The sequence below is a fragment of the Sebastes umbrosus genome, chromosome 4, assembly GCF_015220745.1.
Source record: "Sebastes umbrosus isolate fSebUmb1 chromosome 4, fSebUmb1.pri, whole genome shotgun sequence".
Lineage (NCBI taxonomy): Eukaryota > Metazoa > Chordata > Actinopteri > Perciformes > Sebastidae > Sebastes > Sebastes umbrosus.
In genome coordinates, this window is record NC_051272.1 from 28,129,668 (window position 1) to 28,240,911 (window position 111,244).

Consider the following 111,244-nt stretch of genomic DNA (forward strand, 5'->3'; position numbering starts at 1 on the left):
ACAAGTACAATAGGTCCTCTTTAATCTTATAAGTAACTAGTATCAGTAGTATCTCATTCCCAGGGCGTTAAATACAGAGGCTTTGTCACGGCCATGGGCGTTCGGCACCGCCGCACAAGGCACCCTTGAGTGCCGGTACGAAACGCACCGGGCGTTCCATTAACTATAATATAAACCCACACGCGGCAACAGTAAACGCTCCGATAAATTGCGTGTTGTGACGTAGTTTAAAGAGCAAAAAGACACACATCGGATGGGTGAGAGGAGAGGTGGATGTGTCCCACAAACACAAGGCTTTCATCCAGGAGACCGCTGTTCGTGTCCCGTGTGTTATGTTACAATATTACAACGTTCAGTTTCATTTTCACTGTACAAACGTAGTAGTTTCAAGACCAACCATGTAATTCTTTCCTAAACCTAACTATTGTGGTTTTGTTGCCTAATCCTAAAGTGACACCAAGATTAACTATAGTAGTTTTGATGCCGAAAATAAAGTGATGCCAAGGGGCGAGACAAAGCGGAGGTATGTGATGAGTTGGAATGAGAACGTGTTGCTAGTATCTACAACTCTCAAATAAATGTTTGTGGAGTAGAAAGTACAACATTTCCTTCTGAATTGCTGTAGTTGAAGTATAACGTATGAAATGGAAATACTCAGGTATGTATAATATAAGAAAAAAGAATAAAAAAGGGTCTTCAGAGCATATACAAAGATATAACCAGTCTATCTGAGGATAAAATGTTCTCCACAGTAATAGACAACTAAAGTTATACAACTACAATATTAGTTGTAAGGATTTAGACCAGATGTGAGGCCACTCTTGCTGTGCTCTCACACCTACTGACCTCTTTGCAAAACATTTTGCAGTATCATTGTTTTTTCCCCTGTTTTTATTGATGTATCAGCATTGTGAATATTCTTATGCAGCAGGCTGGCACAAATCTAATAGGTTATTTAATATATAGTTGTCCTGGCATAAGATTAATTAACATCCGCTCTATAGGCTCTATTTATAGGCATATTTTTGAAGTGGGGCTGCCATTAAGTGAATTATCGCCTGTCACCGCATCCAGCACTTCTGTTGAAATAATCAAATCAGATATGTAAAGTGCAGCCTATAATCTCATTTTCTAAACCTGATTACATTTTGTTGACAGGACATTGGTGGGTCTGATGGTTGCCGGGCGTGACAGTCTAGTGCACCGCAAGGTTGTCACGTCCTATATAAAATAGTCCTCTACGTGCCGAGTAATTTTCAGGACCACTGGACCAACAGAACAACATGAAATAGTCACTCACTTGTATAACCAAGTGCCTAGGGTTATTTTCAAAATAAGAGTATTTCCTGCAAGTGTTGAATGGTGACTGTTGTTGGGAAGGAAATTAAATTACGCTCAAAATTTACGTAAAATTTTGGCAGGGAAAACTGACATGCCCACTTTATGATAATCACATGCAGTTTGGGGCAAGTCATAGTCAAGTCAGCACACTGACAAACTGACAGCTGTTGTTGCCTGTTGGGCTGCAGTGTTATGATTTGAGCATATTTTTTTATGCTAAATGCAGTACCTGTGAGGGTTTCTGGACAATATTTGTGTCGTTAATTGATTTCCAATAATAAATATATACATACATTTGCATAAAAAAAACACATTTGACCACTCCAATGTTGATACGAGTTAAATACTTGATAAATCTCCCTTTAAGGTATATTTTGAACAGATAAAAAATTTGCAAATAAATTGTGATTTATCGCGATTAACAATGGACAATCATGAGATTAATCGCAGTTCAATATTTTAATTGATTGACAGCCCTACCCAGGACACATTAATACCAGGTCTGAACAGGGCCAAAATGATGCCGGCAGCCTAAGTTCATACTACGTAACATAGTGGGTCGGTGGTTTCCTCTAGTTATTGTGTTTTTGGTTATACAGGGCTCAGTTAATGTATGATCTTAGATTTTTTGGAACATGTTTTTATTTGTCATGCTGTAGCTCTGCTCCTTTTTTACCATGGAGAGAGCACTCAGCATAAACAAGCAACAAATTCCCTGGGAAATCTACCATTAATATTACATGATATCCATCTACTATCAACGACAAAGTAAAACCACTCCGAGCAGGCGTACACAATATCTGAAACTTTGCTTTGAGTGCATATGTTTTCTGTCTATGTTTAGAAAGCAAAAGAAAAGTGTAGCTGTGGTTGCAGTCTGATTTGGTCTGGGAAGGAAAATGTGATAAACATGTTTTTGACTTGTAGATTTAGGGGTGTGATAGCCATTAGATGAATCCCCACAACCTCAGTCCATTCTACTTAATTGCTAAGCACAAGTTCCATTGAGTGTAGCTGATATTAGTTCAGAGGATGGAAACGTGTTTCAGCACATTTTGTGGTTGGGACATGACTCATGCTGAAGTGCCCCTCCATGCACTCCAAGTAAAACATGGCTCAACGTCTTTCACACTCTGTGTTCATCAGTGGCAGACAGAGAAAAAATAAGCAATGTCAAGGGAATTAGTTAGCCTCTTACAGTTTCACAGCTATAATGTTTAAATAATCCTCTCATTCTGAATTAGTTATTCATTTAAGAAAAAAAAAGAGATCACAAATTAAAGAAAATGTTCAATGATATGCCTTTTTAAATCATGTGTAATAGCTTATTATGTATAAAAACATCTTAAAGGGATAGTTTGTGTTTTTTGAAGTTGGGCGCACCCCAGTTTGGAGGAACTTACAGGAGTACCAACACCGGAGCAAAGCAATGTACTGCTGTGGACGGGGCCGGCAGCAAAACGTATTTTAGCAACCTAAAAGAAAGGCTCACCTAAAAAAAATCAATATCTGTCTAAGTGTATGCTATATTTAGAATATTTTCGGACAGGGAATTGAACTGAAAGTGAAACTTATCTTTATGTCAACAGAGTCTGGCTGTTTTGAAGAGAGCATAGATAAGTATCACTTTCAGTTGAGCTCCCCATCGGAAAGCGCTGTCTGACAGCAAGATAAATTGGTGACAACATTCTAAATATTTATATATATGTCTTGACTTTTGAGTATCTCTAAATTAATAAGTCTGTTAATTCACGCATTCACACGCATCTGCATTTTTTTTTTTTTTTTGCCAGCTGTCCTTCCTGCATTTGGCTTCAACTGTGTTACTTTTAGTCTGGATTATGACTGTAACTTCTTCGTATTTGTCTAATATTATAGTTTGCTCTTGGTTTGTAAAATGTGCAGCTCTGTTGACAGTAGACTTGTCCATGTTTGTGATTGGTCATATGCTGCAAACACCACCCCCTTTTATGTGAACGCGCTTATAGCCACATTGAGAAACTCTGGGTTGACTTACCGAGTTGATAACCACCTTTGTAGGACCGCTTAGCGGGATCGCGGTTGTTAGGGTTAGTTAAGCCAGATAACGAGAAGATACCCTGAGTATGTTAGACTCGCTTCGTAGTACAGGCCTCGGGGCACAGAAATCATCTTCAGGATGTCTTTCAGCTCTGTCATCTCTCTTACAACTCATACTCTTTAGACTGTCCTTCACAGAGCCATTTCAAGTGTGGGGAGTAGTTTGGCATTTGCCAGGATGGCCGTTATTATCGCCATTACTGCTGCTTGTCCTGTTTGATGATTTATGATTAAATGCTGTATAGAATAAAAATGTTATTTTTAATTTATTATTACATATGTGTAAATTATGCGGAGAGTAAAGTAACACAGCAGAGATAGCAATGAGATCATTGGATCTGATTTGCAGAAATGACAGAGGAGGAAGTCGGATTTTGACCTTTCCCTTTTTCTCTCATTCACACTCATATCCCCAGTGCATAAAAAACTCAATTCCCCACAATTCGACCCTCTTGTGTGTCACGTTAATAGACTGAAGTAACCTGATAGTAGTAGTGGCGTATTAAGAGAAACGCTCACCTTGACTCTCCTCTCTCACACCTATCTGATTAGCTGTCATCACCCCTTTCTCTCTGTCTTTATCTCTTTGTCAGTGTCTTTCGCTTTGAGCCCATTTCTCTCTCTTTATGACCCCCTTCTGCTCCAAGTCTTTGCTCACCTCGTTTTATACATTTCGCAAAATCTCAATCTCTTTGCAGGTCTCCTACCTTGTGTAAATGTCTCTTCAAAAGTCCCAGTGTCCTTCTAAGAATGAGAATAAATACAGTGTTTTCTCAGTCTGGAACTCAAACATGCATGAGATGTGAGGGAGGTTATAGAGGGGAGGAGGAAGGAGAATATGAATACAAAAACGAGTGGGGAGGGAGGTAGGAAGAGGCAGAATAATAATTTACCAGTACTCACAGTAGAGATCTTCTGTGGGGCTTTTATTTTTATAGCCTGACGCATATGGCTCTCCAGTGCTTGCATGTATGTGTGTGTGTTTGTGTGCATCTACTGCCGGCTATATGTCTCCTGTGTACACACTCAGCCTTGTGAACAATAATAAACCTCCGTAAAGTAACAGCCAAAAAATTAAACCTTCACCCGATATGGTCCCTATGGCCTTTACTGTTAACACACACACACACCCACACACACGCACACACACATTTGGAACATAAATGCCCATTCAGGCAGGGTACATCAAGCATGCCACCCACACAAAAAGAGTGCAACTGAAACTAGGAGCATGCATGTGTTTGCACATTCAAACTGTGACTTTTGAAGCACTTATAAGTCTCTTAAGTCGTATTATTTATATATTGCATATACAAGTATGTGTTAAGTACATCCTGTTACACCGAATGTGGGGGTGTATTAGCGTGTAAAGTCTCGGTTATACTCCCAAATGGTTGTGTACGCGGACAGCTGCGGACACGTAGTAGTTGTCTATTGTGTCGGCTTGGAGAACGCGTTCCACACATGTGCAGTAGATTTCTACGCTACTACTTGCTACGCTATATTGTAGAGATCATCCTGGTCGTTGCTGTTGTCCAGAGTCTTGTAAGCCCATATGGGCTGGGCACCATATGGTGCAGGACACTCCAAAAAATCAATCAATCAATCAATCAAATGTTGCGTAGTGGCCTTATGGCGGTACGCGGACGTCAGCACAGAGCCTACGAGTCCACCCTCTGATGACGACGCGGAAAGTATCGGCTTAAAGGCAGGGTCTGTGATCTTGAGAAAGTAGCAAGAATGCACTAGATTTTTGAAAATAATCTAACCGAAAAATTGTGCCCAGTGTTGCCAACTTTTTTCCAATGAAAGTAGTTAGCAGCACCAGCTCCAGAATTCACTAAATCTAAATCTGCCAAGTCAGCAACACTGACAGTCCGTCGCTTCAGGCCACCCACCAAAGTACGGTTTGGTTTCAAGCTGGGTGTCCCGAGTCCCAACAAATATCTGTAAGACACTCAAACTGTCTCAGTTTTCAACACAATTGAAACAATAAAAACAATATTTTAGTTACATAGATTTTTATCATGTTCCGTGCCACTCATTATTACGGAGCACGGCGCAGCCTGCTGCAGTCTCTAACTATATGAGTATGTTGCGTGATGTCATGCCACAAATACGCACAGCAGATCATCTGGTTACATTTTGTGCAGCCAGCATCAGACTGTTGTAAAATAACCACAGCACCTTCTGTGCTTATGTGCACATCAAATGTGTCGTTTTGATTAATTATCCTACTTAGTTCATTCTGCACATCAACAGGTGAAAAATTGTGAATCACTTAAATCTTCTCGTTCCACTTATAACTCCCTGAGGACCGTTCAATCCTGTCAAGTCTTTCACCCGGTGTCTCCATCCTGGCCAAAATGTCGTCTGAGCTCTACATTTTTAATTTGAATAGCCTACAGGTAGATGTGTGGCTGTGGCGAGCAACATGATGAGAATAATTTCCGTCCTAGCCACAGACAACAATAAGTTCCCTCTGAGGAAAACTCTCTACAGGATTCCCAAACTGTCAGTGCATCATGACGGGAATAGCCTTGTGATTAAAGTGGGTGAAATAAGCTTGTGGAAGACTCCAGTGATGCACAATGAGTGCACGAGCATAGTATGCACAGGTAAACAGGCATGTAGCCCGTCCAATCATTACATTTGGCCCGAATGAAACGATTGGACGGGTTTATTATAGTCCTGCAATAGACACAGATTCCATTTTTTTTTGTTTTTATTGTTAGAGCATTTGATTTATTGATTGGTCGGGATGTAATAAGAATTTCAACTGATATAACAAAATGGTTTCGAAAATCTTTACACATCCTGCCTTTAACAGTGTGACTGTGATATTTCTTTAATTTTGAGTGTAGCTATATAGAATATACATTTTGTGTATGATCTATGTTTTATTTTGTGTGTGTGTGTGTGTGTGTGTGTGTGTGTGTGTGTGTGTGTATGCGTGTGTATGCGTGTGTATGCGTGTGTGGGGTCTGTGTAAGGCGTATGTAATAAAGGTTTTCATTTGGTTATGGGGCTTCAGAAGGGCCGTCCAGAGAAGCCTTAGATTGGATCTGCTGTGTGTCCGAGGAGAATGGGAAATAACATCAGCCGTCAGGAGAGGAAAGGTGAAAAATAACCTGTCATCACTTCTCTCTCTTTCTCTTTCTCTCTCTCTCTCAGCCCCCTCTTCCCAGCTGTCCTCCCTCTCACCTTTGTAACGTTCCCTCTCTCGCTCTTACTCGCACATCTCAAACTCACTGGCTCGTAGCTTTTCTCACTTGTTTTTACTCTCGATTGTTCCCTCATTGCTTGTTGCGTAGTGATTTGCCCCTCCGTCTCTTGTATATGGAGGCTTATTAACGACAAAATTTAAGGAGCACACGCAAATCAAATTCAAGCTGTAACCATGTTAAGATTTGTGTGGGTGCAGGGACAGGTTTGTGAGGAAGACTGAAATGCATTCTTATGGTTGCAACACTACGAGATTATGGTTGAGGGAAGACTGTAGTTATGGTTAAAACAAAAAAAGGTTGAGTCAGTCGATATGTGAACAGCCGTCTCCCGGGTTCAAGTTGTACGTTTTGACAGTGCCACACTTCTTCCGTCTTTGTTCCTGACAGCCGAGAGTCATAACTCACACACTGTAGTAGCTACAGGTCCTTGTCAGGTAGACGTAAAGATAGGGATTTGAACAAATGACAAATGATAAAAATGAGCTTTAAAAAAGTAATGAGACACTACCCTTCATCCTGTCCACAATTCTTATTACCAAAAGCAGACAATAGCTCCAAGGCCCCAGAACTCCAGGGGCCCCAAAAGCACCAGACTTACCGTGTGTCAACTAGTTTTAAACCAGATTTAAAGTATAACTGCACACTTAAACATGTCTTTTATGCTATAAACTAAATGATTGTTGACTGAACTGTGATGAAACACATCAGTGCTGATGTTAATATTTACATTTGCAACCAAATTTATAAAAATCAGCATTTCATGCTTGAAAATGGCTCAACAGGCTATCTACTTTTTAAAATCAGCCCTAACCTTGCAATGCCAATTCTGAGATAGATTGACCGTCATGAAATAAAAAGAATGTTGACGGATCCCCGTCCTCACCTCTCCACACTATCTATCTTTTTATTTTTTTTTGTAACCACTGTGTAGCATCACAATCACAGAACAAATCTGTTCTCTCCTTTCTGTGCACTAGAAATTAAGCCAGTGTGTTAATGTCTGATTATTTGTTGATAGCAATGTGCTTTCCTTCACTGTGACACAAAGCATTTACTCATTTAGTGGCTGGCTAGTAAGCTAGCTAACATTAGCTTGCTAATTCCACCATGCTTTCATGCTAACGTTACACTGGTTACAGAAAATGAGCAGGCACCAGCTCTGAAGACAGACCGTCGTGGAGCGGTCTAGGAACAAAATATTGCTGAGAATCTGTCTTGACACACTCTAAAACCTTGCTTTTCAAACTGATAAGTTTGACCTTTAACCTTAGATTTTCCTCTCTTTTGCTCTCAACCTAAATCTGTTTTCCTCCCCGTTGAGTTTCTTCTCTCACATTTTATTTCACACTCTGTCAAAGCCAGTTTTTTGGAGAACAGAGTGTGTAGCAAATCTGTGCATGCAAACACACACACACAAAACACCGTCACAAAGGATGAAAGATAAATGATTAAAGGTGAGAGGGTTAAAGCGTACAAGACCGCGCGTCTGTTAGCATGACAGTTGGAAGGCAGGGGAAAGATGGGACTTGCGAGACGAGTGTGAGAGCGGGAGCGAGGGTGGTAAATTGAAAGAAAAAAATGTGGGAGAGGTGAGAAACACCAAGATATATATATAGCTGTAAGGCAGGTGCAGCTTTGATAAGGAGAGATCATGGTGGAGGAATGGTTTTCTGATTCCAAATGTGAGAAGAAAGCCAAATGTGTAGGAGAAGAGCTGCATAAGAAGAGATGTGACCTTTGACTCATCAACCCTCTGAGACACACAATAGACCCGCTTTTGTCTTTTTCAGGGGGGGGGGCAGCATATGTCACATAGAAGTGGTGTACATCATCTGAAAGTTGGGAGCCATCTCATTTGAGATGCAGCTCAGCCCTGTGTGTCAAGTTGTTCTAGTCATGAATCAGAAATAAACATGAATCAAATAATAAATTAAAATAAATTGTGCAAGTGTATAAGGTCTTAGAACATGATGATAAAAGTATAAGATGGTCATCCCTATGCTCTATTATGTCTCATAAGTTGTTGCAGCAATTTTTGGGGTTGATACCATTTGTTACACAGATTCGGTGCTAAATTTAAAATTTTTTTACCTATCGAGAATTGATAAAGATGATCAATAATCCCTCCAAAACACTACATTAAGATACCAATACCTTGAAGAACACCATAAAAAAGGTCGTGCTGTGATTTGGTATCAAAATGTTTGACATTTGGAGATTTCTGCAAGAATTTCATTTTGCGATGATGGGATGGCGAACACTTCTGTTCTGAAAACTCAGAAAACCCCTTATTATCAATCTACCAAGGAAAGCCATCCATCCTCTGAATGCTGTAGGTCTCTAGTTTGTGGCTGTAAAGTTTCATGTGGCTGTGATTATTCTAGAGGTCACCACAGGTCATTTTAAACAGTGAGGTCAAATTAAAAAAAATGGTCCTACTACAATGAAATGGCTACTATGGAGACTAACATCATCACACATAAATACAATTGGGCTCAATAAATTCACAAGAGTCTCAGTGTTACCCAATTTATGTAATTCCAAGACTGTTTAGGGACCCCAGTATGCAGAAATTATCTAAATACACCGTTTTTAGAATGGGCAAAAATAACACATTTAGTATACTGCATAGTTTTTGCCCCAGTGTCCAGTGAACAAACACACGACTCAGGCAGACAAGAAGTGCCACAAAACTTCACCTTAGCACTCTTAACACACACAGCATGGTCATTTGTCATCAGGAATAGCTCGTTTCGCTCTCATCAACTGCTCCGACCAGTTTTGTTCATGATGAATTTTCTACAAGTCCCAGAAGACGTGTGAAGTGGGCAGGTACCGAGAAAATGGCCAGAACAAAAATAGGCCGACTCCTTCGCCATAAGCTGCTGAGAGGAGCGATTAAAAATAGATTTGAATGGGAGGTGTGACGTGGGCAGTCAGTGAAAACACTGTTGTGTTCACCGGAGGAAGCCAGACATGTTGGAGAACATTTGGTATGCAGCACACTCAGAAAAAAAAACGTGTCACTGTGGCCAACAAGTAGTGGATGCTCATTTTTCTCAAATAAGTGTGAATCTGCCCCAACAGCAGGTGATGTCTTCAATTCTAACAAGGTAAGACACAAGACTGTTTTGCATCTCTGTTTATCTAAATCAAAATCTTGTCAGATCACAGTGTCATTTCTATGTGTGTGTGTGTGAGTGTGTGTGTGTGTGTGTGTGTGTGTGTGTGTAGAGGATGGGGTGTCTTACATTCATTTTTTTGATTGCATGTGTGTGCCTGTTTTAATGTTTGTTTGCAGCTGTGTGCAAATATCAGAGAGGCGTGAGGTGCCGTGTTGACTCTGAAGATCGATGGTTGATCTCTCAGGAAGAAGAAAAGGCCAATCTTCTACTGTAATAACACTGGCTACACTTGTGTGTGTGTGTGTGTGTGTGTGTGTGTGTGTGTGCGTGTGTGTGTGTGTGTGTGTGTGTGTGTGTGTTTTTAAGAGGGAAAAAAAGTAATATAAAACATAGTCTACACATACAAGACATGATAACCAAGGCTTTCATCTCACAGGGACGATATACACATGAGACAACACCATCAGTCTTGATTCTTGGTTACATTTTTTTTTTGTATTATGTTAAATTTTGTTTTTCACACAGTGTGTCATGTCCCTACCCCATTATGCTACTGTCAAGGACAAAAACATCAGGCTTTCTTTCTCACTGATGCAGTTGGAAATTATTAAATTATTCAGGTCTGTTCAACAGATTTTACGACCCAAGGGCTTCAGATTTCACTCAACAGAGATGCAAATGAAATAAGAAAGTCAGAGAAGCAGCAATAATAAAAAAGTAAAAAAATAAATAAAAAAACTCTATACAATTATAGCTTTCCAAGAGCCTTATATTCTATAGCCTATATCTTTACTTTATGTGGTATCATGTAGGTAAGTACGAGTGTTATGTTGACTTGGTATACATATACTGGGCCTTTACATTAGTTCATTCTGAGTGAACGAATATTTTAATTGACATGTGCAAACCAGGATGAGAAATGTGAATAGTCTTTGGCTTAGACCCCATTGTAACATCATATATTTTCAGGCGGCAACATCCGGCTCTGAAAAGTGAAGCCAATGCGGAAGTGTCTTAAACTAGCCAGCCGGCTGATAGTATAGAAGTCTATGAGAAAATGAGCCTACTTCTCACTTGAATCATTACTTCAGTAAACATTGTAAACATGAGTTTATGGTCTCAATCACTAGTTTCTAGTCTTCTTCAATACAGCATAATGTATAATTTAGTAAATAATGGTCCTGTTTAGAGTCAAATAGACCATAAAGCAGGGTACGCTTTAAGGGCGTGGCTACCTTGTGATTGACAGGTTGCTACCACGGCGTTGTCCAGTCTGGGAGTTGTCTTAGAACTTTACCCCTTTCACAGTGTGTTCACAGTTCATGAAAGTTTATTGTAACATTTTGGTCACCTAAAAATGTGTTATTCAGTGTTTGGTTGTACTTAGCTCCACCCTCGTGTCACTTCTGGTTACAAAAAACAAGACGGCGACAGCTAGAAACCAAGATGGCGCTGGCCAAAATGCCGAACTTGAGGCTTTAAAAATGTAGTCCAGATACCAATGGGTGAAGACCAATGCACGGGGTACCACTCGTCCTTTTGGATGTGTCAGGGACGGCTTGTCAATATACGCGTGTTACATGCATAGTGTCCTTTCAAAATAAACTTCCATTTGCACAGTAAGTTAATGAAGTTAATGGAAGTAATGGCACGTCACTTGCTCCGACTGTTGAATAACGCCGCGAGTGGGTTTACATTGGAAGTTATAATGAGAAAGCCTGGTTCTTCACACACTGTCACTAAAGGGTGGCTCCATGCGTCGGTTTGCGATGCCGAGGGGCGCTGCCCAATCGGCGGTATTTGGCGAGTTGGGACTGACAACGGGTCGACTGAACGTGCTGCTGCTCTCCTTTACTCACTGAACACCAAGAAGTTTGTTGATTTCTTTTTATAATCACTAAAAGGGTCTTAGATCAAGCGAGAACTTCCCTAAGTTAACAACACTGGGTGAATGGGGTTGCTCTTAGTGACAAAATCAAAGAGACTTGTCACCCAACTCTACAGTTCCCCTTAACTTTACACTTTTGGTTCATTCTCACCTCTCTCATGGCATCACGTTCGGCCAAAGTAGGCAGCTGTTTTCAAAAAAGCCCAAATGCTTTAAAAACCCACTATACGCTACTGACTCTGTTACAAGGCCCCAAGCAGTATTCAGCAGGTATGTATGGCAAAATATACAGGTTGGTAAGCACACACAGCTACAGTAAGTCCCTTAAGGGAAAAACTTATGTCAGTCACCACTTGCACTGATTAAAGCAATTGCTAAACTTTGTCACACAGTACTTGAGTGACTTTGACGGTGAGTCCAAGGCTGTGGCTACTTCCCAAAGTAATACGTGCGTATTAACCCAATCCTGCAGCTGAAGTGATATCACAAAGCCCAACAAAACTGGTGGAGTTACATGGTAATTGCTTTACACCAAAGTAACAGGGGGGGGGAAAAAATATATATAAACCTGTTGATGGGAAAGTGAGATTTCGTATGGTATTAAAACAAGTTTGCCGACTCGATAATGACATTGCTGAGGGTGAAAACATTTTCAAATAGTCTACTCCCATAAATTAAGAGAAAAGATATTCCATCTTAAACTCTCCTACTGCAGCTACCTTTACCTAGAAGGCAAAGCAGTGCACATCAGCACACTAATTAACACTCCCAGCTTGTGTGTGTCTGTATTTCAGTCTGTTAGTGTGTTAAATGCAGCTGATTGGATTGTGAAGATGAAAACTTGAGTTTGCTTCTCATGCCCCCAATTAAATTAAATATATGCAGAGAGGAGAGTCTGACTGGTCCATTCACTTCATCCGCATATTAAGGGGAGAGATGGAAGTTGAGGGGGGGAGGAATAAGCTGCTGGGGGAAGAGAGAGCGAGAGAAAGTGATGCAGATGTGAGAGGAAGAAGGGCGAAGATGTACACAGAGGGACAAGATAAAGCCACATGACCTAACTGGCTTTGATACCGAAGGTTAAAAATATGACACTAGAGTCATCCAAAATCAAGACTGTTTAACCCATACACATTGGAATAAGGAACAGCTCTGTTTTAACTTGCAAAGACCCGTCTAAAGCGCTAGGTGATGTGTGCAGGGACGATGAGGGTGTATCCAAGCATACCTGCTGTTCAGGTTCAGGACCAGGGTCTGGGTATCATCGGATAATCCGTAATTCCTTTGGAATTCAAAAACGAAAACTTTTTTTTTTTTTTTTTCGTTTTAAACCAAAAACCAAAAACAGCTTATTTTTCGTTTTTGGTTTAAAACGAAAAAAAAAAAAAAAAACACCTGACTCCTGTTCTTCAATTAAAATGGAATAATAATAAAAGGAATTAGCAAAAACTAAAAACGGCCCGGGTTGGATTTGATTTTCGTTTTTTGTTTCAGAAACTAAAAACAAGTAAACAGACATTTTTGTTTTTTGGTTTAAAACAAAAAACAAAAAAAAATCGTTTCTTCGTTTTTGAATTCCAAAGGAATTACGGATTATCCGATGATACCCAGACCACTTTATTTGTACCCATACAATATATGTAGGTAAATCTTGTTTGCAGTAAAAAGACAAGGTATCCATCGTGTACACACCTTTTGCAAACACAGACAATAGACAAACATTATAAAAAATGTTCAAGGCTCCACTGATCACTAAAACCACTAAAATACAATGAATAAATAAATAAATGAATAAATAAATAAGCAAGCGTCTAGCATCTGTACAGTGTTGCTACAACTTGTTTATCTGAGTGACGGCTACTGGAACAAAGCTATTCACTGTGCAAAGGGTGGGAGTCATCATTTAGAATAGAGCCGGTTAATAAAAATATATCACATTGGAAACAAGCAATCACTACAATTAAATCCTTCATATAATTGTTCTCCGTGTCCCAAAGGTCTAGGGTGGGTGGGATGGGAGGGAACCAAAAGGGAGGGATTTGGGGGTGTGGGGAGGGGGGCGCAGAAGTTATTATTTAAATGACTTTTTGTTGTTGTTTGTTGTTATTTTCCTTCTTCCTGTTTGTTTGTTTGTTTGTTTTTTTTATTTTCTTTTTTCTGTAGCTGCTTGCCAATTCTGTATTGATTAGTACATGGACATTTGTGATTATATATATATTTTTTTTACTCTATTGGTGATCTATCAATTTATAACCCCACCATATATAATTTTGCTTAAATACCAATAAAAAATTGATCACAAAAAAAAAAAAAAAGAATAGAGCCGGTTATCCGTTGTAACTGTCTGGTGTACAGGGACCCTGGGTTAAGCTGTGACTCACCAATCAGCCTACTGGACCATTTCACAATCTGATTCATAGAATTTCTTGTTCTTTAAAGATAAGTTTCCAAACCATGACACCAAAGAAAAAGACAAGATTGATTCAATAAAAGCAAGATAAAATTAGGTCATCATGGTTTTGTCAATATGGAAATAGGCCAGTTTCCTCAAGCAAAACAGACGCTAGTGCCCCTTTTTGCACACGGCTTTACAATTAGCTTTAAACTTCAGCTTTAAGTCAATAATTGTCCCAAGATATTTATACATTTGCACTGTCTGACTCTTGATGGATATAACTTCATGTGTGTGGGCATGTCTCCTAAAATCAATTATCATATCTTTGGTTTTTAGATATGTTATCCAGCTGTTTTAATTATACGTAGTGCCAAAGAAGTCCCCACTTGTTTGTGTGTTTTCTGAATCCAGCCATAGTTAATGATTTATTTAGAGCTATTGGCAAAAGTTAAATGATCCTGAGCGAATCTCCCTGTGACCCTCTCACCCCATCTGTCATGGTAATACCTCATTCTGATTGGCTGTGGTACATGTTAAAGGGGAACTATGTTCATTTTTAAAATTCATACATGTTATTCTTATGGTCTGAGATAGCCCAAAAATAGTAGTAAACGTGACCAACTCTCCCCCAAATCTAAAAACTAGAGTGCTTAAACTCTTTGTGATGTCACCAAGTATAAAGTCTCGAGATGCTCCATACAGTGAATTGGGAGAGATGTTCTAGATGACACTGAGAGCACCCAGGGAATGTTCTGAGTGTATGGGTACATTTCTGTTTCACAACTGAGAACAGTACAATAGAATAAAGCTCATTTAAGTATAAAAAAGAAAACAAATATTATGTGGGCCCACAAAATCAGTCTCCCATTCATTGTCTATGGAGCAACTCCAGACTTTATACCCTATGACATCACACATTTGAGACTTACTTCTCTGGTTTCTGGCTTTGAGAGAGAGTAGCTTATGTTCACAAATATTGATTGAATATTCCTAGGCCATGGAAATAACATATTGGAATTCTTAATTTAGGTGGTGTTCCCCTTTAAGTACCGGTTGGTAGGGCGAAATAAAATGGGTTTACAGAAAGTTAGTAATATGATAGGTTAAAAGGTCAGTCAGTCCAACAAAGGGAATGGTTACTATTCATGAACATTTACTGCACCGACGCTAACATAACAGCACTCTTTTTTTTATTATTATTTTTCTGTTCTTTATCTCATTCCCGAAATAACTAGATTCAAAGACACACTTTCACAGCAGACAGTTTGACTCGTCATGGCAGGAAAGCACAGGTGGAACTAATAACATTAACAAAGGTTTTGTTCCAGCAATTATTGCAATGCGCCAGTCAGTGATGTAATTTGATCAAGGTATCCTCATACAACGGTTCGTATGATATTTTACGAAAAGTTTGTCATCATTTTCCGTGCGTTTTCCTACAAATGTCCAGTAACAAGTGTCAATTTCTGCTGGTAACATCAGTCTTTTCAAAATAAACTTTCGTCTTCAACTTGGAAACAACTTGGTTAGGTTTAGGCAACAAAACTATTTGATTAGGTTTAGGAAAAGATCGTGGTTTGGGTTAAAATATTACAGAAAGTTAGATGACAAATGAATTAGCGTTGACTTTTTGTTTTTTCTGGTTGAAAGCCCGGTGTTTTTGACCCACCCATCCACCCCGACCTCCTCCCTATGCAGCTATTGATTTTGATTTTTGAATGATTTTGTGGGATATTTACGAATTACAGTGCATTACTTTTCGTAGGTATAGCTACGAACAGTGTATGAGAACAGCCTGATTAGTTACACTTGTGTTTGATAAGTCAAAGTTCCTGTGTGTCATTTTTCAAATGAGAGATTGTAAATAGAACATCAATATCTGTTTTGGATGCTGGATCCGTAGATGCAGCTTATATGTAAAACAGCAGAAAACCTCATTGTTACAATACTGTAAGCGCAAGGAATGGAAGGCACTTATTTTGTGCTTGCAGGTAATTTCCCCCTCTGCCACTGAGAAGAGGAAAAGTAAGAAAGAACCTAAAAATGGAACACAGGAAGAGATGGAGAGAGACACTGTGCGTTTTCAGGGGTGCGGGGAGGCTGGATCTATCCCAGTAGAAAGTGGGTGGAAAGCAGGAAACTAAGCCAGACAGGTCACACCGCCATCACAGCGATAACACACAATAAACACTGACAAACACATTGACATCTGCAGGCATTTTAGTGATTCCAGTCCAACTTGCTCGTATGTCTGTAAAATTTGGAAGTGAGCTCACACAAACAGGTTGAAGAAATGCTAAATCCACACACACACACAAACCTAAGGCTGAAGATAAAATCAGTAGCACCAGTATCCACTGAGCTGCTGCTGTGACAAATACTCAGTTTGAAAAAAACGCTGATGGGAAGGGAGAGATGGGAGGAGCAGGGGATGGGGATGCCGGGAGAGAGAACATGAGGAAGGGGTGGGGAGGCTCGCTAAAAGCTCCGAAGAAGACAGAGGCCAGTGAAAAGCAGAGCTATTTAAAACACAGTGAAGAGAGGAGAGGACCAATTCAACTAGCACTTACCTACAGGTCACATGCTGTTAATGGAAAAGATGGAGTGATGGATAGATGGAAGGAAAGATTGTGAGTGGAGGAGGAGGAAATGGGTCAAGGGTCGAAAGAATGTAGAGATGTTTACCAAAAAAAAACAGAGCTGGGTAAAAAGAAGGAAATACCTGGTGGGTGGAAGACACAGACGGAGCATTTACACACACACACTCTAATCATGTGATTCTATCTGGAGCGGCAATAATTCAATTATGGCATGAGAATGTTGTGTAAACTCTGTAACAAAGTTATCTTACTCACATTATGATCATAATCGGAGTAATCATGACATGATTAAAGGGGCACTCCATCAATTTTACACCAAATTATCAGTTTACTAGTGAGATTAAGTACTACTCAGCCTGTGAAAACAATTGGGTAATTTCTTCTGTGGCTACGGAGGAGATTTCCAAAGTCCTCTAGCGCCTCGAGCAGGTCAAAGTTTTGACTTATCTATATTCTGGATTGGCATGAAATTTTGTACAAACATTCACATGGTGGACGATGAATCCTACTGACTTTGATGAACCCCCATATTTTCCTCCAGCGCCACCATGAGTTTCACATTCGTCTCAACAACTATTAAAGCAGCAGTGGGTAGAATTTTAGCAAATATGATTAAGAAAAGTTGTTTTTTATAAAATAGTCACCATATCCTGACAGTAGTGCATGAGACAGGTAATCTGAAAAAAAACATCATGTGCCTCTGTGTCCTCCGGTGCTCCTAATGGCATCTGCAAGATTTCACAGACCGGAGGAAAACAGCCAATCAGAGCCGAGCTGGAGCCTTGCCGTCTCTGAGCAGCTGTCAATCACTCGCAAACTCTGATCAAACGGTCAAACTAGGTGTTACTGTAATGCCTATTTCTCACCTTTTTAGTGTACTGTTTAGCTGTAAAATGAGAAAGTTTGTGACCCTGCAGCCTTGTTGAGATCCGCTGAGGAAATATCAAGCACCGCCCACCAGCCGGAGTACATTTTCTCATTTTACAGCTTAACAGTACACTACAAGATGTTTCTGAAAACATTCGATGCGAGAAGTAGGCATTACAGTAACAGAATATGAATTTATATTTGATCAGCCCTGCTTAGTTTAGCAGTTTAATTGGAGACCCTCTGAGACCGATTTTACTCTTTTCCAGAGGCTGTAGCAGGCTGAGTTTTAGAGCTGGAGAGAAGGTACTGTAGGGACCTGCCATTTCTGGTGGCAGAGACAGTCACTTCATGAACTCAGTAACACGATCCTTGACTCTGATCTCAGTCCTCATTGGCTACAGTAACATTTCACCCAGAGGTGTGAAAATCACACAGAACAAAACCAGAGGAATGTTCTTTGTTCCTCCTCTTTCTTCTCATCTGCTCATCTCTCCTGACGTGTGAGAGGTGAGCTGCTGCACTCTCTTTTTGCTCTTCACCTCCTGACCCAAGCTGACCAGCTGCTGGAGGTGAGCCACAGCTCCTCTTTCTACTTCACCTCCTCAACAAGCTGACCTGCTGGAGGTGAGCTGCTGCGCTCCAGACCGGAAGCAGCTCTGCTCTCTGATTCTATGTCCTGTTAGGAAACAGACATAGCCACAAGGAACCAAACGGCAGACGACGTGAGTGCTCTGCCCTTTTCACCAGCTAACTTCAAGCTATCAAGCAAAGAAGTTAGCACCAAACTAACAGCAAAGACGACCTCTTTGACTTGGAACCACAACTTCAACACATGGAATCACAAACCCTGTTCTTCCATGGATTGGTAACGTACTGGGCTTACCTTAGCATTAGCAATCGCACACGGCTGAGCAAGACTGTCCAACTTTGATTTCTAGAAAGTACTTGTATTGATTTGGTTTAATGTCATTCATTGAGTTTGACTGTGGTGATTTATCTGTATTTGATTTTTGGGTAACTGGCTTCACCACATCTGATGTGTTTAGTTTATGCTTCACATAGACAAGGTCTTGCATGCAACTAACCATCTTTTCTAACCCACTGCATATCTAACACACATTAAGATCACATACAGAAACTGTGAATTAGTTAAACATAAACATACAGCTTCAGATAATCTTAACCCCCACATCACCCCCCCCCCCCCCCTCTCTGTCCTTCTTCTCAGAAGAACAAAGAGGTCATGCTGATGGCCATCTTTGATTCAGCCATCTTTGTAGTTTTACAGTGCCCGCCATTTTGTTTGTAGGCCATACAGACATTTTGAGACAAGAACCCATCTTGTCTCCCCCCCCCCTCTCTCTCCCTCTCTCTCTCTTACACACACACACACACACACACATGCTTACACACTGTGTTTGGTTTGTTTAGTTTAGTTATCTAGTTAGATTAATATTGTGTTTTGAACCTTTATTATCTTGTAAATAAATGTTTGTGGAATATACATGCTGGTCTCTTTAATGTTGCACAAGAGTGAATACTGCCAACCTCTGCTATGTCAAGAACTCCGATATCCTTCAACCTTTACTATCTATTTTGGTTATAGTTATTAATTTAATTATTAATCAACGTTCCAAATTGATAGTTTAGCATATATAATGAGACTATATATTAACGTTTTGGTCATTGGTCCCTGATTCCAGGGTGGTGCCCCGTTTATTATTGATGTTTATTGATAATCTTTATTAATATTAATAATTCTATTATTATTTATTAATTAATTTGCTAATAACCAAAACCTACTAAGTAGAATCCCTACAGTACAAATATCATATGAACCTAGAAAACCTAAGGAATGTTATGTGGGGAAGGAGGCTAAATAACACTCCATAGTTAGACTAAATTTTGGCGAGGAAAAACTGGCATGGCCATTTTCAAAGGGGTCCCTTGACCCCTGACCTCAAGATATGTGAATGAAAACAGTTTCTATGGTTACCCACAAGTCTCCCCTTTACAGACATGCCCACTTTATGATAATCACATGCAGTTTGGGGCAAAAACCATGCAGTTTTTTAATGCAGTATAAATGTGTTATATCCGCCTATATGATGTGTTTGAATATTTCTGCATAATGGGGTCACTAAAAAGTCTTGGACTTACATAAATTGGGAATCACTGAAAAGCTGAGACTTGTGGATCCAGTGGACCCAACTGTGTTCATGTGTGATGATGTTAGTCCCCATAGTAGCATCTCAAATTAATCTTCATGTTCCCAGCTTTCAGATGATGTCCACCACTTCTACTGTATGTGACATCTACTGTTGCCCAGTTATCTCCACCTAAAGACCCCATGTACCTCCCTAAAGAAGACAAACATGGATCTATTGTGGGTCTCAGAGGGTTAATCCTTGCTCTGTGTGTGTGTGTTTGTAAGTGTGTTCTCAGTATCGGCAAGTACCCAAATGTAAGTACTTGTACTTGATCGGAAGAAAAGTGGTATAGGTGCATCCCTACCCTCGATACTGATTGACAATTAGACCAAATCCAAATCCACAATAAACAACAAATGGATGAAGTAAGTGAAACAACGATAAAACATGTTGATAAAGGTGACAAATCAAATACCTTTCTCTGCTGCAGCTTACCATTACACTTATAACATCCAATTAGTAGAAAAAGAGAGACACGCACTGATATCACAAGGTTAAATCAGAATGTTGCAGCTGGATTGCCATTAGGATTGTTGTGTCTTGCCAAAAAGGGTTGAGAGGCAGTCCATTAGCAGCACGAGTCACTGCAGCGTCACGGTCACCTCCTCCTTTCTCTCTTCCCTGTGAAAAATCACCAAAGTGATGCGCTGGGAAGGCTGACAGCTGTGTAAAGCAGCACACGCTTACACCTGTCCAGTCACATTGCAAGTCCGATTATTCCCAGAAAATAAACAGCAGTGTTCACTGTAAAAGTCCTGCTCTCTGCATCCACCCTGCATTTGTAATACAGCTCGAGTCCCTAAGACGTCCCCTAAACTGCATTTCCACTTTTCACTCTCTTGTCACAACTGTCTATTCTTAACAAACTGTAACACCAGGAGCAGCAGAGTATAGGCCACTACTTGTCTCTGTTCAACAAATGTAGCACTCTGAAAACAATGAAATCATTAGTTACATATAGGGCTGTCAATCGATTACAATATTTAATCACAATTCATCGCATGATTGTCCATAGTTAATCACAAATCAATTATAGAAATGTGTCTCAAACAATACATAAACGTAAGCAAAATGTATGTTTTACAATAATATATTGATACAATATTACCATATTATTACACGATAATTATTAGAGCTGTCAATCGATTAAAATATTGAATCGCGATTAATCGCACATTTTTTATCCGTCCAAAATGTACTTTAAAGGGAGATTTATTTAGTATTCATTAATACTCTTATCAACATGGGAGTGGGCAAATATGCTGCTTTATGCAAATGTCTGTATATATTTATTATTGTAAATCAATTAACAACACAAAACAATGACAAATACTGTCCAGAAACCCTCACAGGTACTGCATTTAGCATAAAAAAATATGCTCAAATCATAACATGGCAAACTCAAACCCAACAGACAACAACAGCTGTCAGTGTGTCAGTGTGCTGACTTGACTATGACTTGCCTCAAAACTGCATGTGATTATCATAAAGTGGGCATTTCTGTAAAGGGGAGACTCGTGGGTACCCATAAAACCCATTTTCATTCACATATCTTGAGGTCAGAGGTCAAAGGACTCCTTTGAAAATGTCCATGACAGTTTTTCCTTGCCACAATTTAGAGTAATTTTGGAGCGTTATTTAGTCTCTTTCACAACCAGCTAGTATGACATGCCTCCTTAGGTTTTCCTAGGTTCACTCTAGCTTTAAAACTGAGCCCGCTACAACCTAAAAATCACAAGCTGCGTTAATGCGTTAAAGAAATTAGTGGCGGTAAACCAAATTTGCGTTAATGCGTTATTATTGCGTTAACTTTGACAGTTCTTATATTTAAATATGGTTATTATTATTTCCCGCAATATGAAATTAATGAATTTACTTTAACATCAGCTCCCCCTTCAAGTAGATATAGCCTAAACTTTTGAAATGAAACACTTAAGTTGTGTTTAAAGTCTGAATTGCAGCTGTTCAGTGACTTCAACTGATTTTTCATCTCATAATAACTCAAAAGGTCATTTTTTGGTGTTTCGGTCTTAAGGAGACAAAAATCAATTCCTGTTGTCTGCCTAGTTCAACCCTCCACTTTTAGCCTCAGAGTTTTTTGTTTGTCTTTATCCACCGTTTCCCCTCTTCTGTTTCCTTTTTTCTCCCCATTTCTTAGTTTTCTCGTGGGCTTGTTCCCTCCTTCTTTGTTAGTTATTTTGTACTTCACTGTATACAGTGAGGAGGTGAAAGCATCTCTCCCTCTCTCTCCGGACTGTGTGTGTGTATGTTGGTGGTGAAGGGTTTTGCACGTAAAGGTCAAAGCTGACAGCCTTTTAGCAATGCTGCCAACAGTGCACAGAGGAAAACACATAGACAGACGGGCGGATGGAGGGAGAAATGTGTGCCGAAACAGATATAAAGAATGAGAGAGATGGATGGCTGATGGGCGGAGGGGGGGTTAGCTAAATAGCTGGCCAGATGGATGATGAATGAATGGAAGACGAGAAAAAAACAGACAGCTAAAGGGATGGATGGATGGATGGATGGATGAATGGATGGACAGACCGTTAGATAGACTGACATTTTTATCTTTATCTATCCAGGTTAGTCTCTCTCAGGAAACTCCGCTATGACAGTGAAACCAAGATAAGACATAAGTAATCAGAAAAAGAGAAGTAATACAACCATAGCCATAAGCAAAATTTAGATTTCCCTGATCTGGATATGTGCATTTTAAGATGTTCGGAGAGCAAAAATTGGACCATTTCCATGGGCAGTGTTATAGCCTAAATGATATGTCAAGAGTCAGGTTAAATGTTGCACTCAATGATCCACACTACAATCTGGAAATACAGAAATTGCTAAAATGATCACGAAACATCTGAAAATGAATGCTGACATTGTTTAATTAAATTTCATAAAGTAAAGGGAAATTCACACTACAGACCCCACTGAAATCTAATCAGAACCTCTGTATTCACTTCCTGGCCTTTCCTCTGTGACTCCTCACTTGTCTCTCTTGTCAAACTGTATTAAAATCATTTAGTAAAATTTTTAGGACTTTAAATCAATTAAAATAATTAATACTGGGTACCCGTAGAACCCATTTTCATTCACATATCTTGAGGTCAGATGTCAAGGGACCCCTTTGAAAATGGCCATGCCAGTTTTTCCTTGCCAAAATGTAGTTTAAGTTTTGAGCATTATTAAGCTTCATTCGCTACAAGCTAATATGTCATGGTTGGTACCAATGGTCCTTAGGTTTTCTAGTTTCATATGATGCCAGTACTTTCACTCTAGCTTTAAAAATGAGCCCGTTACAACTTAAAAATCGTTGAGATAATGTCATAAAAAAGTAATATTATAATTTGTTGAAAAAAAGTCCTAAAAGAGTCATAGTATAGCACACATTAAAAAAGTCATTGGATGGTATACTGAAAAAAGTAAGTTTATAGTATGCCAAAAAAAAATCCTAAAGAGTCCTTAAAAATGTCATTGTATAGTATGCTCCAAAAAAATTAATTGTATAATATGCCTAAAAAATGTCCTAGAAGAGTCATTTAAAAGCCATAGCATAGTATGTCAAGTCAAGTCAATTTTATTTGTACAACCCAAAAATCACAAATCATAAATTTGCCTCAGGGGGCTTTACAATCTGTACATGATACAACCCTCTGAAAAAAAGTTTATGAACAAAGTAGTAGTATAGCATTTCGAAAAATTTCATGAAAAAATTCATAGTGTAATATGTCGAATCATTTCATGAAAAAAGTCATATTATAGAATGGCAAAAACATTCATAGTACAGTATGTCGAAAAAAGTCATAAAAAAGTCATAGTGTAGTATGTTGAAAAAAGTCATAAAAAAGTCATAGTGTAGTATGTCGAATAATTTCATGAAGAGAGTCATATTATAGAATGTCAAAAACCATCATAGTACAGTATGTCTAAAAAAGTCATGAAAAAGTCATAGTATAGTAGGTAGAAAAAATTCATAAAAACATCAGTATAATATGTCGAAAAAATTCATAGATTAGTATGTCGAAAAATATCATGTAAAAGGTCATAGTATCATAGTATAGTATGTCAAAAAAAGAAATAGTATAGTATGTCGAAAAATTTCATGAAAAAGTCATAATATCGTATGTCGGAAAAAGTCATACAAAAAATCATGGTGTAGTATGTCAGAAAGAATCAAAGTATAAAAAAAGTCAGTATAGTATGTGTAAAAAAGTCATAGTATAGTATGTCGAATAATTTCATGAAAAAAGTCATATTAGAGTATGTCAAAAACAGTCATAGTACAGTATGTCCAAAAAAGTCATGAAAAAGTCATAGTATAGTAGGTGGAAAAAAGTCATAAAAAAGTCAGTATGTGTCGAAAAAAGTCATAAAAAAGTCATGAAAAAGTCAGTATAAAATGTCGAAAACTTTCATAGTATAGTATGTTGAAAAATTTCTTGAAAAAAGTCATAGTATCTTATATTGAAAAAAAGTAATAGTATAGTATGTTGAAAAATTTCATGAAAAAAGTCATACTATAAGTAAAAAAAAAGTCATAAAATAGAATGTCGAAAAAAGTCATAGAAAAGTCATACTATGGCATGTCGAAAAGTCATTAAGAAGTCATAGTAAAGTAGTATGTCGAAAAATGTCATGAAAAAAATCATACTATGATAAGTCGAAAAAAGTCATAATATAGAATGTCAAACAAGTCATAAAAAAGTTATATTATAGTATGTCAAAAACAGTATACTATGACCTTTTTTTCAACATAATATGCTATGACTTTTTAATTTTTTTGACATACTATGCTCTGACTTTTTTTCGACATACTATACCATGACTTTTAGATTTTTTCGACATACTATACTATGACTTTTTGTCAACATAGTATACTATGACTTTTTTATTTTTTCGACATTCAATCCTATGACTTTTTTGAGTTTTTTTTCGAGATAATATACTATTACTTTTTTCAACATACTGTACTGACTTTTTAAATTTTTTCAACATACTATACTATGGCTTTAATATTTCGACATACTATACTATGATTTTTTTTTTTTTTGACATAGTATACGATGACTTTTTTCGACATACTTAACTGAATTTCTTTTTTTTTTTACATTCTATACTCTGACTTTTTTTCAACATACTATACTATGATTTTTTTCCGACATACTATACTATGACTTTTTTTGGTTGCTGTGATTTACACTTTTTGAAACATATTTTATTGACAAAATATTTTATTACACTTAGTTGAAGAGTGTTACTATTCTCCAATTACAGAAATAGTATAACAATCAGTGTACTTGAGTACTACTCCCAGGTTTACAAACCGGCTACTGACTAGGATTGCAGGTTTGCAAGCTGCTCCACACGGACCCTCTCCCCTCTCCTCCCTGCTTCAAATTAAGTCCATTTGTTTTGCTATCAGGGATGTTGTAGCAGGGACACAGGCGAGCCGCATCCCACAAATGGCTCCCCGGGGAAACGCAGGAGCAGGAGACCAGAGAACAAGGTGACATGTCTAAAACCAGGAAATATGGACAAAAAGCCTCAATCAGGATGTATGAACGGAGAGGAGAAGCAACAAGGAAATATGAGGTGAGGAGTGATGCAGAAATGAAGAATAGGTTGTATGTGGAGGGCATTAGAAAGATGAAAGAGAGAGGAAGAAAGAGAAATAGTAAGGCCAGTGAGCTCAAGAGAGGAAAAAGAGAAAAGAAAGATAGAGGGAGGAAAGATTACGATTAAAAAAGGAGATCTCAGAGATCTTGCTTGCACAGGTGTGTGCTGGTAGGTAGGATGAATGCACTTGCAAGAGGGGGGAGACAGATGAGAGGCACTGACTGAAGTGACACTGCATCCCTCCTCTCATCATCCGTAAGACTCAGGAGGCACCTCACACACACACACACACACACACACACACACACACACGCACATTAACTACAAACCTAGTGTAGAAAGAGAATGACAAATCCAAAGGAAAGACGTGACAAAAGAACGGAACAGGGGGAGCAATGTGTCAGTCCACGGGGGAATAATGAAGACAGAAAACAAGTGACATGAACATCATCAGGTTGAGACACCCAGTTCCACCACATCAAGCCATGCTTTTGTTTCAAAGGGGAAAATTCATTCAGCCTCGTACTTGTATATTCTCATATTATCTTTAGAGTCATACAGAATAGTGAAAGGACTACGAAAGGAGGGATTTTCAGTCAGCTGACATGGGCAGTTCAATGACTGCTTTTGAATAAACGGTGTGCACAATTCAATTCAATTCAATTTATTTTTATATGGCGTCAAGTCATAGATGTTATCTCGAGATGCTTTTTATATAGAGCAGGTCTAGACCGTAATCTATAAGAGAGTAGCTAAGAAGAAGAGGAATAAGAACCTAAGATGGATGGAGCAATGCAAGGAACCTATGGCTATCAAAGTTAATGCAATTATAACGTGTTAAACGCAAATTTGTTTTAATACCACTAATTTCTTTAACGCATTAATGCAATTGATCTTTCGGTGGTTGTAGTGGGCTCAGTTTTAAAGCTAGAGTAAAGATCCTGAGATCATATGAAACTAGAAAACCTACGGAATCCATTGGTACCAACCATGTCATACTAGCTTGTAGCCAAAGAATAACGCTCCAAACTTACTCTAAATTGTGGAAAGGAAAAACTGTCATGGCGATTTTCAAAGGGGTCGCTTGACCTCTGACCTCAAGATATGTGAATGTACTGTAAATGGGTTCTATGGGTACCCATGAGTCTCCCCTTTACAGACATGCCCACTTTATGATAATCACATGCAGTTTGGGGCAAGTCATAGTCAAGTCAGCACACTGACACACTGACAGCTGTTGTTGCCTGTCGGGCTTGAGTTTACCATGTTATGATTTGAGCATATTCATTTATTCATTATCCATACTTATCCTGTGGGAGGAAGCCGGAGAACACGGAGAAAACCCACGCCAACACGGGGGAGAACATGCAAACTCCACACAGAAGGGCCCCAAGCCAGGTTTGAACCTGCGACCCTCTTGCTTGTGCTAAATGCAGTACCTGTGAGGGGTTTTTGGACGATATGTGTCATTGTTGTGTGTTGTTAATTGATTTCCAATAATAAATATATACATACATTTGCACAAAGCAACCCTATTTTCCCACTCCCATGTTGATGAGAGTATATTTTGAACAGATAAAACATGTGTGATTAATTTACGATTAATCGCGATTCAATATTTTAATCGATTGACTTCTCTGAGAATTTACAAAAATACATTTCCCGTGGTAGTCAAACAAAGTCCAGCAAGAAAGCATATACTGGTAAAACATCAGCATCACAACACTTTACAGCGTTACTTTTATCTCTCCTGCAGGCCCCATGGCAATAGCTTCACCAATGGATACCCAGAGAAAAAGAATTAGAGCAACATAGAGCTGATAACTCAGCATATGTTAGGACCATTCTGGAGTCCACAGATAAGATTGGGAGAACTTGTATACACACATTTGTTGTTATGTTGAGTGAGATCTAATCGGGGTTAAAGCGTTAACATTGAAAGCAACTTTTCTGCAGTTAATTCTTTTATCCATCCACCTGGAGCTCCCACTGGCACACTGTTACAACTGTTACAAAGACGGCTCTTTGATTATATCAGGGCCTGTACTATCAGAATTACTCTTAAGGGAATCTATTGAAAGTTAAACTAACAATCTTCTATCCGTGACTCTTCCATAACACTCACAGCAGGAAGTTCTCTTTTGAAAGTGGATGGGATCTCCGTTTTGAGACACTCACAACAGTCAGATAAACTGAATGATGAAATAAAAAATGACACAGAAATCTTAAAGCTATTCAAAGTATTTCTCAGTTTATAAAAAAGTTGAATTTAATGTGAATTACAGTGTGGATACCCGACCAAAGTCCGACGGGACCTGACGGGTAGGGCCGGGTTTTGATCTACTGTCTAGGCTTGTGCAGCGCTGATGGTGTTTTGTTATTTACGTGACGACGCATGAATGCAACACATATAGTTACAGCCAGTCTAGTTAGCTAAAGATGGAGGACGTTAAACAAAATTTGCCATCGCCGAAGTTTAAAACTACCGAAGACATGTAGGGAAATCGACGGTATCTGTACTTGCTCAGGGCATCCTGGCAACCACCGACCACAGGAGGACAGCGCTGAAGCCACAATGGATGCTGAGCGGAGTCCGTCGGTGAGAGAAATCCTTCTGATTGGCTGTTCAGCTTAAACGAATCAGTGCACGAGAAGAGAAACGGAAGTGAGGAAAGCGAGACAACACGGGCAAACACAGAAGTCTCTTCGCATTTTTCATCTTCATCTCATCTGAACATTCCAATACACGGATATTTTCTCATCGACATGGACATCTGGAATGAAGTTCAGTGGTGAGTGAGAGTGGTGTGAAAATGGTCGGCAAACATCGCTTTGTTTCTTCAGGTTTCCCTTTTTGAATGTAGAATACAGACTACCGCCGCCTGCTGGTGTGGAGAGTTATTTCATCTCACGCAGGCACAGAACGTACGTGGTAGTTTGCCGTCGGCTGTAGTCTTTGCAGTGTGTTCAAGTGCAACTTGTCGTCCAAGACAAAAGCAACGTGAGGCGACACAACAGCCGGCCTTCATCGCCATTAGTTCTTTGATGTCGGCAGCTCAAAAACGTATTTTTTTCCAGTTAACAAATCGATTTTCGATTATTTCCTCCTCTTTTTTTTCCTCCGTCTGCCTGTATGTGTGTCTGTGGACGGTGCAGTCTGTGTGTGACTTTGTTGCAGTAGAGTTTAGATCAGGTAGCTGTGCCTCTAGCATTGTGGCTTATCAGCTGCCACGCAGGAATACACACACAATGATACACACATTGCCACAACATTTAATCAATACCCGTCGTCCATCTGAATACACTAATCCAGTTTCTAGTCAAAGGTATTTTGTTAGTGGTGCAGTGTGTGTGTGTGTTTGTACTGATAATTGTTCATGTGTGTATTCGAAGGCACCTGCAATTCATAAATCATGCATGTCTCAAATTCCATTCAACCAATTATTAATTACGTTGTATTTAATTAAAGTTTTTTCATTCCAAAAATGCTATGGAGTGTTTTAACCTTCACACCAACAATCCAGTTTTGTCAGTTTTTATTCATCATAGTTATTCCTTTTGTTAATTCACTCTGTGCTCCCACTGTCCCTGCAGCCTTTCCATTATGTGCAGTAATGTAATCATACTGTTAATGCACACGTAATAAGTAATACTAACTGTGCATCTAAACCTTAGGGGGTAAAGAAATACCCATGTCTACAACATCGGGACAGAAAATTCAGCTGTTTTCCTTTAATTGAGTTGTTATATTACAATTACTAAACATAAGTCTGACATATTAAAAACCAGGCATAAAAGATACCATATAGTCAACATATTCTCATGCATCAGTTTGTATGATATCATACAAGAAAGTTATTCCTCCTTTTTCGTTCGTTTTCCCACGAGTGTCCAGTGACATGTGTCAATTAGCGCTCGTTACATGCATTCAGTTTTTTTCAAAATAAACTGATAAAAACAACTTCCTAAGGTTTAGGCAATAAAACTACTTTGCAAGGTGAAGGAAAAGATCTATTTGGTTACGATCATGGTTTGGCTTAAAATAACTCCAGAAGTGGTGTTACTTATGTGCGTAAGTTACATGCCAAATACATTACATTGACCTCTGGCTTCACACCAGGTATGAACGTCGGACTCCTGGATGAAAGTTTGGTATTTTTAGACCGACCCATCCACCCCGATCTCCTCCCTACGCAGCATTTGCCGCGACGTGAATTACACATTAATTAATTTCGTGGGATATATACGAATTACAGTGCATTACTTTTCGTTGATGAAGCTACGAACGGTTTATGAGACGAGCCGCTTCCCATTCTCAGGGCGTTAAATACCAAGGCTTTTTAACGGCCCTTGTGGTACCGCCGCACAAGGCACCCTTTAGTGCAAGTATGAAACATACCAAGCGTTCTATTAACTATAATGCAATCCCATCCACAGCAACAGTAAACGCCCAGAGAAAGTGCACCAGGAGTGTGTTGACGTAGTTTAAAGAGCTTAAGGGTGACGCTGAAGGTAACTATAGTAGTTTTGATGCTGATAATAAAGTGACGTCAAGGGGCTTGACAAAGCTGCGGTATGTGATGAGTTGGGATGAGAACGTGTTGTCCTGATAGAGTATATGTCCATCTGAACAACTTAATATAAAGGCGTGATGCACTTAAAATGTGGTCACATTTATTTTTATTTCAGTATTTATTTTTATTGTGTACTAATTTTGGGGGGTGGTGGTAAAAAAAAAAGTACATTTGCAGTGTGGAAACAGACATTATTCAGGGATGATTGACAGCTGCAAACACTTTTCTGCCTCTTCATTCTTCCCGCTAAGCAGGTTAGATTGTTTAACTAATCCACACAATGAATATGAATTACAATGCTGTTGACTGAATGTTTTGGGAGCAAGCTCTGCGGTGTAGTTTGCAGTAAGAGGTTAAAATGAAACATCTCATTTACAAATGCTTGTTGTGAAAACACTTAGAAATCCCCATTGTCTCTTAATTTAAAGTGTTATAAAATAGCTTTTGGTTAGCACTAATGGTACAATAGATTTCTTATAGTGCAATGCACATTTTCTTTCTAACTGTCTATCCTGAAAGCTAAAATGGATAATTATAGAATAAGGATTACATTCTTGGAGAGCACGACTTGTTTCTTGAAAATGTTTCATCAAACAATTTTATTTTTAATGTTTGCACATAAAAAGTTAATGTATTTTATTTCCTTGTCATTTCCGTGTGCAGTTATAATGTTATTTCATGTTGAATATGTGAAGATAATTTTGTGCAAAGCAGAACAATCCTAAATAAACTGAAAATACAAACAATAGAAGTTGACTGTGTGCTCAATACCTCAATAAATTGTGCAGAGCGACCGGTTTGACAGCAGCAAATGCTTATCGGTCTCATCATTTCTTCTGTTTCACAGGACATTATTATCAGCCTGCCTGCCCTCTGGTATGGGATCTGCAACAAGGCGTTTGATTCTTCCTGCAGTAGTTCTCCTAAATAAACAGACCTTATAGTAACACCACTATCTGATGAGATTGTGTTGTATTGTTTGAATTAGTTTTGAATAACATAACTGAAGGGGAGGATGGGGGAAGATGTGAAGCTACAACAAGATTCTCATGTAGAAGCAGCCATTTCATCCAATCTGTCGTGGAAGTGAACAGATGGAGAATTTGGTAAGTCTTTTATGTTGAAACTAGGGCTGTCAAAGTTAACACAATAATGTGTTAATGCATATTTGTTTTGACGTCACTAATTTCTTTAAAACATTAAAGCAAATTGTGATTTTTAGGTTGTAGCGGGCTCAATTTCAAAGATATGGAGTGAAGATACTGGCATCATATGAAACTAGAAAAACCCAAGGAATCCATTGGTACCAGCAATGTCATACTAGCTTGTTGTGAAGGAGGCTAAATAACGCTCCAAACTTACGTTAAATTTTCACGGAAAAACTTGAATGGCCCTTTTCAAAGGGGTCCTTTGGTCCTTTCGTCACGCCCCCGGTGCGTAAATCAGTAGGATTCATCATCTGTGGAACCATGATGATGATGATTCCCATCTGGGAATGTCTGTCCAAAAGTATTAGATGCTGAAATATTTCACAGGATGATTGAAAACTTGAAAACAAAACTTTGTCTTGCTGTTGGTACTAGAAGAAAAGTCCGGGGATCACCAATCATTAGGAGTCCTTGATATTTGTACCAAATCACGTGACATTCCATCCAGTAGTTGTTGAGATATTTCAGTCTGGACCAAAGTGGTGGACTGAACAACAGACATACAGATCCACATTGTGAGCCACGGTGCAAGCATGGCTAAAAACCAACAGGAATATATAAAAACTTTATCTTCTGAGTATAAAAAAAAAAGGTAACACCATTAAATTGTATTCTTAGCTCTTGTTGTGCCACCCTGTCATCCTCCGTGTGTGTATGTGTGAGATTAAGAGATAGACAGAGTTTGTTCTGCCCCCCTCCTGTCACGTAACTCTTTGATCAATCACTGTGCCTGGTGACAGTTACCATGACAGCTAGTCACATGATCAGAGTGCACCACAGGTGTGTGTGTGTCAGCACAGAAACCCTGAGGTGTGACCTTGTACCATACACACACACACACACACACACACACACACACACAGTGCTGCCACTATCATTCTCCTTCAAAACTGAACACACACAACTGTACATACACAAATATATAGTGAGAGGGATATCACTACTACTCTCTCTCTCTCAAACACACACACAGCCATGTTTCCATCACTTTAAAGGTCCCATATTGTAAAAAGTGATATTTTCATGGCTTTTATATTATAAAGCAGGTTTAAGTTTTATATAAATACTGTGAAAGTATCGAAACGCTTAATTCACAGAGAAATACACACAGCCCGTATTCAGAAACTGAGCTTTTGAAACCAGCCGTCAGGATTTCTGTCCATTTGTGATGTAACAAATCTACAATATTTAGACCATTTCAAAGTTTTAAACGTAAACATTCTAAATGGTTCCCAGTTTATTTCCTTTTGCAGTGGATGTGAATGACATCAGCTGACAGGATGTAAACATGGACCCAAGCTGTTTCCTAGCAACGCAATTCTGTTACAATTCTATTGAAATGTACTAAAACGGAGCGTTTCAGACAGAGGGTAAATACGGGTATATTCAAGCAGACAGCATGAGGAAAATAAAGTGTTTTTTAAACATTAAAGTAGGTAAACATGTTCTAGTAGAAACCCAAAATACAAGTAAGAACCTGAAAATGAGCATGAAATGGGACCTTTAAAGGACATTACCAGATACAGTTCAGTAAGGAGACGGTGCACTGAGAGTCTGGTTCCTGTATCTGTGTCACATGGGTTTCACCGCTGCCCCGCCCCTTTAGGAGAAGCGAACGTGAACACAGATTATGACTTACTCTTTTGCCCCATAGTCACCAAAATAAATGTTGACCCAGTAAATATCTAATGTTAGCAAAAGAAAATATAAATATGTTTTGCAAATAAGCTTTCATCCATCCACATGGATGTTCACAACACTTATAAAGGAGGAGGGTGGGGTCGGGGGAGACAGCAGCTTATCATAATTGTAATTGGCCCCGGTGCAAATTTTTTTTCTTGGGTCCTCGCCCCAAACACAAGCACACGCTCGAGCACATAAATGCACGTACACACACAACCACTCCAGACAATTGTAAAGCAGACAATTGCTATGCCACCATGGAGAGGCTCACCATGCAAATCCCATACTGCAAACCAGCCTTAGATCAGCACCACGGACAGCAGCCAAAGTGACAAATTTAGCAACGCTAACTTAACAGCCTGCCTTGGACTCAGCAGCCAAATGTACAGGTGCACATTTACCAACATATGAGACGTAAGAATTACAGTGATATATAGATTTAAATCCCTGATCCCACTTGATAATAACACAAAGAAACCAGTACTCACCCATTAGAAGTTTATCCTACAAGTCTTGTGCTCCGCAAAGTCATTAACAACACTGCTTAAGAATCATGTCCTTTTTTATTGGAATGTCCTGGCCGCAAGCGACGCAGCGTGACATGGCGCGCCGTTTTGAGCTGAACTTTTGTCAGGCGCCCTGTCGTTTCTATTTATTCCTGTCGCATGCCTTGAAATCGCCTCAATGGTGAAGTTGAAATGAGGAGTTATCAATATGATACCTCCTCATTTCACTACAAAAACCTAAATAAGGTGGCAGCCGGCTGGAGGGGGATCACCAGGGAGCTGAAAGTTTCCTACAGCTGTTGGCTATATTGTATGTAATTTTCAGTAAATATCACAATATTAAACATATGTTTTCTGTTTAAAAAGAACAAACGGGGGGCGGCTGGTTAGCTCAGTCGGTAGAGCGAGCGCCCATGTAACGCCAAGGCTCAGTCCTAGCAGCGGTGGACCCGGGTTCGAATCCGGCCTGTCGTCCTTTCCGCATGTCATTTCTCTCTCTTCCCCTTTCAACACTATCCACTGTCCTATCAATAAAATACTTAAAAATCACCCCAAAAAAAAAAAAAAAAAAAGAACAAACGAAGGAAGATAAGTGGTGACGTCTCCAGTCTGATCTCAAGCTCACAGCTAATAGGTAGCCTACCTGATTTGTTTACACAACGTTACAGATGAGCATTCAGTATAACGGATTTCATGTGGACACGGTGTAGGAATGTGATTTTTGGGCCCTGATAGCTTCTGGATGCACCGTCGATATTTTACGCCACTGGGGGGAGAGGCGAACACAGCATCACCGTGCCAATTTAGGAAGCCGTACCATTTCAAACCATTGGCGGAGCTTGAAATGCGTCATCTTTGTTATAGAGTATCTTAGACATTACATTGACTTACATTAATTTCCTGGAGAGTTACCCTAACTCTAACCACAACCGCTACTTGCATAATCCTAATCCTATAGCACTAACCTCAAGTCACCCTAAAATGTAATGATTTACGTTATGGGGACTTGCATTTTGTCCCCTAAAAGGAAGGCGAGTCCCCACAATGCGACTGTGTAAACAGATTCATGTCCCCACAACGTGAGTAATACATGCACACACACACACAATGTGCATGCACAACAGACTCATACATAAACCTACAGAGAACAAAAAGATCCATACTGATCTTATTAGTAATGAGTGGCCAGCAAATTAAAAAGCTACTGGATGGATATAACTATTGTCTAGTTGGTCATAACATGCACACTCTCTCTCTCTCACTCTCACACACACACACACACACACACACACACACATAGAGAAAAAGAGAGAGATGTTGTTTGAGGTGGAGAGCTAATCTTACTTTGTTTGGGCTGGAAGCCTGTTGTTCAGTCGGTCGGTAAGTGTGCGGTTGAGACTCAACTGTGGTTATTAGCCTGAGATCAATCAAACTTTCCTCTCTACTGATCTTCTTCTTACACACACACACACACACACACACACACACACACTTAATATCAGCACAAAGAGAGGAAGGGATTGGGGAGAGAAGGAGAGCGATTGGGAAAGGAGAACTAAAGAGAGATGGAGGAGTGAGCGGTAGAGAGGGCGGTGAGTTTTGTCTCAACCTTTCTGTTTGCCTCGGCATTGATCTCTGCCTCACCTCAACACTAAGGTCAGCCCACACACACACACATATTTGCTGAGGCCCTGGCTTCGACCGCCCTGACTAGTCAAATTAAACCCAGATCGCTGCAAGGCTCCAGGGACACACACACACACACACACACGCACACACACACACACACACACACACACACACGAGTCGTCCCTGTCAGTGGAAATTTTAAGCACGGGTTTTTAGATGATATTAACACACACCAACGGTACTGAGGACGTGTGTGTGTCACCGAGTGCATACCGAGGACAAACACATAAAAACACACACAATTAAAACAGCACAAATGGATAGGCGCAATCATGCACGTTTGTGTGTGAAAACATGCTTTTTTCTGTTGTGCATGCGTGTGGACATGCATGTGTGTGTACTGTCCATGTTTTTCAGAGAGTTGTGTGTGTACGTACATGTGTGCATTTGGGTGTGTGATGTGTGTGTGTGTGTGTGTGTGTGTGTGTGTGTGTGTGTGTGTGTGTGTGTGTGTGTGTGTGTGTGTATGTGTGTGTGTGTGTGTGTACTTGTACAGCTATCTTTGTGAGGACCAATTTGAGTTGTAGACCTTCGGAGTGAGGACATTTTAGCCTTCTGACAGACCTTGAAAGGCCTGTTTGAGGGTTCAGACTTGGTTTTAAGGTTCAGGTTAGAAATAGGTTTAGGTTAGGGTACAGGTGAGGGCTGGGGTCGGGCATTTAGTTGTGATGATTAAGGTTAGGGTCCTCACAAAGATAGAAGTACACAGCCGTGTGTGTGTGTGTGTGTGTGTCTGTGTGTGTGCAAAACGTCTTCTCGTACTTCTGCTGTGTCAGCACCTCAGACAGACAGCGCTGTTGTTGTGTACCCACAGAGGAAATAAAATAACAGCCCACGTCTTTTCAACCCACAGACAGCTCTCTCTTTCTCTCTCTTTCTCTCTCTCTCTCCACCTTCCCCCTTTTGTTCCCTCTTTGTTTATTATTCCTTGTTTCGCCCTTTTGCGTTCATTTCCTCTCCTCCTTTATCTCTGCTCCTTCCATTATCTTTACTTTGTCCTGCTTCTATACATTCAAATAATCTTTTTTTCACATTAAAGGCATAATTATCTTTTGCGAGATCAAATCCACAAAGAAAAAAATGCATGTTTGGCATGATTAAAAAAAAACCACATAATTTGCATCTCTTTATACCTGTAAGTTTACATGTCAAGATATTATGAACATCAGATCTTGTTTGAATGTACTGAGGTGTAAACACACACACACACACACACACACACACACAAAGCATCTCTGATCAACCAGACAGAAAAGCTTTGTTCAGCTACATCTCATGTAAAACTGCTTAAATTTTCTTAAGACCTTCCAACATAAATACAACAATTTGGTTATATTACTGTTATAATTATTTTTCTTATTTTAATAAAACAGACATGTACACACACACACACCATTGAACTGCAACTGTCTAATAAAAGTGCCTTTTTTTCTTAATTATTCTCTATATTTTTACCATTTTTACATTATTTTTCTGATTGAGAATGCCCAATCTCCAAGAGTCATGTGGTTTTAAAGGGGAAACACTGTTAAAAGAAAGAAGGATGATACAGACATGAAATTATGGGGAGAGATGGATGGATGATAGAGGGAGAGGAAGCTGAATATCTGGCCAGATAAATGATGAATGGATGAAGACAAGAAACAGCAGCTGGGCAAAAGGCAAGAAGGGATAGATGGATGGAGGACGGGGCCAGTAATGTTGCTAACCAGATTTAGTTAAAACAAGTGAAACTGGCCACACACTGTGGGCTTCTCTTTAAAGTTGACAGTGGGCATCTGAGAGGACAAAATAAATCAAACAGCACTCATTTCCATGTTCCAGTATTTGAGCGTGTTCTGGCTGCCCACTGTGTTTGAAGTCTACATGCTGCAGTTTGAGGTGCAATGCTGCCATCTGCTGGGCCTTCAGTGAACTGTTTACACTAGCCAGTGGTCACCAGTAAACAGGTTGGGAAGTTCAGCCATCCTTACTTCCCTTAAAAACATGCTCAAAACAGTATCCATTTGCACTTACAAAACTAGAAGGAAATGTGAATGAATGTGAGGCATATCTGCATGGTTTTTCAACAGATGTTTTTTTGCACATTTCATTCTCTTTTAATTAATTTCCTGGGGCTTAACAGATGTGAAAACACAAAGGTGAAGATGTGAGACATTGTGCATGCCGCCCCCTTAAATAGAAGTGTGTGATGTGCGACGTCACACAGATCCATTAATAGTAAACCTCTAATTACTGTACGAAACCCTTTTAATCAAACCGTTAATGAATATGTATGAATAAGTATTTAATGCATTCGGATGGATAATAAGTATGCGTGATACACATAAAGATACATTTTTACAACCTCCTCTTTTACTGACCAGTTTCCAAAAGGAACTTGATATATCTGTTATAAAACAACATTTTTAAGATGGTGCAACAACTACAAAAAAAAGACAACACTGTAGAAGTTAAATTGAAAACATGCAGATACACATCCCAGCATGAAAAATAGTCGCTCTTCCATATTTACATTCGTCAGGTGGCCAGAAACTCAACTATAAATTTATGATAATGTTGCTCCATAACTGCTGAATGTGTAAATAAGCAACTGTGCGCTAACACATTCGTTCTCCATATCGACAGTGGCTCACAACTTGTTTCCACTGCCCCCAAGCGGCCAAACACAACAGGTTTCAGTTTTTTTAGCTCAGAGATGTGGTACATAAATTATACTGTGAAGAAAAGCTGCTTCAACATGTTTTTTGTATTATTATTTGTTTGTTCGTTTTGTTTTATACTCAGAACAGTAAGTACACCAACACCAGACCACCTGAGGGATCTGACGGATTTGTAATACATGAGCTGATGAGCACTAAACTATTTAATGCTTTATAAAACATGTAATATTATTTAGAATTTTATCATTTGACACTGATATTGTCTCGAAGAGGCTGTTACAATTTAGGTCCGAGTGCATGACTGCTCAAAGGTTTTTGTCTTGGTATCTTGGTTTCACTTTTGACAGAAAGGGACTCATAGGTGACCACAGAACCTGTTAACAACTGTAAGAGAAATTTCACTTTTCAAACTCATGAGAGTGATTTTGATGGATTTTTACATCTCAGATTGATGAAAATGAAGCATGTGAGAGGTAATTCTGTGTAGCATTTCCGCGCGCTGTAGCATATAGAAATGTAGGTTCCCGTGAGAGAGCGTGCTGGAGTTGCACTCAAATTGCAAAGTGAAGTCAAAACCCACATGTTCACCTTTTTTCAAGATGCACATTTTTTTATATATATATAAACACACGTGGGACATATGTTTTCTAAAATCAGTTTGTATATTCAAACGGATTTATTTCCTGATAACTGATTCTGATTCTGCTCAGCCATGTCGGCGGTGGCACGAGAATTCAGGTCGCGTCCACAATTCCACACAAACATGCTATTTGTATGTGAGATTTTTTTAAATATATCCGAAACTTAAGTATGAAACCAATAGTATGCAAATTGCATACTATTTCCGGTGTATTATTACAGTATGCAAAATCTGGACACTACGCCAGCATAAATATCCCACAATGCAATACGGTAGTGACGACAACAGTCATAACAGACATTGATGGACAGTAACATCAATAATACTTAAATTTAAGTGTAAGGGCGTAATATATTTTCAAAATGATCGTATCATCGTAAATCATCATATGGTTTGGCACAAGTTACCATGGTTACGCGTCTCCAAGCGGCAAGGAGGTTCTCAAGAAGTGACGCCGTGAATTACTGCTCAGTGTGTCCGAAACGATACATACTACTGTTTATTCACAAAAAAGTATGTTCAACGAGTACACATATTGAGTATGTAGTGAATAATATGTGATTTCGGACGCAGCCTCAGTTCTTAGTCGTGAGTAGTCGGTCTCTTTCTCACACACACACACACACAAACACACACAATGCACATGTCTAATTGGCATTCCCAGTGTGTGTGAGTGGGAGTGGTATGACAGTTTGACAGTGCTCAGGTCCCTGCAGTCCTGTGTCAGCTATTCATCACAAGTCCCATGACACCAGTAACACCCCCTTTCCCACCCTGCTCCCCCACACTGACTCTCCACCCCCTTCACTCCCCTCACCCTCAGCCATCATCATCACCCATCACCCCCACCCTCACTCACCTTCTGCACTGCTGCGTACAATAATTTAACTGTTTACATACTGAAGTAGAGGTATGAAGTAAATTAATGAATGGAGTATTGCTTTAAACCTGTCATGTTGTTTGTTTGAATTTACATATTTGGCTTTTTCTGGTGACAATAACAAATAACTGTGATGCTAATAGGATAGCCAAGGTAGTGTTTTTGATTGAATTAGCAGCATCCTGGCTGTACCCAAATGAGCTGCATGGTTACCACGGTTACTACTTGTTACAATAAAGCATACAGATGGTGATCCCTTTCTTTGGACTCTCTAGTCTTAGTAGAAAGCAGGAAAGCATCCAGAGTAAAACTGATTTATTAAAAGTTTATTAAAGACTTATTAAAGGGACTGTTTGTAAGAATCAGAAATTGCTTGTTAACAGCGACACCTGTGGCCGTTAAGTCAACGAAAGTCAGCGTCTTTGATTTATACGTGTAAGAAGTTAAAAACAGTCCCTTTAAGTTAACTATTAATGCATGATAAGGTTCACAATCGACACCAGTCTTTCCTCACTGCCCTTCCCCTACCCTCTATTACTATTCACACATTGGAACATAAAGTATACACTTTATATACGTATATAGCATATGTATATATGCTATTTGATCACAACCCCAATTATTTGCTAAGTCAAGATATAGAGGAGTAATGTCTACCTGAACAGAGAAGGAGGTCACTCCCCCTCTGTGTTTGTTGTAATACGAGCTTTTCTGTGCTTTGTTGACATGGCCGGGCCGGCCGTGCAAATCTTTTAGTGCATGTTTGTGCATGTGAGCGTGCCCCACTGGTTAGCTTACAGCTGCCGCTCTGCACTGCTGATAACAACGTCCCGACCGCTGGCATCGGCTTGGAAGCGTATCACCCTCTGGTTCCCCCTCAGGTTAACACTGTTAGCTCTGTTGCAGCACTGTTGCCATTGTTAGCACTGTTCGAGCTGTTAGCACCGCTAGCTGCGAGTCGCCTGCTCAGCCGTCGCCATGTTGAGAGCTGTGCGGAGGCAATAGATATGCTCTGAATACCGAATTTAGCAGCTTTAGAGGAATAGTTCTACATTGTGGGAAATATGTTTATTCACTTTCTTGTTGAGAGTTAGATGAGGAGGTTTTACCTTTGGATAGAGCCGGGGGTACGCATCAGAAAATGCTAAAGCTAAGCTAAAGTTGTGTATTAATACATGCTACAAAGAACTTCACCTTGGAAATATACTAAAACTGCACATAGCACCTATCGCTTCTTGAAGTTAGTAAACACAAAACGCCTTCTGAGTAAGATGCTCTCTAACTGAGCTGTGTGGTTACAGAAGTTATCACATTTGATTACACGACTTTGTTGAATACTCGATTCTGATTGGTCAATCACGGCGTTCAGAGGTCTGTTATTTCTTTATAGCATACTGTTGCTATGTATAACAGACCGTTGCTATGGAGGCAGTTATAATGTCGGACTCTGGTGGATCGTTTTTGTGTCAAATTATTGATTTCTTAGGTAAGTAGCCGCTTAATAAGCGGGATAATGTACAGCTAGTGGGTCATTGTTGTGAAATAAACCCCTTCAGGGCGATGCAAGACCTCCGCTCAGCATCAGGGTGCGGCATCGCCCTGTCGAGGTTTATTTCAAAACAATGACCGGCTCGCTGTACATTATCTCCTACATAACTTATAAATGTATAAGGTTTGCGTTCTACACACGTTTTTGATGGTGTTTTGCTGCCTACAGGTACCACAGTCATTCTTACACATTCATCTTAATTTTTTTCTTTAAATGTTGCTGTTTTTCTGCTTGCTTTTCTCTTTATGCTTTCAGTGATATTTGTCTGTGCAACTTACTAAATGTATACATACATTGTATTACATGTATGTTTGGGATTTTAGCTGACTGAATAAGCAGGCATGTGCTCACTGAAGAGTATTTGGCTGTTAAGCACATATTCGGCTGCTGTAGAGCGACGTTGGAACCTTTCAGCTATGATCTGTGTAAGCACTTGGACAACTTGCCACCGATTATCATCACATCAAAATGACATGTTTCAACAAGAGAAAGAGTCGGCGGTGTGCTTATGACTTACATGATACAAAGAACCTACAGTATTAGACATCAGAGTTTCAGCACATAGAAGTATTTGAAAAGACACTTCTCTGCTTGATTGTGACAACCTGCAGTCTGGATGCCAATTTGAACCTGAGATACCTTTTATTAACTTGCCACATTCTGTAGCATTAATGTTTTGAATATAACCAGCAGGTGGCATCACAACAACTTCCCCAGTTAAGCTCTTCTTTGCCAATGAAAAAAAACATTGTGTGACATTCAACACATCTTCTTTCACATCCAGATATATCTACCAGATGTGTGAAAATATAAATTTGTCTGTTCGTTGTTCTGTCCACTTACATGCTGGAGGGTCAGCATGTCGGGGAAAACATCAGGAGAGCCATTCCTGTTATGCAGCAACATTTCTGTCTCCATGAATTACTTCCTCATTTTTTACTTAAAATGTGTCAAATATTTATAACAAATTGCTTAAATTATAAATTAGTATAACATAATATAAACAAAGATAATGCACATTAAAAATACTTTTTGTTTTACTTGAGCTTTTTTGGTACATGTGCTCGATTTTACCATGTCCCTAGTGCAAAGTAATCAACTTCTGCAAGAACTATAAGCCATCAAATTATAAAATATGCTATTATTTCTGGGCCACGTTAAACTCTCTGATTTTACATACGTATATATATACGTATGTAAAATCAGAGAGAAGTTTATGCTCCATGGTCTCACCGGAATTGTAGGCTTTTATGTTAGAATCTATTAACAGTGTGTAAAATGACATCGGGAACAGTTAATGATGAAAAAAATAACTATAGTTCTTCCTAATACACCCTGTTAGTAGTTTCTAACAAAAAAGACTACAATTCAATTGAGACCATGGAGCATAAACTTTCACTCATGTCTTTTTTCCCATGTTTCATGATGTCAATCTGATTGTCACACTCTTAAAGTTCAACCCTGTTCAGCTAAATTATAAAAAAAAGTTGGTCGGACCAAAAAAAATCAAAACATATTTGATATAGTTATAAAACGTATGTTTCTTTCCTAATTTTCCATCCTGTTATGTTCATATAAACCATTCTACCGATAAGGATTATTATTTGAGTGCCTGAGATTAGCCAATATGTTTTCCTGACAGTTGAACATGTCACTATTCTTATATTATACAAAAAAAGATGAAAAATCCATCTTTTTTTGATAAATCATGAGGCTGAAATGTTGCTGTATAACAGGAAAGACCCACGAACCATAAATTTTGGACAACAAAAGGAGGATTTGAGTACCTGAGCTGTGGGCTTGTTAACTGTCTTTCTTTAAAGCAAACTTGTTGAAAACCACAAAAGGCAAATCCATCTTCCCCCAAAAAACTGCTCTACTGGTGGCCCATCACACAGATGAGCAAGTCTGATCAAACCTGATACAAAGACTGATCTGCTGATTATATATATTACATGATTTTTCATTGTTTTTATGTGACTATTAGGTATTTTTTTTGTCTTTAAAAAAACCTTTAACACAAAAAAGTAGAACATAAATCATGCTTACACATTGCTTTTGTCCATGAAATGAAAATTAGATTTCACAGGCTCGTAATAAAAAAAAAACTGTGGTCAGTTGAAAACAAATGTTGTTGTTAGAGCCCAGTGAAACGAAGAGAAAAAAATATATATGTGTACTGTATATACCTATTTCCTCAACAGATCTCAACATGGCTGCCGAGTCACAAACTTTCTCATTTTACAGCTAAACAGAACATCACAAGATGTTTCTGAAAACATTTGAGGCAAGAAATAGGCATTACAGTAACATAATATTGATTCATATTTGATCAGCGCTGCCTAGTTTGACTGTTTGATCGGAGTTCACGAGTGATTGACAGCCTGCTCAGACACAGCAAGGCTCCAGCTCGGCTCTGATTGGTTGTTCTCCTCCGGTCTGTGAAATCTTGCAGATGCCATTAGGAGCACCGGAGGACACATGATTTTTGTCAGATTACCTTTTTTATGCACAACTGTCAGGATATAGTGACCGTTTTATAACAAGAACTTTTATTAATAATATTTGCTCCAATTTTACCCACTGCTGCTTTAAAAAGATAATGCATCTTATGATATTCTATATATTTTTTTATGTCAACAAATCCCATGAACACCAACAATACATTGATCTTACTAACAAATATTGTCTCTGTATCCAAAGCCTGATACATACCGGTATCTTATTCCTCCGTGGAGTAGAGCTCCATTGTTTGTCAAAAAACTATAAAAAACACATCAGTGAGCCGCACTGTTACCTGGGTGACATGTCCCCTTATAACAATGAACATGGGCACTGTAGTTTGTTTTGAATCCCACATACACTGTCCTGCTGCCCTAAATTCTCTCTACAGCACCAAATGTGTATTAATCAACAGCTGAAAATAGTTCCCAATAAATGCCCTATTTATTCCTGTTTGAGTACCATTTTTACTGAAAAATACGGTGCCAAAGTGTTTTAGGAAATTATTTAACCTTTTTAAAAAATGAAACTATGTATTTGTGACCCGTTTTTAAAGTTTTACACTTTCAGTAGGAACAAATGAGGCTTGAGCTGTATGCCACAGACAGGGAAGCTAAGTCAGGAAGAATCATGAGATGAACTAACACGTCGTTGGTTTTGGTCTTCTTTTCTAGATTTGTTTACAGTAAGAAAAATATAGAACATCACCAGACTGAACCTTTAGGTAAAGTAAAATGCATTAAAAAACCCCAGAAAAGAACTTTCTCTTCAAAAGATCAAAAAACAAAAGTTTTCTCTTTTTTCCATTCTGACTCAAGATGTGTGATGAAAAGTGTCTCTGATGCCTCACTGCTTTTCTGTCAGGTCTCATAATTGGCTTTCTCACTTGCACCTGCAGGTGAGGCACACACACACACACACACACACACACACACACACACACACACACTTGAGCTTCATGCACACAGATGCATATATTTTCATGCGTCCACACCATTTAAAACATTGCTGCGAAGGGCGTGAACACACCTCGATCTCTGACAAGAATCATTGTGGGATTCTCACACCCAGTCTGACAAAAGTCACCTGCAGCTGCACGCTTACAGATGTCATTAAAGAGGAGTCGAGGCTCTCTGTTACTTCCACCCGCTGACTTCACTTTTTGCTTTTGTCAAATTCTGATGAACCTAATTAGACCTAACTGTGGCGAGTTGGGCTGAATCGCTCCCTCAATAGCTCAATTTTGGATTGGGAGCAGATGAAAACTATGAATTAATATATTTTTTAGCCTTATTTTCATTATGTCAACACAGGTCACATATATAGTTGAGGATATCTTCTCTAGGACATAAATAATCTTAACTATGTCTCTCTACTGCACATCACTAGAGTAGGGCTGTCAAAGTTAACACAATAACGCATTAACGCAAATTAGTTTTAACACCACTAATTTCTTTATCGCATTAACGCAACTTGCATTTTTAGGTTGTAGCAGGCTCAGTTTGAGCTACTGCTATGACTCCGCTATTGTGTCTTTCAGAGGTTGTTGCGGGCTGAGTTTTAGAGTAAAGTTTAGCTAGAGTGAAGATACTGGTATCATATGAAACTATAGGAACCTAGGCAATCCACTGGTACCAACCATGTCATACTAGCTTGTCACGAAGGAGGCTAACTAACGCTCCAAACTTGCGCTACATTTCGGCAAGAAAAAACTGGCATGGCCATTTTCAAAGGGGTACCTTGACCTCTGACCTCAAGATATGTGAATGAGAATGTGTTCTATGGGTACCCACGAGTCTCCCCTTTACAGACATGCCCACTTTATGATAATCACATGCAGCTTTGGGAAACTCATAGTTAAGTCAGCACACTGACACACTGACAGCTGTTGTTGCCTGTTGGGCTGCAGTTTGCCATGTTATGATTTGAGCATATTTTTATGCTAAATGCAGTAACTGTGAGGGTTTCTGGACAATATTTGTCAATGTTTTGTGTTGGTAATTGAGTAAGAGATAATGTACAGCGAGCCGGTCATTGTTTTGAAAGAATCCCCGACAGGGCGATGCTCTCATCGCCCCGAAGGGGTTTCTTTCACAACAATGACCGGCTAGCTGTACATTATCCCGCTTATTACACGGCTACTTACTTAAGAAATCAATATTTTGACACAAAAACGGTCCGCCAGAGTCTGACATCAGAGCTGCGCCCATAGCAACAGTCTGTTATACAGAAATGAGAGACTGCAGAACGCCGTGATTGACCAATCAAAATCAAGTATTCAACACAGCTGTGTAATAATTTCCAATAATAAATATATACATACATTTGCATAAAGCAAGCATATTTGGCCACTCCCATGTTGATAAGAGTGCTAAATTACTTGACAAATATCCCTTGATCAGATAAAAAATGTGTGATTAATTTGCGATTAATCGTGATTAACTATTGACAACCACGTGATTAATCACGACTAAATATTTTAATCCGATTGACAGGCCAAATATATGTGTGTATATATATATGTATATATATACATGAGTCAGAATAATACATATATATATATATATGTATTATTCTGACTCATGCACTTCAGAGGGACTGAGAGTGTGATTACACAAAATTAACTGTAAATTGAACATTTTAAAGGCAGGGTTGGTAAAGATTTTAGAAAAAATGTTGTGTTACAGTTGAAATCATCATTACATCCCAACAGCAATCAAAAAATCAAATGCCCTGACAAAAAAAATAAAAAATAAAATATGGTATATGCGGCTGTCGCAGGACTATTGAATAATCTAAGGCTGCCTGTGCACTCATTGCGCGTCACTGGAGTCTTCCACAAGCTGCTACTTACAAGTTGAGCACTAACAATATTCATGTTCGCCGTTCACGTGCATTATGATATGTTTACGTTCTTAATGACAATAGTGGGGGAGTGGCTTTGGAGGGAGGCCTGAAGGGATGGCCTGTCAGTGTTGCCGACTTGGTGACTTTCTCTCTAGATTTAGAGACTTTTGGAGCGAGTGCTGCTCGCTGCTTACATCGGTTTTTCGGTTGGATCATTTGTAAAAATCGAGTGTACTCTTGCTATTTTCTCAAGATTACCAACCCTGCCTTTAATGACATGCATGATCACTATGTGCACTGCTGTAGTACTGTATAAAGCCACCTGCTTGTTAAAAACTGTAACTTTTATATGTATAATGAAGTATTAACTTAAAAGCCGTACATTCATGTCCCTGCATCTAACTGCTGTGTTGCCATCAAGCCTCGTGTCTCAGTATGTCTGATAGAAACTTTAATAGCTACCAGCATGAGACACCGATCAGCCAAGCACATCAGCATAGTGAGATCCAATATGTCACCGCCACGCAGAGAGAGAGGGAGTGTGTGTGTGTGTGTGAGAGAGGAAGGCTAGCTGCATGTGTGTCTTGTTAGCGCTGGGTTTAACAGTGGAAGTGGTGGCAGTAATGTGGGAATGACAAAAGAGCTCTTACTGTGAGCTATATGAAGACATGCGAGATCAGACAGAGTTCTGCAACATGTCCCATCCCCTGGTGTGTGTGTGATCGTGCGTGTGCACGTGTTCACACTCAGGTAACGGACACTGTTTCTATGTTTGTATGTGTGATCTGCTAACCTACATGTAGCACACAGCTCCTATCACTATAATTATACTGGACTAGAATCAGAAGATACCAAACTCGAACAGGAGGCAGAAAAAGTTATTTGCAATATCAAATGACCACAGTAGACAAAAAGCTAATAACTGGTACCTTGTATTTTAGAAAATAACAAACAAAATAAAATGAATACCCATGAGTTCAGTATACAGATGAATTGCACAAAGATGCTTCAGTTTCAACTCAGCAATGAAATATTTCTTTTGTCACACTCAGGGTTTCAACCACTGAGTTGTTACCAACTATTTTTTCTAACTGGGTGCACCCTAATATCAATAACTCAAAATCTCAATTCTCAATATTTGGATCCAACATTCAATGAGTAACAATATTAAAACAATAACCCGGTTCAATATTATCACTTCTCAACTCGTTTCAACCTTACAATTATTCAATATTAACTATTCCAGTAATAGACATTGTTACCAAGGCATCACAATACACCATATCAATAATATGAATATTCAGTCCATTCACTTTAACCAGTGTGATGGTTAACACTCAGTCCTTTCACCGGCACAGGGAATGTGTTTCAGGGAGCACGAAGAGGGTAAATGTTTTCCAAGTCAAGTCAAAAAAGGGGTTAAGTCAGAGTCTGGGGTTTGAGGTTGTGCACGGGATGCTGGGAGTTGAGTGTAAAGGTTGTGATGTTTACCCTACCGCCGTGGCAGAAGAGGGGCAAGGTTGACAATTCTTGGCTCTGGGATCTTCAATCCAGGATCTAGATGTCTCGTCTGGGTTAGCTCGCCATCAACTTTGAATCTCTCCAAAAAAACCTGACCTGCAGTTATTGACATGGCCAGAATTGTTCATGAATCAATTGCATTTCTGATTCATCAGGAATTAATAATTCCTTTAAGTTCTACAACATATATTCATATAATGTAGATTTTACAATCAACATATTTTAAATAACCTTCACAGTGCATGAATTACAAATGAAACTGTGGTAAAATGAGACTATCTTAACTTAACATACTTTTTAAATTAAAACAAATAACATTACATGAATTATAAATTATACAGTGTAAACCTGACAATTTACTATTTCCTTCTTATATGTCTGTCTTTTTATTTAAATCAAATACACTATACCATGAAATAAAACACCTGACAAAACATAACTCATGTTGCTTCAGTATTAAACAGTTCTGTGGCTTTACTAGCCAGAGAAAACATTGAGCAATTAAACACTCTTTATGTCACGTTTTATATTCTTCCCAGTGCAGCTTTCATTCAGTTGAGCTCTACAACATTTAGCTAAATGCACTGTTCATAGCTTAATGCTAAGTCTGTTAACTCTGGGCCTTTTCACTTCAACTTGTTAGCTTAGCACTTGTTAGCTTAGCATATCGTGGCACAGCACTTATTTATTACAGCGACTCACCGAGCCGGGAGTTTCTCTGTGACGCTCAGCAGCTTTCAGTGAGCAGGGCCTCTCTCACACACACATCTATGAGCTTATAACAGAGTACAGACTGTTACCATTATGATTTGACAACGTTATATTGTGTTTACAACTTTATCTGAGCTATATTTTTACCGTTCAGCAGCAGCTCCTCTCCTCACAGCGTCCTCTAGCGGTTGAGTAGCATATACTGTCTAGCCTGCCTGGGGTGCGGTAAACCTGCGCTCTGATTGGCTAAGGCACCTCTGTGTGTTAACTCTTTGTGACCTGGGTTACATACAGCTACTTATTATAATTCCAACAAATGAACATTCCCAAACCGTGTAGTTGAATGAATGGAATGTGACGCAACTATGGTGCTAATCTTTTTTTTTTCCCTTCTTTAAAGACACAATACAACACAAACATCCAGATTCAATCTTTCAAATTTCTCCTCCAAAATAACATACTGTATGTAGCTACTTTTAGAACAACTGCGGAAATCAGAGAGGCTGACTTGCTGGAGAACTAAAACTGGCATGCTAAAATATTCAATTATGTTTAAACAGTGATTGTTTTACTGATGATTTCAACGTATCCTCATTCAACGGTTCGGTTCATATGATACCTTATAAAAAGTTATTCCTTATGTTCAGCAACACTTGTCAATTTCCGCTCATTACTTGCATACAGTCTTTTCAAAATAAACTTCCATCGTCACAGGAAACAACTTAGTTAGGTTTAGGAAACAAAACTGCTTAGTTTGGTATAGGCAGCAAAACTGATTAGTTAGGTTTAGGAAAAGATCGACTTGTTAAGGTTAAGGAAACAAAACTACTTAGTTAGGTTTAGGAAAAATGTACTTGGTTAGGATTAGGCAACAGGTTTAGGCAACAAAACTACTAGGTTAGGTTTAGGCAACAAAACTACTTAGGTTTAGGCAACAAAACGGCTTAGTTGGTTTAGGCAACAAAACTACTAGGTTAGGTTTAGACAACAAAACTTCTAAGTTAGGTTTAGCCAACAAAACTGCTTAGTTAGGTTTAAGCAAAAAACCTACTTAGGTTTAGGCAACAAAATGGCTAAGTTAGGTTTAGGAAAAGATCAACTTGGTAAGGTTTAGGAAACAAAATTACTTAGGTTTAGGAAAAGATTGACTTGTTTAGGCAACAAAACTACTTAGTTACGTTTAGGAAAAGATTATGGTTTGGATTCAAATAACTCCAGAATGACGTAACTTAAAGCTGAAGTAGGCGAGATTGGAGCAAATATGTTTAAAAAAATTTCAAATACCGGAGGAAGACAACCAGTCAGAGCTCATCTGAGGTCTGCTGTCAAGCTGCCGTCTATGAGAGCCGGCTGTCAATCATTCGCGAACTCCGACCAAACAGTCAAACTATAGGCAGCGCTGATCAAATACGAATTAATATTATGTTATGTTAATGCCTATTTCTTGCGTCAAATGTTTTCAGAATCATCTTGTATTGCACGGTTTAGCTGTCAAATTAGAAAGTTTGTGACACCGCCATTGTGAAATCTGATGAAGGAACTGCAAGTTCCGGTCACATGACCGGAGCACAGCCAATAGGAACGCTCTCTCAATGAAATGACCTGTGATTGGTCAAAGTCTCCCGTCATGGGCTAGATTATCTGAAGCCTGTAAACAGAGCCATGAGGAGGTGCAGAAGTCTAGTTATATCTCAGAACACTTGAATTACAATATGCTGAAAGGTTATTATGGAACTTTTGCCCAATGATGCCAAAAATATACTGCCTACTGCTGCTTTAAGTACGGAAGTTAGTGACAAATAAATCAACATTGACTTCTGGTTCCACACGGGACAAGAACACTGGAATATCTAGTGTATTTTGACCCACCCATCTACCCCGACCTCCTCCCTATGCTGCGTTTGTCCCTCTTTTTACTTCCTGGTTCACGATTACATGGATTACATACAAATTGATTTTGTGGTGTATATATACAAATTGCAGTGCATTACCTTTTGTAAGTATAGCTACTAACGGCGTATGAGAACAGCCTGATGATTTATACTGTATTGAATTTAGCCTTGCTTGTGGCGTGGCTCTAGGGGTGGCAATATCGCTCCATCTTTGGTCCAGACTGAAATATCTCAACAACTGTTGCAGTCATTGCTATGACATTTTGTACCTTAATGACTTTCTCAACCCCGTGATTCTTCCTTTAGTGTCACCATTGGATTGACATTTTTTGGTTTCTGGTGAAATATCTCAGCAACTTTTGGATGGATTGTCATGAAAAATTTGGTGATCCCTTGACTTTTCTTCTACTATCATCACGTCAAAATTTTAATATGTCCAGTAGCATGATTTATCTTAATAGCATGCTAGCACACTAAACTAAGAGGGCAAACGTTATACCTGGAGTTTGCGAGTGATTGACAGCTGCCTCTGTTGAATGAACAGCCAATAGGAACGCTCTCTCTCTGAAATGACCTGTGATTGGACAAAGATTTTCCAAAGCCTGAAAACAGAGCCATGAGGAGGTGCAGAAGTCTAGTTTTCTCTCAGAACACTTGAATTACTTAATGCTGAAAGGTTATTATGGATTTTTTGCCCAATGATGCCAAAAACATTCTGCCTACTGCAGGTTTAACTTTAAATTTTAAGACCGCAGGGTAACTTATGTTTTTAAGTTGAACCAGCATGAAACTCTTAAAATCAAACAACCAGTAGTGTGCAGCAGTAATGCTGGTTGCATTTGTCTGCTTTCAGTGGTCCACACAGTTAAACCTGCAGGGAATAAAAATATCAACTAACTTCTTGTAGATAAATATTAAATTGATATCTATCTCCTGTTTCACTTTTATTTCATCACCTGTCTCTGCCCTTCCTCCCCTCTTTTCTCCTCCCCTGCCCTTGCCTCCTCTCCTTTCTAATTACCTTCCCTTACCTCCTCCCCAGCACCAGCCCTGCCTCCGGCTCTCAGCAGGATCCAGAGGGGCCGCTGCAGCAGCTGTGTCCCAACAGGGCCTCGGCTTTCTGGGGAGGTAGCTCTGGGTGGTGAAACTCACTGAACCAATCTCGGAGGTCACATGGCGGGGATGTAGAGCAGAACGAGTTGACCTTTTGACCTCTGCTGAGGACTCCAAACTGCATCCCACTATGGATCTGTGATAAGTGAAAGGAATAATCTAACCGGAGGAGAAACTTCAGCCTTACACTAGAGGGTGCTGGTGGTTCAGCTGTGGTTTTTTAACTACAGTGTGTTGAATTTCTCTGTAATTAAACTTTTGAGCCGGGCACCACATTAACCCCGACACAAAAGCATGCTTTAAGATGAATGAAAAGTGCACATCCTTTACAATTCGTCCCCATTTTGTGTTCTCATTATGTCTGCACATATTCTTAGATCAACAGGCCTCTTCTGCACTAAAGCTAAAAACACTAATGGAAGTCTTTGAAACAGCATTACAACTACATGCTCAAGATAAATGAGACATCTCCATTTTCCATATTAAAGATGACCATTTCAAGTGAACATCTGAAGTTCATAAATCTTTATTTAAATCCAAGAGCAGATAAAAACATTAAGGCAAAGACGAGCAGCGAGCGTTGAGCTGCGAAATGGAACGTCAAAATTGAACTCTACAAGGCTTGATCCGTTAATAAAAAAATAGAAAATTATAAAGCCAGAGAAAACACACGAGTGAATGAGTGCTTGCAGAACACATTTTCAGACATTTAATCAGTGAAACAATAAAGTGCTGTTATTATTGACCTTCTGTGACTGAAGGGATTTCCAGCCTAGAAATAAACTACGCAAGTCAAGCAGTTAATAACAGCCAACTAAAGTGCATGTGTCATTGTATGAAACATAAACAAAAATCAGAGATACTGGAGACATTATTTGCATCTTATAAGCAACTTGGTAACCAGCTTATGCAGAAAAATATTTTTTTCCTCTAGTGCAATAAAAAAAAAATCCCTTTTTCCTCTTCCTTTCACATCAGCTGACTCAAACTAATGTAAAATGTTGCCATGCATTTCTTTAATGAATCCCTCTGATTTAGGTTTAGAGGTTTGCGACACATTTCTTGTTATTGTGTGTTTAGTATTTACAGTTGCAGTCAAATATGCAGCACAGTGGGGCAGACGGCGGCACCAATTAGCATCTTGCAGAACTGCTGATGAGATTTCTTTTGTCTTTTCTAAAAAAAAGGATTTGGGATGTGAACGCAGCAAAAAAAAAAAATGGTTTGAATCTGTTTTGTGAAAGACTGCAAATGTTTATTTGCAGTACAAAACAATTTTCTGTTGAGAAAATAAATAACAAAAATGTTTTTTTTAAGTTTTCCTAAGAATTTCAATGATATGGAAGTGCTTTAATATGTGGTGTGGCTGTTCTGAACTGAATAAAAGATGAATAAAATATTCTAGTGATGCAGAATGAAGGAGCATGACTTGGGAGGCAATAACAGGCTGAGCCTTCCTGCCCTGAGCCGTCCGGTGCCGAGGTGAAAAGCTAATGCTAACTACACATGTAGGACTCGTTTTATAGCCTTTGGTGCAGCCGAAAGCATCCTCCAAGAAACGGAACTTCTGCTGGATAACTTTCTGTCTGCAGGCGTTGCACAAGTACGGCAAGAAGAAGCCACTGATGCCAAGAAGGTTCTGCTTCTGTCTCTACCTCTTTATATTAAAATGGAGGGAAGAGACTCAAGTCTGTATATGAACATCAACCAAACTTCATGCCAGACTTTCTCCATTTCATCTTGATGACATACACTGCAGAAAATAAATAAAATAAAATCCAACATCTTGGGAAATGAACGTATTCACTTTCTTGCTGAGAGTTAGGTGAGGAGACTGATGCCGCTCTCGTGACTGTATGTTAAATATGAAGCTACCGCCTGCAGCTGACTACGTTAGCTTAGCACAAAGACTGGAAACAGGGGTAAACAGCTATAGCCTGGCTCTGCTAGAAGGAAACAAAATCTTTGGTTTTGTACAGATTAAACAAACTAAATTGTTATTTGGTGGAGCTTTACGCCCGGACACACTGGATGCATGAACAGAGCATGTGCGTTGCAGAACCTCTTGCTTTTTATTTCGGCGTCCATGTTAACAGGTTAGAGCAACCGCACTGCCCACGCGTGAGCAGCGCGGCTCAGGTGCGGCTCGGCTGCGTCTCTTCTAGAGATTTGAGGTCTCGCCTATTTTTTCTCCACGTGCCAAATTAGAGAGGCAGTGAATATGACCTTTTGACCATAACAGCAACATTACTACAGTTTCAATCTCCATATCTGTGGAATATGTCACACACATTAAAAAAAGTATATATTTATATAACACTTCCTGTTTCAGTTTTAAAACATAAAAAAAACTTTATGAAGAAAGAAACGGCTGGCAGTAGCAGTGTAGCAGCAGCAATGCTGTCGGTGTGGACACCACACGCGTGAGAGAAGCAGCAGCTCAGCGAGGTAGCCGTCACACACTGCTCACGCATCCAGTGTGTCCCGCGCGTTAGAAGAGCTGGTAGATGGATTTTGTTACCTTTGGACGGAGCCTGCTTTAACCTTCTACACCACATGTTCCAAGTTCAGCTGTGTCCCTTCCCTGTCTATCAAGAAAGATGGAAATCTGACCACACTGTTGCTTTCATATTTAGTGAGGATTAGAGGACAACTCCTCACTTAAAAAATTCTGAACTCATCTAGATTCAAGTGAAAGAGAGCTTCTAATTAAACCTCCTTATAACAGTTTCCTTCAAAAGATTTTACTGATTAGTTTTTATGCAGTAAATATTTTCATTTAAAAGCTTTTGTACATATAGAACTGGATTCCTAAAGCTACAAAAAAAACTAGTGACTGACTGCCCGAGCGTCTTCCTGTACAAAAAGATCAATGAGAAATGTCTGCACAAGATGTAGTTGCACCTGTGTAAGTCTGCATCTGCAACTTGACTGCTGACATATGTATATTAGTGCTATAAGTTATAATTGAAGCTACAGTATGTATTTTATCAAACCTTTTTTTTTTTTTCTTACATGTTCATCCTCCCAAAGTCTTGTCTTACCTGTGGAGATCATCAAGCACAGGCACAAAAGAGGAGAGTTATAACTGTATAAATGTTTCACATTTTCACCATCTTGTGTTGTGGAATTTAAAGAAGGTGGTGATGTTTCCAGGACGGGCTAGAAAAAACAGACAAAAAAATCAGGAGAGACTGACTGAACATTTGACTTGGTTTTGTTTGTGTTTGTGTGTGTGTGTAAGAAGCTGCCTGCAACAGGCAGCACGGTGTCGCTCCTGGAGAGCCCAACCTCCAGAAACCTCCTACACCTACACACCTCATTGGTTAAAGAGGACTACAAGCTGATTGGCTATTACAGCAGAGTTATGATCTAGTTTTCACCTCATACTGTCAAAGCTTGTTATAGACTCCAGCTTATACAGAAAATCTACGGAAGCACTGAAAGGCATGCAAGAATTTTTTTTTTCTGGTGATCCATTTTCTAAGTCTAAGTCTCATCTAAATTACAGATGGAAGAAAAATACATTTTTAGGCAGATTTTTTCAAACACTAAACAATATTTCACCTGTTTTCACTAAGAGGCAAAGAAAAGAAAAAAAGGAACTTAGAAAGATTATCCTGACAAAACATGTTTTCACCTGTTCTTAAGTCATAAACACAGGAGAGAAAATACTTTAGATCAGACTTAGAAAATGGATCACCAAAAAAAAAAAACTAGCTTGCCTTTCAGGGCATCCGTAGCATCACTCCAACCATCTTTGATTTTCTTTGCAAACACAGTTTCTTTGAAAGTTTGTTCTTTAACAAAAAAGCAAGAAGCACAGAGACATGAGTAAAGTGTGTATGTGTGTGTGTGTGTGGGTGTTTTTCCCCATCCATCCGTGTTTCTACTGTATGTGTTTGGATCGGCAAACCCCATCTGTCCATCCTGCCATCCGCATGTGTGTTTGTGTGTTTATCTGTCGGTCTTCTTGGCCCACGCCAGGTCATCTGATCGCGGTCTCTGCCCTGTGAGTCGTTTGATCAACTGCTCCATCCGTCTCCAAAAGCCCAGCTGGTCCAGTGGATAGTTACACCAACCTGGGATGCGAGGAAACACCGAAAAAGAGAGAAAAAATTGAGCAGTGAAAAGTGGAAGAAAAAGAGAGTCAACAAGCATAGACTGGATATAAGAAGTGGACGTAATCACCGTGACATCACCCATTGGTTTGTGTACTACAGTTTTGAAGCCTCGAGTCTGGCATTTTTGCCGTCGCAATCTTGTTTTTTGTGACCAGAAGTAACACGGAAAGGTGGGGCGCTAAGTACAACCAAACGCATACGCCTGTTTACAATGTTTACTGAGGTAATAAATCAAGTGAGAAGTAGGGTCATTTTCTTCTATACAATAAGACTTATTTTTGCAACCAGAGGAGTCGCCCCCTGCTGGCTATTAGAAAGAATGCAAGTTTAAGGCAATTCCGCATTGGCTTCCCTTTTCAGAACCGGAGGTTTCCCACAGGGGGGAAGTAAAAAGTAAGATAAGAATTGAAAGGAACATACAGAACTTGGAGTAATTGGACCAAAGTGGTGGACTGACTGACAGACATACATTATCATCTGTATAGCCACGCCGCTAGCCTGGCTAAAAAAGAAAGAGCCAAAAAAAGACTTAGCCAATAAATGAAACAATTATAATTACGACTGTCAAAGTTAACGTGATAATAACACATTAACGCAAATTAGTTTTAATGCCACTAATTTCTTTAACGCATTAATGCAACTTATGATTTTTATGTTTTAGTGGGCTCAGTTTTAAAGCTAGTGTGAAGAGACTGGTATCATATGAAACTAGAAAACCATGTCATAGTAGCTAGTTGTGAAGGAGGTTAAATAACGCTCCAAACTTGCATTACATTTTGGTGAGCGTAACTGGAATGACCTCTGACCTCAAGATATGTGAATGAAAATAGGTTCTATGGGTACCCACGAGTCTCCCCTTTACAGACATGCCCACTTTATGATAATCACATGCAGTTTGGGGCAAGTCATAGTCAAGTCAGCCCACTGACACACTAACAGCTGTTGTTGCCTGTTGGGCTTGAATTTGCCATGTTATGATTTGAGCATATTTTTTATGCTAAATGCAGTACCTGTGAGGGTTTCGGGACAATATTTGTCAATGTTTTGTGTTGTGAATTGATTTCCAGTAATACATTTATACATACATTTGCATAAAGCAAGCGTATTTGTCCACACCCATGTTGATAAGAGTATTAATTACTTGTCAAATCTCCCTTTAAGGTACATTTTGAACAGATAGAAAATGTGTGATTAATTTGCGATTAATCGCGATTAATCATGGACAAAATATTTAAATTGATTGGCAGCCCTAAAAATGATATAGCTCAATGTTTAATTATTCAAGTAGATTTTATGGAATGACCTGACACTGATATATGAGCTTAATCGTTTTAGACAGATCAGTCCATATTCTTGGAGCCCTGAGGGGATTTTGCTACTGTATTAAGATATTTGTTTTGTCTGTGGCCTCGCCCACTGCTCCAGCAGCACCCACAGGGCGAACACTGGCTCGTATTGACCTGTTTCCAACCATCCTTTCTCCCTCCAACATCCATTTTTTCCCTCCAAACATCCTGGAATCATTTTTCCTATAGTGTCTCTTTTTACTTTTTCATCTTTTTTCTTCACCTCAGACTTCTCTCTCCTGTCCTCTTATCCCTCTCTGCACCCTGATCTTCAGTTGCTATATCTAACCTCCTGTCTCACTTCTCATCATCATATTCAGACTAGATTTGAGGGGGGGAGGCATGAGGGGAGTCTCCCAAGAGATGTCCTTAGCCCCTACTAACACACAGAAATGCCTGCAACGTGCACTTGCTCACACGCACACACACATTTCCAGATTCTTCGTTCTTTTACAGTTTACAGAGCTTTCATAGCTGGAATCTACTGTAATGTAAATACATTAATGTTAATGTATGCATGGCTGCAGGCCAAAGTATATTTACATGTACACATGCATGCATGCATGACTGTACAACCGTCTCTGTACATACATACTGCTCCGACACACACACACACACACAGACTCGACAAACACGAACAAGCGTCGCTGCTTTAGAGGCAGTCCCTCGACATTTAAGATAAAAAGCCTTTTTACTATTATTACACACAAAGACACAATCCTTACGTTTGTATGCAGAGTAAAGCACTTGCACAGTGTTACTTTTGTAAACCCACACTAACTCAAGCACACAAATGCAGAAATAAAAAAGATGTCAGATGCACAAGCGCGCGCGCGCGCGCGCGCGCACACACACACACACACACACTGGCAAGAAGCAAATAGAGACATCCACATGAGCTGTGTGTACTTAGGCTACCCTTGTCTGATGCTCACACACCACCACCCATGATGTGTTTGCATAGGGGCGCATGCTATAGCTGCGGGGATATGTCTATGTGTGAGTGAATGTGTGTGTGTGTGTGTATGTGTGTGTGTGTGTGTGTCCCTCCAGTGACCCCTCTCTCTGCTGGAAGACAGTAAAGCAGCCAGGTTTTGTTTGATTTCACTCTTTCTTTCCCTCCATCTCTTCTTCTTCTTCTTCTTCTTTTTCTCCTTCTTTTGCCACATACTCCTCCCTTTTTTTCCCTCCAAATCCCCGCTTCCTACACCACCCTCTCCTCGCCCTCTCGCTCTCTCCCCCTCCCTCCCCTGTCCTCCATCCCCCCTCTGCCTGTGAAGTCCTATTTGTTAGAACAGACAGCAGGTTAGCATTAAATATACATGGGGATTGTCAGCCGGTGGCGAACACAAAGGCAGCTAGGCGAGCCCCGGTGGAATCCAAGCCCGGCCCAGGCAGCCAGGCTGGGGGAGTGGGGGGCCGCCGCCGTCCCCCGTGGGTCCCAGACCGCCATCAACCCACCTCCCACCACACACACACACACACACACACACACAGGTTGGAAACCGAAGAGGAGGTCAAAAAGACTAGTACACACACAGATGCTCTAGTATGCAGATGTGTGCGCACACTTTCCCTGTGACACCCACCCCCATCGACTCGCTCACACACACACATCTGTCGTCCGCTGGGGCGCAGGGTGACGTACAAGCTCAATCCCCCTTGTGTATCCTCCCTCTTTTTCTCTCCCTCTCACCCAGATGCACACAGAATACTGAATGTGGATCTATTACGGAGGCCTCGTGTCTCTGAAGACACGCGCGCACGCAAAACAGAACATTTTCTTTTAGTTATTTATACGAAGCCGACAGACAGACAGACACGGCCGCCATTTTGTCCCAATCTGCAGAGAATTGTAAGTGAAATTATTCTGGAGTCATCAGCTTCAATTATGGCGATCTCAAAATGGCCGCCCACAACATACACACTGATAAACATCTGACAGTAAGCAAAAGTCACATTAAACACAGTCTATGCTTCAGTGCCTCAATGCTGGAGGCAAAAATGAAAGAAGACTACGTTACTCAGACTGAAACATTAAAAGCGGTATCTTCCCTCTACCTCCGCCTCAAATGAAGCAAATATATCGATTCTGGCATTAAAAAAAATCAATTTCAAAATTGTAAAAAAAAATCCTGATACATAGGTTAATTGATTTTTTTCCTTCCCCCCCACTAGTCATAATAACACAGTTCTTACCTGTAGTAATGCAGTAGTATGTCTCGTGCGGCGAGACATGGTGGATGCGGTGATGTTTCCGTGGCAACACCATATGCCAGTCCTGGAGCAGCGTGACCCAGCGCGGGAGGCCGAAGTAGGAGTGGCTCCACTTATGAATCTGATTGGTCAGCGTAACGAAAACCGCCAGGGCGAAGACGTAGCAGTCCCAGGGATAGGACGCCGCCAAGGCCTCTGAAAGGTGACAGGAGACAGACAGGCATTTATACACAGAGAAAGAAAGAAAGAAAGAAAGAAAGAAAGAAAGAAAGAAAGAGAGAGAGTAAAGTTAATAGAATAATTGATCAAACTGTTTAGTGTAATGAAGGAGGCCAGCATGAAGGCGTAGTACTCCCACAGAGAGGATGCCGGCAGGAGCCTCGGAGAGATGAAGAGACCGAGGGGGAGGATGAGGAACAGGGGGGGAGAGAAGAGGAGACGGAGAGAGATGGGGAAGAATGGCAGAGGAGAGGACAAAGACAGATAAGTAGGATGATGAGGACGAGAGGGTAAAATAGCCTGAAATGTAACACAACATACAATCAGAAAGACGGTAAGCAGTCTGTCAAGATATCTTCCAAAAATCAGAGAAGCCAAGTGGAGATCAGTCATCTGACATCAATGCATTTGACTGTTTTTTATCACCTCAGCACCGCAGGTATCAAGAGGGAAATTTAAGGCCGTTAGTCAGGGGTGAGACACTTCAGCCTTCCTCGCCTCAGTGCCACCATAAAAGGAAATCAGTCTCTAAACTCTGTCTGTTCTTTATTAAGCAAGTAAAAGTCCCACTGATGTTCAAATGGAACTATGAATCATCACCCCTCCTCACCTTTTAATATTTAAACAACTTGCTGCAATCTCGCTCTCATACTCTAAAAGAACTACACATCGTTCCTACAGAGGTGCCCTGGGACTGGACAGAATGTGTGCTGTGTTTTTATGTGATATTCAGATGAAGGTGGAGTTGTAGTTAGAGTTCTGATGGAGGCTGGGGAATCGGGAGAAAGTCACACTGAAATAGCATTTGGAAGTGCATCTTTTGGTTTAATGTGTTGAATTTTATTTTGAAAAAGGAAACAGTGACAGGACTTTACATAATAAAAGGCATTTCAAAGCTGCAAAGGTAGATTCATTTCATGGGGCAAAGGGGAGGGACTGTTTGAAAATCTTCAGTTCAGTGTAATGTTGATTGGGGTCTGGAGTGAGGTCACTTTTAAAAATCTGCTGTTCTACAGGGGGGAAAGGAATGAGATTCTGGGGGAAAAAAGGATAAATGAAAGTTGCAGTTTACATCCATGTCTGTCCAAAATGTCATCACTTTCATGGTTTTATCCTATTAGACATTTACATGAAATTTTCATAATTGGGATATGAATTCTTGAATTATGACATGCAAAAACATGTTTTGTGAGTTCTCAGTGACCTTGACCTTTGACCTTCAAAATCTTTTCAGTTCATCCTTGAGTCCAAGTCGATGTATTCCCTGAGCTATAACGTAGTATTTCAATTTCAAGCTACTTTCTATTTCTTCTACAACACTGCATTTCAGTGGGAAATATTGTACATTTCACTCCAATGTGTTTATTTTACACCTGTAGTTACTAGTTCCTTTACAGATTAAGATTGTACAAAACCAAAGATAAGATGATCTTATAAAATGACACATTGTTGTAGATTAAACTACCCAACCGGATATAAAGAAGTTAAAATGAACTCACCTCCACCAACTACAACAGTATATAATGCTGCTTACACATTTAAGTAATAATACACCAGTGATATATTAAATAACGCAGGACCTTCACTAGTAATTGAGTATTTACAGAGTTTATTATTTATTTTTATACTTCTTATCCACAGCTATATATTGACACCTGTCAAGTAAATCCTTTTTTTTTTTTTTATCAAACATTGCAAAAATGTGAACAAAAAGCATCTTTGTCAGTTGGGCATAATTATTTAATTAGGCTTCCTAAAATCAGAATTAAGCGTAAAAACTAGGGAGATTTGTCAAGTATTTAATACTCTTATCAACATGTGAGTGGGCAAATATGCTTGCTTTATGCAAATGTATGTATATATTTATTATTGGGAATCAATTAACAACACAAAACAATGACAAATATTGTCCAGAAACCCTCACAGGTACTGCATTCAGCATAAAAAATATGCTCAAATCATAACATGGCAAACTCAAGCCAAACAGGCAACAACAGCTGTCAGTGTCTGTAAAAGGGAGACTCGTGGATACCCATAGAACCCATTTTCATTCACATCTTATCTTAAGGTCAGAGGTCAAGGGACCCCTTGACAGTTTTTCCTTGCCAAAATTTGGAGCGTTATGGATAGTGCGATAGGACCCGAAAGATGGTGACGAGAGGGTAACGTCACGCTGCTGTAAAGTGGTATCGGTGCCGTTGTATCGGAGCCGTTTTGCGATTACGAGCCGAGTACATGCGCACAGTATCGGACCCGATACTGGTATCAGATTTATTTATTATCATGAAGTTATCATGTTATCTTTGACAGCTCAAGTAAAAATATAGAAAGAGTACATGAAGAAGAGACTGGTTTCAGGGAAGTGGTTAATGCTCATAGTGTCAGTGCTGATGTGAACTGACAGGTGACAAACATGTCAGGACTCAAGCATAGGAGCAGCTGAGTGCGACAATTCCTAAAATAATATTACGCATGAAAACGGTCTGAAACGCTGCTACTGTTGTTGTCATTTGAACAGAATTTGGAGTCTGCAGCTCGTCCGTCACATGGCTAACTTGTGTTATTCACTTGAGTCTTTCTGTCGCTATGACTTACAGCTGTCCTCTCTCTGTCTACCTCCATCCCTCGTTCCCTCTCTTTGGTTAAAACAGCGATCTCTTGACCCCAGTTCAAGTGCAGACATGACAGCTGGAGATGTCACCTCGCGGCTTTCAGCTTTCCCCATCTACCTCTGTCTCCGTCTTTGTCTGGTGACCGCTTGACACTGCGAGGAGCTTGACATGACAGGTTTAGATGTCATCTTGCCGCTACATGACCCTCTGGCACCCCCCGCGCTCTCTCGCTCCCTCTCTCCTCCACGCACTCTCACCCTCTGTCTCAAACTCTTAGCGGTGACCTCTTAAGGTGCGGACATGACAGGTGTAGATGTCACTGCATCTCTCCCCGTCTCTGTCTCGTGACCTCTTGACTCCCTGCGGTGTGTGACATGACAGGTGTGGATGTCACCTACAAGTTTACCTCACTACTGCTCTCTCCCCTCTAATCTTCTCTCCCTCACCTCACACCACCCAACCCCCCCACCACCGTCGCTTGTCCCCGCTGTGGACAAGAAGCCGACCTTTGCAAGTTGCCTCTTTGCTCCTCTTTTCTTGATGCATAAAAATCCCTTACATTCTTTCCATTTCTATCAGAATTCTCAGTCTGTATTATTTTTATCATCTTCCTTCTTGGCATTGAATGTGTTGACATGGAGAATTTTGATACATTATTTATATAACTATACTAACAAAACAACTCTACCTATATTATACCCTGAAGTTTTCTTTGTCATTTTTTACTCTCCTACATAAACTCACTATGGAGGACGGAACCTGCCAAAATAAAAAATAAATAAATAAATGACTCAATATATAAATAAATAAATAAATAAATAAATAAATAAATAAATAAATATCATTAAATGTAGCAGAAATCATCTTAAAAATAAAAGTAGCCATTAATTAATTGATAAAATGTGACATAAATTGATATTTCTGTTTTAATTTGATTTTTCTATTTATTTATCTTTGTTTTAATTACCTTATTTATTTACTCCTCTGTTTAATTTTCCCTTTTACTTATTTATGTATTTATTTTTATTATTTTTAAATTGAATTATTTATTTTTGCATTTATTTATTTTATTTATTTAGGGATGATTTTCCCTTTGCATTTCACTCATTATTTATTTCCCCAAACTTATTTATTTCTATATTTTCTTTATCCCTTACTTGATGGAACATCCAGCTTTTTCAGGTGAGCAACACTGAAGACACAAAACATCCGTCCATCCATTATCTGTAAATTATAAAAGATAAATGCTCATCTTGTTTTAGTAATTATTGAAATTTAAACATGTACAGAGATAAAAGATCGAAAAGATCATACTGTAACATTTTCATTTTTCCGACAATACTGCCGTTTGAAAATTCATCATTGTTTTCTTTGTAACGTGGTATCACTTGGTTGAAGAGGTACAATTGTGGCCTATTTGCACCTTTAAATTCCTTTTTGTTGGAAGATTATTCTGTCTTTTATTGAACTTGTGCAGTGCCCATTCAGAGCGCATGCCCATCCGAAACCGTCCGATGGCAGTCATATATATATACACAGACAGCCAAAGAATACTTCCCTTACAGTTAGATGATGCTGCTACAGCGACACTTATTGGCCAAATGGCACAAATTGCCATGGGTACTCGGACATCATATCTACACATGTCTACCAAATGTGGTCGCAATAGCACAAAGCGTTCAGGAGATATGACATTTTTTGTAATATAAGCCCTGTCCAAAGCATTTGAGGTAACTTTGAGGGCCAGTTATGGCAAACCTGTATGAAACATAAAAAAAAAAAAAAGTAACGGCATGTGTTCTGTTGCTCAAAATTTGTAGGAGTACTTGCAAAAAAATCTGATTTGGACAAAATTGTAAATGGTGGAAAATCAATCTAGACCTAGAATTTTGATTCTGAGACTTACGGTTCAAAAGTTACAGGCCAGAAGGACATACACACAAAGATTTCTTGCTTTATAGTTTGATAGCCAGCTGACTGGTTTATTCATGACAGCAAAGTGTATCAATGATGCTTGTGAGCAGCTCAACCCCACAAAACCACAGCTAACTGATGATAACTCCTCTCCTCTCCACCCATCAGTGACCTTTCGGCTCGAGTTGAAGTGCAGACATGACAGGTGGAGATGTCCCCTCCTCAATAACAGGTTGCTCCATCTTTCCTGCTGATCTTCCTCCTCCCATTCCTCCCTTCCTGCCCTGCACTTGTAAGGTCAGTGCACATGATTACCTGCAAAACTAACCCCATGCTTTTCCAAGACCAGTGGACACACTTCAGCCGGAGTCTGTGCTGCCTTTGGTGTCCTGCAACACTAAGTCACTGCTACACTTTGCTAGACCCTGTAGAGCCGACCTTCTAAAGTCCTTACATTCACATTACACACACATTGGAACGACTTACCTACTGAGATTAGGTCTCTATCACTACTTTTAAATCTCTTCCCAAACATTCTTTTTTTAAAAAGCTTCAGGGTGCTTTCACATCAGGGACCCGGGCCCGGATCCGAGTACACTTGTCCCCAAAGTCCAGTTTGATTGATTATTGTGAACGCTCCGTACCGTACTCGGGCACGGTTCGTCGATCTGTACTCGAGTCCACTTGAAAAGGTGGTCTGTACGGTTCATGTGTACTCGGGTACGGTTCGCATTAGGTGTGAAAGCCATCCATACTAAAACACGGAAGTGGACAGCTATTAAATGTGAGTAACGTTAGCAGTCAGCGAGTAGTTGTGAAAGGGCAGGCTTTTTTCAACGCCGCCGGTCTCCTCCGATCATCTGTAGGCTATATGCGCATAGCATGCGCCGATCTCATCCTCTGAGCTGCACAGCCTTGGGTGATAAAGCAAAAAAGCAGGCAAGAGGTTCATTAAAATATAGATAATAGTAGGCGATGGGGTCGGGCGATGTTTGCTATTTTATTTAGCTTATTTATTTAATGGTCTGCCTCCGAAGAACGAGAGATGCTCAGCGGGCAGAGAGAGAGGTACAGTGGGGGGAAACGGAGTGTAGAGTCGGCATATTTTCACATCAAACTCTGTGAAATAAGAGTTTATGACCAAACCAGAGCTGTTGATTGCTGGAGAGACTAACAACGACGGTGTTGGTGAGTTTTATTTTGTTTCTGTCGAGCTTGAATGAAGTGTTTTACGATGCTCCGCCGCTAGAACAGCTGATCTTGACATAAACAAATACACATGGATGATGACGCAACTGTACTCGGGTACGGAACGACTTTACTAATGTGAAAGCTGAGCGGCGGAGGAGTGGAGAGGGGGGGCTATCGTACTCGGGCACGGTACGGATCAATCGTACTTAATGTGAAAACGCCCTTAATCTCTGTGTGATTTATATTTAATTGCAATTTATTTATCTATGGACCCCTTTTCTGTTAGTAAACATGATGACGTATTTTGTGGATAGAGCGTTAAATTGAGGCAGAATAAATCTCTGAACACGTTAGTTAACGCTGGCTCGCACGTTTTGTTGGCTTGAAAGTTAACATTAACCAATGGGCCCAGATTAGCCGACCTCTAGGCAGACTACTTCGGGAGGAGTAGACGGCTAGCTTGTCAGTCCCCGGACAAGCGAGCTAGCTAACGCCTGCTCTCCTCCCGGCGAAGTAGTGTCCTAGCTGCAAGGAACGAGTCAGAGGGAACGTGACCCAGCGCTGTCCGCTGTTGGGCTCATTTTCTGTAGCAGTGGTGGAATTAGCAAGGTAGCTAGCTAACTAGCCAGTCGTTAATTGACTAAAATTGAACAACTTAATGCTTCATCCACACACTCTTGTCACAGCGTAGGAAAGTGCTATCGCCAGATGAGTGACATCTTTGTTCGGCTCATTTTCTGTGTTGCATGACAGCATGGCGGAATGAGCAAGCTAGCTAAGTGGGCTGGTGGCCAACAGCAGCGCTGTCAAGATAAATTGAGGGTGTGTAAATATTTGGATGCCTATAGTTAACTATCTTTCAGTAAAGTCAGTCAAAAAGAGAGTCGTACAATATCGACAGAGCGTTTATAGAGATGGAGAGAAGGGGTTGCTAATAGTTTAGCCTTCTGCTAACTGCAGCCAATGGCTCACGCCTGCGGTTAGCAGACGGCTTACTATTAACAACATTTACTCTCCATCTACGAAACATTTCACCGATATTGTAGCACGCTAGAGCTTTCGAATCACAGTTTGTCATCTCAAATGTATGCAATATCAATTCTGGCACCCAACATAAAAGCAAGATAACATTTTCGATGTATAACTTTAGCCCACTGCTAATGTTCGCCTCCAGTCTTTCCTTTGTTTTGCCTCCAGCTGACACGTGACATAATCACGGCGTCGACGGAAAAAGGGTCATTGTATTGTATTTTATTATTATTGTTTTATTGAATTTTTGTTGCTGTGAAACACTTTGTAACATTGTTAAGAAAAGCGCTATATAAATAAAGTTCATTATGAATATTATTATTACAGCTTTATGCAGTGTGACTGCAAGCACGTTAGCAGTGTGTGTGATTGGGAAGCCGGTGGGAGATCTCTTCCATGTTGCTGCACTCGCAATTCCCACTGCTTTCTTGCAGAAGGGGTGAGATCTTCGGGGATAGATCGAACCCCTGCAGGTGTTACGGCCCCAAGTTTCTCACTCACAGGTGATAACAATGGGAATGACAAAACAGGATACAAAAAAAACGACATGCATGTGCTCAACTGGCTCCGTGCTACATCGTCAGTAGAGGGATTTAAGTTCTGTGTGCGTATGCTAAAGTACCTGGTGTGTATGTGAGGAACTTGTAGGCCATGTGAGCCAGTGGGAGGATGGGGATCATACAGTTGTCGCCATTGGTTTCAATGAAGTCGTGGCGAGTGATGGCGGTCGGATCGATGTGGTGCTCCCTGAATGGACGAATAAATGCCTGCAGAAAGAGAGAGACAGAGATTAATTATTGCTGTAAAATTAACAAAATAATCATTTCTATAGTGTCTAAAGTTGCAGCCAATTACCATTCTGCCCTCTTTTTTAAAAGGGGTAGGGGTGGGGGACAGTCACAGTAGATGCCACATAGAAGTGGTGTACATCATCTGAAAGCTGGGAACCTGAAGATTAATTTACGATAAGAGAATCAATTCAAATAATTTGTGAAAGTGTATAAGAGCGTAGAACATGATGATACAAGTCTGTGATGGCCATTTCCATGCTCTATTATGTCTCATAAATTGTAGCAGCAATTTTGGGGTTGATACCATTTGTTACACAGATTTGGTGCTAAATTTTAAAACAATTTGCCATTCGAGAATCGATAAAAATGATCAATAATCCCTCCAAAATACCACATTAAGAAACCAAGACCTTGAGGAACACCATAGAAAAAGCCATGCTGTGATTTGGTTTCACTTTTGACAATTGGAAATTTCTGCAAGTATCATATTTTTCAGCGATTGGATGGCGAGCACTTCTGTTCTGGAAAATTGATCAGAAACCCTCTTATTGTCAATCTAGCTAGGAAAGCCAAACATCCTCTGAATGCCCTAGGTCTGTAGTTTGTGGTTGTAAAGTTTCATGAGGTTGTGATTATCCTAGAGGTCACCACAGGTCAGTTTTTACAGACTAACATCATCACACATGAATACAATTGGGCTCATTGGATCCACAATAGTCTCAGCTTTACAGTCATACCCAATCTATGTAATTCCAAGACTGTTTAGGGACCCAAGTATGAAGAAATATTAAAATACACCATTTTAGAATAGGTGGAAAATAACACATTTATACTGCATTCAAAAAACTGCATGTTATTATCATAAAGTGGTCATGTCTGTAAAGGGGAGACTCGTGGGTATCCATAGAACCCATTTTTATTCACATTTATTGAGGTCAGATGTCAAGGGATCCCTTTGAATATTGCCATGCCGGTTTTTCCTCACCAAAATTTAGCGTAACTTCGTAGCGTTATTTAACCTCCTTCCCGACAAGCTAGTATGACATGGTTGGTACCAATGGATTCTTTAGGTTTTTTAGTTTCATATGATGCCATGATTATCTTCACTCTAGCTAAACTTTACTCTAAAACTAAGCCCGCAACAACCTCTGAAAGACACAATAGTGGCCGGTTGGCCGTCGGAGTGTAAACAGGTTAACCAATCATGAGTTTATTTTTGAGTCATAGCAGTTGGACTTATGGAAATAGACGGCACTGAAATGTTACTTCTGCATTAAATAAAAGACACTGAAAAATTAAACTGTTTCTCTATTTTCACCAGTCTACAGGCTGACGCACAAAACATAGAGCATGATAGACAGTTTTATTTTGAAATCATAAAAAAAGACTGCATTTTATACTCTATATATGGGGTTTATGTGGTTGGAATTAAAAATCCTGTTGAAATCAACATTGCAAAAGAAACAGAATTTAAACTTTAAAGCCAAAGTACAATAATTTAAATAAACAGCAAACAGAAAATTCTCCCCGTGTTTCTGGCCTTCTGTTCTCTTAGTTAAACACACATAAACCTCCACTTTTCTCTAAATGGATCTGATGTGATGAACAACAATAGGGACAAAAGCAGGGGCAGATTTTCTACTTAATTTACATTCACCTTAAATCGAAACACAAAACAGACACTGGAAAGCATTGTTTACAGTCTTTACGCAAATGCAGATCAAATGCACATACACACACACACACACACACACACACACACACACACACACACACACACACACACACACCGCGACTTAGCGGTGCCCAGCAGCCTGCACAACCCCAAAGCTCATATCCAGCATCCTAATAAACCACAGAACAGCAGTCGGCCCGTGCAGAAACACTCATACACATAAATGACTCGTGGACGCCACACACACAAACTCTAATATGTGAGCTTCAAACACACACACGACACACACACACACACGTACACGCTCGCAAACCCCACCTGCACTGCGCAACGGCAGACACCTGTCTGTGAGAGCATGGGGGTCTCAAATGAAAGACTGAATCTGAATCTCAGAAGCACAAAAGCGGACAAAACAGAGACACGCACACACATGCACACACAGGATAAAGGTAATTTATTTCCCTCTGTGGAAAAAGCAAAAAAAGGTAGGTTTGCATCTGTATGTGTGTGTGTGTGAGTGTGAGTGTGTGTGTGTGTGTGTAGCCATGGAAGCATCAGCATGAAAACTCATTATTGTCGTGTTGGCTGTTCGGACCAATCACACGCGCCCATCAGCGAAAATGGTTGGTAGGTGCCACTGCAAACACAGAAACTATCTGTTGATATCTTCACAATTATGTACCCATCTCTGCTCCCGTCTGCCTCTCCCCCACCTCCCATCACCCCCCTCCTCTCGCCGCAGCCCTCCGCCAGATGAAAGCCCGGCTAAGCCACGGAGGTCGTGCCGAGCGGGGCGGCATCAGCGCTCCCAGTTAACGGCGGGCCACCGGTCGCTGCGTGTCCTCTAATCCCACACCGTTTAACGGCCCGCCTCGCACGAGGTCCGTTAATCACCAGCTCACATCGCCCATCGCCCCAGCAACCAGCGCTGTCCCACTGGTTGGACGGACACGCCCTTCTACCCCCTTCCTTTTTTTTTTTGTCCTTCCGACCTTTATACTGTATTTTCATCTCACTTTTTGTTGGCTTCTCTTTTTGGCCACATATTTCCATCGATTCTTTCTTCTTACTGTCACCCTTTTTTTCCTTCTGGTCTTTGAGAAGGAACTGACATTCAATTAAATCTACTTCCTAATCAGCCTCATTAGAGAGTAGCATTAAAAGGAGACATGTTTGAGATGTAACAAAAAAGACAGACATAAGGAGAAACCGTATTGAAGATTGCAAACAGTTAGAGAGGAAGGATCTTCAAACATGTATCCCTAAACTGTAAGCACATCTGGCAAATTTCAATGTGAATCGAGCATCATTGGGAACTAATGAGCGTGACTTTGTCCTCAAAGTGGTGTCATTAGAGGACTGCTAAATCCTTGTTGAGTCAATTAAAGCTCAACGACATGACGGCGACAAAAAAAAACAGCACGGCCCAAAGCTTCGCTAAGGAATAGTTCGAAACACCGCTGGGAGAATGTAGTGCACTTTTTAAGATAGTGTTGCAGTTTTAGCACTGGGGAGCGTGAAAAGGCTTTTATGGATTCAAATCAAAGCAAATCATAGTTATATAATTCCGAATGAAGAGCATAAGCAGAGTGAAGTATGGGAGACTTTTACGTAGAGTACAACTTTGAGGTAGAGCAACATCACCTTGCAATTAAGGGATGTTGATGTTGGTGACAAATAAGGTGTTTTGTGAATATTGTGCTTTTTCACAATGCGCTCACTAATTATAATAATAATGATAAGAAGCAGAAGAATTGGATCGTCATTTAGCCTCGAGATTTTACACACCAGAGTACAGTGTACAAATCCAGTAATGTAGAAATCCTGAAATTTTAAGGGATTGAATTGAATGATTGATTAGTCAATTAATCGATTAGTCGATCGATAGAAAATAATACTTACAATAATTTTGATAATTGATTGATTTTTTCAGTCATTTTTCAAGCAGAATGTCAAAAATTGTCATTTATTGTCATTGTAAAGAGAATATCTTTGGGTTTTGGAGTTGGTATTGTTGAACAAAACAAGACATTAGCACAGGTCACCTCAAGCTCTGGGAAGTTGAGATGGGCAATTTTTCACAATTGTTTTGATGTTTCATAGACTAAACAGTTTATTGAAAAATGATAAACCCATTTGTGCCCGCAACTGAAATTTTTTTTATTTCTTTTTTTGTTCTTTGGGCTTGCCTAAGCACAAATGTTAAGAAATTTTCTAAATCAGTCAAACCATTTGGCTGAAAAGTGAGTTTTTCTTATCATACTAAATCTAGTATTTGGTCACATGGGACCACTGTTTTCGCAATAAACTCAATTATACTCAATATTTAGGAAAAAAACAGTGGTCCCATGTTCCCGAAGACTAGATATGGTAAAATGACTGTATCTCAGAAAGTACAATGAGCACAATCAAGTATTTGGTATCTATGAACTCATAACAAGTTGAATTTCAAAGATTTGAACACATATGCAGGGTAAAAAAAATCATATGGAAAACATATAATAAACACAATGTTAGCATTTTTCCTTTTTTTCCAAAAGTCCTGACTTTGCTTATTAATAAAAGTTTGATTTTTATATTTTTTATCATTTCAACTAAATTTCAAAGTTATGCTGTTAGGTACTTCCCCAAAGTATGTCCGTACCAGATTTCAAAACGTTTGACCAATCACAACAATGTGGTATTTTTCCTTATCATACTAAATATAGTCTTTGGGCACAAATGGGTAAATCAATGATGAAAATAATCATTCGTTTTCAGCCCTAATGTCAATATGGTGTAATTGTCTCAGATTTTCAGTTAATGGAACTTCAGAAGGGACAGAAAATAGTTTGTTTCCAATAAATTGCTATTTAAGTTTTAAAGCTCGGGGAGGCAGTTTAGTTTTGGCATTATTGGCTAAAAATTCCATAATAACCATTCAGCATTGTTTAAATCAAGTAGCCCAGGGGAGGCAGTTTTCTGGAAAAGGAAAAAAGAAATGCCAGAATTTGAAAATGCATCATCATCCTGCAGTTTTCCCCTCTCTTTCCTAAGTCCCTCCCACCAGACGAGCACGGGTATGCACACACTTTGTACAGAATCCTGTATGAGTCATTAAGAAATATTGCTAATAGTTCAGCCTTCTGCTAACCGTAACCGAGCTCACGCAGGAAGCTAAACTATTCGAGAGATGGAGAGAAAATGATGCTTGTCCTGAGCTACTGCCGCAGCTACCGTAGCCGTGAGGCTTTTTAATGGAGCTAGCCGCAGCCGTGAGCAGAAGGCTCAACTATTAACATCATTATCTCTTCACCGATATTGTCTGACTCTCTTTTTGATGTCTGTCTTCCTTTTTTGGGGTTGCTTTGCTGTGTAACAAGTTGCTGCCAATGCTGAGAATTGCAACACCAAAGGGACCTGCACGCATCTGTATTTGTAGAACAGCCAATAGGAACGCTCTCTCTCTGAAATGACCTGTGATTGGCCAAAGTCTCCCGTCACGGGCTAGGTTTTTTTAAAGCCTGAAAACAGAGCGATGAAGTGCGGAAGTCTAGTTTTCTCTCAGAACACTTGAATTGCATTATGCTAAAAGGTTATTATGGAATTTTCGCCCAATGATGCCAAAAATATACTGCTTTTTGTTTCTATATTTGGTTTGTTTTTTCTACTTTTTTAGGTGTAAATGCTTAAACAAATTAAACATATTAAATTCCCCTTCCGTGACCTTGTTGGCAAAAATTTCCCTGAGATCCTGGAGACCATACTGGCCATACTGGGTCAATGACTTTGACAGATAGAGAATGCAGTTTCCAGTGGCAGCTGTTGCTGCTCCGTGGCCTTCACTGCTGGAAATATTATTTATGATACTGTGACAGCCGACTCTTATGACTGTTAGGTATCCCCTTATGGTGAAGTTATGGAGGGCAGGACTCCATATGTGCAGGCAATGTGAGTTGTGTCTGCATTAATGGCTCCACATGGTGTCTATGGAACAATCTGAGCAACTTCTTTAAAGAGGTCTTAACAAATAACAACAACGGGGAACAAAGAAAGAACGTACGCATGTACACACACAGTACATATATACACAATAAACAAGGAAATGACAGAACAAACAAGTAACAAAGAGCGACACTGGCTTCAAATGTTTCGTCTGCGTTTATAACCGCAACCACCATTAGCCTCAGGTGTTCTCCATCGTGCTCCTCTTTGATATTCAAACTAACCTTAACTGGGAGCACACGCCTGCTTTATTCTCAGTCGCAAAATACACACCGACACAAAAACACACTCTCACACACACATTATTTTCCAGCAGCCTATTGCCATCCCTCTGTTCTCCGCAAAGGTCCATTCTTCTCTTCCAGTTAGAGTCTTTATTAGAAGTCTCCTACGGTGTCCAACACACCATGCAAATCTGTGGCTGCCGCCGCGCCTTTGGTCCCGGTAACTACCCCAAACCGCAATAAATGCCACACCATAAATAAACATCAAACCACAGAGTACCTTCAGCAAACAGTAACACTGGGATTGAAAAACCCATTGTTTAGAGTCCACTGAGGGAACAATGCATGTGCACAAAATGTGTTGCTATCTAGATAACAAAATGTGAAAACAAAATAATCAAAATGTATCAGGTTCAGAGTTACACACGCAGTGATTTAACACAATGATATGATTAATAGCCTGACAGAAAATATTACATTAGAGCTCACTCAACAGCAAATCAAAAAGAATGACATAAATCATTAGGATTGAAGAATGAAAATATAAAAATAATAAGTACACTGCAACAGCATTTTTGTTAAATAGGCCAAGGCTACTTTTAATTGTACTATTAATTCTCAGGAAAGAATACAGATTAATTCGCCCCTCTGACGTGAACTTGTGTGAATCTCTGGTATAAACTAATATTCATCAGTTTTCATTCATTCATTCATTTTTGCCCTGCTTGAGTATTTCTTTCTCTTAGTACTCTCAATATCCCTCTCCTTCTCTCACTCACTGAAGGTGCTTACAGACACACGGCTTTGCTGTGATGCTGTGATGCTGTGATGTGCGGCGAGTGCAGCTAAAACGGCGTTGCATTCTGTCGCGGGCAGTTCTCCTCTGCCAGGAAAAAACATTTGGTGTAGCTATATTGCCATCCAGGTGGAAACAGTAGGGCTTATGCACGCTGTACAACGCCAGAAACAGGTTGAGTTAATGAAAAGGAAAAAAAAAAGCAATATAAAAGGGAGAAATGCGGGACAATTGTGACCCCGGGAGGAAACCGGGAGAGGTCAATGAAAAACAGGAGACAACCGGGAATATCAGGAAGGATGGTAAGTACGAAGATTGGTCGTCTTGTTCAAATACATTTTTGTTATATTTGTTGAAATTCTCATTACATCCAGACAGCAATCAATAAATCAAATGTTCTGACAAAAATGGAAAAAAAAGTGTGTATCTGTGGCTGTTGCAGGACTTTAATAAGCCCGTCCAATCATTTCATTCAGTCCGAATGACTGTCACTGTCAGTGTTGCCGACATGGCGACTTTCTCGCTAGATTTAGGGACTTTTGGAACTAGTGCTGACAGCTTTTTTTGGAGAAGAGTTGGCAACACTGGGCTGAGTTTTTCAGTTTGGATCATTTTTAAAATCTATTGTACTCTTGCTAGTTTGTCAGCATTACCGACCCTGCCTTTAAATGGAATATTAACATTTCAGAGGCATGAATGAAACTCATATTAAGATGTTAATGGTGATTGTGTTTTGTGTCTTTGCAACTCATTGATGCTTACTGAAATTGTCTCCTCTGTTAAAATACCCTGAGTTCCTGCAGGATAAACAGTTTGTCATTAAAAAGGGTCATGTTTGCAGTGAAAGAGAAAGAAACCCAAACTGGAATTTTAAGCAGAAAAAAAAAATGCAAATACAATTAACCTACACCTGAGTTGAGTTTTCATTCAAACAAAATGATGACTGGTGTGTTAACTGCCTGCCAAATTAATCTGCATTAAAAAGGCTATTTTATTTATTTTTTTTAAATGGAGGCCGGTGCAGAACTCACTCCTCATAAAACGCACCGTGATTCATCACTTCAAGCAAACGTCACGGAAAACAATGAGGGCAAAACAGCATCACTGAATCCATCAGCACGTTAGCGTGTCGTTCACTACTGAGCCTGTAGACTACCTACGCCGTTATCTTCACTTCATTTGTTCAACTGAGTTTAGCAGTTAAGATAGAAGACACGGCTGGTTCATGGACTCACGGCGGTGCTCCGCTGCAGTTCATATTGGTGTGGCGCTGCAGAATGAATATAGGGGAAACACTGCAATGGATATTTGGAGTTATTTTTGGCATTTAAAAAAACTTTTTTTTTGGCGCCTCAGGGTTCCCGTTGGCCTGGCGGCCCGCCAGGTCTGTACAGTTATATGGGAAACACTGACTTCATTATAATAATGGCAATACGCACATAGCATAAAAGACCATTACCACTTTTATGATCATATAGTACATATGAACATATTCAACTTTCATAATACGTCCTTTTTACATGTTGTAATAGAATGAAGTACATGTTACAGATCACATACATTTTAATTAAATAGTGAATAATATTACAATATTATTAATCAAACAATGTTAACATAAGGGTTCAGCATTAATGAGAACTATCGTTATCATTAGGATGCTTCAGGTCTCAAAACACACACGAGCATTTCCACTAATTAATTATCAATGAATATTTAATAAATAGAAGAAATATCAGATGAAATACACACACACACTTAACTCTCATCCCATCAATCAAAACAAAGTTCACATGAATGAACCAGTCTGCAAGCTGCACCTGATCACACTGATTTTAATTGGCTGAAATGAGGATAACCTTTACTTTAATTGGCTGGGGGAAACGGGGCAAAATGTGTGTGTGCATTAATGTAGATGACGCGTTTTAATGTGAGAATTAAGTGTATGTGCATCCATATTTATACACGCCTACACACATATGTGCACACATGTCTTCTGGCGCTGTATGGTGATATGTTACAGAGGTTCAAGGTGAGGCCACTCACAAAGTTGTGTCCATGTGGGGGTGTGCGTCTTGTGTGTATTGGGGACCTTGGACATTATGGTCTACAGGGAGGTCCCTCTGTGAGACAATGACATTTAGTTTCCAGGTCACTACGGTAGTCCTGAGGCTCGGGGGGGAATAAGGTGCAACGACCATGCTGCCATGGTGACGCAGCCTCGGGAGAGAGGGGACACTGATAGAGTACACTATCTTCTCTCTAGTCCATAATTCACTGGGTCACAGAAATGTTTACTATAATCTCTCTCGCTAACCATCTTGTACTCTAAGTTGACTACAAGCTTTTATTTTAAGAATGGTTATTTTATTAATGTGTTCACTTATTGTATTTTCTTTAAGTTGTAAAATTTTATTATATTTTATTTTTTATTAATAACCTATTTTATTGTATTTACTTTTTTGTATATTATTTTTTAATATATTTTATTGATATACTTTTAATCACTTATTGTATTGTATTTAATTTGTATATTTTTATTATCTTTTATTGTTTTTTATTAATCTAGTTTTTACTTTACATTGTGTACTACTGTTATTATAGCTTTTCATTTTATTTAATCACATTTTTATCATTCTATTGTCTTGCGTGCATTGGTCTCAAGTTACTGATTTTGTCTTTTTTTTGTTGTTTTCAAGGTTCACACTTGTTCTGTCTGACATTCAGCTTGTCAATAATCTGTGAAGCACTTTGAACTACATTAACCTGCATGAAAGGTGCTACAAATGAAGTTTGATTGATTGATTCATTGGCAAAACCTCTAACAGCAAAAAATCCCATTTAGCTGCCAGAAACTGTTTGTATTGTTTGTATGAAAAGTAAAGCATGTACTGTACCAAACCGATGTCTTCAAGCAAGTGACTTAAACACAAGGCAAAGAAAGCCAGTGGTGAAAATAAAGACACACATTTCCACCAATTAAAAGAAGATGTTCATTTCCGTTTTTGTGTGGTGGCTACCAAATTCATTTTGAACAGCACATGGTTTATAAGATTAAAAATGTATTGATAAGCCTTAATTTAAGCAGCGAAAAAAGGTTCTTCTTGCAAAACATATAGTATATTAGCAGCTGAATGAACTGGCTGGAATTGACCAGGATATATTTGATGAAATAATCCTGACACAAGGAAGTCAAATAGAAGTTTGTCAACACATCTAAAAGCAGCTACAGTCCAAAATGTTATAGAGAGAGGTGTATCAGATAAAAATGCCCAGAAGAATTCAGACTCATTGTAGCACCGACACAACATTGGTTGTTACATTGCCCCAAAAATGTATTCCTCATTTTTTAGGGCTGTTATCAATGTGCCAGTTCAGTTGTGGTGGAATTATGATTTCAGGGGAAAGTGAGGAACATGAGGCGTTACTTTGTACAGTAGTTAATTGATGGCAAATGACTAGAAGCTGTTTCCTGCAGCATAAACAGTCAAGCTGTGTATATATATATATATATGCATGTGTGCTCACCTTGCCAATAACAGGGATGTCCACAGATCCCCAGGTGTCCGCCCCCCAGTGTACCATCCCCGATGCAAAGTCTGCCGTCACTATTCCTAGGACTGGCACACGAACACAGAGAGAGGAATAACATATGTTGTTATTAGACGTGCACGCAAACACCAAAACACAATTTTACAAAAGTCTTACAAAAACCTCATGTGGACTGGAGCAATGATTTGGGACTGTGCTGGCTTATTTAGAAAAATTATTTCCAACATTACATTGTGTATATATATATATATATATATATATATATATATATATATATACACACAAAGTATACTATCCGCATGCCCGACCACCACCTGTCCCGCCAAGCCCTCTATGGGCAACTCAGCGTTGCAAAACGGGCAGCTGGCGGACAAAAGAGGCGCTATAAAGACTATACTAAAGATCTCCACGAGCGCTGCAACATAAACCCAACCAGTCTAGAACATCTGGCACTCGATAGGTCAGCCTGGCAGGTCACCTGTGCCAGAGCGGCCGAACAAATACATCACATCATCCAACAGAGGAGGAGCAAAAGGCATGCCCAACGACACCAGCGGGCAGCCGGCATTACCCCAACATCTGGGCTCCCTTGCCCCATCTGTGGGCGAGTGTGTGGCTCAAGCATCGGCCTCCACAGTCACATGAAGTGGCACCAGCGCTTCCTCTTATACCCCTTTCACACTGAAGGCTCAATCAGTGTTGAACCAGGGTTGATTGTGTGCTTGAAAGGGTTAACCTGCGTTGACCAACTCGGCTTTGCGACCCAGGTCGAGAGGTGGGTCAGACCAGGGTCAGACCAGGGTCGATTTCAATGTGAATGGCACGCACCAGGGTCGCTAACGAACGGGGCGGGACAAACCTATTTGGTTGCAAATAGGACTACTGTCGTGACGCTACAGGTTGTCGTAGCTCATAAACAAACGGTGGCAGCAGAATTGTTTTCAGACACACCGGAGGTGAACAACGGGAGATTTGAACATTATGGACATGTGACAAGACTTTGAGGTGCGGAATCTCCTGGCAGTCTGCGGTGAGGAAGAAAAAAACGATAGATGACCGAGACGGTGAGGGGCAACGTAGTTTATGTAACATTTAAAGGCTGCTGAATGAGAGAGGCATCCGTCATAACGTTACACGGGAACACTCCGTGTAGCCGACCACCTCGCGGTACCTCCAGCTGTGAGCGCATCTGTTTTTAAAGCTTCTTTGAACATTTTCTATTTCTAACGTTACCTTTTTTAACTTTTTTAATTTTCCCAAATAAATCTGCAAAAAGATCCATCTGTCGCCTGTTCCACCTGTCATAAAGTACCAAACTCAGTCCCAGTTCATTACATTATCGAGCAATTAGCGAAGTAAATGAATTAATTTTATTACATTTGGACAAGCTCTGACATTATTCAACAGTTGCCACAAGCTGAACAACTTGAATAGCCTTACTATATGAGGCAAATCTTGTCTGGGATGGCGGAGTGAGTGAAATATACATTTCAGACTTCAGAAGTTTCTAATCCTTTTATAAATGTAGCCTTTATTATCATACTCAATAGCACAATGTAGTCCAATATATGATAAATGGAAACTGCAGATAGAGCAAAAAAGGTTCATGAGTGTTGATTGATAGATACTGTAAATCTGTATGTTGTCTGTATGTTTTTGCATACATTAGGTACTTTGTAAATGTACTATATTTACATTGTATTCCAAAAACATGCATCATTCTGTGAAATTTCACGTTTGCATACATTGATGATGCCACTATCATCCTCTCTATCTGCAATCCTTCAGACGTGTAATTCCCCCCCCACCCCACGCCCCTTTCCAGCACCTGAGCTAATTGGTATGCATTGCTCCCGGGTAGTGACCCAGGTCGTATCTGAATTGTCCTGACCAGGGATTAACCCGGGTTGACTGGCTTGGTTTGAATTGACAAAAGGAGGGTTAAACATGGGTCAGGTAAACCTGGTCCAGCCCTGGTCATTGGTGTGAAAGAGGTATTAGCTTGGTCATTTCTCTACAATCACGGTCTTTCGGACTGCCAGCTCACCGATGCCGAGGATGATCTTGAAGATGTGAACGGTGGAGAAGTGCAGGAGGAGGAAGGAGAAGTTGATGATGAAAAGGAAGAGGCACAGAATCACACACACCCACTCCTGGAGCCGCTTACCTGAAGAAGGACACAAAAAAAAAACATTTTACTCAAAATATAGATTGTATTGTTGGGTACGGTTTATTATCGAGGAGAGGACACTGAAGACGAGAGTGGAAATGATAAGCAGCTGAAGGTATTCGGGTATGATGTGTTGTATTAATGAACTGGGTGAGGTCCCTGCAACCACTGGGAGAACAACTCACTCCTCACAGAGGGGTCAAATGACCATTCGACCACAATGAGTGTGTGAGAGTGTGTGTGTGTGTCCGGGATGTTAATATGTAATCAGTCAGATGAAGACAAGGGTACCCCAGGCTGCGGGGTCACAACCTCTCACATGTGAAACACCAACGCTGACGCAGCACCGAGCCCTCGCGGACACACACATAGGCTGTTTCAGGTGGGAGGTAGGCCTCTGCAGGGACAAGGCCAAACTCATAGGTCAGCAGTATTAACTCAAGGACAGAGGGAGAGGGACTAACTAGAACTACTCATACTCTAAAGTCGCACATCAGCAATATTATGAGAGCGAGATGGGAGGGTCAAACTCAGGACCCTTCAGCCACACAACCCTGAAGATTAGAGATACTGAATTATTGAAAACACACACACATCCCTGATCTATAGCTCATCTAATATGGCAGAGCACCATATCCCACTGCAGGGTTTTCACTTTCACAATGTCTTTCATCTTTGAATTGTCCCTTTATTTACTTTGTTCTGACATGTCTGACCTGTCAGCCCAAGCAGGAAATCTGATAACAGAATATCTCACCCACTTACAGAAATAAACTATAAAACGAACAAATATAAACTACCGCTGTTCTATTTCTAAGTCTCTGTCTTTTTGTTCTTTGTCTCTCTTCACCCCCTCTCCGTCGCCCTTTCTCCTAATCCTTCTTTCTTTGCCAGTCAAATGTGCTTTTAAAACTTTAATGTGTTCAGATCCTAACGTATCACCCAGCATTAGCAGCCTATAAGATATTCATGACAGTTTTTTTTAATAAAGCACACAGGCCTGTGTGCCTATAGACCTGTGTGACTATGAATATGCTATCAGCCTCTCATAAGGTAAGGATTGAAGTAGTCATGGGAGATTTAAAATATGTGATTATGGATATTTTACGAATCATCAAATGTGACCCTTCACCTTCTAAAAATAGACGGTATCAAAGTTGTGAGGAGACAGATGGCTAATTCAAGTGTAGACCGAAGTTCAGCTTCTATATGAGTTTGAGTTACAAAAAAGCTCTATTGTTTCCGCTATTGATGTAGTTGGATAAGGCAGATGATCAGGTATTTTTGTTTAAGACTTTACTTTGGGTGCTGTGATGCCCAACACCGGTTAACTCAGTATTAAGACTGGAAACAGAGAGAAACAGCTAGCCTGGCTCCGTACAAAAGTAATAAAATCCAAATGTCATCGCTTCATCATTTTATTAGATGTTTGTGTGAGATTGTCATAATTCGTATATGAACTCTTGTGTTATGCCCAAAAATGTGTTTGGTGAGGTCACAGTGACCTTGACCTTTTACCACCAAGTTTAATCAGTTCATCCTTGAACGAAATGGACATTTGTGCCAAATTTGAACAAATCCCCTCCAGGTGTTTCTGAGATATTACTTTAACGGAATTCAAAAGTCATCTAATGCCGGGTACACACTACACGGGAATCAAACCCCCCCTACCTACAATAGTCAGAAAAAAACAGATTTTTTGATGGTTCTAGAGATTATCTTTCCAGATATTCCTGTGGTGTGAAGTGATGTTGAGAGTGGGTTTTACATCTCCGATCGGCTCAGAAGTCCATCATGGCCATACTGATTCCAAATCATAAATATTGAACATGTTCAATCGTATCTCCTGTTGTATGTGGGGAACCCTGAGGACAGCCAAAGACGCAGTCACATGGGAAAGAACGATAGCCAATTGAGAACAAAGCTGACTGAAGAAGGAAGGACAACCACCGCCGTCATGGCGGCCGCGGCTAATGCATGAGCTAATGCAAAACACAAAGCATTTAAGTAGTAGTAAGACGGACCTCAGAACGGGAGGACCAACTTGTTGATTTATGGCAACAACGCAAGTGTTTATTTAACGTGTCTCCATGACTTCAACCTGCCATCCTTCGTGAATTTTCAGTACAAAGTTGTGCAAAAACTAGATTTCACAATGGCGGCTGGGTCACAAACTTTGTCATTTTACAGCTAAACCGTGCACTACAAGATGATTCTGAACATATTTGAGGCAAGAAATAGGCATTAACGTAACATAATGTTGATTCATGTTTGATCAGCGCTGCCTAGTTTGACCGTTTGGTCGGAGTTCGCGAGTGATTGACAGCCGGCTCTCATAGACGGCAGATGGACAGCAGACCTCAGATCAGCTCTGACTGCTTGTTTTCCTCCGGTATGTAAAGTCTTGCAGACGCCTTTAGGAGCACCGGAGGACACAGAGGCACATGACTTTTTTTCAGGTTACCCGTTTCATGTACTACTGTCACCATATAGCGACCGTTTTATAAAAATAACTTTTTAAAATCATATCTGCTCCAATCTCGCCTACTTCAGCTTTAAGGCAATTAGACATCTGCAATATTAAAAGGAAGCTGATGCAATTTAAAAATAGAATGATTGTTTCTCAGTGACTGTGGCACACGGACGTAGCTGGCCGCTAAACACAACAGCAACAGATAAGTTAGAAGGCAGCATTCCTGGAAAATGACTGAACTTAAAAAAGTACTGAACTTCATTTCCAAAGAAACCTGCATGGCGTTAAAGACGTTAGACAACGGCCATTAGTTTAAGGCTCCACTCAGAGAAATGCAAGTCGCACTGAAAACACAAAGAGTGTGGCAAAAGAGGGACAGAGGAGTTACCACTGACGGCAACGAAATACAAATAGCTTTTCCCAGATTTGCTTGTCCCAGGTCCAGTGAGATAACGTAATGTGTTTACATCACGTAGTCCAGGTAATGTGTTTTCAGTCCACACTGCCCAAAGTCCATACTGAGGTTAAGTAGAGCGCAGTTAGCTCTGTTGTCTCCGAGCTTCATGTGACACCATTTTCTCCACTCTGCCCCAAGGTACGCACACACACACACCAACACACACACCTCAAGGGATCAGTACACCAAAATGTACTCTCTCCAACTTTCTCACTGTGTCTGCACACACACACACACACACACACACACACACACACTCAACATACATGTGAGCGCTCACACACACACACAGAAGGATGCTCCAACTGATGGATTTCCTAACACATTCTCACATCTCTCTCGATTACGCACACACACCCTCTGACACATACACAAATTCAGACACTCCATCTCCGTCACGTACACACACACACACACGCGGTGCAGGGCCGTGGAGCAGTGGGGCGGCTGTCAGGTGATGTGCGTCAGTCCTTGGATCCTCCGGCTCCCTGGTGAGGGGAAGGAAACTAGGACAGGCCTCCGCAGAGCGCGCACACACACTCTCTCACACACACACACACACACACACACACACACACACACATAAGCCCTTGTCCCTCAGGCCATGGCATTGCTGGATATCACACACAGCTACAGACAGACACACAAAAACAGCCTCTACAAGCATGTATGTATGTATGTATGGACGTACATATGCTAGCATGTTTGAACACACACACACACCTGACCTGACTTCACTTGGCATACAAACACCAAAAATTAAAGACGCACATTTAAAACACACGTAAACACACGCACACTGGCACACACACACACACTCATCTACACACACTCTTAGGGCCCGAGCAGCGCACTCATTAATATCGTTCTGACAACAACTGGCTCCCTGGCAACCTCTCTGCCATCGCTCACCCAGCAGCACCCCCCGCCTGTGAGCGCGCACGCGGGTGTGCACGGGGATTTAACCTGGGCGGAGCCGGGGGAGGGGAACGAGGGGTGCTAATAGGCTGAAATTAATCAACGCCGGCTGATTCGCTGTCTGGGGAATGAGTGGCGGGCAGCAGGCAGGCAGGCAACACATCCTGAATACTAATAGACTGATGGAGAGGGGAGACAGAAAGTAGACCCCGTTACCTCTCGCTGCCGTTTGTCAGGTAACAGGGAAATAGGGTGAGAGGCTAGAGAGCGTTAACATATACAGTATACACTATGAGCAAAAACCATCATTTATAAATGATAGTTTATTAAACTTAGTTAATAGTTTTTTTTACTGTTAACAAACAACAAAATGCTAAATAATTAATAATGTTTACTAATTATTAGTAATGCTATTTGTTATTTTAACAGTTTATTGTTGCACACATTATATATATATATGTGTATCTTTTAATGATTAAGATATCTCAAAGAAATTGTTTATAAATATTTATATAAACATTATATAGATAGATATTTATAACACTTTGTTAATGGTTAATATTTGGTTTGTAAACCATTATTTGGTTGGGTATTGTACAGTTGCAATTGGTGATTATAATACCGTGTTAAATGGTTTATAAATACTTTGTAAAGCATCTATAAACATTATTTAGATAGATAGTTAATACTTTGTCAATGGTTAATAATCGGTTTCTGGTCCATCGATCTATGTAATGTTTATAGATGTTTTACAAACAATTTCTTAAAGGTTTACATATTATTTGGTAATAACTAACAAATACTTAATATAGTATATAAAATGTTATAATGTGTGAAACAATAAACTGTTAATAAATAGTTTACTAATGTAATCAGAATGTAATTGTTTTTATCAGCTACGATATAATATATAATTTATAAACTAATTATTTCATATTACACAAACTAATGATAAAATAACAGAAATTATAGCATTAATAATAAGTAACATGATTCATTTATATTTCATTGTTTGTTAACGGTAAAATAACTATTAACTAAGTTTAATTAACTATCAATTTACCATTTATAAATGATGGTTATTATAAAAGGTTACCAGCAATTTTAACCTTCACTAACAAGAAAACAAAAGATTAACATCCAGCTTGAAGTGACAGAATGCAAGTAATAACACAAAATGAACAAAAAAACAAAAACGTCACGGGGCCAAATAAATCAAAGCCATATTATTTTATATGGCAAAAAAAAATCAACCTCAACCTATGTGAGATGGCGACAGTGACACTTCACCTCTTAACAGTTTTTGCTGCTCCCAAATGAGAACATATTTGGACAAAATCGGCAGAGTGATAAGAGTCATACGATGATTCCTGTTTAGAAAAAAAAAAGAAAAAGTATAGCAGGGTCAGGACTTCTCCACACTAAGCTGGCTAAATTTGAAACCACATCTGTTCCTTCCTCTCCGTTTGGCTTTTCATCCACAACAAACTGGAGCAAGAAGAGATTTATCCGTTTTCTTATGATCTGAAAATGTGCACAAATTGCACTAAAGTGGTCCTGGACTCAATGTCTATTATGAGTTCTGCAAATCTTTATTTGACCTTCACATTATGCTGCAGGCACACTACACGAGAATGCAGGCGATTTTGGACCCGATTCCCCCCTCCCGACAATCGTCAGCAAAACCCAGATTTTTTGATGGTTCTAAAGATTATCTTTCCAGATATTCCTGTGGCGTGAGGTGTGTTAAGAGTGTTTTTTACATCCTCCGATCAGCTCGGAAGTCAATCCTGGCCGCAACGATATTCAATATTTACGATTGTGGACATGTGCACTTGTAGTGACCACTTGTATGGCAACCATGAAGTGTGGAACAAGTCAAAACGTACAACACAATGTGAAACACATTAACGCAGGAACACATGTAAAATGAGACTTATGTGCATAAGCCATGGTGCATTCTGGGAAACTTTCCGACATGCCTGCTCCCAGGGTGCTCTTTCTTAGTCTTGTTGTCTGTGAAGTTTTTTATCATCGTTTTTCTTTTTTGCTACTTTTAGCCCTGTTTCGACCGCAGGAACTTTCCCCCGAAACTATAGGAACCTTTTGAGGAACTCTGCATTTCGACCACAGGGACCAGGGTCTAAATTCAGTTCATTTTTCGCGGCATTTTTACCCCAAAAAAAGGCCCTTGTTGGGGGGTAGTTCTTTCTGAAAGTACCGGAATGTTTTTTGCAGGGATGACCGTCACTGATTGGTCAACACACACACACAGCGCCGCTGCTTCAACTCATACTACTTCATTCATAAAACAAAGAGGTTGATTATTTTATTTGGAGCTTCCATACAAAACAAACAACCGCTTTGCATGAGACTAAAAACAAAAGACTCAGACTTTCAAAATGGAAGCTTTAAGGTTCCTGAGAACGATCATTTCAGTGTTACAGGTTTTAAGGTTAACAGGTGCAAATAAATACCAGCCTGACTTCAGTCAGTGCAATATAAAAATCACACAAACTTGTATGTAAGAGTATACCAAAAGAAAAAAAAGACTACAGTGTGCAAATGTCTGGTAATCATGTAACCAAGAGTTCTTCCTCAACTTCTGCTCTGTATTTACAACTTCACTCTCTTCCTCCATGTCTGCCCAAATCATGTTACCCTGCGAGGCAGCTGGATTCACAAGATTGCAAGATCACACGCAAATCACAAGATCACGCAAGGAATTGCTACCCCGGTGGAAACGGTATTGCCAAATCTCTACCAGTGGACACCTTTCTACCACTGCACGGTAGATACCATCATATCGCACCATCTTACCCCAGCACCAATCTCTCTCTCTCTCTCTCTCTCTCTCTCTTCCTATGTACTGAAGAAAAGGTGTAAAAGCGCAGTATGGGAGTATTACACTCAACCAACACCAGGGAAGACAGTCTGCAATACATACAAAGAAGATGTCAGCATGGGAAGAGCAATGGTTTTAAAAGATAATGTAAAGAAGTTCTCTTTTGCAGCATTTAATTAAACATATGCTTAAAGGCATTTCGACAAAGTATTGTGTTAGAGTTTGTTTTAACACTAATATTAAATTTTTTACTGCAAGTGTATATCGGTTATGGGCCTCCTTGATTACTAATAATCGGTATCGGAATCGTCCCTGCTGTTTTAAACCAATTTTCTTGTTTGTACTGACAGTTCCTACATACACATTTCAAACTTGTTCTACACATGTTTTGATAAATAATGATATGATATGATGGAATGGATGATAATTAGGACTTATAATTATGGATGATAATTAGAAACTCTATTCTGCAAACAAAGAGATGGGTGAACTGAGCTGAGTTGGGTTGATCCTTTACTTGGTCTTTGGCTGTAATCACCCAAGAGTCAGTGCTACTATATTACTGTATGTGTCACTGTATACAACTATGACTAACTGTCAATATGTCTCCACCACCAAGGACATATTCCCATGTTGAAGTGGGAGAAAAACAGTCCTTTTTGATTCTGTTTTGACCAATCAAGTGAACACACACACGCACAGCGAGGGACGAAAGCAAAGGCGAGAACAGAAAAACAGCAAACAACAAGTGAGCCAGCCGCAGTCGCACGCTGAAAAACCACCAACAGAGCTTCTGACAAAAAAGAAAGTCACACACTCACTGAACAGCGAGTCTGACAGCGGCTCAAAGACGGAGTCACACGCCTCGACCACGCCTTTTTGGGGCGTTTTTCTTCTTCCCCGTCATCTCTGAGATAAACTGTGTTTACGAACACTTATTCATACTCGTGTAACGACTGCTAACACATTAGGCACTAAATCACAGAGGGTGATACTGGATGTACGAACAGAATGCAGACAGCTCTGCTGCTCTTTTTTTATTCTCCGTCTCTCTTTCTGTGTCCCCCTGGTTTGCTCTCGGTAGACTGTCTTCAGATGGGACCCGGGAGAGGGAGAGAAAGGGAGAGATGTGGGTGGTAAAAGTGGGTCACATGCTCAGAGAGAAAGAGAATGAAAGAGGGGGAGACAGAGAGCGACGAGGGAGAGAGACACTGAGAGGGAATGACAGTAACAGGGGAAGATGGGGTGGGAGAGAGGTAGAGAGGCACAAAGAGGGTGAGGGAGAGAGAGAGAGTGGGGGAGAAAGAGGGGAGGTCGAATTCCCTTGTTCAGAAGGAGTGGATCAGTCACAGGCCTCTTTCCTTTCATCTGATCTCAGCGGACCGCAGAACCTGGGACGCACACACACACACGAGAGCAGTACACAACACAAACACACACTCATTGGCACACACATACACACAAAACCAACATCAATGCAAAGTACACATACCGCAGATGAAGAAACGATACACACACACACCCATGCACACACACGCAGAAGCACAAACAGTACGTAACACTTTGTGTGGATGTGCACGCACACAACCCTGCCAGACAAACTTAATAAATCCATTACCCTGTAGATTCAACAGCAACAAAGAGAGGGAATGTGGCAAATGAGATTCAATAACGGCATACCGACACAATGGCACGCACGCACACACACACACACACACACACACACACACACACACATGTAGAAAAACAGATGCATATATCTAGACACAATAACACACACACACACATTTTAACCCACATGAGAGCCAGTGTAAGTAGGCCCTGCTCCAGCCTCCCTCCCCTGTGGAGACAAAAAAAAAAAAAGGATGGACAGATCCCATCTTGTGTGTGTTTCTTTGTGTGCGAGTGTGTGTGCTGTATGCCATCACCTCATCTCCTGGGCTTTCTGCTACCACCATATTCATCTGCGGCCCTCATAAGGATAATTACACACACACACACAGCTCATCTCTGAAAATGCAGAGCATTCCAGCTCCTCTCTAGCGTCGGTCAAGGTCAACAGCAAAATCCTGCCTAGAAGGCTCGCCTAAAGCCATAAAATGCGCTGTGTATGTGTGTAAAGTGTGTGTGTGTACAGCGCGTGTGAGCCTGTGTCTCACATCATTTATGTGTATGTGTGCAGCGCATCACCTGCGCAAGTGCGGACAACAATCCAAAAATCGGAATAATATCTATCCAAGTATAATATCTCCCTTAAAAAAATCAATCTGTGCCTTCTGAGTTGTTCCAACCAAATGTTCCTTTAGAACAATCTTCTAAAATTAAATATGTTGTTGGTAAATCCTCACTAGTAACTTACTTCTGTAGAAATAAAGTTGAATTCTCAGATTTTAATAAAAAAAAAAAGTGCTATCAAAGTAATAATCTGCAACATTTTAATTTCAAATAAATGTTTGATATCCACAACTTTGACAATAAATCGGAAGACCACTAAATAACGCTCCGAAATATTAGCCAAATTTTGGTGAGAAAAACTGGCATGGCCATTTTCATTTTCAAAAACTCTGAGGTGAACAGAGTGAAAAACTGTATCTTATTAGATCAAATGGATGTTGACAAACTGCATAATTTGCAGTTGAAAAATAGTAATAAGTTGCAATATATTGGAAGACATATCTTAACGCAATACTCAACATATCGCAAAATGTTTAAAAATCTCAATAAAATTGCATCGGGACTTTAGTATCGTGATAATATCGTATCGTGGGGCCTCTGGTGATTCCCGCCCATACAGTATATCATGGCCACTCAGAATTCTGGATTCTAATTGGCTGGAAGGTTTTAAGGGATTAACTTTTAGTAATTGGACAGTATAACAAGACAACTATGACGCAGGTGTTTAATTGCAGTTCTACATGAATGTGTCGGTATCAAACTAGAAGTAAAGACAGCAACAGTGAGGCTTGGCTAAACATCATGGAGCTAGTGTTATTTAGTGTAACCAATAAACAACCCCAAACCTCCCCAAAAAAAAAAACAAGAAGAAGAATAGCTTCTCTTTGAGAATAAGTTTGATTTCCAACATGTTTGACATTTTCAAGAATCTGGACGTCTAAATCAGCTGACCACAGGAGGAGGAAAGAGAGGACTTTTGAGGCAACTAGCTGATATGAAGCTGCAGCCTGCGGGTCTGAGGAACAGCTGCAGGGGGAAAAGAGAGAGAGAGAGAGAACGTGACCAAAACTGCCGAGAAAATGAAGAGATGTGGACAAGTTGCAGGTAAGAGAGCGTGAGAGACTGAACGATGGGGGCAGAGCCAGGAAACCTGTGTGTGTGTGTGTGTGTGAGAGCAACAGCGTTGTGTAATGTTATCTCCTCTGTTGTGTGGCAGGATGCAAAGATGTTACTCTATATTGAGTATGTTCAAGATTTGAGAACAATCTCTAAAATACAGATACAAGTACAACCTAGGGGTGGGCGATACATCGAATATAGTCGATGTGTGTATGTGTGTGTGTGTGTTTTGTATTTATCAAAATATATAAAGCATGTATTGCCGGTTAAAAATTTGGTTAAAGTGAATACTGTTGGATACTGTTTTATTAAATTCAACTTGTGATTTCCCCCTTTTTGCGTGCAAGATTCAAATTGTTCCAATAGAAACCACTAATGAATATAAACAAGAAGGTTTTAATGCAGACATATGCTGCAGGGACTACAAGAATCATCATATTGGTGTGATTGTATGCATCAAAGGGTTCAATTGAGCATTTATGAAGTGCTTAGAATATATTTGAAAATATCGCGATATATATCGTGTATTGAGATATTGCCTAAAAATATCACAATATTATTTTTAGGCCATATCGCCCAGCCCTAGTACGACCTGAAGGGTAATTCCCTTACTTATCCTTTGGATTAGGTAGTTATGCATTTTACATTGCTTGCAGCAGAAACATCAGTTTGTATTAAATAGAAAAAAACTAGAACTGAAGAACTGTTATAAGCAGCAGTAGCCACCATGGTTGAACACAAATAAAATCAGGGCCAAACAAGGTTGTAATAGTTTTGAATTTTCAATTCGTTGTTACTGTATTTCAGTTTCGACTTTCAAATTTCATTTTAGTTTAGTTTTGGTTGCTAGTTTTAGTTTAGTTTCAGTTTATCAGAAAGGTTTAGTTTTAGTTTTTATATTTAGTTTTCCAGTAGTTTTAGTTTGTTTTTTAGGACCATCTATAATATCTCAGAAGAATGTAGCTACATATACATCGGAAATAAATGGTTGGAGAACTGTGTAGGAATGGCCATTATGTAAAGTTTAATCTTCACGTTGCTTTAGTGAAGCAATTGTGGCATAGCGTTGTCTCCTTGAAGGTCAAGTCTGTACTATGTCTGTGGTTTAATGTCACGAGAGTTGACGGAAATTCATGCTATCTCCTTTTTTTTGGTAGTGATGCATTATAGCTATAACAAATTTAAAAAAAAACGGAAATTAATGTACGTTCATTTTTATTTATTTATTTTAGTTTTTTAATCAGGCAATATCATTTCAGTTTAGTTTTAGTTTTTATTCGGGAATATTAGGGGTGGGGGAAAAAATCGATACAGCATAGTATCGCGATATTTTGATGATACATGGACAACAAGTATTGATCTTTTATTATATAACTATTATCCTCCTAACAATCCAACGCTATGCTGTCTTACAGAGGTTGTAGCAGGCTCAATCTTAAAGCTTAAGTGAAGATACTGGTATCATATGAAACTAGAAAACATAAGGAATCCATGTCTCGTTAGCTTGTCAGGGAGAACACTAAATAACACGACAAATTTACGCTAAATTTTGGCAAGGAAAAACTGGCATGGCCATTTTCAAGTTGCCCCTTGACCTCTGACCTCGAGATATGCAAATGAAAACTCTGAGATGACCAGAGTGAAAACTGTATCTTATTAATAAAACTGATGTTCCCAAACTGCATGATTTGCAGATGAAAGAAAGGTAATAAATCACAATGTATCTTATCGAAGTACTCAGCATATCGCAAAATGTTTGAAATAGCAATAAGATCGTATCGTGACTTGAGTATTGTGATGATATTGTATCTTGGGGCCTCTAGTGATTCCCTCCCCTAAAGGATATTGTTTTTATTTAGTTTCAGTTCACTAGAAATAGGTTTCACTGCTTATTTTCTTTTTCGTTTCAGTTTTAGTTTACTATAATAACCCTGGAGCCAACAGCAGAAACAGCATCAGCTCAAACTTCAAGGAAGAATAGTGCAACCCCAGGGATGAACCACATCAGAGAACTTATTAGAACTTTATTAAAAACAAAAAGTGTATCTCTATTGTCTTCGCAAATAAGACAAATCACTATCCATGACCAAAAACAGTACACCTTGAGGAATTTTGCAGGAGAACTGAATCAATCTGTTGGGTTCTCTGGTGGTCCACTGCAGCAACACAAACATGCAGCCAAAAAGGTAGTGTGGAAGGTAAGTAACACTGTAAAACTGTAACGATTTGTGATTGAGGCAACTAAGCAATAACTGATTAGTAATTTAACAAAGTGTGTTGTGTCTTGAGGAAACTGGAAATATTGTTCATAGAAGGAGAGAGTGTGAGACAAAGAAAAAGTAGGCTATGTGTCATTCTTCTCACTGTAGTCTTCATTAATAGACAAACCAGGTCAGTAAAATACACACACACACACATAAGTACAGTACCGTCTACTGTAACTCAACGGAGCGGTTTAATCTACCGATTCTGCTGACTCTGCTAAAGTCCTCTCTGGCCCACTCTGGTCGTACGCACACCGAGGTCACAAAAACACACACAGAGGTCAAAGCCAAGTGCAGCCCATGTGACACACATGCTCAAATGGATTCTGACCCCCTGACCTTCATGACCCTGGGGTCAGCAGTTCAGGGAGTCTGGTCGCATGTGTGTGCGTGTGAATGTGTCAACTGTCACATGTAAGAAGTGAGTGTTTGGAGTTTCTCGAGGAATCGTTTCAACTCTACACTCCAGGGTTTCCTAGATTCATTCAGCAGCGGCGCACCGCCGTGAGTCCATGAACACGGCAAGAGTCAGTGGTTAGTTCACATGTCTGTTATAACTGCAGGACAGACGAGTGTCTGTTATCTAAACTGCGAAAGTCAGTTGAACAAGTGAAGTGAAGATAATGTTGTCGGTAGCCTACCAGTTACTAGGGCATGTAGTTGGTGTTACCGGTGTTACACGGTGTGCGGGCACACACTGATTATATTACTTGCCCACCGCCGTTTTGCTTTTTTATAGAATAAAACCCATTTGGTTAATTTTCACGTATCAGCACCGTGATATCAATACATAGTCGGATGACGGATGCTACAAACTGAAAGTGAAAGTGTCAACACAGAGTAGCAGGAGTCAGATTTCACACACACGACAAGAAAGAGTTGACAGACAAGACGATGGACGATGGCGGCGGATTTGGTGTCAAAGCGAAAAGCAAAAGCGCCTATTTGGCGATATTTCTGATTTAAACCAAATGCTATAAGGGAACCAGAATGCTAATGAGGCAATCGTCGAGCGGAGGATGGACCTGTCCCAGCCAGTGTGTGCGGAGCAGCAGCGCCGGCTGGAAACCTGCCGCCCCGCTGCGAAAGCTCGACCGCAGAAGCCAGACACACAGCCATCCAAAGTTAAAGGTCAAAGTTAAAGGTCATTTTTTCTTATAAAATGTCCGTTGTAATCAGTAACACCGGTGTTGTCACAAATTTATTGAGCGAGGGAAAACATCCCTACCGGTTACAAACAGGCTAGGTAGTGAACAACACGCTAACGTGCTGACAGATTCAGTGTTTCAGCTGAGCTACACCAGAGAATATTAGGTTAAAACAGATCGGTGATGCGGTTTTGCCCTCATTGTGCTCCGTGAAGTTAGCTAGAAGTGATGTAATGCAGCATTTACGTGGAGTGAGCACTAACTCACCAGACTCCATTTAAAAAGTAGCCTTTTAAATGCCACATTGCTTGTCAGCAACCGGTCATATGATAACGGGTGAACCAGCTTTAAAGTCAGCTTTAAAGCTTTTAAGTGACGTATTTTCTTTTTAAATAAGTGATCTAAGTGGTTTTAATTTATTCCGATGTGAAGAGTGGTTCATGTGGATTTCAAAAAGCGATAAATATTTGGAAAAATAACTGATAAATATTTAAATAAACTTTAAAGAACCGTTAAAGTGTTAAAATTGACAACAACATTTGGTGTGGTGTAATTGTATTTGCCATTTTAAGAGTTTTAAGCATTTTCTCATGATTATCGTAATAATATCGTGAATCGCGATTATTATGGCCAGGATAATTGTGACATGAAATTTTCATATCGTCCCATGTCCACGCCTATAAGAGAGAAGAGAAGCTGCTGTGCTGCAGAACGTCTTTAGCTGTGTTTAATGAGAGCAGCTTGATATGTGAGCAGTCAGAGTGAGATGAGCTGAACGAGGTTGAAGATCGGTATCGCTCTTTAGATCGCTTACAGGCACTGACAACAGATCCTCCGGGGTAACTCGAGATCACACACATACAACATGTACGCCTAGAGCCTTCACACACACACACACACACACACACAGTCAAGAGATAGACGGACGAAACATACATGCTGCTCATGTTACTAGACTTACATGTATCGCAACATACAGAAAGCAGAAGAGAAAGAACGTGAGATAACATTTGAGAAGAGGAAGAGTAAGAGAGGAGAGGAGAGGAGAGGAGAGGCAGTCAGCGGACCGTGACACTTCAGACATATGGGAGGACCGAAGAGAGACGAGAGGATGAATAGAGAGTTGGTGAGAGAAATGGAGAGACACAGAAACAGAGGGAGAGGGAGATGTATCCAGCTGTTTGTCCATCCTAGCTTTGCTGTAATGAGCACATGTTTGGCTCTATGGAGCATCGCCAACGCCTCATCTAACTTCTCCAAACTCTAACAAGCCAAACTGCTATTTAGATTTACCTCCTACCAGCGTTGAACCGGACCCAAACAACTAAGCACATAACAGCGTGGCGCTCCCTTAAATGGACACTTTGACATTTTGAATTATGGCCGTTTATTTTTTCTTCAACAGACACTTGTCAGCATGTGGGAAACATTTCTGCTTTTAAGTTTTCGTAAAATGGCTCGGCAGCATTGTTAGCGTCGCTGAGCACATCTTCCACTCGCAGCCTGCTGTGCCCTTTGGCTGAAATGAGGGAAAGCTTATAAGTCATTTGGAGATTTACCTGGTGGAAACACAAAAATGCACACGCAACCATATTCTGCTTTATGATTACAGCTAGAAAACCACCGACAACTAATTTCAACCGAAAAGCAGCATTTCCCCACCACCCCCCGGAATAGTTTAGTGAACTGAAAGAGTTGATCTAATATGACATTAGACTGCATTGTGGTTGACAGATGCCATTGTCCTTCATCAACAGAACATTTTGTTTTGCAACACTTGGACAAAAAACACTTACAATAAACTTTTATTTATAGGGCTGTCAATCGATTAAAATAGTTAATCGCGATTAATTACAAATTAATCACACATTTTTTTTATCTGTACAACATGTCCGTTAAAGGGAGATTTGTCATGTATTTAATACTTTTATCAACATGGGAGTGGCAAATATGCTTGCTTTATGCAAATGTATGTATATATTTATCATTGGAAATCAATTAACAACACAAAACAATGACAAATATTGTCCAGAAACCCTCACAGATACTGCATTTAGCATAAAAAGTATGCTCAAATCATAACATGGCAAACTCAAGGCCAACAGGCAACAACAGCTGTCAGTGTGTTGACTTGACTATAACTAGCCCAAAACTGCACGTTGATAAGAGTATTAAATACTTGACAAATCTCTCTTTAAGGTACATTTTGGACGGATACAAATTTGCGATTAATTTGCAATTAATCACTTAGACACAAAAACATGGGAAAGTTACCCTTTAATGGAAAACCCTGTTTTCCAATTCTCACATATGGATACTGGTATCAGCTGGGTTCTTTTACCAAAGCGTCTTTTCATTGGAATTTGTTGTCAGTGACAAGGGATCATGAGTCACTAAACACCTGTTACACCCTCAACACTTCTCAAACAGTAGTGATGACAAAGCTCGCCTCACAAATGCCTTAGACTTAACCTTTGCTTAGTACAAGGTAGTCCCAATAAAAACAGTTTGCAGGGAGAAGTCGGTAGATGTTTCAGGGAGATATCTGAGAACCTCATCACACAAAACCAAATCTATCTGCATGGATAACACAAGGGTTAAGTGGGGAAATGACCCTTAACTAACCCTTTAAGAAGGCTTGAGCCACATTCACATTTTTATTGTTTTATAGTTTTTATTGTTTGTATTCTTGGTAATGTTTTACTGTTCGTTATTCATTGTTCAACAGACCAGTCTCAAGTGATTTCTCCCATATTTACTCATGATCTGTTGCCCTACAGTTCTCAAATAACGCTTCACCAAAACTTCAGGTCCAGTGACCGAGTATAAACTTCACTGTTGAGTGTTATTGTGTAACACACCATTTTTGGAGTTCAGCAGTAGAGTCTGTGTTTGCGTCAGAACGCTGCTCATATCGCAGCCTTGTCTGGGCTATTTTTACCCAGAGTCAGTCTGCTAACTAAGCTCCGTGGCCACTAAGTGAGAGAGGATAAAGAATCGGGACCCCAAATGCATGTGTGATCCTCTTAGCCATCAATCAGCGGCGCGCTACACTCAACAACAACAACAGGCTGGCAAAGCAAACACGACCCGAGTTCTCATCAGCGTGTTTAACAGTATGTTCACCATGCGTTTGGTTTATCAAGCTTTCCCTCCTCTTCATCCTCCTCTCATAGTTCATAATAATAATTAAAAGTCTTAAAAAGTGATGATTGTAATAGAAATTAGATCGTGTAAATGTAGCCTATAGGGATGCACCGATCTGACTTTTTCAGTACCGATACGATTCTGATATCTGGGCTTTGGATATCGGCCGATACCGAGTACCGATCAGATACCAGTGTTAAATTAATAAGCTGATTGCCTCACTGTGTGGAAGTGAATGGGGTCATTCTTTTATGTGCAAGGGCAACATCAGGCTTGACTTAAACATTGCTTTCTGAACTTTGTAAAACAAAATGTAACAAACACATACATAGGCTAGATATAAATTAACCGAATTGTTATTTTCTATTAAAATAATAAATCGTACACCAGCAACTTGGTAAAAATCTTCAAAATTAACAGGAATTACAATTCAAGTGTAAACCTTTTAATTGCAGTGACAAACTGGTCAAAACTTAAACAGGAATTCAAATTCCAATATAAAATGTATATGGTATATTAACTACGGCTGTCAATCGATTCAAATCTTTAATCCCAATTAATCGCATGATTGTCCATGATTAATTGCAAATGAATCACACATTTTTTATCTGTTCAAAATGTACCTTAAAAGGGAGATGTGTCAAGTATTTAATACTCGTATCAACATGGGAGTGGGCAAATATGCTTGCTTTATGCAAATGTAAGTATATATGTATTATTGGAAATCAATTAACAACACAAAACAATGACAAATATTGTCCAGAAACCCTCACAGGTACTGCATTTAGCATAAAAAAATATACTAAAATCATAGCAAACTCAAGCCCAACAGACAACAACAGCTGTCAGTGTGTCAGTGTCCTACAAAACGCAAGTTGCGTTAATGCATTTAAGAAATTAGTGGTGTTAAAACAAATTTGCAGTAACGCATTAACTTTGACAGCCCTAATATTAACAGAACTGAATTGAATAGATCAACCCCCATTGTCTCCGATACTCGATCCAGCTATTTGAGTCAGTATCAGCCCGATATCCGATATCAGTATTGGTGCATCCCTAGTAGCCGTTTATGTTTTAATTTAATTGCAGGACATATGATTATAGAATTAATACGCTAGCATGTGATCACTTTGGCAAAGATACTTGTTCTATAAAATTCTTAAATTGGCACATACCTAGCACTAAAACAGATGACAAAGGTGTGAGATATTACCTGTACGGCTGCTACATTTTTCTACATGTGAAGTTGTTTATTCTGACAAACTTCTTCAGCTGTTTAAATCCCTCACTATCAATAGAAGCTGAATGGGAGCAGATCACTCAACTTGCGAGACCAAGATCAAAATCAAGCAAAAACACAGTCGTATCACACTTTGCTAGCTGGCATATATATATATATATATATATATATATATATATGGCATATTTTTTATATTTTCCAAATGCTGCAGTGGCTTCAACAAGAAATGTGCCCTCTTTGACAACACCAGTAAAGTTTTTCATCTTAAAGTTGGGCTGATTGTGAATTGCGGCCAAATCAGTGAGCCAGTACTGAAACCGTCGGTTGTTAAAATGTTTCCATCTCTGATACTGTTATTACTAATGCTCATTAGTTGCTGCTGTGATCTATGAATTAATGAAAACATGCTTCCATACAAACACAAAAACCTGTTGGTCCTGGTCCAACATCTCTCTCGCTCCCTGTCATCAGCTCGTATATCCAACTTTAATTAAGCTAAATGATCAGCCATGCGTGCGCGTCTGCACGTAGACGAGCTTGTCTGTTTACACAAGTGTGTGATGTTTGCGTTGCCTGGCAGTAGAAGAGACCAAATGCCAGAGTGGAGATGGTTATCTCTCTAATGTAACAGCACTGAATAACAAAGTAGATCCAATTCCATTAATGGCGAAGGTGACTCCTTAACTCTAAAAATAGGACTACCTGTCTCACCAGCTTCCACTGAGTGAAGGGTTTGTTCTGCGTTGACCTGCAAGCAGACAGATGTTAAATGAAATTAAAGTATATAAAAAGTCACCAGTCGGGTCAGGAGGCCCTTTTCAGCTCAGGGAGTCGAGGGAGGCGCTACCAGCGTCAGTGGCGTGTGAACGTGAACGCTCTTTGGATTCAGACCTAGTGACACATGTTGTGCCCTCATATGAACTTCACAATAATGCGGTTTTAGAGATGCAGACCTTTCCTTTTCTCTGATCATCATTTCCTATTTTAGGAAGCGTTAACAAGTGGCCAACATGGTCCGTCTAGAGGCAATTAAAATGCTCAGTGAAGTGAGAAGCAGGGCAGATGGTCGGGCAAAATGTGGCACAGTCCAGCTTGATGCACAACTGGTGAGGCAGGTTTTATTCGCTGATGTCTGAGGCCCAGCGAGCCTTCCATCACCACGCTAAAAATCAATGGATCTATATTGATAAAATGGCTCAATTTATATTTGCTGGTTAAATGTTGCTTTCCCTCTCACTATTCTGAAACCCAATGACGGACATTAAATGCCAGAGTTGAGCTGTGATGTCAAACGGCAGCAGAGAGTGACCTGGGACGGATCATGGAGTTAAAGGGATAGTGTGGCTGTTTTGAAGTTGTATGAGGTACTTATCCATAGTCAGTGTATTACCTACAGCAGATGATGGTCGGCACGCCCCCCAGCTTGGAGAAACAGACAGGAGTACCAACACGGAACCAAAGCAATGTCCTGCTGTGGATGGGGCTGGCAGCAAAATCTATTTTAGCCACCTATAAGAAAGGCCCGCTTAAAAAAAATCAATATCAATTTAAGTGTACACTATATTTAGAGTATTTTCGCCTGTTTACCTTGCTGTGAGAGAGCTATACAATCTATTCTATCCTTTGTATAAGCCTGTGGCTTCTTGACCTCTCCTTACACATTTCTTGTTTGTTTTTTTAATTAACTGGATTTTGTGCAGTTTTATATATGTGCTAATAAATAAAATAAAAAATATATATATATATTGTTGGTCTTATTGTGTGACTCTGGTTAGGTCTGATTCGCCAAAATCACACAATGGCAGAAACAAACTAACCGATCTAAATAACGGTAGACCAGCAACCCCCATGTCCTGCGAGGTAAAATGACAGTTTTTTTCAATGGAGTCTGGTGGCTTTGGCGGGAGCATAGATGGATACTACGGCTTCAGTTCCCTGTCGGAAAGGGCTGTCTGACGGCGAGGTAAAGCAGTGAAAATAGTCTAAATATAGTGTTCACTTAAACTGATATTGATTTTTTTTGAAGGTGAGCCTTTCTTTTACGTGGCTAAATTATGTTTTGCTGCTGCCCCCGTCCACAGCAGTACATTGCTTTGGTTCCGTGCGGTAACTCCTGCCTGCTTCTCTAAACTGGGGGCGTGCCGACTGCCATCTACTGTAGGTAATACACTGACTATGGATAAGTATCTCATACAACCCCACTTCAAAACACCCAAACTATCCCTTTAAAATCTTGAAAGCCATGAGCAGCCTGATTACAGAGCAATTCTGGATAAAAGTCACTATGATTGAGACAAAAAGACAACGACTGAAAGAAACACAAAAGAGAGCAGGGAGTGGTTTAGCTGACGGGAAAATATTCTCTTGAAGCTACATTTATTCAACAAGATCACAACGCACGCTACTACATGAGGCCTCAGGGTCATGACACAGAGGCAACAGTTTGTTGTTGCTGGAGACAGGCAATTCAGCCAACAACAACAACAACAACCGCTGTCATTTTATCTAAGTATTTGTAGCCTGTGCACCGGTGCTCCTGAAATTTAGTCTCCAGGGTCCAGACTGCTGCTTAGTTTTTATTCCGCCAGGCAGTTTTCATTCTAGACGCCTAATCAGAAACTTATTTGGACTGGGACGCCAGGTGAATTTAAACTAGCGAGGAAAAAAGAAAACCAGCAACACTCCGGACCCCAAGGGCTGGATTTGAGGATTACTGCTGTAGACTGTGTCACAGACATTGATTTTGTCCCAGGACTAAACGTCTCTCTGAGCTGAAGGCAACAACTTCACTCGCATTTAAAAAACTTAAATCCTGTGGGAGTACGGGCCTTTACCTGCTAATGCTAGGGGCATTTTAAACATATGTGCACTTGACTGGGTTTGGCCTTTAAGACCCAATCTGTTCTCCAAATGTCAAACGGGTGTGTGCAGTAATTCATTATCGTACTTCCATATCAGTGTACTTCCATAAAGTCTGGGGACTTGCGAGAGACATATTCAACAGAGAATAATCACAATTTAAGCAGCAAAGGCTGAGATATCCTGACTTTTAATTCACAGTACGGGTCAAGCGCCAAAAACACTGGATTCGACATTTCCCATGATGGTAAATGGTAAATGGACTTGGACTTATATAGCGCTTTTCTAGTCTTCCGACCACTCAAAGCGCTTTACACTACATGTCAGTATTCACCCATTTATACACTGATGGCAGAGGCTACTAAGGTGCCAACTTTGCCCATCAGGATTTAATCTAAATACTCATTCACACACCGATGGCTATGCCTCCGGGAGCAATTTGGGGTTAAGTGTCTTGCTCAAGGACACATCGACATGTGACCCGGAGCAGCCGGGGATCGAACCACCGACCTTCCGATTGGTGGACAACCTGCTCTACCCTCTGAGCCACAGCCGCCCGTGATGATGCATCTCTTCTCAATAGCATTGTTTGTTAGAACCTCCAGAGCCACAGAAGACATTATGCAGCAGCTTTTACAGGCTTAGTAGTCCGTGATGAGATCTTGATGTGTAAAACCTGTTGAGTGGCCCTTCAACAAAAGGGTCCCCCTACTAAAACAAATAAAATAAATGTATTTATAAGGGCTGTCAAAGTTAATGTGATAATAACGTGATAACGAAAATTTGTTTTAAAGCCAATAATTTCTTTAACCCATTAATGCAACTTGCGAGTCTTAGGTTGTAACGCTCCAAACTTATGCTAAATTTTGGCAAGGAAAAACTGGCATGGCCATTTTCAAAAGGGTCCCTTGACCTCTGACCTCAAGATATGTAAATGAAAATGGGTTCTATGGGTACCCACGAGTCTCCCCTTTACAGACATGCCCACTTTATGATAATCACATGCAGTTTGGGGCAAGTCATAGTCAAGTCAGCACACTGACACTCTGACAGCTGTTGTTGCCTGTTGGGCTGCAGTTTGCCATGTTATGATTTGAGCATATTTTTAATGCTAAATGCATAACTGTGAGGGTTTCTGGACAATATCTGTCATTGCTTTGTGTTGTTAATTGATTTCCAATAATAAATATATACATACATTTGCATAAAACAAGCATATTTACCCACTCCCATGTTGATAAGAGTATTAAATACTTGCCAAATCTCCCTTCCGGGTACATTTTGAACAGATAAAAAATATGTGATTAATTTGTGATTAATCGTGATTAAATATCTTTATTGATTGACAGCCCTATTTTTTGCATACAAACATGCACTGCCACTGTTATTATATATTTTCTGCTGCTGTTAAAAGTTTGTTTACATCAATAAAATGTGTTAACAGACCTACAGCAAAGGCCAGAGTTTTCTGGAAAGCTTTGTAAAATCTCCCCAAATTTGGACAATAGACATTAAAAAAAACCTGTACCGGGTTTAGTAAAACTGTTCAATTACATATATAAATATCCTTGTAATTAATATTTTTTGGGGTCTTTAATGCCTTCATTAGAGAGCTGTCGGTAACCTGCAGATGACAGGAAATAAGGTGAGAAAGATGGGGAATGGCATGCAACAAAGGTTGCGGTTCATGGTCTTCGCCCTAACCCCTATCAGGGTCTCTGTAAGTATGTTTACAAATAGGCCTACACCCTAAGACTCTGTGTGTCTAAAGTCAGAAACTGATTCTGAACATCGAATTGTACAGTAGTTTCTAGGCATGTAGACAGACCTAAAGCTGGAGAAGGCAGGTTGGAGCAAATATGATTAAAAAAAAAGTTATTTTTATAAAACGGTCACTATATCCTGACAGTAGTGCATGAGACAGGTAATCTGAAAAAAAATCATGTGCCTCTGTGTCCTCCGTTGCTCCTAATGGCATCAACAAGATTTCACAGACCGGAGGAAAACAACCAATCAGAGCAGAGCTGGAGCCTTGCCATCTATAGGCAGCTGTCAATCACTCGTGAACTCCGATCAAACGGTCAAACTAGGCAGCGCTGATCAAATATGAATCAATATTCTGTTACTGTAATGCCTATTTCTCTCATAATATGTTTTCAGAAACTTTTTTTTTGTAACCCAGCAGCCATGTTGAGATCAAGTGGAGGAAGTACCCAAGCACCGCCCACCAGCCGGAGCAAACTTTCTCATTTTACAGCTAAACAGTACACTACAAGATGATTCTGAAAACATTTAACGCGAGAAATAGACATTACAGTAACAGAATGGAGTTTACGAGTGATTGACAGCTAACTCCGTTGAATGAACAGCCAATAGGAACGCTCTCTCTCTCTGAAATGACCTGTGATTGGCCAAAGTCTCCCGTCACAGGCTAGATTTTGTAAAGCTTGAAAACAGAGCCATGGGGAGGGGCAGAAGTCTAGTTTTCTCTCAGAACACTTAAATTACAATATGCTGAAAGCAGTGGCGGCCGGCCAATAGAGGGCCACGGGGCCTGGCCCCACCCACCTTGAGCCACCAAAAAAAAAAAAAAAAAATTATAAAATTATTAATTATAAAAATTCTAAAAATTATAAAAATTGTCAATATGTGTGTTTTTGACCTATGGAATATACCCGTAATATTTGTAAAATAGGATAACTGCGCCAAATATCTGCTTTCCTCTTTGAACTCTCTGCTAGTGCACCTCTCAGCTGCTCTGCTGCACGTGCACTTTCTGGGGCCAAATGGATTTGGCCCAAGGAAGGCGGGTCTAATAAGCAGTACAGCCAATCACTGATTAAAGATATATGATTACAAGCATGAATGACATACAATTCATCCAATCAGCGCCGTAAAAAAGACTTCCGGGAGGGCCAAACTGATTTGGCCCATGGTGTGTGCGCGCACGTGTGTCTCTCTCTGTTCTCGTCAGGGCTCATGTCAGTTCTCGCGTGATCTTGTCTTCTCGTCTCTTGCTTCTCTCCACTTCTCTTCTCTCACAGCCCATTTTAACGGCATGACAATGGAACAGCCAAGCACTAGTAGCGCTTTTTGATACCTTTTTTTGCATTGAATCGTACTAGGATGTTTGTTGAAATTGATTGGCCCTACCCAAAAAAAAATCCACCAGCCGCCACTGGCTGAAAGGTTATTATGGAATTTTTGCCCAATGATGCCAAAAACATTCTGCCTACTGAAGCTTTAACTTGGGTACAATTCCCTTTGGGGTCCACTCTGAGTTAAAAGAGAAAGTGATGTTTAAAATGTTGTATTTTGCTTAGTGTTATTATACAGTGTGGACACAGTCTATCAGATATCAATAACCAAAACATATTAGGGACAAACATGCTTTTCAGTGAGCTGCAGACTGAAACATGTGGTCCATGTATCTGCAGACAGCAGGCCTTCACACTGTTGAATGCAGATTACATGACAGAATGTATAGCCATAATAAGATTGTAGTCATAAATGACATATCAGCCTATAGACAGCCTATTCACAGTGTCTCCATCATCATCATCATCATCACCATCATCATCATCATCATGTCGCACTGTGCCTCTTAAAGGCCTCTGTTAACATCTCTCATTCTCAGCCACGTTACCGACAAAACAACAACACAACCGACTACAATCCGTCCTCACCGGGAGAGTAGAGCCTGGCCAGCTGTCTGGCTCCCGCGTGCTGCGGTCCCCAGCGAGGCTCCGCGCTGCGTGCAGCCGCCCCGTGCTCGTTCCCGTTCGGATCCTCCTCCGCCATGGACCGGTACCTGATGTCGGTCTCGGAGAGCAGCGACGCCGCCATAGTAGCTCCTCCTGCCGCCGCTCCGGTCCGCTGCACTGCGCGGGCTTTAAGACATCAATTATAGATCTGTGCCGGTCAATCAATAGCTGGTTTGTGTCCCGGGCCTCCGGTATGTGTTGTTGTTGTGTCTGGATGGATGGATGAGGAGGAGGAGGAGGAGGAGGAGGAGGAGGAGGAGGCTGGAGCGACTGATACTGCTGGATGGATCAGGTACCGGAGCAGCCTCATACCACCCGGAAACACACGGACGGAGCTGCGCTGACACACAGACCTACTTCACAGTAGTCTCTGTCATGCACCAGACATCTCGCATAATGTGTGTTTGACAACATTAAAACACGTGAAGTTGTTTATACAGCGCGGCTCTTACCGCGCAGGTTAACCTGCAGCTCAACTGAGCTGCGTTCAGGGACCGTCTGCATCATCTGCTCTTCTGAGAAATAGTGGAAGTGGTAGCCTATACCTACAAATCTGTTTCTGGTGCGTGTGTTTGTGTGTGTGTGTGTGTGTGTGTAAGTGAGAATGGTTTGTCTGTCCCTTATACACAACAATAGAGACATTGAACAATAAAATCAGGACACTTTAGTGCACTTTAAACAGCTAGTGGAATCATCTGCTGCAGAAACTTGTAAATTCCCAGTTCCTTAGTTAGTAGTAGGCCTAGGGGTTAGGACAGGTAGCCTATGGGTTAGGACAGGTAGCCTATGGGTTAGGACAGGTAGCCTATGGGTTAGGACAGGTAGCCTATGGGTTAGGACAGGTAGCCTACTTGTGGTAAAAAAGTAACAGAATGAATGTGTAAAAAAAAAAAAAAAAAACTTTAACTAAATTAAATGTGTGGCTTAAAGGGACTATTTGTAACTTTCAGAATTGCTTGTTAACAGCGACACCCTGTGGCCGTTAAGTCAACGAAAGTCAGCGTCGGGCTCGCGCTTGTGCTCGCTCTAAATAGACATGAACGAGCATCGCTCAAAACAGTGAGGCGACACACGTCAACTAAAACCACAATATCACTCTATATTTCACCTGCTTGGCAGTAATATTAGCTGACCAGACGAAGGTCTCTCCATGAATCAATGCTGATCCTAGTGTTGGCTTTTCCTGCTTCGCCTCCCGACCGCGCACGCCTGGAGGGAGACACTGGCACCCGGTCGGAGACGATAACATTTCTCGCTGCGGAGCCCCGACACTTCACAAGTTGCGGAAAACCTCTGTTGGTCTGGAGGAGCTGCAGCAGTTATTTTTTGCACAAACGTCCACTGTACATTCACTAGATATTTTCAGAGCTACTAACTCTTCTGCAGTGTGGAGTGTGCGCACATGCACGTGAGGTGGAGCTAGCTGAGTGAAGGCAAGCAGGCAGAGGAGCAGAGTACAGCAGAGACTACGGCCACACGCGAGCGCGTATATGCCAGCGCGCATGGGACACCGACCCGGGTGATTTATACGTGTAAGAAGTTACAAACAGTCGCTTTAAGTGATATTTAAATACTGTTAAACTATCAAAATGCTCAATATACGGAGAAATAAACACAGCTCGTATTCAGAAATTGTACGTTTGAAACAAGCCGCTAGGATTTCTGTCCATTTGTGATGTCACAAAAATACAATATTTAGACCATTACACTGTTTTAAACGTAAACATTCTAAACGTGTCCCAGTTTATTTCCTGTTGCAGTGGATGTGAATGACATCAGCTGACAGGAAGTAAACATGGACCCAAATTGTTGCCTAGCAACGCAATTCCATTGCGATTCCGTTGAAATGTGCTAAAACGAAGCGTTTCAGACAGAGGGTAAATACAGGTATATTCAGGCAGACAGTATGAGGAAAATAAAGGTTTTTTAAACATTACAGCAGGTAAACATGTTCTAGTAGAAACACAAAATACAAGAATGAACCTGAAAATGAGCACAATAGGGGACCTTTAAACAGCTAGTGGAATCATCTGCTGCAGCACTTGTTAATTCCCAGTTCCAAGTTAGTTAGGCCTATAGGTTAGGACAGGTAGCCTACTTGTGGTAAAAAGTAACAAAATGAATGTGTAAAAAGAAAAAATGTATGCCATCTTTGTAATGTAAAATTCAGTTTATGTTGGTTAATTAAATGTGTGGCTTAATTCAATCGTTCAATGTAGGATTTAGTGGCATCTAGTGGTGAGGTTGCAGATTGCAACCCTCCCTTTCTAAGCGTGTCGTAGAACTACGGTGGCCTTAAGGTAACGTAAAAATGCGAAAGGCCCTCTCTAGAGCCAGTGTTTGGTTTGTTAGAAACATGGCGGTGCAACATGGCGGACTCTGTGAAAAGGACCGCTCCCTATGTAGATATGAAGGGCTCATTCTAAGCTAACGAAAGCACAATTATTCTTAGTTTTCAGGTGATTATACACGAATGAAAACATAGTTATGAATATTACATTCCATTTCTGTCGATAGGGCCCCGTAAATCCTACACACTGGACCTTTAATAGAACAAATGTTACTGTATTATATGAACCTAAAGACTTTATGTTTTAAGTGTCAGTCATGCAGAACGTTTTGCAGATGCAGTCGCTGCAGAAAACCTTGAAACCAGTGGATTTATACTCAAGACATACTGAGCCTACAGGGGAAAAGTTTTACTTCTCCGGTAATACACAAGCAAGTCAACAGCCTTCTGGTGGGGAGGCTCTCAGCAGCTGCAGAAACTCAGCTGCCCAGACACATGATTGGATACTGCTGAATCTGTGACTGAATCCAGCTGCAGTTTCAGTTCTGAATCAGATCCTTGGCTGCTAAACTTTCTCAACTTTTTTTTATTTTTGGCCTCTATTTTCAGACTTTCATTGTGCATAATGAATTATAAGGACATTTAGGTTATTAGATTTTCTTGTTTTGAGTACACACCTTTAACATTGTATTTGTGGTATTGCAGGATTCATCATAACATATATATTTTTGGACAAACTAAACACTGATTCTAGAGAGGGCAATTCACGTTTTTCGCGTCGGCCACCATCGTTCTTCTACACGCTTGGCACACGGGAGAAGTTTCAGTTGGTTGCAATCTGCAACTTCACCACTAGATCACGCCAAATCCTACAAACTAACGGAACCTTAAAGTGATAGTTTTAGCCATGCAGACGACGAATCCTTAAGTGGTCCCCTGACTTTTCAAACATTAATGTTTCCCAGAGGATGAATTCTAATTGGTGATCTTCTAGCGTCACCAGCACGTCAAACTTTTGACTTATCCAGAGAAACATCTTGAATATTTGGTAGCCTACAGACATCCGTGGCTCCCAGACGATGAATCCTACTGACTTTGGTGACTTTTCTTCTATTGCCACCACGAGGACTACCTTTGTGGTTTTTAGTGAAGTGTCTCAACAACTATTGGCTGGATTGACATAAAACAAATTGGTACAGACATGTGGATGATTTGTAATCAGTTTGGTGATCCCCTAACCTTTTATTTACTGCCACTATCAGGTCAAAATGTCAGTTTGTCCAATCATTTGGTTTCTGACAAAATACTTTGGCTAAAGACTATGGTGACTAGACGTCCCGGTTTGTTCGGGGATTGTCCTGGTTTCATGCTGGGTGGCCCAAGACTTCACAAATATCTCTAAAACACTGAAATATCCTGGTTTTCAACATTCACTTCCAAATTGTTCCTGAAATAATAGGCTAATGATAATTTAATGCCTGTTTTCAGTACTTACATAGATGTTTATCATGTTCTGTCCCACTCATTATTACCTTAACCAATATAAAAACAAACTATGCACCACACGTCTGAATTCAACATTCATTTGTCTGTACACATGCCAATCAATCAATGTGTCGTTGTCAAGGCTGTTGCTACGACGCTTGTGGCTCTTTCAAACATCATGACAGAACCCGTCATGCCGAGAAAGAGAAAGTCTCACTTTTCTAAAGAGCTCTAGGAGGCTTAAGGGCCTTTCACACAGAACATGACAACGACACCACTGCACTCTGAAACCCATTATTTCCAATGGCTTGTGCACACACTTCAAGAGCACATTTTTGGTCGTGCACGGTGGAAATGCGGTGGAAAAGATCATATCAAGACGGATAGCTGGCAGAGAACGTGTCACAATCGTCCATTTAGACGGAAGCCTGCGCTTGTGCACGCTGACAAATACATGTCTTATGTTTTGAATGATGACATTAAAATATGTTGTATTACACTAATGCAATCCTTGTGTTTTGTGTTTACTAGTGTTATCATAGAGTTTTCAAATAAACTATAATTTGGTGGATTTTAGGAGACAAAATCTGTGAGGCGCTGTCCATGGTGCTGAATGGTGAGCTCAGTAGGTGTGCTAAGTGCTGAAATAACTGTCCCCCATGCTGATGAAAACGCCTATAGTGTGTGCATAAGTGTATACATGTGCACATGCATGAACGTGCTGTACATTATTAAGGGTCCTGGTTTGTGGGTTTGAGAATATGGTCACCCTATTTAAGACTAAAGAAGGACATTCCTATCAGCTGAACTTTGTATTTTGATCCACTAAATCTTGCATTCATCAGGTGGCCATCTTCAATGGGATGTTTATGATGCTCTGTGCCTTCTGGATGTGTGAGTAGGCAGCAGTAGGTCGAGCTAATGGTGCGTCAAGGCTTGTGTTTTGGAGAATTCTGAAATATTTATACAGTGTCATTCTCCAAAATAACTGGCAGCCACCATTTGACTGCTAGAACTCATGAGAGATTTTAATCTAAGCAGGGCACTTGCTTAAATGTAATTATTACCTCTGCCAAGGCCGAAGGCCTAGGAGGGAGGTTATGTTTTCACTGGCGTTGGTTTGTTGGGTTGTTGGTTTGTCCGTTTGGAGGATTACTCCAAAGGTCTGCGATGGATTTGAATTACATTTTTTGGAGGGCTGGGGTGTGGCACAATGAACAATCCTTTAGATTTTGGTGGCGTTCCGGATCATGGTCCTGATTCAGGAATTTTTTTAAGCATTACGATCAGCCAAAACATTAAGACCTCTGGGTATAACACATGACCCCGCCTTCATCCTTCAAAGAGAGAGTGGGGGGTGGGTGGGTGGGGGGGAACAACTGTAGAATCTGCGTTTTTTCACATTAAACTCTGTGAAATTACAGTTGAGTTCGACCAAAGCACACTTGGTGATTGTTGGAAAGAGTGACAATGACGGTTTAGGTGAGTTTTATTTTGTATCTGTCCAGTTTGAATGAAGTGTTTTACGATGCTAAGTACAGCTAATCTCAACATAAACAAAAATTCATATGGATGATGGTGCAAGCTGAACGGAGAGGTGGGCGGAGGTCTGCGCTCTCCGAGTGACATTAAAGTTATTAGATATTATAGAAATCTGTTACCATTCAAAATATTAGTTTCCTTTTTAAAGCTATTTTTGCAGCATTGATTGTTGGCTTATGGGACGTGACTTCTCACTGACAGGAGTGAAATTGAGGACACAGACACTCTACTAAAAACCCCAAACAAAGACATGTATGTGTCTTTTTTATCAGTAGATAGATACACTCTGAGATGATTGTGGCAAAGTGTGATCAATCCCACAGTTACCCTTGTGAATGAAGTCCCTGGGTAGCCTATAATGACTCAGTCTATGCTCTGTTTTGTGGCGATGGAGATTTCAGAACTTTGCCAACAATTGTTCGTTCTTCATACAGCACTGTGTGAACTGGTCAACATTAACTTCCCTGGGTTTTACTGTGTGGGTGACAAAACTAAATGATGCTACGACAAACTGCTGACTTTCTTGACTTCGAAATTATCTTCTAAATTGACAAACATCATATGTGTGATTCATGGCGCAATTCAAACAGGATCAAAAGAATATTTGTCTCTCGCCGTTGACTATCGATTTTATTTTTTTCGAAATAAGGTCCCATGGGGTCCACCGGAAGGGGCAGGACTTTGCTTCTCTATTGCTTGCAGGTACTTAATACTGTATGTAGAGTATTATTTACACTGTAGTGACATTAACACTACCCAGAGTGGATATGAAGACTTCCACTGCGCTGTGCCAGAGTATGCAATGTGACCTTCTCATTCAGGCATCTTTACACCAGAGAAAGATAATACACCTGCACTCACACATCCAACAATGCTCCGTTCAGGTTTGGTAGTAGGTGTTATTAAGTTTTCTGTCTGGAGTGAAATAAAGTCATTTAAGAAGGTATTTCCTCTGTAGATTGTTTCATTTGAATATTTTTTAGAGATCTGAAAACGTGTTTCACAAGAAAATAAGCAGGAAATTAGAGGTAAATCACAAAAAATAAGCCTATTAGTCATCCTGTGACCGCATAGAATGATCTTAACACCCATGTTGGGAACCAAATAGCTAAAATATCTTTTAATGTTTGGAATAAATTATGTAAAGCACTTCAGTGGTAATGCATGCATGCATGCAAGCTCATAGATTTAGATCTTTTGAATAAATGCACATCACACAGAATTTCTTTATTTGTCATTTATTTATTTGTTTTATCTTTTTTGTCTGTACTAGATTATTGCAATCTGGTTAATTCACATTTAAAAAGCAGTCATTGACCAGACGCACTGAAATCGATGATATTCATTTTTACAATAACCATTATAGGCCCCATAGAGACTGGAAAACCCAATCCCAAAAAAAGAAACATCTGTATGGTTTTCTGCACTTTATTTTGTTTGATGTCTTTTTTTTGATAGTAATTACAAAAAGGAAAAATATATATAACAATAATCATAAAAAGGAGAGTTTGGGGGGAAAAAAACTCAGGAATATTACGACTGGCAAACAAACGATCACAACACGGCACGAGTACCTACTTACGGCGAGAAATGAAAGGTACAAAAATGAAAACAAAGGAAATAAGCGCATATGGCAGAAAGAAAAAATCAAAAGAAATTGGCACCTATGAAGTTAAATACAAGAAGCAACCGAGGGGACGAGAAAGTGAAGCTTTTTTCCTACAATCTATTTAAAAAAAAAATCCCAAAACAAAGGGTGTTTTCTTGCTTTTTATCCTTTTCTATTTGTTAAAAAAAATAAAATGCCTGACCTGGGGAGTGACGGTTGGAAGGAGAGGAAAAGGGGAGGAGGAAGAAGCTGGTGGGGGGTTGGGGGTTGCCAGGGACAATAAAAAATACTGCACGTACAATACCTTTTCTCACTCCTCTCTTTCCTTCATCTAGCTCTTACCGTTTCTCTCACCCACTTTTTCCTTTCTTTATTTAATAGCATATCCCATTAATATTCCTTTCCCCCGCTGCTCCTAATAGCCGCGCCCAGTGGCGCGATCGTTAGAGTTTTACATGTGAGTAGCAAATGACACTTTGATTGGCTGTGATGTGGAGATGGGAGTCCCCTGCCGGCTCCGGGTCGGGGGCCCCGGCTGAGCCGAGAGATCCTGCCGGGCCTCGGTCTCACTGCGCGTGCTGACTCAGTGTGTGGTTCTGGAGGGAGAGAGGGAGAGGGAGAGATAGAGGGAAAAAGTGAGAACACATGATGAGAGAAATAATGGGCTACGTGAGCATAGTGCTTTCCACTTGCACCCCCACCCAATAATAGAACAGAGGAGAACAGAAACACAACC

The 111,244-nt window shown here is 40.0% G+C and overlaps 2 protein-coding genes and 1 long non-coding RNA gene across 7 annotated transcripts in view; 1 reads left to right on the plus strand and 2 right to left on the minus strand.

The window, feature by feature from the left end:
- Positions 1-35,405: 35,405 nt before the first annotated feature.
- On the plus strand, positions 35,406-54,616 carry LOC119487605. The gene is made up of 3 exons (XR_005206743.1): positions 35,406-35,456; positions 43,973-43,977; positions 54,577-54,616. It is a non-coding gene; the product is annotated as an uncharacterized LOC119487605 (long non-coding RNA).
- On the minus strand, positions 51,843-104,073 carry si:ch211-212o1.2 (uncharacterized protein LOC492735 homolog). Of its 2 annotated transcripts, XM_037768632.1 has the most exons (6): positions 103,505-104,071; positions 79,051-79,170; positions 76,980-77,071; positions 66,607-66,751; positions 59,002-59,214; positions 51,843-55,414 (listed from the first exon to the last, which is right to left on the minus strand). In XM_037768632.1, the coding sequence occupies exons 1-6, from the start codon at positions 103,662-103,664 to the stop codon at positions 55,290-55,292; spliced, it is 855 nt and encodes a 284-aa protein (XP_037624560.1). In that variant the 5' UTR covers positions 103,665-104,071; the 3' UTR covers positions 51,843-55,289. The 2 variants fall into 2 exon arrangements, with proteins under 2 accessions (XP_037624560.1, XP_037624561.1); XM_037768633.1 differs by lacking the exon at positions 79,051-79,170 and having other exon boundaries at positions 103,505-104,073.
- Positions 104,074-110,119: 6,046 nt separating this feature from the next.
- znf423 (zinc finger protein 423) overlaps positions 110,120-111,244 on the minus strand; it is a 199,369-nt gene continuing 198,244 nt past the window's right edge. For all 4 annotated transcript variants that reach the window (XM_037768628.1, XM_037768629.1, XM_037768630.1 and 1 more), the window contains one exon: positions 110,120-111,104. In XM_037768628.1, the coding sequence (XP_037624556.1) occupies positions 111,075-111,104 (30 nt within the window). In that variant the 3' untranslated portion in view covers positions 110,120-111,074. The remainder of the gene's footprint in view (positions 111,105-111,244) is intronic.

Coding starts and splice junctions, on each gene's coding strand:
- si:ch211-212o1.2 (XM_037768632.1), bottom strand. CDS start 103,664: ATGGCGGCGTCGCTGCTCTCCGAGACCGACATCAGGTACCGGTCCATG. Junction 66,752..76,979: donor ACATCCCTGTTATTGGCAAG/GTGAGCACACAT, acceptor CTCTTTCTGCAG/GCATTTATTCGTCCATTCAG. Junction 59,215..66,606: donor GTTCCTCACATACACACCAG/GTACTTTAGCAT, acceptor GTCACCTTTCAG/AGGCCTTGGCGGCGTCCTAT.